The sequence below is a fragment of the Saccostrea cucullata genome, unplaced genomic scaffold (assembly GCF_032062105.1).
Source record: "Saccostrea cucullata isolate Sc308-1 unplaced genomic scaffold, CSIRO_AGI_Scuc_v1 ctg371, whole genome shotgun sequence".
In the NCBI taxonomy this organism is placed as follows: domain Eukaryota; kingdom Metazoa; phylum Mollusca; class Bivalvia; order Ostreida; family Ostreidae; genus Saccostrea; species Saccostrea cuccullata.
In genome coordinates, this window is record NW_026923589.1 from 1 (window position 1) to 144179 (window position 144179).

Consider the following 144179-nt stretch of genomic DNA (forward strand, 5'->3'; position numbering starts at 1 on the left):
AAAGAAATGATTATATCTGCATTAAAGAACTTTTAAATAATCCATGTAATAATAAATTCATTTTAAAGTACAATGTATAGAAAAATTAAATGGTCAACCTCTAGAACTCAGGGTGTGATAAAACCTCTATTTGTTCAGTATTAGGGTGGCTTGAGTCAGCCTGGAAGAAAGATAAACTGACAGAATACAGAACACAGAAGAGGGTTAGATGTCTCAATGCCAAATGGTGAGTAGCTGATTTCCCTGAAATACCTACCCATCTAACACAGCTTTTCAAGTAAAAGCCCAAAGTATGACATAATCAGTGGATGCTAAAAATTTGTTAATTATACCCCCGCTCTGAAGGAGAGGGGGGTATACTGTTTTGCCCTTGTGTGTCTGTGTGTCTGTCCGTCCGTGTGTCTGTCCATAACAAACTTTCGTCGCAGTTTTCTCAGCAACTACTTATTGTAGATGCTTGAAATTTTAACACAATCTTCTCTGAGGCATGCCATATGGTGGGATACATTTTTGTTTAAATCCGATCTCAACTTCCTGTTTGTGTGTCTGTCAGTTTCATTTATAATAAATTTTTGATAGTTTTCTCAGCAACTACTCATTACAGATGCTTGAAATTTTAACATAATCTTTCCTGAGGCATGTCATATGGTGGGATACATTTTTGTTCAAATCCAATGTCAACTTCCTGTTTGTCTTTGCTTCTGTTCGTTTCATATATAACAATTATTCGTTGCAGTTTTCTCAGCAACTACTCATCGCAGATGCTTGAAATTTTAACACAATCTTTCCTACGGCATGCCATATGGTGGGATACATTTTTGTTCAAATTCGATGTCAACTTCCTGTTTGTCTGTGCGTCTGTCTATTTCATACATAACAAATTGTCACAGTTTTCTCATTAACTATTCATAGCAGATGCTTAATTTTAGTACACTCTTTGTTGAGGCATGCCATATGGTGGAATTAATTTTGATATGAATCTGATGTTGACTTCAAATTTTTCTGTGCATCTGCCTGTAATTGAACTTGTGTATATTAACATGATAGTGTGTATTTACGTCAGAGCGGGGGTATTACTAGTGAGCATTGGCTCACAGATTTCTTGTTAAAGCCTGGTATTAAATATCATCATTCTTAAAAGAACACAGGTTTCTTCTTTAAAATTGTTCAGGAAATGAAAATTTCTACAAAGCAATAGAATTTATATGTAATATTTTATATCACATTATTTTATTTCTGTTTTATTTTCAGTTTTTGCAGTTCTGTTGTCTCCTTTGTAGTATTCTCCATTGTTTTTGGTGTCTCAATGTTAGACCCACAGGTAAATCCAACCAAACACTCTCACTTGTATTATAATAAAAATAGTCACCAATTTGTAAATTAGGTGAAAGGAAAAATAAGTTTTTTCTGAAAAAAATTATATAAATTTTAATATTATATTATAATTATTGTCTACCAACTTGTAAATTCGACTGTATCCTAATTATGGTCTACCAATTTGTAAATTCAGCTAATAAAAAGGAAAAATACGTTTTTTCTACAAACATTATAAATTCAAATGGACGTCAGTACTTCATCAAAAAAATGGACACTATTTTCATCTTTAGTTTAAAATTTATCTACATTGTTGTTTCTTTTCTTTTCAGGGCTTTGTAGAAATATTGGAAAAATTCTCTTCCTTTACTATCAACATAGAAGTAGCTTTATTTATATTTTTAATGTGCTTTAATGCCAGGAGGAAAGAAAATCTGTATGTATACAATTACTGATGAACAAAATTCAAAACATTCGTAATTCCCATGGTTAAAAATAAACTAGACTTCTTTAATATCCATTGAACATCATTATTTATAATTATTTTAGGAAGCAGCAGATACCGTTACCGATCCCGTCCCTGTTTGGATATCTACTGTACCTGGTTCCGCTGTACTTTGGTTTTGCTGTGATATACGACGTGGGATTATCTATATATGGCATAGTGAGTGAACACTCATCTCAGGCTGACCACAGGATCTCAAACCAAACTTCTACCTTCCCTTTAACCTCTGTGGTGACTACTTCTTCCATGCTTATCAATAATTTATCAACAGTCACACATGTACCCTTTGTTACATCTACAAGTATAGGGGAATATATAAAAAATGTGTTTAATAACTCAGAAACATGAAGCACTTTGATAAGTGTTAGTGTCTTTTCTAGTCAGAAATTGTGATGTACTTAACTTAAATGTTTAAATGATGCTAAAAGCTTATAATGTACTTATTTTTAAATTAGGTGTATTGATGATTTGTATAGTTAACTACATATGCAGTGTTGTAGTTAGCAGTATATTACTTTAAAATGAAAGAACTGGTTGAGAAAATTCAGAGAAAGATTTTCTCAACATTATCACAGCCATTAAACTCAGGTGAGCAATGTAATTTAAGAGCATCTATTTTGTTGAACTGTATGTGATTTTATAAGAAATGTGCATACACTGAACATAATATATAAATTTTCAAAAAGATGTACTTGACTGATTAAGTACTTAGATACAAGATATGAAAATCTATAGAAAAATATATTAAAAGAAAAAATTGTATTTATTTCCAGATCTGTTTGAAATATTAAAATTATCAGATATTTTTTTAACTTTTCTCCTTTTTTATCCATGTCTAAGAAAATAAATATGAAAACAATCAAATTCAAAGAATTGTGGGTAAAATGTCATTTTTTATGGCATATTGTGTCAAATATGAACGCCTTTTCATTTGTCATTCAGAGGTTATCACCGAAGTTAATTTTTTTTTTTTTTGCTCCCCCCCCCCCCTTTTATTGACATTTGCTACAAATCGTATGAAAATGGCGTATTTGGTTACAATTAAGCTTAATTTGCAAAATTGATATCTTTGTTTCATCAACTTGTTTGTTATTAGATGCCTCCTTCTGGAAACTGTTGGTACAGTACGTACATGTATACATATATACTCTTGCGTATTGAATCAATTTGGAGAAATAAATCTTTATATGCATAAGTGCAGGCGGTAAGAATTAAGAGAAGTTGACGTTTATGATTATGTTTTGCAGATATTAGTAACTAGATAATCATTAATTAACGTCTTTTTCCAGGAAAAATATCCAAATTAACATCAAACAGTGTCAATCTTTGTGCGTGATAATTCATATCGAATCAAGGTGACCGGGGGGATGTAGATTTCTTCAAGTAATAAAGTCTGCGCCAAAGACAATTAGAAAGTACACTAGGTCTGCTAATAATCACAGGCACCAAGCGCTGGGTTGAATATTTGTCCATATATTTCCAAATTTCCACGACACTCACAAAATTCAACCCCAGCGCTTGTTGGCCACATTTTGTATATTTCTTCATTAATTACATTAAATTATTTAACACTTATATCACCATTAATACCAAGAAAAAATTGGAAAACCCTCAAAATAACCATTACGCACAAAACTATTGCTTTTTTACACGATTTTATTTATCTAACTCATTCATTTCCCACCTAGCTTTTAAAATAAAAGGACTTGGTAGAAAGATGTTTTAAAGACCATTATAATCACTAAACAATTCCATGGCATTATTGGCATATAATTGTAAATAAATAGAAGTTAGTGTCCCATTACTTCTAAAATTGCATTAAACAGTGTTTAAAAGAAAAGGATTCATTTGGTGTTGAAAAAAAAGGGGGGGGGGTAAAAAAAATTGTTGTGTATTGAAATCGGGCTCGATGTTCAATTTGTTCCGGCTACTTTCAATTTGCATGTAAACACTGAAATAGATCATGGAAGCAGATGGTATAGTAATGTCTCTTCCCGTGGATTTTCTCTATCAGGCATTGAAATCCGGATTTAATGATATCCGATGGACCTGTCTTTTTAATACTCATTCATGTTATGTGGAAACGAGAGTTCAGAAGACAAATTCTCAACAAACATTACGTTTGTCTGTAAGTAAATCAGGAAAGAGAGTTGACTTTTCTAATGCCTTGGAAATAAATATAACGAACGTTCAAAAAGATGAGAATCAGTTTGTTGATCAAGTCAATAAACATCAAGGATGTCACGTGGACACAGAGATATTGAATCCTCCAGGAACACCCACTCCTCCAGATAACCCAAACCAGATTCTAAAGAGAAAACGAGGTAGGCCAAGAAAATCTGCTTCTGATGAAGGAAAACCGAACATTGTGCAACAAGAAACAGAGGGCAATAGGTACAGTTTACGTGGAGTGAAAATTTCCGAGTCCATTATGAATGCTGAAAAGGGGATCGAGAGTAATAGAAATGACAAAGATTACATTGTGATCCTCCCATCAGATTGGAGTGAAGATACAGTGGATACTTTAGATCAAGCTGCCATTGACACTGAAAACCTAAATACCTTGAAAATATTTGAAAGTGAAGACTTAAGGTTAACCGTAAAGGAAAATGTTAGCAATAAATCCGAAGATGTGCACAATATAAATCAAAACGAATCACTTGTTCAAGAATTTTCAGACAAACTATCCAGTGAACCTGCAAAATCTATTGATTCAGGGAAGATTACGAACAAACTAACTCAAGAGAGCAATGAAAAACCACAAAGTGATGTTGATGGTCAAAATGATTTTTCCAAGTCCAAACCTTATACCTGCCATCAATGTGAAAAGTCATACAAGAATTTTCAAACCTTGAGGAATCATATCAGATATGTTCACAAAATAACAGGTCAAAAAAACCATTGCAAACTTTGCCCTGCCAAATTCAAACATTCATCTGTGTTAAAGCAACACTGTGATGAAATCCATAACAAGAAAATTAACTTTACATGTACAGTATGCAAAAAGGAGTTTGCCAGGAGGAACCAATACAACAGACACATGCTCTCCCACGGGGGTGATAAATCGAGACTTTTAAATTGTCCGCACTGTGAGAAGGGATTCTGGTTTAAGTACAATCTTACAAGACATATTGAACTAGTACACAAGCCCTCTGTGGAGAACTTTCATTGCTCCTACTGCGGAAAGGGTTTCAATCTCAAGGCAGCCATGGTTTCTCATGTACAACATGTTCACTTCAATATTTTTCCATTCCAGTGCAGTGTTGATGGCTGTAAGATGGGGTTTTCTAGACAGAGGCTGCTTCTGGAACACATGCAGCAGTCTCACTCTGACGTAACATACAAACCGCCTCAGTTATCCAGAGGAAGATATAAGTACGGGAGGACCGACGAGGATTTGTTTTTCTGTTCTCACTGCAGAGTCAGCTTCTGTTACAAAGCTAAGCTGGTGGAACACATGCACTTCGCTCACAATGACTCCTTCCCATACATCTGTGATCAGTGTTCTCAAGGGTTTGTGGAGAAATCTTTCTTGTTACATCATCTCAAGTACGCTCACCACCAGAATATAGAGAACAAAGAAATCCAGGAGGCAAAGGAGACCGTTGAAGAATTGGAAGCATTGACAGAAGAGAGGGACGTCAACTGTAAGATTATCATGGTGGATGAAGAGGGAGAAGTCCTTCAGATCTGTCAACCTATCGCCAAAGACACCACCGCTACATTAGAGGTACCTCTCCACTGATTCATAATCAATTCATAAATTATATTAATAATGTAAGTAAGCAAGAAAGTAAGTCTGATATTCATGTACATATAATTATTTTACCTCAGCTGGGCTCAGAGTATGTTTTCATAATTGTTGATATTTTTATATACAATTGCATTTACATGTAATTGTATTTCATTTCAGATGCCAGGGACACTAACAAATGCTGAAGAGACTGTAACCTTGTCGTATTCCATGACGTCCGATAATCAACAGGAAACAGTTCAGTATATAATTCAGCCCGACTCTGATCAAACGGCAGTCATCCCTCAGGAAATAGCAGACATCCTTCTGTCTGGTGGCCAAACAATAATCACCCATCAAGCCAACAAAGGCTCAGAAACTAGTGACATCACTAGTGACATCACAGATGTAAATGAACAAGATGACATCACAGACTCAGCAGACAGTTCAGACTTTGTTGTTGCAAGTGATCCGATGGAATAAGAATTGTCAAACAAAATTCACGGTTTTATTGATGAAAATCAAGTTGAACTCCACAAGATCTGGAGCTGTTTGGATACTATACAAGGAGCCTCCTGTTACATTATTACTGTATCACAGTGTATAAGTTATGTAGATTGTGAAAATATTCACCAGTAAATGAATATTAATGATCCTGTTGAGTTTTTGCGATGAAATATTAAATTAACAAAAATCTTTTTGTTCCCTTTCATGGTAGGTAATCATTCTTCTGAAGACATGGGGTACTTTTTTATGCATTTAAATTAATTCATAATTAAATTTAATCTGGATCACCTTTGCCCTAAGTTGAAAAGCTTTCTAAAAGATATCTCTAGATTTTTTTCATCTTTCATAGCTGCAATAATGTAGCCCTCTCCTTTTTTTATACCCCCCGCTTGAAAAAAGGGAGGGTATACTGTAATCGGTATGTCCGTCTGTCTGTACGTCTAGCTGTCTATACGTCCATCCGTCTGTTACGCTTTAGGGTATTCATCTCTTATTGGCAACTCCTCTTATACCACTGAGTGAAATTTAATGAAACTTTCACAGAATCTTTATTACATATTGCCATTGTGCACCTCATACATGTTAACCTATTGTGATGAAAAAGAGGGAGATTCAGACCTCAAAAGCGGTAGCGTTGCGCGCGTGTTGTTTAACGCTTGGATTATCGATATCTTTCATGTTATAAGCCTTAAATGAAATCAGGTACCTACACTAATTAATCTTAAATATCAATAGCAAAGAAGGAGACAGAAACACCTTAAGTTTGACATAAATTGTACAAATTCAAATATTTTTCATGCTTATCATTTTGCTTGGATTGGCTGCTTTACTTAGCCTTTTGAAGAGTGATCTTTGCTGAAATAGCCTAGAGGCAATTATTCTGAATGTTCATTCAGTTTTTAATCAAAACAAATGATGGCATGGTTTAATCTAGATCTAAAACAAGTTCGTATCTTTCGTTATATAAATCAGATTTCCCGCGATGATCGAAAACGAAAGTAGAGATGTGCCACATGGCTTGGTCAATCGAGTGATTTCTATTGACTTTATTGATAAAGTTGTGAGCTTCTGTGCTTTTAAAGACGATGTCAAATGTTTTCATCTAATTCTTAAAAGCTGTATCTCCTTTTTCATGGCAGGGATGTTGTTTAATTTATCGTAACCAATGTAATCACTGGTAGGCTTATGTTGTTGTCGTTGTCAAATCCGTGCTTGAAATCTATGTTACCTGTTAAAAAATATAAAAAGCAATGAAGAGGCAAAACACTGGAAACAGAAAGTAAAGAAGCAAATATCTGACTACTGGCAAATCAAAAATGAAATTGAAATCTCAGAAAAAGTTTCCCTGCAACATCTGAAATTACAGACCAACTCATGCAGACGACCTCATCCATTATGGCAGTCAAGTACGTTTTCACCGAAGGCATCAAATAAGGCCATTGTCAAAGCTCAACTCGTAACAAATACCTACCGCTTACAGGACAATATTAATAAATTTAACCAACACAAAGTGAAAAACGACTGCTTGTTATGTAGAGAGACCACAGAGGACAGATTACACTTTTTACTAAAATGTCCCACCTTAGATTCTATTAGACAGCCGTATCTGATGAAAATAGGTCATTACCTGCAAGAAAAAATTGGCACACAGGAATCAAATTCATACTTATTGGAGGACACTAGATTGCTACAGATTATTATCGACCCCTCCTACTTCACATTTTCAGAGATTCCATCCAGAAACAACAAAATTCAGATATTCATTGAGAACCTGAGCCGCAACATGATATTTGCTCTACACTGCCATAGAGCTCAAATTATTAAAAAAATTAGTACACAGTCTACAACCAACAGACCTTAATATTTTTCCTTTGTTTTTTTTTGGTAAAGAGGAATATAAAATTATTTTTAGAGTTAAAATAATTTTTTTAATTAGAAACAGTCATGGAAACGGTGTAAGGTTCTTTTTAATTGTGGCTTTCTTTTTTTAAAGAACTTTTAGGGCCGAAACAATTTTACTTTAGGAGTTAAGCTACTGTATAGTATGTAAATTCTTGTTTTATTTTTAGTTGGTCTTTCACCTCTAACTTTATTTTACAGCACTACATAGAATAGATTTTACTAACTGTCTTTTCCTCACTTTATCTCTTTTATTTTTTAATTTTTATGCCTTTTATGAAACAACCTTCTCGGGTGCTCCTTATACATAGGAGGGAAATCCACAACTGAACTGAACTATGTACAAAAAAAGCGTTTGTATGATTCCGAGTCAAATCACGCGATATCTAGCGAGATTTAATGAGAGTGGCTTCAAAAATGGATACCCAAGCGAACCAAAAATACTTCAGACGCAGCTTTTGTAGAAAAGCGGTAGATTTCTAAATTAAATCGGTAGGCGGGAGATGGAGTGAAAAAGCGGTAGACTCCCGCCTAAATCGGGAGAGTTAACATGTATGGCACCTCCTATTTTACTTTTTGTTCCAACACATATTTTGGGTTTCCCGGCCACAGCAAAACATGGACTTTATCATCAGTTATAACCATATGGGAGGCGGGGGGTATCATTTAGTGAGGTCATTGCTCACAGTACCTCTAGTTATTTTTCGGAGAAAACATCAGATAAAAAAATTAGAGAGGGCTACATTATTGCAGCTACATCTTTCAGTAAAGCACAGAAGTTTGTGTACCTATCAATTTTACTGATTTTTTTAGTAAATTAAAAGAATATGTAATACTCCTATAATAATAAAAATGTGATTACAGGTATTACGTTTTTTTTTTTTAAATTTACTGAAAATTTCGGTAAAATTGATAGGTACGCAAACTCCTGCGATTATAGTGAAGCTCTCTCCTTTTTCTCTCTCTGTTTGTCTGTCTCACTCTGGCAGCTTGTAACTTCATACAACATTGAAATCAACTTTGATTTACCTGTAAAATTTAATGCCACGTATGAGTATTCTGGTGACCTAGATTTAAATCTTATTTGATACTTGGATCAAATTGTGTACCCTACTGAGCTATTCCCCTTCTATAATGATGTATGGTACTCCCCTAGCTATTCTGGTATTCCCCCTCAACCCTGCTAGGAGAGGAACCCCAGACACCCTCTATTTCAAATCTTAGGAACAACCGTACCAAATCAAACATAAACTAAATACAATTTCATTTAAAAAAAGAAAATGGACATAGAGCAACAATTTATTCGGCAACAATATTAAAAGCAGCCACAAGTTAAAGTCATCAACAATTTCTGCATATAAACTGATATATCACAACACAGCAGCCCGATATCCATAAAATCTGTATAAATAAGTCAACTGGCAGTATGACATGAAGCTGTGTGGGATTTCATCAAGCGAGGGTATAAATGTTAGAGTACAGTTTCTTCCCTTTGATCATGTGACGTCGAGATCAGCCAATCCAAGGTGATTCGGGTCTTTCCACGCCCACGATAAACAGTAATGACCTAACAGCTGCTCCAGAAGTTCTTTTTCATCCATGAATTCTAACTTCTCTATCCTGTAGGAAAAAGAAGCAAATTTTAACCTTTTCACATTAGAACCTGCAATGGGAATATTTTCAGTCGAGTACTATCTTTTGTTAATAATTATACATTACATTTTATAAAATAAATGAGTGAAATTTGCTACATTTTTCCCTGGTTTTATTTTTGTCTTCTTTTTTTCACTAGTTAACTTTCCCCACCTTTTAATTTCCAAATATTAAATGAAAGATCTGTAGATTTTTGGTTGAACTGACCTGTGAACATCGGCCTGAGGCAGACACTTGTAGACCTGTAGCATGTCCATAGCATCAGCTCCCTCCCAACCAACATCAAGAAACCTAAAATTATACAGACAACTGGTTCTTAAATGTTAGAAATTTTAAATAATAACTAAAATTTATTTTGTTTACAAATAATTTATTTTTTTGTAATTTAAAGAGCTTCTCAGTACAAACCTGGGTTTATTAAAATTTTAATTTGTATGTGAAATAATTCTGACCATTAACAAAAAAACCCCCAATAGTTGGATGACTGAATTGACATGGTAGAATGAAATGCTTACCTGTGCCTTTGTGTCTCCAGACTTTTACAAGCCTCTACTCCAGCCAGAAAACATTCTCGAGACTTCAAGTTTTCTATCATTATGTCCCCAAAGCGATCTGCCATGTTCACCTATTACAGAAAAAAAGTCACTTTTTTTATACCTTAGAAATTTCCTGTATACATTGCACATTTGGTCGGTGAGATGTTACAAAGAAGCTAGCAATAACTAATGAAATATAATAAGTGATGGAACAAATCAGTATGTGTCTAGTACATTTTCTTTGTACAGTAGTTGTTTGTCTATAGAATATTTAAAATCAATTCTGACCTGTTCATAATTTATAAACATGGCAACCGGAAACTGTTCTGCAATCCATTTCAGCAGTTCTTTCGTTTTGTTAAATTCGATGTAAACCAGAACACACTCTGCCATAAACAGAGTTGGTAATGTTTTATCGATTCCAGATTCCTGTAGCTTCTTCTCCACTTGTGACAAAATTGACAAATCGGCATCTACAAGATGGTAATCACTCCCATGGATTTCCGACTTGCTTAATCTTATATCCCCATCTAAAACAAAGAAAAAATAATAAAACATATTTATATTTATAAAGGTTACTATCTGAAGCTTAGAGTCATGGACTGGGAAAGACTGACAACTAGTGCAAAGAATTGCTTCACAATTTAATACCAATAGTGATGTTAATCTGAGCTCGTTAAATCATCAGCATTTCCATCACCTTACATTTGTCTACCATAAAATAATGCTGGCTTTCAGAGTATCGGGTACTGGGAACGGTCAGTCCATGTGCCCCATTAAGAAAAAAAACTAAAGGTCTGAGGAGCAAGATGCTCAAATCAATCATTTATGATGACAAAGTTTGCAATATATTAACTGTGGTAGATACGTCTTGACACTGTTCATTGAAAAATTTTTGACTGGCGTATTGCCTTGTATTTTATCACTAATTAATGTATTTCTCGACCTCATTGTTATACCTTCTGAAGCAATTATTTGGAGAAGAGCTTCATGGCGTTTTATCTGGTTAACTTTCCTTGCTGTCACTGATTTAAAGTCTAGTTCAATGAAGGATTTGGGATACATATCCATGTCTTTCAACAACCAGTAGTTTGTGTCTGATCCTGCACCAAAGTTGACAACTTGGCAATTCCTATCTGTTATCTGAAAAATAAATTTACTCCAAATTAAGCCTAACATAGCAAAAAAAATTATATATCTTTAAAATTTATGCTTATGGTACAAACTTTATATATATATGTATAAATTATATATATTTGTATGTAACCCCGACTGATTTCAGGTGCATGTTTTGCCGAGCTTCTTGGCGTCATAAGAGAAATATATGGATCCGCCCAATACTTCTTCTCTACTGCAAAACGCTTACACTGAGCTGCATCATCATTTGTTAAAATGACACCGTCGTCACTAGCCATAATCAGGTTGGGCACACACCGCCAAATGGTCATTTAACCCCCGTTTGGTGGTCATTCGCCCATATCGGCGTCTTTATTAACCACCAAATGGGAGAGAAAAATCGTTCTGTAAAGGTTATGGAAATGACGTGAAATGGCGCATAATTTCAACTCACGGGGAATAAAATATAGATATTGCAAAGAATGTACTCTGAACGAAAAAAATTAAAAGAGCGGACTTTTTTGCGCAGTGTCGTTCAAATAATTGACAAAATCGTCACCTATGTAAACAAATGTAACGTTTCTCTGTTTTAACTTTAAAAGAAAAATTCCCTCCGTCTCGCGCGTGGATGAGCCTATTAATCGTGTTGATCACTTCATATTTCTGTCATCCGGGCAACCGATCAATTATCTAAACCAATCAAAAAAATCTTTTCCAAACTTGGGTCAAAAGACTGAATTAACTACATGATGACAAAGTGTTAATTTTCAAAAAGTAAAATACGAGGACACACATTCGCTTTTAAAAGTTTTTTGTAAGCAATGGCTTTATTCTTTATAAAAATGCGATATGCAGTGAATTCATGTTAAAATAATCACTCGAAAACCATAATTTTGGAATAAAAACAGGAATAATTGCAAATGTCACTTTGTAAATCTTTTATTCAAAAATATTTAATAAATATAGTAGATACAACATAGATTTAAACCACAAAGGTTCGCACAGAAAGCAACTTCGTCCTAAAAGAAAATAAAGAATAAATGTTACATTCAAATGTAGGAAAAATAATATTATGGCACTAAGTGCCCACCATACAATAAGATTCGAGGAGCTCGTGTTTAACGGGATTTTTTAAAGATTCATAACGCAGATCAAAAGATCGTTTGAAAAGTTACTTCTCTAGACTAACACCTCTTGTTTAAATGTATTTTTTACCGAACTATACACAACAAAATATTTTTTTTGTATTGTTTACAAACTTTTCGGCCGTCACGAACAGCTGTGGGTTTCGTTTTTACGAAGTTCCACAGAAATTCCACATGGAAAATTGACTAAATGTTATTAAATGTGCGATGAATATGTTAATTAAAATTCCCAAATGCCTAAGTAAATGCGCCTTTGCTTCATTTTAATAAAAATTGGATTTGAATGAAAAAGACCACCATTTGGTGGTTAAAAAAGACGCCGATATGGGCAAATGACCACCAAACGGGGGTTAAATGACCATTTGGCGGTGTGTGCCCAACCTGATAATGTGAAAAATGTGTTCAGTTTACTCCTGTGAAGAGCTCATTGCCCACCATGACAGTTTACATCTCATTTAATTCTCGCAGTAAATGTGAAGAAAGAAAAAATAGTGTCAAGAGAAATAATTAAATTTTGCTCTAAGGAAATTAATGTTATTTGCATTAAACACGAAAGCAGAATGTTTTACAATTATTAATTTTGAAAGTGAAAACGAAAGTCGGTACCGGATGTGAGCTAAGAGTAAACAAATAGCGCGGGAAGTAAATAAAAAAAAAAATCAATACAATGGCGACAGACTCCATGTATTTAGAAAACTTAGAAGAATACGTTAATGACGAGGGAAAAATAGTGAGTCTTTTTATTACAATGTATTTCATGCTTAATATCCTTTTAATGATAGGCGAATTCGCTGGATAGCACATCTGATGTACGAAATTTTATTTCCTTATATGTCAAAATGAAAGTAGAGTATTTGGTAATTTTTGATGAACTGCAGAAGACGGTTTTGTGCTTGAAAACTTAAATGCTTAAATTTTTATTTTGCTTATAGGTGACATACAAATGGCTCAGTCTGAATCTACATGTTCATGTGAATGAGGCGAAACAGTATGTACACTATTTCTGTTCAGTGAATGTGAGGTATTGAGTAATAATTTGTATTTATAAGTCTAAGTTTTGAGGGAAGAAGTGATATATTTTCCTTCTACAGGATGTTGTACACGTTTGTGGAGAAGCAAAGAAAGAAGAAAGAAAATGTGACGGCCACTTACTTTGTGTCAGGTCTCTCTAAACCCAGGGATGGAATTCAGGTAAAGATTGATCAGTGTCTCTATGCTGTAGTATCTAACACACAGCTTAGACTAGTGGGTTAACCCTTTAGCTCAATTGGTAGAGCACTAGACTGGCAAGCCAGAGGTCCCATGTTCAATCCCCAGGGGAGGCAGTTACATGTCTGTTACATCTGGTGCCCATTTTTTGGAGCCAAGTGTTCCCTGGCGGGTGAGAGTGATTGCTCCCAGAACTGTTCCCAACAGATGTCAGCAATCCAAAAGAGAGGACATCTTCTCTAGAAGGAGACAATGTTGTAGTGTATGATACAGGGCTTCCTTCAAGTTTAACATTGACACACAAACTAACAACTCCAACGCTGTTCACCTGGTAGTGAGGGAAAATTACCTTCTGATGTTAAGCTTATATGAAAATATGTCTGATTTAATTTAATAATTCTTCTTCCATCTATCAGTATTTTGTTTGGTGTCCAGTCACTTCGTACACAAATCGAGTCGTACACAAACCAAATCGTATACAAAAAGTCAACTCATACACAAAAACCAGAAGTCAACTCGTACACATCTTTTATATTACAATCGTTATGATTTAATTTTATACAGATAATGTTTGATAACACAAAGTGTTACTTTTCCTTAAGTTTTTTCCCTAAATATTTAAATTATTCAACTTCCCTGATAGGAACATCATACATGTTAACTCTACCGATTTAGGCGGGAGTCTACCGCTTTTTCACCCCATCTCCCGCCTACCGATTTAATTCAGAAATCTACCGCTTTTCTACAAAAGTTGCGTCTAGAGTATTTTTGGTTCGCTTGGGTATCCATTTTTTAAGGCACTCTCGTAAAATCTCGTTAGATATCGTGTGATTTGACCCAGTTTGACTCAGAAGCATACAAACGCTTTTTTTGAATCGATGTGTACATAGATTTCAAGCACGAATTTGACAACGACAACAGCACAAGATTTCCAGTGATTACATTGGTTACGATAAATTTAGTCAACATCACTGCCATGAAAAAGGAGATACAGCTTTAAATAATTAGATGAAAACGTTTGGCATCGTCCATAAAAGCACAGGAGCTCACAATTTTATCAATAAAGTCAAGAGGAATCACTAGATTGACCAAGCCATGTGGCACATCTCTACTTTCGTTTTCGAGCATCGCGGGAAATCTGATTTATATAACGAAAGATAGGAACTTGTTTTAGATCTAATTTAAACCATGTCATCATTTGTTTTATTTAACAACTGAATGAACATTCAGAATTATTGCTTCTAGGCTATATTGGCAAAGAATTAGCACTCTTCAAAAGGCTAAGTTAAATTAACAGCCAATCCAAGCAAAATGAGGAGCATGAAAAATATTTGAATTTGTACAATTTATGTCAAACTTGAGGTATTTCTGTCTCCTTCTTTGCAGTTAATATTTAAGATTAATTATTGTAGGTTTCATTTAAGGCTATATACATGAATATATTACATTAAATATGTCGGTAATCCAAGCGTAAAACAAAGCACGCGCAATGCTACCGCTTTTGAGGTCTGAATCTCCCTATTTTTCATCACAATAGGTTAACATGTATGGGAACATCAAAGAAGTATTGTTAAACCAACACACGCGCGGTGGTTTCTTGAATCTGCGACAAACGCTAATTCAGTATCCTTTAATTATGAGATAGTATCGAAAACGTCTCAAAGTTTCTTCATTCCTTATACTTCACCATGGTTCTAGAGAGTTGTCTTTCCTGCAGCGGTAAGTTTCTAAAACTTTTTTTATTTAAATAAGTTTAGATAAGTGTAAGAAAAATGTGTTATACAGTATACCATTAAATTCTTACCATGTATTTAGATCGCATTTACTATCTACACTATATATCTATTTAACATAATAAATTAGGATGCTATAAAATATTATTTTTTACATCAACATGCATTACTTGCATAACAGAAAACTTTTTTAGAAATATAAAATCTACGTATTTATAACAATTTTGTAGAAATCCATTTGGATTAAGTTTTTCAACTACATATTTAACAAATAAAATATTTAAATTTACAATATAAGAATTATTTAAGATAATTACGTTTATTTAAGAATTAATTTAAGAATTAAGAATGAATTTGACAATCCTGATTTAGTTAATTCAAAACACATTTGTGTACGAGTTGACTTCTCAATTATTTGAAAACTGTGGCAAATATTACATGTACCTTAAATCACATAGGAAAACCTATGTATGAGTTGTGTACGAGTTGACTTCTGGTTTGTGTACCAGTTGACTTTTTTGTGTGTACGAGTTGACTTTCTGTATACGAGTTGGTTTGTATACGACTCTGTTTGTGTACGAAGTGACTGTAAATCTTTTGTTTCAGTATTGTGTCATTGTAATAAAAGATATTGTGTCTGTTGAATTCGTACAAGCTGCTATTCCCTGTTAAGTTGTAGTGTAATTTTATTAAAACGTTTCATATAATTAGGCTTTACATCAAGATGTTCCCAACTCTAAATAAGTTTGGGGAAAGAATGCCATGGTTCTTTAAAACTGAATAATTTGTGAAATGTTTTCGAAATTCTACTCCATAACATTTCATTTGAATTCAGTAAAACTGAGTTTAGAAGTTATTTACTTTTAGACACATATTAATTTATAGTTACTGTTAATTGATATTTGGAAAAGAAGAATGGTCAAAATGATTACTATAATATGAATTATTCTTTAATTTAAATATATTAAATTGATACTCCGCTTACAAATTTTGCCTTATTTTGGCAAAACTTTGAATCCGATTGGAGCATTTCCGTCACAATCTTGTGTAAGAGAGTTTTTTTATTGTAGTTATACACTTGTACTGTTGTACCAGAGGAAGATCTGGAGTCATATAAAGACTCACTCTCCATGATCCACAGTGTCCATGTATACAGTGTACAGAAAGCCAGTCTAAAGGTCTGTTCACATCAGTGTATCATTTAATTTATGTTTGAAAATGTATCACAAATTGAATCTTTAGAAGAACTGGGTGCTTGCAAATGGAGTGTTTGATTAAAACAATTCTTTTGCAGGATTCTAATTCACTCTACACAGCAGACTACGACAGTGTCAAAGAAAATCTGTTTGATATTCACAAGTAAGTGATATGACTTTTTGGCATTTCTTTAAAATATACTGTAGAAGCACAAATTTTCGTGGGGATAAAATTTTGTTGTTTTGTCATCTAGAATAGTTTCGTGGGGATTTAATTTCGTTGTTTTGAAAGTAACCCTATTCAATATATAGTCATATAAAAATTCGTGTAGGATTTAATTTCGTTGATTTTTGTTAACAACGAAATAAACGAAATTTAATCCCCAACGAACATTTGTGCTTTTACAGTACATAAGAAATATCTACAAATTAAAGCATACTTTTTGCTCTTTTATGTTTTTATCCTTGAGACTAATGTTTTTTTTTAGGTATAGTTCTATAAAGTATGACAAAGCCAAGCCAACTTCAGATGTGAAGAGACCTCAAGCAAAGTCTGTGAAAGAAGAACCAAAAGTAAGTGTAGTTTAAATACTTTTTGTATTTATGTATCTATTCTTATTCATATATATAATTTACTGTAGATCACTTAATTATGATGACACCTTTCTTTCGCAAGATTATCATTTACCCTTTATTAGCAAGACAAAAAATTCACGAATTTTGGTTATTGCAGTATATAATCTTTCGGAATACTATTATACACTGTCATATAATTACGTGAGAATAAAGTTCTCGCAAATAATATGTTATTTACAGTAGCTGTGAGTGGGCAACTAAAACAAAGTGACATTTTCACCCATTGTTTTGGCCTTTTTGTCAGTGCACTGTGGGTAAATTCAAAATGAGGCGAATTTTAGAGAGAGAAAATTGTATCTTTTATAATTGAACTACATCTTAGCAAATTTAAAATGATAAATAGTTTGCAAATGTTATAGGATAGGGCCAAAATAACATAATGTCACGTTTATCAAATAACAATCATAACATAGCCCCAAAAATTAACCTACAGTAATGTAATTGTCAGGTAAATCAGGCCAATGGCTCCACCACCACCACAGCTAATGGTCACCCAACAAAATCCAAAAAAGATGCCAAGAAAGCAGGTATTGCAGGCATGTTTGCCAATGCCTCCAAGAAAACGGAGGACAGTTCCTCAAAAAACACAGAGGACAAGAAAACTGAGGACCACAAACTTGAAACTGAGGGGCTCTCAGCGGGGCCGAAACAGGACAAAAAATCACAGAAGGTACGTCTTCATTTATTACTTTGTTCTTCCTGAACATTATTGTTAAGCAGAAAGAAGAGCATCTTTATATCTTTTAGATTACAGACTTACCATTACTAATTCTGTCGTAATATTACAGGAGACCAAGAAGGGAGGTGTTATGAATTTCTTTGCCAATCACACAGGTAAGTTTTAATAGACACAGGTATGTTTTAATAGACACAGGTATGTTTTAATAGACACAGGTATGTTTTAATAGACACAGGTATGTTTTAATAGACACAGGTATGTTTTAATAGACACAGGTATGTTTTAATAGACACATGATATGTCAGGTGAAAGACAAAATTTTTAAGATGAGGGAAATCCTCACTGTTTAACATCTAGTACACAGATTGTTTATGTAATATAGGTAAGAAAGGTGCCCCAAAAAGTGAAGAAATCCAGAAAGAAGACAAACAAAAAGAGGAGAAGAAAAAAGATTCGCAACCCAAACAGTGAGCAGTATATACTCAATATCTAAAGATGATAAAAACACTCTGCTTATAAAATTCTATGCTTAAGTATTCATAAAACAAGGATTGGAATTAATAAGAATAACTGCATTCCAAATTATATACATGTATAATATTTATTGATATATTCATTGAAATTTTACTAGGATTAAAACAAGTGTAATGATAAGATACAGTCATATAAATACCAGCATGTGTATAGAAAATTGAAACTTTGAGGAAAGAACTGTGCATTCTTCAAATACTTCATTAAATGTTTCATTTAGAAATGGTAAAGGGAAGAGGTCAAAAAAGACCAGAGATGCAGACTCAGGTAACCCAAGAAACTACTTAAAGGCTTAAATGATTGATAATATGTATGTATCCAAAAAAACTTGAATACTTTGAACTTTGATGTTTTTTTTTATTTTTTTGTTGTATATGATGATGTTTTATTTTGTAATACATGTAACTAGTTATTTATTTAAAGATGAAGAGGGTGGCAGGAAGAAGAGAAGAAGAATAAGAATGGAGATGTCTGACAGCAGTGAAGAAGGTAGGGTTCTCAATAGAGATGTCTGACAGCAGTGAAGAAGGTAGGGTTCTCAATAGAGATGTCTGACAGCAGTGAAGAAGGTAGGGTTCTCAATAGAGATGTCTGACAGCAGTGAAGAAGGTAGGGTTCTCAATGCATTTAAATTATAATGATTAAATTTTTTTTTTAGAAGAGGGTAGAATATAATTGTAAAACATGTTTCTAGCAAACAAACCTTATAATATATTGAAGCTTATAGCAAAGTGATTTTAATTCCCCATGACTTTAAAATATATTGAATCTAATGAGTTACAAAGCTTTGCACTTTATTATAAGGGTGTTTCACTGTAGTTTGCATATAAAAAGAAATTCTGAAATTATTTACATGAGGAAAGAATAGCATAGAAGTAAAGAAAAAAAATCAGCTTCTTGTATATAAATATGATGCTTCTTGTATATAAATATGATGGCCTTTGATCAAGTTGTAGTTATAACAGTATTTTTTCTGTTAACAATTAAACCTTGAGATTTTCTGTTAAAGAGATGGACTATGAGAGCCCTGCCCCCAGTCCTGTTCCCAGCCCCCCGAGGGACCCCTCTCCTGTCCCTAACACTCCCGAGAAAGAGAGTCCCAAAAAGGAGGAAGAAACTGTAAAACCCACACAGAACGGAGAAAGGCACAGAGTAAGAAGGCGGAAGTTGGTCCCCAAAACATTCATGGATGATGACGGTTTCATGGGTGGGTGTTCTTGGATTTTAGTGATTTTTTTTGAAAATTTTGTTTTTGTAATTTCTAAAATATTTATTGTATTAACAAAGTATAATTAAAACCTATTTAAGAAGTATTTCAGACAGTATTTCCTGTGTAATACATATAAGTTTTGAGTACAGTGTAAGTTGTCTATCTTCCAGTGACAGAGAAAGTCTGGGAGAGTGAATCAACAGACGCCTCAGATACAGAGCCCCCTCCCCCAGTAAAGGAAACGCCCAAAGCCGCCTCCCCACAGGTGGGAATAGTTCTTAGATATATTGAAGAATCCTTATATAAACAAGTACTTAATATTGCAGAATAACTTGAAAATCACTGAATGACAGAATTAAAGACCAGAAGCGGGAGGTAGCGTTTGATGTAGTTTTTACATGAATATCAGCAGTACAAGAATTAAAGGAAAATCAAGTGATGACAAATACTTCGTATACATGTATATATTTGACAATCTTTTGTATTTCTTGGAGAAGTAACATTACAGTACTTGTATTTTCAGTAGATGTGCTAAGATTTTATGATATTTATGCCGACATTTCATGAAAATGCACTTCGTTTGATATGTATTGTTTTATAATTGTAGAAGAAAAAGGCCTCACCAAAGAAAAAGTCTCCCCCCTCTGCAGCCAGTAGGAAGCAGATGTCGATATCGTCCTTCTTTGTGAAGAAATAGACAAACAGTTGTGCTGTTTAAAGTTATTATAGTGCTGTTTTCCCCTAGTATTTTCTCGTAATATGTATTTATTGACTTGACTGTGAGATAGATACACTTATAAAAATATGAAATAAAGTGTTTATCATGAGTTTTTTTAAATATTCCTTTAATTGATGCCTTGTGTGTCATGTCTATTCATCTGTTACCTACAATTACCCAAGTATGTTAATTAAAATATAGAATGCAGCAGTTTTTGTAAAACACTGATTGTCCTGCATGGCAACATGGCGAAGGTTAAATTTTCTCAAATGCAAATCAAATATGTTGGTGCCCAAAGTAAGGCCTTCTTGAAAGAAATACAAATGTGAAATATCAGACCCTAGCACCACCTGCTCGAAAATTATGGCCAAGGTTAACTATTTTAAAGGTAGGTCAAACGCTTAAGTCAAGGTCAAAGGGTTAAGGTTGTAGGTATCCAATGAAGGCCTTGTTACAAGGAGTACATACATGAAGTATGAAAGCCCTAGCCCTAAACATTGAAAAAAATATGGCTAAGGTTAAAGTTTTTAAAAAGTAAGTCAACTCCAAGGTCAAGGCTAAAGGGTCAAAGTTGTTTGTATCCGATGAACGGTCTTGTCACAAGGATTACATTTGTGAAGTATAAAAGCCCTAGCTCTTACCGTTCAAAATTTTTAAAAAGTAGGTCAAAGGTGTTGGTACCCAACGAAAGGTCTTGTTTCAAATAATACATATTTGAAAGTCCTAGCACCAACCGTTCAAAAGTTGTGGCCAAAGTAAAAGTTTGGAATTTTGGTGTAAAAGTGTGTCAAACTCCAAGGTCAAAAGGTCAAATTTGATAGTACCCAAAGAAAGGTCTTGTCACAAGAAATACACCTGTGAAATATGAAAGCCATAGCCAGTGAAATGTTATGGACAAGGTTAAAGTTTTGCGGACAAACAGCTAGACGGACAGGGCAAAAATTATATACCCCCGAAATTTCGTTTAGGGGGGCATAAAAAGGGGAGGGGTATTACATTCGTAATGTTTAAAACTGTCCAATTTTTCATATAAATTTTCCAATTCAAGCCCTTTAAGTGTTCTTAATTTTAACAATGATTTTTTTTATTGTCCAATTTTGTCAAAAAGTGCTGGACAGTCTTTTACATAATCTAGAGGTACGATGAGCATTGAGCTCACTCAATGATAACCCCCTCTATCCCCCTCCTGCCTCCCATATGCTAATGGTAATGTCCCTGATCTGCATGGGAAACCCAAAATAAGTGTCCTATGTAGAAGTAAAATAGTTCACAATGCCATTATGTAATAAAGAATCTGTGAGAGAATCATCAAATTTTATTCAGTGGTATAGGAGGTGTTGGGAGTACGAGATGGGTACCCTTTAGTATTATAGACAGAATGGCATGTTTTGCTGTGAGAAACACGAAATACGTGTCGCTTCATAAAGTAACAATAATGAGGTCATAATTTGGCACTATGTAACGAAGATTCTGTGAAATTTATATTATAATAAAGCAGTCAGGGGCATGTAGCGAATATGGCAGGGTTAACTCCAGTGCTGATATTATATAGATAGTATCTTTCTTACAAAATACATGTATTTTCTATTTATCAAAAAATTATGTCAGAAAGACAATAGTACAATCTTATAATGTGGCATACGGTATATGCCTTTAAATTTACGAGTCATGTTAAGCTTTAAAAGATAACATTCGTTGTTGAGCTATATGTAAAATCTTTGACAGGGTAAAAATAATCATTTTCATTATATGACTGAATAATTTCCATCTATCTGATTGGCTGAGATCCAACTATGTTAGAAAAATACTACGTTGTATTGACCTGCACGTGACGTTCCAGGTCAATACAGGGATTTATTTCCTCTACATTGATCTAAAAATAGATTGGGAAATTCCAAAATGATACAAATTGTTTTGGAAAGCTATTTAATTAAACGACTATGATTTTTTTCATGTGAACAAAACATAAGCAAATATATATTTTTGGGTGAGGGTGATAAGAGGGGATGCAGGGACACCCCTCCAACACTTTTACTGAACAACAATTTTTTTACTTTTTGGCAGTCAGTTTTCCCTGATAATACTCCTTCCTTTCAAAATCTATCCTATAAAAAGAATGACATAATATTTTTTTCATGGCAACTAAAACTGATTTAAAAAACTTCAAATTGATACGACTGGTAAGAATTATTTACATTTTAAAGCCATATATATGGCGTAACTGATCAAAAAAATATATTTTTGAAAAATATAAAATTAAGTAAAGAAATATAGTTGATACATTTAAATTAAAGCTTTTCATACAATTCTGAACACGGAGAACACCTCGTTTCATCTAAAAATACGATTTTATCTTCTCTGTAATGTGTTATTTAAATCTTTTGTATTTTCTTCCGAGTCGGAGAAAATTCCGAGAATTCAAATTAAATTGTGATATCTTTATAACGCAATTGATTTAAATTTTGTAATTTACGGAAAAGTTCTATCTTTATATAAAGGAATGATACATACAATAAGTTCTTATAATTTTAGTCCAATAATTTTCATTGTACATACGCCATATATATGGCTTTAATTCTGCTTCTCTTTTATATTTGGCTCGGACTTAATTAAATGCAAACAAGTAATGGGCTTTAATCATTTTATCAGTGAAGTACAGTTCGAAGTACAATATTCACCTCGCCCTTCGGGTTCGGTGAATATTGTACTCCTCAGATGGCTAAATCATTGTATTGACCTAAAAAAACAGCAATAATTGTATAATATTGAGTTCGAGGGCAACATGCTCTTTGTCGGACCCAAGAGCCAAACTGTTTGCCTGAGGCCGACAGCAGACAGTTTGTTTCTAAGGTCGACAAGATGCATTTTGCCCGAGAACACAGTCAATAAATATTTTGTAATACCTTCATTTTTAATATTTTTTTATAGTCTTGTACTGATTTCCTTGATGTGACCTCAGGTACGTTACTGTTGAACACCAAAAAATACAAATGAGATTAAGCTCCGCCTTTTGTATTACTTAAGAGGTCCATCTTATCGACATATCCAACATCTCGCTCAGCTGTCAAACATCGATTTCTGTATGCCCGCTTGGTATAAAACATTTGAAATGATAGACTTCTATGTGGTTTTTGGAGACCGGGTATTCCAACAGTCTATTGGAATTCTCATGGGTACAAATTGCGCTCCGTTATTAGCAGACTTATTTTTATATTCATATGAAGCAGAATTTATGCAAAATCTTATGCGTGAAAAGAAGGAAACACTTGCTGTGGCCTTCAACTCGACATTTAGATATATCGACGACGTATTGTCAATTAATAATGGTAATTTCCATTCCTACGTCGATACGATATATCCTGTTGAGCTTGAGATCAAAGATACCACAGAGTCCGACACTTCTGTTTCATACTTGGATATTTTACTTGAAAAAGACACTAATGGTAATCTAACAACCAAGCTATATGATAAACGTGATGACTTTAACTTTTCTATCGTCAACTTCCCTTACTTATGCAGCAATATACCATCATCACCTGCATACGGAGTATATATATCTCAGTTGATTCGATACGCAAGAGCATGCTCTATGTATGAACAATTTCTAAAACGAGGTAAATTATTGACAAGCAAGTTGACGAAACAAGAATATCAGCAGTCTCGTTTAAAGTCATCATTTCTTAAGTTCTATGGTCGATACAATGACCTTGTCAGCAAATACAGTTTATCATTGAGTCAAATGCTGACTGACGTTTCTCATACCAATTGTTAGTCCATTATTTATACACTGAATTGACGACGGATTTTTTCCGTTATTTCCTGATCATGACAAGGAGCACACGGCGGGTGTGACCGGTCGGCAGAGGATGCTCACTCCTCCATGTCCCATCTCTGATGTTTCGGAGGTCCGTGTTTGCTCTGCTTTAATTTTGTATTGTTTTATGGACTTTGAGATTGAATACTGTTCGTTATCTCCATATCCTTCTCGTATAGATATGTATCGAACAAAGGTATAACAATGCACTTTGCCTTGCGTTAATTTCTAACTTGGCTTTATTCAAAATTACGTAACACGTACCCATTTAAAAATTTCCGGGACGAACAAAGAATCGCTCCGATCGTCATGCATCGGAGCACTTTTACACTATATGCAGGCAATACAAGATAGAGGGCAATTCTGGAACGACTTTACCGACACTGTAACATGTCGGTTACGGTGATTCAGTTCTGTAAGTATTGTGATGTATGTGACAACTGGGCACAATATTTTTGTAAAGATTGCCAGTTAATTCTATGTGAACAATGTGTTCTTAAGCATTTAAACTTCTATCGGTGCCATGGTCATGATGTGGTGAGATATCGGGACAAAACGACGAACAATTCCAGCATTCCCATGTGTTCTTTACATTCGTTAAAAGCCGAATTTTTCTGTAAAACTTGCGATGTTTATGCATGTCAAAAAAGCTTTGTTCTTCACAAATTTCATCAAATTGTGGACTTTAGAGAAAAAATTGATAGACTTTTTGCTAATGGAGTATTGCTACGGGGTAAAGTTATACCAATGATCGACAATCTTTTGAAGAAAGAAAATGACTTTTTAATGCGGAACTGTATGGTATTTGAAAAAATGAGATCTGAATTAGAAAAAAGGCTTACCACTTGTCCGACTTTAATCGTGAAGTGCAAGAGAAATGGAGATTCGACGACGGTGAAGGGCATAGGGGGTAAAGATTTAATGGCACTAATGCTTAAAAAGGCAATTGAAGATTGGAAAATATTTCATATTCAAAAAATACGCTTGGAGAATTGCCGACGTTTTGTTTGCGATACTTTAGAAGAATTAAAAGAAAATCTATGTAATCCAATTTCTCTGAGAGATTTACACTCTCCATTTTTGCATGATTTGCAAAGTGCTCTTGAACTAAAAGTAATATTTCCTCAAATTCCAGTTTTTCAAATCGAGCACTCCAAAGATACAGATAATGAAGTCATGCTGACGTACAGTCGGAAACGTCATCAATCAGTCTACGTCTGAATTCGAGGATAATAAATTCGTTATGTTATCAATTTACCTTCATCGAAAACGACTTTCTAGTATAACCTGTGCTGAAAATACCTTTGCCTGGATATGTGGACCGGACCATCCGACGGTTTACAAAATTGATCTTCAAGGAACGGTTTTAAAAAAGATACCATTAAATCTTCATGCCATCTATATGTGTGCTAGTGTTAATGAAATATTTTACAGTGATTACACCGACAACACTATTAAGGTATTATCAGTCAGTGACGATCTGGTATATAAAGACAGAATCATTTGTACTAACGACCAGAATTGGTGCCCTATGTCCTTGACCATCTCTCGTACTCCCCCAAAAGATAAAGTCATTCTGGTCTGTGAATATAATGCATTCATTGATCATGGAAGAGTGTGTAAATATAACACCAATAACGATGAAATTTTATTATTAATCGAATACACTGATTGTTTCTCAACGATTCCTTTGTACAGTAGTGTTTGGTCTGTTACAGAGAATATAAATGGCGATATTTGGGTGGTGGATGGCAAAAAGTATTCCGTAATTGTAGTGAACGAGTGTGGATGTTTTTTGAATGTTTACGAAGGTCAACAAAACGACTTCGTGTTCATTCCCTGGGGCATAACGCACAACAGCTTTGGACAAATTCTCATTTCAGATCATTACAATTTCAGAGTGCATATTTTAGACTTGAGAGGAAACTTTATCAAGTTTTTATACTTACATTATACTGACCTTCCGACGGGAATTTCCTGTGGCCCAGATAATAAATTATGGATTGTTGGAGACAATGGAAAAGTTAATATTTTTGTTTACAAATAAATTTAAACTTTGCATTTTTCTTTTTTTCTTTTTCAACTTGTTTGTGAAATAAAGATACTAGTAGTAATGTTGTTCAAACACTTTTATGCCGAGTTAACAGGCACGTAGCATCCTTTTTGAAAATGGGGGGCCAACAAGAGAAATTTTTTTTTACTTACCTGAAAAAAAGTTGACAAGCGAAACAAAAAAAAAAGAAGAAAATTTACAATTGCCCAAACTCGAAAATCCTATTTAGTGTGTGTGTGTGTGGGGGGGGGGGGGCTTTTTTCAAGGTCAAGTTCCTTTAATTTCACTTCCAATTTTTTGGCTACATTATCTTGATATCACTATACAGTGGTAACAAGGGGGGGGGGGGGCGACCATCCTTTCAATGGACATTTTATATAGTAAAGGTACTGTTGGGGGAAAAGTGGGGGGGGGGGCAGGCCCCCCTGTTGCTACGTCCCTGTTTAATGCAATAAAAGCAGCTTTTATTTTACATCAAAAGAAGCACAGCAATGCCTAATGCCAAGTCATTAGCTCTACTGGTCAGGGACCAGAGAAGATCATGCAGTGGAAGAGTACCTGTTTGTCTGTCTGTAAACAATTTATTTTGAGACTACTCCTCCTACCATGTTGGCCAAATTTGATCAAATTTAGTACACATTTAAGGGCCCTCACTACATCAGTGCAAAATGTTTTTGAACATTGAGAAAATTATAATGATTAAAGGTGTAAACTATTGAGTTTCTCAGTAAATGGTACGTGTCATTTACCACCAGAAAAAATATTCAAACACAGTGAAGAATTTTAAAAATCTTGTACAAATCCTCTTGCCTATTACAACTTTATACTGTTTGCCTATAAGATGTCCCGGAGCAGAAGATCTTCAAAGATTCTATAGAAAACAGAGTTCTACCTTGATCAGTACAATTATGAAAAATACGTTTAAAAACTAGGATGTTCTCCTACATGTATATTATAAATAGATTTTAATCTATCTAATTGATATGTCAACAGTTAATGGACCCCTTATTGATAACTTACAACATGTATCTGTCTTTCAACCCATCCATTCGATAACTAGTTGATAACCAAAAGGGTCTAGCGCTAAACAAGATGGCAGTTAGAGTCTGTCTTCAGTTCATAACAGTTTCCGAATTTTACTACAAACTTGTTAATGCAAGAATCCCAGACCCAAGGGCCATGGATTTGAAACTTTTGGAATCCCCTTCTTAACGTCATGAACTCGGTTTTAGAGCAGCACATTTGCTCATTATAGCCATACACTTAGTGTATCTGCTAAATTTTCACAAATAGAGATTTTCAAAGAATTCTATGATCAATAGAGCTTTATCATGACTCCAGTACCTCTGGTCCACAATTTTGGAAGATAAATATTCTTAATTATAACCATATTATTATATTAGTTTGCTCAGGAGCATAGAAGAAATGTTCTTTCATTAATTTCTAATGTTTTGCCCTGTTCGTCCGTCTGTCTGCCAGTTTTTTCCGAAAAAAAACTTTATCATTGCTCATAACTTTTGATTCGTTGGAGCTATGGCTTTCAAATTTCACGTGTATTTCTTGAGGCAAGATCTCCCTTTAGGTACCAACATATTTGACTTATAACCTTGGAGTTTGTCATAACCTTTGAACAGTTGGTGCTAGAGGAGGAAAAATATCCCCAAGATATATAATGCATTTTCAACGTATGATCAATTAAGCACTATCCTAAAACTATGAAACCCTGATCCTAGAGTCATGAGTTTCTCAATTTCAGTACAAGAAATATGGAGATAACAAACAGTATTCAAGTTCCAAAGTCCACTCAAACAATACAAATCAGGAGCAGAGTAACAAGGACCTTTAAAACATCAGAGATGGGATCAGGTGCCACGGAGGAGAAAGCATCTCCTGTTGACGTGTCATACCCACATGTGCTCCTTGTCATGATCAGATAAACAGAAAGTCCAAAACATAATTCAGTGTGAAAATAATGATCTAACAGTTAATATGATTTTTTTTTCCAGTCAGCATTTGACATGATAAATTGTACTTTGTACAATAGAAAGTTCAAATCAACCACAGAACATGTGAAATGATGACTTTTAATGAGTGTTGATATCCTTGCTTCTAATTGTAGAGAGTTTAATGCTTTTCGTAATAATGCCAACAGTTTAACTGCCCCAGGTCCTGGAGGAAGAGATTTCTGGAGATAATTAAGTTCAATGTTTTATTTTTGTTCCATACATCAGGCTGTTGGGGAATGGGAGAAGCAGAGACCATGAAAATCCCTACTACCTAAAGATGTCAGTGTATTTACAATAAAAACATTGCTGTGATGTCATTCCTCTGTTCTTGCAGTCTAAAAGTTTACCTGTGACAGTCCGATATTATAGTGAGCAGTCTGATATTAATCTCGTAATATCAGACTGTCTCTGTACTGATATTTTGCAAAATCGGACTTCTACTGAACAAAAGAAAAAATGTGATTAATTAACAAACACCCATTTAAATTTCTCACATACAGTGATGATTTTGAAACGATGATCTTACAGAATTGCAAATTAAAAATTAAAAAAAAAAACTTTCAATTACACAAATTACATGTATACTGTAACAGGAAGAACATGCGGCAGACCAGATCATGCAGATAAAAAAAAATTCTAATTAACTTATTATTCTAATTAACTTATTAAACTTGAAAAAATGTTTCAATCCCTTTCTCTGGCTTCTGAAAAAGAGAGGCGCACTGGGGTTCACCAGAGAAGCACAAAAACTTCCAAAACCCCCAAAATATATATAAAAAAACAAGCTTTGGACACTACAAAGAGCATCATTCAAAAAAATTGATTTCATTTTTCTCATGTATAGAAAGAAAAATGAATTTTGCAAAATCAAGACAGCTAGGCCAAGTATATGATAATTAATACTTAATTTGACAGATTTGCAACAAATTTTCAAAGAAATTTAAAGAATTTCAATGTTCCCCTCAAAACCCCTGCATTATTGAATTGTTTGTTTTTCTGTAATGGAGCACCCCCCCAAAAAAAGTAAATGTACTCTCTCTCTCTGTGTTTTTTCCCCTCTCTCTCTCTCTCTCTCTCTCTCTGGATTCTTTCTTTACATATGACATGATCTACTTTGAATACTGCTTTTCGACAGTCATTTATGTCTACTGTTAAACCTAATTCATGTATAAAGAATAAAATCTTTAAACCAAACCCAATTCCAAAATCCTGGATCTGCTTCCATGGTATAAAGCTTTGAGCAACAGAGGCAACATTGACCAAAATGAATTTGCGGATAAATTATCATGAAAAAAATACACTTGATCCGTAACAACCTTCCCCAGAAAACGAACGAAAAAATATAAAACCCACAATATTCTTGAGTTGGTAGCTCTTTAATATTTAAATTCCTAATGTGTTATTCAATTCTTTTGTATGCATGAAATTTTTATAAAATTAAAAAAAGAGCCTGCTGGAAAAGCTGTCAATCGTCCCACTAAAGCCCTATTATTGGCCAAAAACTTTGACAGTTGCAAATTATTTTTATAAATCCGACATACTAGTATACTAAGATTTTTGATTTGATCTGGCTTTCGTAGATTGTATACATTTCAAATTTTGTCAAAAATATATAGTAATTTCTTTTATCAAATTGCTAATTTGTTTTATCAAATTAATAATTTGTTATAACAAATTTGTTTGCGAGATGGAAAGGTATAATACACAATAAGAGTACACTTAGCGATGTACGTGATTTAGCGCATTCAGACCTCCGCCACTGTCAAATGTAATACGATTATACAACCTTTGCAGCTAAGTTTTTAATTAAAGTTTAATGTCCAGTTTACTGGGTTTTTTTTTTTAATATTATTAGTTCCTTCTTTTATTTCCCTGAATTCTAAAACACAAGAGTCATTAAAATGTGAAGATGTATTTCCTTTATTACATTCAGACTCAAAATGAAATCCCAAACACTAAATTGGTACATTTTCACTACTTGATTCCGACACGATAATGTTTACTATTAGAGCCAATGTGGTCCCAAATATGCAGGGACGTAGCAACAGGGGGGGGGGCTGCCCCCCCCCCCCCCACTTTTTTCTCTCCAATATTACCTTTACTATAGTAAATTTTTATTGAAAGGATGGTTGGTCCCACACTTTTTACCATAGTATAGTGATATCAGGGAATTGTAAGGAAAAAAAATTGGAAGTAGCTTTGATAAAGTTAGCCCCCCCCCCCACACACACACACACACACGCACGAAATAGGATTTTCGAGTTTGGGCAACTTTTAATTTTCCGTTCCTTTTTTTTTTGCTTGTCAACTTTTTCAAGTTAATAAACAAATAATTTCTCTGGTTGCCCCCCCCTCCCCCCCACTTTCAAAAACGATGCTACGTGCCTGATACGTCATAAAAGTGAAGATTGTTGGAAATATTTAGCAAGCGAGATAACTTTATCTCTCAACATGGTAGTCTCCAGCAGCCAGTTCACATATAACTTTGGTGTCATATTACTTTATAATCAAATAAAAACAAATAGCAGTATTGATCAGGTAAAATTCATTAATGCACGATCATTCAAAGAATAAAATATCAAAAATTTCATCTAGACCCGACGTTTCCTTTAAATTACGTAACACGTACCTTTTAAAAAATTTCCGGGACGAACAAAGAACCGCTTCGATCGTTTTGCATCGGGGCACTTTTATACTATATGCAGGCAATACAAAATAGGACAAACAATTCTGGAATGACTTTACCAACATTGTAATGTCGGTTACAGTCATTCAGTTCTGTAAGTATTGTGATGTATGTAACAACTGGGCACAATATTTTTGTAAAGATTGCCAACTAATTCTCTGTGAACGATGTGTTCCAAAGCATTTGATCTTCTATCGGTGCCATGGTCATGATGTGGTGAGATATCGAGACAAAACGACGAACAATTCCAGCATTCCCACGTGTTCTTTACATTCCTTAAAAGCCGAATTTTTCTGTAAAACTTGCAGTGTTTATGCATGTCGAAAAAGCTTTGTGCTTCACACTTTTCATGATGTTGTAGACTTCAGAGAAAAAATTGATAGACTTTTTGCTAATGGAGTATTGCTACGGAGTAAAGTTATACCAATGATTGACAATCTTTTGAAGCAAGTAAATGACTTTTTAATGCAGAACAGTATGGTGTTTGAACAAATGAGATTTGAATTAGAAAATTGGCTTACCAATTGTTCGACTTTAATTGTGAAGTGCAAGAGAAATGGAAATTCGACGACGGTGAAGGGCATAGGAGGTAAAGATTTAATGGCACTAATGCTTAAAAAGGTAATTGAAGATAGGAAAATATTTCATATTCAAAAAATACGCTTGGAGAATTGTCGACGTTTTGTTTGTGATATTATAGAAGATATTGGAGAAAATCTATGTAATCCAATTTCTCTCAGAGATTTACGCTCTCCATTTTTGCACGATTTGCAAAGTGCTCTTGAAGTAAAAATAACATTTCCTCAAATTCCAGTTTTTCAAATCGAGCACTCCAAAGATACAGATAATGAAGTCATGCTGACGTACAATCGGAAACGTCATCAAACAGTTTACGTCAAAGCTGTATTCGAGGATAAAAAATTCGTCATGTTATCAATTTACCTTCATCGAAAACGACTTTCTAGTATAACCTGTGCTGAAAATACCTTTGCCTGGATATGTGGACCGGACCATCCGACGGTTTACAAAATTGATCTTCAAGGAACGGTTTTAAAAAAGATACCATTAAATCTTCATGCCATCTATATATGTGCTAGTGTAAATGAAATATTTTACAGTGATTACACCGACAACACTATTAAGGTATTATCAGTCAGTGACGATCTGGTGTATAAAGACAGAATCATTTGTACTAACGACCAGAATTGGTGCCCTATGTCCTTGACCATCTCTCGTACTCCCCCAAAAGATAAAGTCATTCTGGTCTGTGAATATAATGCATTCCTTGATCATGGAAGAGTGTGTAAATATAACACCAAAAACAATGAAATTTTGTTATTAATCGAATACACGGACTGCTTCTCAACGATTCCTTTGTACAGTAGTGTTTGGTCTGTTACAGAGAATACAAATGGCGATATTTGGGTGGTGGATGGCAAAAAGTATTCCGTAATTGTAGTGAACGAGTGTGGATATTTTTTGAATGTTTACGAAGGTCAACAAAGCGACTTCGTGTTCATTCCCTGGGGCATAACGCACAACAGCTTTGGGCAAATTCTCATTTCAGATCATTACAATTTCAGAGTGCATATTTTAGACTTGAGAGGAAACTTTATCAAGTTTTTATACTTACATTATACTGACCTTCCGACGGGAATTTCCTGTGGTCCAGATAATAAATTATGGATTGTTGGAGACAATGGAAAAGTTAATATTTTTGTTTACAAATAAATTTCAACTTTGCATTATTCTTCTCTTTTTTTCAACTTGTTTGTAAAATAAAGATACTAGTACTAATGTTATTCAAACACTTTTATGCCGAGTTAACAGGCACGTAGCATCCTTTTTGAAAATGGAGGCCAACCAGAGAATTTTTTTTACTTACCTGAAAAGAAAAGTTGACAAGCAAAAAAAAAAAATAAAAAAAATTTAAAATTGCCCAAACTCGAAAATCCTATTAAGGGGGGGGGGGGGCAACAAGTGGGGGGGGGGGGGAGTCAACCAACCTTTAAATAGACATTTTCTATAGTAAAGGTAATGTTGGGGGAAAAAAGTGGGGGGACAGCCCCCCCCCCCTGTTGCTACGTCCCTGGTTAATGCAATAAAAGCAGCTTTTATTTTACATTAAAAGAAGCACAGCAATGCCTAATGCCAAGTCATTAGCTCTACTGGTCATGCAGTGGAAGAGTACCTGTCTGTCTGTCTGTGAACAATTTTGTTTCGAGACTACTCCTCCTACAATGTTGGCCCAATTTGATCACATTTAGTACACATTTAAGGACCCTCACTACATCAGTACAAAATGTTTTTGAACATTGAGAAAAATATATATGATTAAAGGTGTTAACGATTGAGTTTCTCAGTATATGGTACGTGGCATTTACCACAAGGAAAAATATTCAAACACAGTATCAGTACAGTGAAGAATTTTAAAAATCGTGTACAAATCCTCTTGCCTATTACAACTTTATACTGTTTGCCTATAAGATGTCCAAGAGCAAAAGATCTTCAAAGATTCTATAGAAAACAGAGTTCCACCTTGATCATTACAAGTATGAAAAATAAGTTTAAAAACTAGGATGTTCTCCTACATGTATATTATGAATAGATTTTAGTCTATCTAATTGATATGTCAACAGTTAATGGACCCCTTATTGATAACTTACAACATGTATCTGTCTTTCAACCCATCCATTCGATAACTAGCTGATAACCAAAAGGGTCTAGCGCTAAACAAGATGGCAGTTAGAGTCTGTCTTCAGTTCATAACAGTTTCCGAATTTTACTACAAAAAAAAAACTTGTTAATGCAAGAATCCCAGACCCAAAGGCCATGGATTTGAAACTTTTGGAATCCCCTTCTTAACGTCATGAACTCCGTTTCAGAGCAGCACGTTTGCTCATTATAGCCATACACTTAGTGTATCTGCTAAATGTTCACAAATAGAGATTTTCAAAGAATTCTGTGATCAATAGAGCTTTACATGACACCCATACCTCTGGTCCATAATTTTAGAAGATAAATATTCTTCATTATAACCACATAGTTTGCTCAGGAGCATACAAGAAATGTTCTTTCATTAATTTCTTATGTTTGGCCTGTTCGTCTGTCTGTCTGCCAGTTTTTTTCCGAAAAAAAACTTTATCATTGCTCATAACTTTTGATTCGTTGGAGCTATGGCTTTCAAATTTCACGTGTATTTCTTGTGGCAAGATCTCCCTTTAGGTACCAACATATTAGACTTATGACCTTAGAGTTTCTTCTACGTTTGCCATAACCTTTGAACAGTTGGTGCTAAGAGGAGAGAAAAATTTCTCCAAGATATAATGCATTTGCAACATATGATGAATTAAGCACTATCCTAAAACTATGAAACCCTGATCCTGGGGCCATGAATTTCTCAATTTCAGTACAAATAATATGGAGATAACAAACAGTATTCAAGCTCCAAAGTTCATTCAAACAGTAATAATCAGGAGCAGAGCAAATACTAGTACTCAGAGATGGGATCAGGTGCCACGGAGGAGAAAGCATCTCCTGTTGACGTGTCAGACCCACATATGTGCTCCTTGTCATGATCAGATAAACAGAAAGTCCAAAACATAATTCAGTGTGAAAATAATGATCTAACAGTTAGTATGATTTTTTTTTTCAGTCAGCATTTGACATGATAAATTGTACTTTGTACAATAGAAAGTTCAAATCAACAACAGAACTTGCAAAATGGGGGAATGGAAGATTCAGAGACCATGAAAATCCCTACTACCCAAAGATGTCAGTGTATTTACAAAGAAATTTTCTTGAATAACAATGAATCTTTGCAATTATTTTATTTCGAATTTTGTTGCATAAACTTGCAATATACATTAGACAAGGAGACAAATCAAATGTCCAATTATTTAAAACAATGTATTGCACAATGTTTTTACTGACAGCTCACATATTATATTTCCCATTAGTTTTCACACAGACAAACTACACTCTCATAAGTTAATTACCACACATTCCAAGTCATCGACTTAATCATATAATTTTTTCAATCATAACATGCTCGTCCAACATTTCCATTATCAATTATGCACTGTTTTGAAGCTCAACACTATAAAATATAATCCATTTATCCTAAACTACGTACATATTTAGTTAACTTGCAGCATCCCCCATCCCCACTTTTATGTTTGATAATTGATGTAAATCTGGGAAATTCTCTGTGTATACAACATATTAAGCATATTTGGCACAAAATACAACTACCTTCTCAGCTGAGAGAGACCAGTGTTACAAGTAATGAAGTATTTCCCTACACTAGAATTAAACATAAAACCTTAGAACACAACCTACATGTACAAACTAGTGATGGATATTATGCTTTTCTGATTTTCAGACATAAAATGTTACAATTTTTTTAATACTGAGCTTTCACTTCAATTTCTAGACCGGAAAAGTTTTTTATTATTAATATCTGTACAAAATACTCAAGAAAAAAAATGAAATGTGTGAAAATGAGAGCACACACATTGTATGTACTTTACAAAGTACAATTCAAAAACTGTACAACTTAGAAAGAGCTTTTTACTACAAAATTGTAAATAAATAATCTGTATAAATGTAAATTTTATACCACAACTTCATAAGTACAAACCATTATGAAAGAGTCAAAGCACTGTTAAAAATTATTTTGACAAACAAAATGACTCAAATCTCATAATTTCATCAAAGAACACAATAAAGATATTCTTCAAAATGCATGATCAGTACTACATTTTTAAATATTCAATACATAATCTTGATGATTCACAACACTTTCCAAAAATGTTTGAATGAAAAAATCTTATATCAGATTTAATTATCCTTCATATTTGATACAAATATTCCACAAAAACACATTTTTGTAAAAAAAAAAAAATGGCATCTTACATATGCCTCATGATATTTTTTTTATTTAGACCCAAAAATTTCTGGTTATAAAACTGTATAAAAGCAAGCACTGTTTATAAGAAATATTGGTCCTCATACAACCCTTATCCAGCACAATGTATAAAACACATATCTTTCTATCCTTTTCCTCAATAAATTCTTAAGCTTGTGTCATACTCAATTCTTACAAAATCCGACACAATCTAAAACTAACAATATTGCATTTGTCATTTTTAAGTCAAACAAAAAAAAATTTTTTTTCAAGCAGAATTGAGTAATTCTCCATTTCATAATCTAATTATTATATAGTATATATCATTTTCTACTAAGATACATATTTATCACAATGAGCTGTACCACTATTTCCTGATAATTTACGTAGGTGCTTCTTCCCATAGAAGGTTGTTGTTTTTGAAGACTTTTTTGATTGTAGATTGTAGCTTTCTCCTGGCTTTCTGTTCCTCTTCTAAATCTCTCTTCATCCTCTTGTGTTCCTGTAATATGCCATATGTATCAACTGAAGAAAACTCAGAAAAGACAACAATGAAACAAAACCTCTCTTAACCAATACACACAGGTCATTAGTTATATATAAAGTGACCTATAAGTGGCTGACAATTCTTTGACATATCGTATAAGTGGAAATTTTAGCGAGACGCAAATTTAGCGATTTCTCCTTAAAAACTGGTATTTTATTTTTAGCGAGAAATAATTTTAGTGATTTTAAAATGCTCACTTGAGAAGCTAATACAAATAACACGCAATTTATTTTTAGCGATACTAAATTTTAGCGATCTCAACAGCCTCGCTAATAATGCCAAAATTACATCCTCGCTAAAATTTCTACTTATACGGTATGACTGATTTATTTTTGGTTGACACAAGATGATATCTCATCAGCTGGCATAGCATAAGCTAAAATATCAGTCAACATATCATTGACTGACATAGCATTGACTGAAATATAATTGGCTAACATATCAACAACTGACCATCGTTTGCTGGCATATCTGTTAATGGACTGACATATCAATGGTTGAAATTTCATTGACTGACCTATCATATGATATGAAAGATCTTTTGATGACATGACATGTCATACACTTATCTATTTAGATGACATCATTAAATCATTGACATATCATCAGACGACATGTCTTCGGTGTTAACATATCATTAAAGTACTCACCTGTTCTAGAGTTCTAACTTGGTCCTTTAAAGAATAAACTGTGTCCACCAATGTCCTAAACAAGAAAATAATCAACTTTAACTGCACGCTAATGACAAAATACAGATTGCTCAATCAAAAATTCAAGAAATATTGCAATTGCAAGGGTTTATAGCTTATACTGATCTAATCAATTTTTTTCCTGAAAAAAGAGGGGTTACACATCCCACTTGGTATTATGCTATGGTTTTGCATGACATTTTGCATACCAATTTGACTTATATAGTAGGTTTTGGGAAAACAGGGAACTTCACACATTATTCTGTTTATAAATTATACTTTATATTACATGTACAGTGTACTCACTTTTCCTGAAGGTTGGAGGGGTATTTTTACATTATTCTATTTATAAATTTTAAGTGTACTCACTTTTCCTGAAGGTTGGAGGGGTATTTTCACATTATTTATTTTTGGATTTTAAGTGTACTCACTTTTCCTGAAGGTTGGAGGGATCCCCATCGTCTATAATTATCTTCTCTTCCTCTGGCATCAGGACGTGGGGGCAGGTCACGAAAGCTGTATACAACATCAAAAACAGGAAATCACAAACTAAATCACCACTCAAAGCCAGCATGCACAGAAATGACTGCTAGTCTAAGCACATAATGTTGTCATCTTGAACTTATCAAATATCAGAGGACAGAGGACTTGTAACATGGTTAATTTTCAGTAAACTTTCCCACGGTTGTTTAATGTACTTACTAAATTTTACAGACATTTAGGTTGAAGATTTTAATTTTTAAGCTAAACTTTCAGAATCTTCAGAATGCCATCCCCCCCCCTCCCTTGACAAGGACAAAAATATAAATGTTAATGCGATTCTCTACATAAAACAAGCTCTATCAAGCATAGAGCAATTGCACTCTCAAAGATGCAAATGAAAGAGCAGGTCTGAAAATGTTTTTATTCATAATCTTAAGAATTGAAAACTGTAATTATGAATTTCTGTTCAGACAAGAGATTCCACCCCAAGACTGACTGATACAGTACTTACCAAAATTCTAATAAACAAGGTCAAGTTTCTACGACACAAGCATAATATCAACAAAGCTAACAACATCCATATAAGCAAGATGATTTGAATAATAAATTAAGAATAAACAAAATAAAACAAGCTGGCAAATAAAGAGAGCATTTTCCCCATTTCTAAAGATTAAAAGTTACATGTACCGGTAATTGCAAAATGATATATTCATTGCAAAAATATAACCTGACAAATAATTCTGATCATACCAGGGATGCATATAACTATAACTATATACATGTACTGTAAAAAGGGAAATTGTCTCCCCATTGTCCCTTTTCATCCTTGTAATGAGTGGGCATATTCTGAACAAATTTACCAGCAAAAGAGTTGAATTAGGACTTAGCGAATTTAAAAGGAGTGATTTCAAAATTGGAAAAAGATGAAGATATCAAACAATGATCAATATCATAAATCCAGTCAAAAAGTGGAATTAAAAACAAGTCGAAAACATGAAACATCAGAGGTGGGATCAGGTGCCCAGTGGGAGTGAGCATCTCCTGTTGATCAGTCACACCACTGTGAGTCCTATTGATTAGGTAGTCAAATGTAGCATAAAAACAATGAGATAACAAATAGTATGGGACATGCAGACAAAATACAACCATCTGCAAGTATAAGGAGATAACATTCCTAGATACAGTGGGGGAAAACAAAACAAACATAACACACAGTTAATGTAAAATCAAAAAAATAATCATAAATGTCCAAAATTAAAGAATAAAACAAAATTAAAATCATGCAATTTATGAATTACAAGTAATATCACATTTCTTTTTTATTACTGTGCTTTTATTAAATAAATTGAATAAACATTATTATTATCCTTCAGAATTATACAGTCAATCTGACTGGTTTAGAGCAGGTCACGTGCAGGGAGACAACTCGTGATGTCTCCCTCACGCGCAGGGAGACAACTGTTATCTCCCTTCAGATGACAATGAAATAGCGTAAGCGATCATGCAGGGTTACAACTGTGTTGTCGCTCTTTGAATAGAACTACTGTGGTTTAAGCGAGATAACTCCTACATTGTATTTACAAGTACAATGGCTAAATATGCGGGATCGGTAAACAAGAAATTCTAACGATGACGTCAAAGTTGTCTGTTGACATATTTTGAAAGTATGGAATCGGAGCAGAGTAGAAGAAATTAAGAGGTTTGATTACTATTTTCTACTCTATCTGTATCTGTATATATACGTCGAAGTGACCAATACTGGCTTTTCTACGACGGTGAGAGAGCGCGTGTCGGACTTATTGACACAAGCTGTCGAGGGCGGTCTTGAAGGCCTCGACAGTCTTAGCGCAAACTATATTGAGGACAATAATTATATTCCATTTGATGACTGTGTCCACAAAGAATGATGAGCGGTATTGGTTAGTTCTCATAGATGTTGTTTCGAGACACTTGCTGTTATTTTTGACTTGAGATGAAAGAATGTTTGTATTTTCACAATTATCGAATGTTTTTAATTTGATTTGGCGTCTAGGCTTAGCTTTTTGAATGAAATTGTGAGTTGGTAGCCCTGGCACCAACCCCTCAACCACCTTATAGAGCATAATGAGTCGCAAGCTGGTCCTTCTATGCTGGAGCGGTTGTAAGTCCAGTTCCTTGGCCTTGGTGGTGATGAAGCCCTCTTCCCTGTTGTGGTAGTCTCGTTTTATGAAACGGATGGCTTTGCGTTGGACACGTTCGAGCTTATCTACGTCCTGTTTTTGAAATGGGTCCCAGACTATTGATCCATATTCAAGTGTTGATCGCACCATGGAGACGTAGGCTGTTTTCCTGCAGTTTTCTGTACAGTGTGATAAGTTTCGTCGGAGAAATCCTAATGTTGAATGAGCTTTTTTAGTAATCTTGTTGATGTGAGTTGACCACTTTAAGTCTGATGAAATTTGGAGTCCAAGATAGGGGTTATTTTCAACCTCTTCCAGCACGTGATTGTCCAGTGTAATGTATAGAATTTGCTGGTTTTTTGGCGTATGCTCATGATGTAGCATTTTTTGGCGTTGAAACGCATACTCTATCTAATTAATAATTGTATTTATTCTTCAGGATAATAAAACTATTATGGACTGTTTAGAAGGGAGACATCACCAGTTATCAGGTCTGAGTAGGGTTGTCACCCTCGGGCGCAAGCGCCCTCGGGTGACAACCCTACTCAGACCTGATAATTGGTGATGTCTCCCTTCTAAACAGTCCATAATTGTATATTATTACCAGCTAAACACTTGTAATTAATTACCAAAAGTAACATCATTTCACAAAATACATCCAGGTTTTATTCATTACAAAACAGCTGATTTTCTTTTTAATTTTTTTCAGCTCGGAATAGTTATACTTAAATCATACAGTGTACTTAAATATGTTATCATACTTAAATCACAAGAGTTCAAGGCAAGTTAATACACAACTTCTATCTAGGAGTTAGTTTTCAACAAGCTGTAACAAGATCTTAAATTCACTGTCTCAGTGAAAATATAAAGTTAAAACTCACTGACTCTGTTGAAATACCAACCAATATCTCACTGACCAGTGAAGATAGTCGTATCTCACTGAGTCAGAGGAATTACAGAGTTACATGTGGAAATATAGTTACATCTCATGCTATATTTAACTCATTGTTTATTGTATTATCACATCAAGTTTGTATCTGCAATCGGCATGCTGTTAATTAAACACAACCAAGTGATAGTCACCTTCAGGAAATGGGGCATTAAAAGATAGGGGGACTGGGAGGGGATTATTTTATATTGACATCTTCAAGCTGATGTATATCATGAACTCTATGAAATAAGTAAACATGTATGTAATGCTCTTGAAGGTGGATGCTTCAGAATATTCAGGTGTAAAGGTTATTCAAGGTCATCAATAATTTGCAGCTTTATTGTCCCCCGCTTTCACGAAAGCGAAGGGACATTAAATCTCATTTGTCTGTCAGTCTGTCTGTCCGTCATAAAAACTTTAACCTTGCTCATAACTTTTGATTTAGTGGAGCTATCACCGGTTCTCAATATAAGGGCACAAATGCCTCTCTGATTTTTTAAAAAATGAAGTTCAAGCTAACAATTTTTCTATCAATTACCTTTGAAAAAAAGTATCTGAAGATTTTGTTTCCAGATTTTTTTTCATCAAATTATAATACATGGGATAATGACAAGACGATGAAGTGGAGTGTGATTTTATTTAGAAATGTAGCTTGAAATGTACGTTACTCTTTCTTCAATGTCCAAAAAGATATGTAAAAAAAATGTAGTCATTCAAATCACAATTGGAATATCTCATCTTAACACCAGCACATCCTACCAACTCTGTCAGCAACATATTTTCTCGGTATACGAACGTGCGTTTGATTTTTCCTTTCAAAAAACAAAGGTTACTTTTTGATCCAGATGTATAAAAACATTTTTTAAATATATGCTTTAAATTTCTCTCTCTGTTTTGTTTAGAGCGATCAGTTTGGAATCTTGTCATTTTCTATAGATACTGGAACCTAACATGTACATGTAGTAAAATTCTATTTTGTAGTTACTGTCTTTTTTAACATATATCCATGCTGATTTAGAAAACTACGTAAATGTAACGTACATTTCAAGATATATTTCTGTTAAATAAAAAGCTTAAAATTCATCTACAAAATTCATCGTTTTGTTTCAGTTTATTCCAAAAAGATTCACTATGTAATCACATTGTGTTATATGTCACAATCACCACTATAAAGACACGATTGCCTCAGAATATGAGTAGGTAACGTACATTTCAAGCTTGTAATAATATGTAAACTAGTAATAAGAAAATATTGAGAAAAAAGCAATTATTGACATAAAAATCATTTCAATGAAGTGTTTTAAGGCAGTTATATAAGAAATCATAATGTAACAAACGAGGTTATTTGTCATCAACTACATGAATGTCACGTCACTTCGGTAACGTTCATTTCACATATTATTGGGGAGTCCCCTCCACCTCAATTCATTACCATTCTTTTGTGCTGTTTCGCTGAAATTGACACCGGTTGTAGCCTAGTTACTTCTACCTATGTGCAAGGGTACAGACAAAAAATATAAGAGTCAGACATATTTTGCTTTGATCTAACAAATGCTCGTGTTTGGCCATTGAAACTTAACATAAATTTATTCCGAATATATCCATCGACAGTTTGTTCACAATTTCATTTAGTTTGTTGCAACATCGTTTTTCAAATCACAAACATACGTGCTTTTCAGCAGATCTGGAAATATATGACCCAAAATGCAATGATTCGAACAAAACTGAGTATTGTGTGCCTTTCAGTATTTGAAATATAAGTGACCGTCTTGTGTTCTGGGTTTATTTGTTTTGTTTCTTTTTTGTTTGTTTGGTTTTTTTTTTACCAATTATAAGCCTATGCATACCTTGTTTTAAATTATCAACAACAATTAAATTAATATTGACGAAAAGTCGCATATTAAAAGTAAACAAACTGCAAAAAGGTTGCCAAAGATGAATTTAAAACACTTAGAAATAAATTTTCTAGCATGTGGTAACAGTCTTAAACATTTACGAGGATTGGGGGTGCATTTAGATGGATTTATGTGGCCAGTTGTCAAATGGATTGTAACGATAATTTTGTTTCGCTCGTGTAAACGCAATTCATTAACTAAATTAAAAAAAATGTCAGTTAGAAATACGTAAAATGTACGTTACCATAAGTAACGTACATTTCAAATATAAAAATAAATTCTCTTCCACAAGCGTACGTTAGACACGCAATATATTGATACCATTTGAACTTGCATATCATAAGAAATGCATCAAACAGGTTTCGTATTCAGAAATATATAACAGGTATCAGAATTATATTACATATAATTGACCTTAATATATTTTTTTTCCTAAGCAGAAACGTTTCTTTTCATTAATTTTGGGATTTAGCCGACCTCCAACCTTTGAAACTATCCTTTGTGTACACATTCGAGTGTGTGAAAGTATGAGAATACATGAAAATTGGTGCGAGATTCACTTAATTCGAATTTCATGGTAACGTACATTTCAGTAACGTACATTTCAAATGATCACTTTTCATGTAAAAAATAATTTTTTATTGTGTTAAGCAAAACGTCTTTGCCAGTTTACAGGATACAAGGGGTTGCTTATTCAGAGTCGTCTCATATTTTCTACTTAATATATATTCTTAATGGAAAAATATAGGTAACGTACATTTCTTTCTTATCTCTACGATTGAAAATGTCTTTCATTCCGTAAACATATTTATAAAAGTTACTCAAATTGTTCAATTTCATGTTACATTATCTAAGTAGGAGTAATTAATCCTTTGAAATTTCAAATTTAGCCCATCAATAAATAAAGGAGAACAAAACTATCAGGTGTATAATCTTTGTGTTTGCTTGTAATGTGGTTGAAATAGAATTAAGCGACAGGGACATTGCACAATAAAAATTATTTATTATCACAAAGAAAATGTATTTATTGTTATGAAAAGAAATATATATGATACAAGGTTTAACTTATCAGAAAATTTTTACTTGAGAATCAAAACTTATATATATTACACAGAGGGGATTCAGAATAATATTTGCCTCGGCGACAGTAACGTACATTTCAAATAGGCTACTACATTTGAATTTGGAACTCCTTAAATACCCTTTCAGATCGATAATTATATGAATTCTTATTTATTGTTATATGACTATTTATAATGTTGATTTAAAAATTACATCAGTGGTATTTCTTTTAAATGAAAATGAGGCGACATTATTTGAGCCCTTATATTGAGAATGGGTGTATGACTTTCATATTTCACATGTGTATTTCTAGTGACAAGACCTTTCTTTGGGTACCACCAAATTTGACCTTTTGACCTTGACCTTGGAGTTTGACCTACTTTTACTCAAAAATTCCAAACTTTTACTTTGGCCATAACTTTTGAACGGTAGACACTAGGACTTTCATATTTCAAATATGTATTCTTTGTGGCAAGACCTCTCATTGGATACCAACAACTCTGACCTTTTGACCTTGACCTTGGAGATTTCCATACTTATGAAAAAACTTTAACCTTGGCCACAACTTTTGAATGGTAAGGGCTAGGGCTTTCATACTTCACATATGTAATGATTGTGAGGAGACATTTCATTGGATACCAAGAACTTTGACCTTTTGACCTTGACGTTTGACTTTCTTTTTTCAAAAACTTTAACTTGGCCATAACTTTTGAACGGTTTGGGCAAGGGCTTTCATACTTCACGTATGTAATACTTGTGGCAAGACTTTTCTTAAGAAACTACCAATGTATATAATCTATTTTGTCATATGGGGTCATCATGTTCACTTCCTTATAACTTTTGATTGAGAAGAGATAGAGCTTTTATATCTGACATGTGCATTACCTTTGACAAGATTTGACACAATATGTTATAAAAAATGACATCCCACCCACAAAGACACCGAAAGCGGGGGACCACAATTCTTTGAATTTGCTTGTTTGACCAGTATTATTGATGCATCCTTATGTCTGAAACTCGGGGCCATTAAAATATTGACAGAAGTAATAGTGCTCACACTAAATAAATTACTGTTTTGGCCAGTATGAAAATTTATGTAGACAGAGAGTTTTTAAAAATCAATTAATTATGACAGTTTATTCATAAGCCTTAAGGCATACACATAAAGGGGAGTGGGGATCCATATTTTTGTCCCTTTTCACTGATACATGGGATCATATATGAACATTTCTTGAAATTGCTTTAGTCAAAAACATGTTAAGAAGTTTTTGGTAAGCAAGATGGATGGGGACTTGAAGCAATAGGTAACATGACTCTGTTGGCTTAATGAAGTGGACGAGGGGGTGAGATTACAGGTAACATGACTCTGTCGACATAATGCAGTGGAGGAGGGGGTGAGATTACAGGTGACATCACTTGGGAACAACAAACGTCAGCATTCCCAGAATACCTTGGATGCCGACGTCGCGTCGGATAACGTTAGGTGTGCCTGTACCCTCGGACTGTAATGGTTTCACAATGTTTACGGATTCTTTAGGCAGGGCTGCTTTCCAAAGAAAAGAATTTTTATAGATGATTTAGGCTCACAAATCAGTAAGTGTAGTGACATATCCATTGTTTCTTCATTGTATTTCATATATACAAAAAAAAACATTTTTAAACATCAAATTTATAGCCATAATAAATTAACTATCAAATGATCAAGAAATCAAACTGAAACATTTTGAATGAAGACAGAAAATGTAATGGGATACAAACAAATGAAATACTTTAAAATAACATCAAATTTCACACAAACCATGCAAAATTTTTAATCAAATAGTTCTACTGTCATAAAATCATAGAACTTAGCCACAGCTATGTAAATACACTATATACTCAACAAAATACTTTTTCAATTACGTAAAAGGGGAATAAAATAGACATAAATGGAAACAGAACACAGAAGGCTAGGTTATCCCCCCTGGGGGGGGGTCACATCAGATTTGGAGTTACCTTGGACGGCAATGTCCGCTTTCTTCACACTTTCATTAATGGTACCAAGATTAGGGTTAGGAAGGGGTCTCACCAACGTAAATTTTTCTTTAGCAATAGCTACAACAGACATACAAATGACCATTCATAAAGCCACTTCACTAGGCGTACAGCTGGACAAAAAGTTTTATAACACAAAGGTTAATGTACATAGAGTCTGATGTTATGACGTGACCTCCATTATGGATGTGCATAACTGTGGAAAAAATCTTTCCTTCAAATCAAATGCAAGTATCTCTTATATCAAAATAGCTGGCAAATATATATATGGCACAATTTTAATTTTCAATACAAGGACTGTAACTCTGGTAGGAGTAAACTTTAGGATTACAAATTGTCTCCCCTGATGGCAGAGTTTGATATATCTGTGAGTGACATGCTTATAATTTATAATTTACAAAGGTCAGAATTGTTCATTCACAGAACTAGAGTCGTTTAATTGTGCGAGCCAGTCCCTTTGCTATAGGGAATGAAGCACAACAGAACCCCCCTATCATGCCCTGGTGTCCATGCACAAAGCGATACTCCTCCGATTCAGGGGAGATAATAGTATCACCGTAACCTTCCACGGTTCCCTCCGCACTCAGACGTAGCTTCTTAAGGTCCACTACCAGAGCAGCATTGATAAAAACAAAAACTAGAATTACTTCCTACAGCCAATTAATTAATAACAGTGTTAATTATCTACAACATTGGCAACTCTTACACAAATGTTTTACAAAAGATATTTAAGTTATCTACAACATTGAAAGCATACCTTATAAATTCTTAACTGATAAAAAATGTGTTACATATTTTCTGCTCTCAACTTTACTAAAGCTTTAAGAAATGTAGAATAAAAGGTACACAACATGTAAAAATCCTATGCATAAATCATGCATAAAAAATCAGAGAAGATCTGTATTATTTTATTTTTTTAGGTTCCCCATATGTGATAAACAGTGAAGCCCCACCCCACAGTGCTTGCTCATTTTTTTTATGAATGTTTTCTTAAAAAAGTTATGTTGATTTTTTACCAATATTGACCGGTTCTGCAGTATGACATTTTTATAATTTCAATTTGTATTAAAAATAATCTTTCAGACTAGCGTGAAGGTTAATCTTGTTGATAAGGAAAACAAACAAATTGAAATAATCTTCTCTAGCTACTTCTATACAGATAAATCTCTGAAAATTCTGTTTTGTCAAATTATTTAAATAACAGATACTACTAACACATGCATTTAATAAAAAAATGTCAGTTGATCTGATTCATAGGCAAGCATATGTGTTTGAAAACATATACATGTAGCATGTGCTGCAAAAAATCAATTAAATTATGCCATTTCTGAACTACACACTTGTTGGAACTCATTAGAAATATATACATGTATATAGATTTTAAGGCATTATGTCACAGATGGAGAAGGGAAGTAAATGCAGCTAGCTGTGCAAATAAACTTTTTGAGATACAGTTCAAATAGTTCAAACATGGCATAATACAAAGGATCTAGGAAAATAACATGACGAGTAAATAGTAAATATTACAACTGTTTAAAAAAAAAATAATACAATAAAAATCATGCACCAAACAAAGCACTAAAAATTGATCTTCCACAAATTGTCTCAAATCTTCATGCTCTTTTACACTTGTGCAAAAAAAAAAAATGACTTGTCACACTTTTAAGCTTATCATTTTACACAGGTACACATTTGGTCATCATAGCAAGTACATACATTTATAATGATAATCAAGTTAAAGTAAATGCTTGAATTCTTTTTATTCTCCTGCTTAAGAGAATTAATTTCTGTCCTACATAAAGGCATGACAAATTAGCCTCAAGAGGACATCAATTATACTCTACTTTATATAATAAGATGACATAGAAACTTTGAAACCCATTCTGTCAAAAAAATTTCCCATCCAAATTAAAACAACATTCAGAACTGGGACATTTAGTGTTCATTTATGATACACTGTTTTTGCTACAAACTCATAAAAATGAAAAGCCAAACCCACAGAAAAAACTGTTTACTCGGAGACAGCTCAAACACTTGTACAACAAGTAGTTCTCAAAAGAACACAGACACACAAACAAAACCAAGAAACCCACACCTGCACTCTGTACATGTATGATCCTGTACTTACATGAGTTGACAGTGTGTCTTGTTTTAGCACTAGTGCAGTACGCCTCGATCACTTTCAGAATCAGTGCATCCTCCTCCATTGTTCTGGGATCATCTGTCACGGAGAAGAAAAAGAAAATTATGTCTCCATATATCTATTTATACGAGTCGTCTTATTGAATGTTATAACAATGTAATCTGACAGTTTTTAGAATTTAATGTATACATTTATACCTCTTCCTCTTTATATATATAGTAAAAAAAAAAACTCTCTGAATATATCATAAATGTGGGAAGTTAAGTTTTGTAATTTATTTGTATTTACAAAAAAGAAAAATAAAATATTGTTCATGCAAGGCAGACAAAAAAAAATAATAAAATAAATAAATAAATAATAAATAAACTATGAAAAATTAAAACAGCAATTATTTGCAGACTTAAATATTTTTTAAATCATGCAAAGTGTGATCAATTTAATTCATTCTTTTAAATAATTTTTGTGACATGCAATCAAATTATTGGGAATATGTAAACAGTATGTTTATCTATATAAACAAACCAAATAAGAGAAAAAAAGCTATTGAATTAATCTGGGGAATAGACTAGATACATGAAAATTGTTACTGTATATGCAATAAACTTAGAAATATTCAATAGCATTCAATAAAAGTGGAAAGTAAAGAAATCTGAAAAACTGCAAAATAATACATAAGGAACACATAATTAAAGCCACAACAGTTGGACAACATCAAGTCATGAATAAACAATGAAACTTTGACGCAAATCATCTGATTTACTGAAATTTTTTTTAACCCATTACAGCTCAAATAAAGCAATTCTCTAACTTGTAACACAGGTTATAAAATAAACATTTTTTTCTATCTATCCAATCAATGACATGCTACAAGCAAAACTGTAATATAAATAACTTCAAAGTTTCATTGTTTTGCTATCATTCAAGGCAATCATAGCAGACGTGTGACAACATTCCAGTTTGGATACTAACATTGTCGCCATTTGTATTTATAATCATACTCATCCTGTGAGTGCGTCCGCACTAAGAAAATCAAAGGCTTGGTTAAAGGCGTCTTAACGACATTATTTTATTGAAATAAGTACATGTACTTAATTAATCACAAACTAAATACACTTGTGTAGACTAAGGATGCCAAATTCTTACTTCTATACTCTAAAAGTTGTGAACAAATTAGTTTTTAATTTTGAAGCATCAGTTTTTTTTAAAGGCATTTCAACTGTAGTGAATAAAGGTTTAAACTACTTAGAATTTTTTAGCTCACTATTCAATGCTTAACTTCAAGCCTTCACTTATTATTTCAGTATTTCATTTTTTTGTACATAAGAACAAGAGTTGACTTCTACAGAGAGCACCTGGTCCAAGGCCTATATGATTACAACAATCAACCTTAATACCGTATAAATAGAAATTTCAGCGAGACGCAAATTTCGCGATTTGTCCATAAAAATGGTATTTCATTTTTAGCAAGATGTAATTTTAGCAATTTTAAAATGTTCAATAAAGAAGGTATAAAAAAAATAGAACGCAATTAATTTTTAGCAATGTTAAATATTAACGATCTCAGCAAAATTAAATCCTCGCAAGAAATTCTGCTTATATGGTAATATGCATAGGTGAACATATTTTCTAGAATTTTTGTTACCCCAAAATTAAAAGCAAAATAAAATTTTGCTTCCACATATTCAAGATAGCTTGCAGTTTTCAATAAGTGAAAGTAATAAACATTTCCTGACATCCCTAGGCCTGTACTTCGTAGACCTTTTTATAAGCAGTATTTTTCTGTTTTTCTTTATTCCCGTTACCTGGTTTCCGTCTGACTGGTTTCCTGCCCATACGCGGACTCCTGACTAGATCCTCCTTACACGGGAGGTGCTGTCTGAGGGGCGGGGAGGGGCGGAGACATGACATGGTCCACGTGGAATGTGTCACCAGCGCCGTCTTAGCCGGCGTCAACAAACTGATACTGGGCTGAGAAGTCGAAATCTGTAAACAGTCAGATAAACAAACTTATACTGGGCTGAGATGTCAAAATCTGTGAACACAAGTGTCCCATTTAAAGTCAGGGAAACAACTTATACTTGTGATAGCAAGTCATCCAATTAAAAGTAAAAACTAATAGAAATGTGACAACTGCTTTTTTTGTAAATTGAACTTTCTTCTTCTTGAAGTATATGATGAATGAAAGCCACGATTTTAAAAAATTTTGAGTGAGTCACATTTTAATACTTATTCATTCATGCTGTAAATTTTAAAATGTGAATGCCATAATTCTGAGTTATAATGTAATGTTTGTATATACCTCTCCATAAGTGGTAATCTGTTTTGCCATATCTATGTCAGGTGTACTGGAGTTAGGCAGAGAACGAGTCTCCTGAAACAAATGTAAAGTGTATACAATGAAACATTCTCAAAATAAACCAGTATAGCACTGCATGTAATGTCCTTTTTCTGGACCGTTTCAAATGTACACTTCTCCTTTATGAGGGCCTATAGAAACAACCCGAGGCATCAACCAGGCTCCCAACAGTCATAATTATCTTATCTATAAATTATAACATGTACACACCTGTATAGTTTTATTGCTGGGCCCATTCATCACCGTCACCTGGGCACTGTCCTTCCCCAGGGCCTCCACCCACCCAGCCGCATCCATGGGGCTCCCACAGGTTACAACTATCTTGTCTATCATATTACCTGTACACAATGTAAAAGTGATTAGATTACATAATCATACAACATAAATACTATAAGGAATGTTTTATTTAAATATCTGTTATGTGTACATCTGTAATGATAAAACAGCAAAAACTATAGTGAGAAATAAACAAGTTAACCTTTTTATCAGTTGTATACAAAAAATTTTGATTCTAGAACAGTGTTATTTTACCTGATATTTCAAAGCTACACTCCATATCCTCTTCCTCTATGACACTTATAGTCATCCCACTCAGTGGTAGTTTACCCTGAAAGTCAGCAGGGAACAGCATGTTAATGTCAATTACTATAGCACTATATTCAGGTTAACATTGACAGATAAACTACTAAACTGTTTCCATAACAAAATACGATCTCTCTAAGATGAATACAGAGACCTGTTCAACAGAGCGTGTGCTCACAAACTTTTCTGTTGAGGTATAAGGAATTTTGACGAGTGCTTGCAAACGTTTGCCTTGTTGAACAGGCCTGAGGTAATACAGGTGATATTCCATACCTCGTACTGATATCCACTGAGTCTGGGGCTCATAGACAACATAAGCAGCAGACCGGGGAACAAGACAAATATGCGGTCATTCTTGTCTCCGTTCAGGGAGGTCACCTGTACCTGGGACAGTCGGACCACCTCCCCCAGCTTAGCTATCTCCTGTAACAGTCACACAAAAGGGCTAGAATATAGCACAAATCAGTGAGTAACAGTCACACAAAACTATATTAGCACAAACATTGTAACAGTCACACAAAAGGGCTACAATATACACAAATCAGTATTCACACAAAATAGAATATACAAATCAGTAACAGTGACAAAAGGGCTAGAATATAGCACAAATCAGTGAGTAACAGTCACACAAAAGGGCTAGAATATAGCACAAATCAGTAACAGTGAGACAAAAGGGCTAGAATATAGCACAAATCTGGGAGTAACAGTCACACAAAAGGGCTAGAATATAGCACAAATCAGTGAGTAACAGTCACACAAAAGGGCTAGAATATAGCACAAATCAGTGAGTAACAGTCACACAAAAGGGCTAGAATATAGCACAAATCAGTGAGTAACAGTCACACAAAAGGGCTAGAATATAGCACAAATCAGTAACAGTCACACAAAAGGGCTAGAATATAGCACAAATCAGTGAGTAACAGTCACACAAAAGGGCTAGAATATAGCACAAATCAGTGAGTAACAGTCACACAAAACAACTAGAATTGATCTGAACAAAATACTATTATCTTAATGCTTTTAAAATACTCTATAGTATTTTATTTATTATACATCATACATGAATTTTGAATTCTGAGGTTTCGGTAACTTTCAACATTCTGATCCTTAATGTATCACATACAAGAGTTATCACTCAAAATGATCATTGTGATCTAATACTACTTAAACTCTCTATATACGGTAAAATGATTACCTCCCCTGCCCAGCCTTTTATAGAACTTGTTAATATTTCATACTCCATCTCCTTACACTTTCTAATTTCCATGCAAGCATTCTGTAAATAAACCAAAAAATCAGTAACAATCTACAAATAAGACATCATTTAAGTCTCTGTATCATCATGATCATACTTGAACTACAAAATAAAAGAAACATTTTGGCTCAACCGTGTAATAGTTAACATATAAAAATGCTATTTCTGTGGCACAAAGTTTTCATAATTATATCTTTAAGAGTAGCATTCTAATTTTTTCAACTGAATAGGAATACTAAATTTTAACTAGAGCAAAGCTCGTTGCAAAGCAACGAGTAGGTCTTCCGTCCTGTTTGACTGGAAGTAGCTTTCATTTTTAACAAAAAATAAGAAATAACGCCTAAAAATGGTTTAAATCATCTAAAGCTATATTGATTAATGCAGAAATAAGCAATTTTTGCTACTTTCGGTTAAACCGGAAGTAACAACGACGGACGGAAAATTAAGTTTTAGGCTTCCAGTGACATATGTTAACCCAAAACTTGTCAAGAATGGCAAAAATACGTGTTTTTCGACTACTTCCGGTTTGGCCGGAAGTGACGACGCCGGCGGAAGTGACAACGACGGACGGAAAAATTAAGTTTTAGGCTTCCAGTGACATATGTTACCCCAAAACTTGTCAAGAATGGCAAAAATACGTGTTTTTCGACTACTTCCGGTTTGGCCGGAAGTGACGAAGCCGGCGGAAGTGACAACGACGGACGGAAAATTAAGTTTTAGGCTTCCAGTGACAAATGTTACCCCAAAACTTGTCAAGAATGGCAAAAATAGGCGTTTTTCGACTACTTCCGGTTTGGCCGGAAGTGACGACGCCGGACGTATTTTTACGACTTCAATAGATTAATTTTGAAATTTTGAACAACTTTGCTTCTTGTGAGGTATTACAAATTCTCAATACTTTTTGAGATATAAAGGAAAAACTTTCGGCCCCCTTTGGCCCTTAATTTTAGGGACCAGCCCTTTTTTCGAGATATCATTTGAAAGATCTTTAAATTCTACACTTCTTTTGTTCTTCTTGCTTTAACAAAATATTTCTAGGTAAAAAGTTATCGTAGAAAAGGTGTTTAAATTTTTGAAATTCTTGATAGGACTGTTTTCGGACCATAGCCAGCGTCGGCGCTTCGTACTTCCGGTGGTTGAGATATACCAAATACATATCTCCAAAGGTTGCTCTATCAGCACTGAAAATTTCATGCTTCTGCGGTGAGTGCTTTTTGAGAAAACTGCTGGACAAAATGACCCTCTAAAACTCACTAAATCGCGAAAAACTCCGAACTGGAAGTGACGTCATCAAACTAAAAAAAAAAACGCCTTAAGTTCATATCATTTGTCATCAATGCTGAAAGTTTCATGAAAATCCATCAGTGTTTCCGCTAACTTTTACAATCAAGGGTCATTATGACCATCTGGAGTAAACTTTGGGAGTCAAAAAGATTTTTTGAGGGTCAAAATATATTTTGGTTTTGCTTTAGTTCTTATATTAGCTCTGCCTTCTAAAATCATATATTTGATGTTTTAAAAAAATGAAAGTAAAATATACTTCTTTTATTTACCGGTTCACTGTCATATTTTACCGATCATGCTATCTGGGTTTCGTGAATACCTCAATCAAAAGATAACAATTGAAAGTGGTTTGGATGCTTTGCAGATCTGTTTATTAATGATTTGAACTTTGCTCACCTTTTTATTACCATTATTAGCCTTTTTTACAAAGCCAAGCTGATATAAATATGCCGATGTAAGACTGAACATGCTGAAGCGCCATTTTATCTGCACTTCCGGTTTTGTTAAAAATTAGATAGATCGTACAAAAGAATTTAATAGATTGTGACGTGGAAATGCCGATTTCAATGACTGCCACTTTAAAATTAACTAAAAGCAATGATTTATTCCTAAAAAGTTGTCAACAATGTAAATTAATCGTGTAAAATATCTTCTTCTACAAAGTCATCAATATTGAACTGGATTTTTTTATTTTTTTAAAATTTTTTTTTTCTGCGTCATGATGACCCTCTAGGTGATGTTTTAGGGGGTAAAAAGAATTTTTTATGCGTAAAATACGCAGAAATATGCGTTAACGGAAACACTGTCCATCGACGCATTTACGAGAAATCGCGTGCACAAAATCGGTAAGAATAATAATAATAAGAAAAGTTGAAAAGAAACAACAGAAAAATAAGAAGGTCTTCCGTTGAAACGGAAGACCTGAATAAATAACAAACAATAATCTCACTAAAACAACATATCTCAAATATTTTGTGATCTACAGTATTTCTTCCTGGTGGATAAAAGAGAAGGGTCATATAGAGTTTTTATTGAAGCTTTTTCCCCCCTCTTTATACTTACAGCTATTTCCCTGTATATAGATATAGCTCTCTGAGTATCTCCCCTATCTATATGACTCTCCTATAATTAAAAAAAACATTTAAAATCGTACTGCCAAGTTTGCATACTCACATAATGTATAGAAAACCAATTAAAAAGAAAAAAATATGTTCAAAGATGACCTTTATATATACATGTATGTGAAATACATTAGTATTATTATCATTTGGGCTCTCAATATAAGGCTGTAGACATGGTCAGTAATCTCTGCCCACCTCTATATGCCTCTCTAGCTCCTTTAGAAGACTTGGGTACTTGTCTAACCGGGTAAATGGTTTATACAGATTTGTTGTCAACATCATTGTTCCTTTACTAGCACCAATAGATTCCATAAACTTATTCAGCTCATCTCTGAAAAGGACATACAGTTGAATTTTAGTATCTCTAACAAAGATATCTCAAATACAATGGATATGATGAAGTCACTTAAAGTCCCATTTCTTGTTTCTTCATACATCAATATTTAAACCACATCATATCACAACCTTAAAAATCTTGAAAAGTTTTTTCTCAATCGATCCTAAGAAGTGTAAGATAATGAGGTTAAATGTATTTCTGATTCTTGGACTCTTCATAACAAATTCATATACTAATGATTTCTAAAAAAAATTTTGATGAGTGCCCCGATTATGTACAATATTGCTTAGTTTTGTGATTTACCTTTTGTTTTGTAGAATAGCAGCGGCCTGAGGGTGATTGGCTGAGTAAGCCATATAGAGCTCCTTGACACGAGGGGCGTACTTAAGAAACACCCCTCCTACCCTTCTCTGGTGAGGGGGCTGTCTGTAGGTAGAAAAAAAATAATGAGTAAGGAACACAATGTATAACATGGCAAATATTCTATACATTCTTATTGTGCAACAAAGTAAACCAGTTACATGTTTAATAGAAGATACATTTCTACCATAATGGAGTGAAATGATCAAGAAAAAATTAATTGTACTGAAAATGTTTGTTTGTTTGTTTTGTTTTTTTTGTTTTTGCTTTTTTTGCATACTCAAAGTTATCCCTAAAACCCAGGGGTCAATGAAATTTCACTGCCTTTAATGACATACCCCCCCCCCCAATACCCCATTATTCTGGTATTCTTTAATTCTTAGGGACAACCCTATATACTTAGTCATACTCTCATAATTACAAATAACATTCTTGTAAAGCACTAAAAACTATTTCTATTTATAATTATTCATACAAATTCAAACATCAAGAACTTAGACTATAGCTACATATTGCAAAATAACTCATTGACTCAAACATCTCAATTATCACTGTGCAGAGCAAGCCTATTTAAAAAAAAAAAATTTCCATTCACTTATAAAAGAGCACCTGTTAAAACAGAATATTATATAACATGGTGTAAATTATATCTGCCAGACAGATGCACTGAAGCCAACACATAGAGCATCCCACACCTGGAGATAATCAGTCTACCATTTATCAGGTCATCAGGATTGTTTATAATTTCTCCCAGCTTACACTTAGAACACTAAATCATGTGTGCCCTATTTGAAGTGAACTATTTCCTACTAACCTTCTCTTATCCTATACACACTAGCATTAACAAGTAATTGTGATCTTGGAATAGCTAACTCAGTCTGTTTTCTACTCACTTCATGCACTCTTCAATGGCTAATAGAAAAGTGTTCTGGAATGATATGATGTCCTCAATGTTCCCAATCAGCTGAGCGTACTCCGTGGGGGTCAGTCTAAAAATAGGAAAAATAGGCTCATAGGTCACAAGGCTCACCTTTGACCACCTTGTTGTTAAGAAGAAAACTTATTTTCTTTTTTTTTTGCCTTACTCTACCCCTGGGGCCATGTTTTAAACAAATTTGAATCTGCACTACCGGAGAATGCTTGCACATTGATATGAATGACATGCAAAAGAACATTTTTTTGGGGGGGGGGGGAATTAAAAGATTTTAGGCCAACAAGAGATGTTTGTAAAACACTTATGCCCCCTCACCCAAATTGGATTTTTTCCAAGTCCAAAAGGGCATAACTCTGACTAAAATGGTGCAATCCTACCCAAAATATAACTTGACCTAGATATTTACCTGATAAACCTGTATACCAAATTTCATTTCAGTCTGTGCAACGGTTGTGAAGAAAATGAATGGAAACTAAATAGACCGACAGACAGCAGCAAAGCAATATGCCCTCCCTTCTTCGAAGGGGGGCATAAAAATAAAATTAGCTTTGTTTGGCGTTGCCGGCCAACGCAGTTAAATTGATGCGATCCAAAGAATTTTTTTCAACTGATATGGATTGTAATTTTTTCTTCGTTATATTTATCCACATTTAGGTGCTGTATGTTTGAGTAATATACAAAATGGGCAAGAATCATGTAAACGCTTGATTGATCGAACATCATTTTCATTTCAAAGCATCTATGTGATGTTGAATATGCATATCAGAAATCCAAGCATGGCTGCCGAAAGTGATAAACTCCATATCATAGAAGTTGATAGCATGACTCTCTGCGGTAATGTGTTTTGAAATGTCAAAAATATAGTAACAAATCAGTTATACCAGTTTGAAATAGAAATTTTTTGAGGTACATGTTCAATGTCCTGTCCGATTTGCTAGATGAATCTAGAGGCCATTCTTAGATTCTTGCATATGAAAACAAAGCCAATTCAATGTCTGCAATTTTTTATACCATGTATATTAAAAAATTAAAACTAATAGGGTTTGAAAATAAATAACAACTGGGAATCAATACAGACTGCAGTTGTTGTTAAACAATCGGAAACCTGTGACGCGCAGATAATAACAACATTTCTAAAATTGAAAAAATAAATTTCTCCTACCTACCTACCTACCAAAACGTATTATGACCGAGTCTGCAATGCCAAACCAACAATATTCTAATTGTGGCCTTATCCCCTACATATTGTTATGCAATACTGTATACAATATCCATCCCTTGAAGTCTTAATCATATCTCTTCATATCATAGCCCTGCTGTTCATAAGACGTTCAATATTTTCATATGTAAGAATTTAACTTCCAGTTATTGTGACTTCTCCCTACCTCTGAGGACCATCAACAAACAACTTACAATCTATACTGTATAAAAAAAACATTCATGAAGTTTTTGTCATTTCTGGCCCAGTGGTTCTTAGAAAAGGATTTTTAAATGTTCAGGTGAGCTAAAAATTAAAAGGATATTGACCTATAGGTTAAAATTATGTTGTTCTTTAAAAAGAATATCAAAATTTGTCCACAAAAAAGTTTTTTAAATGAATTAACCAGGGGCTGACAAATAGATTTTAAAGGCACTTGTCCAAGGGCAAGTACATGGTCAAAATTCACTTGCCCTACCTGAATTTTTGCCTGCCCTACCATTAACTTATACTGTATTTATAAATATATATAAAAAATACTGAGTAGAATATTGGCATACATATTGATTTTATTTTTGATAATTGATTAAGTCACTTGCCCGCGGGCAAGTGGTTGACAAAATTTCACTTGCCCAACCCTAAAATTCACTAGCCCCGGGCGTCGGGCAATGGGATTTGTCATCCCCTGTTAACTGAAGAAAATGAAAGTGTACACAAAAACTTATTGAAAGGGGTAGCACTTAAAAGTACTTATAATTCAATACTAGAAATATTTATTTATTTGAAATCATTAACTGACTTGGATATTGACAAGTTATGTTTTGGCCATATAAGAGTCTCAAACAAAACACAGTTTCTTTAGCGGAGTTGCTTTACTGAGTGAGTTATATTCAATATTATTACTGTACAGTACATGAGTAACACTTGTTAATTGAGTTTGTTAACTTACATGGATGAGTTATGAATTGGCTGAATGTAAGTTTGTAACACTGTTGTTAATTCTTGGACGTGAGTTTTCTCAGTTTCAATCACATTCTGTAAAACCTGAAAATCAATGTAACAATGACTAGTATTGAGCAATAAAGGAAAAACTTTTGAAAAAGGGCCTTCGAATGATATGTGTATAATCAATATATTATATTCCTGATGACTTTGTTATTGTGATATTTATACCTATAGATGTTTACTTTAGTCTTAAAAGAAAAACTCTTTTTTTATATAAAATCTGAAAAACTGTGAAACTTATAACTTCTTTAAAAATTGAATTCTCTAATAACCAATAAATAAAACCCCTACCACATTATGATAATACTGCATGCTCTCTCGTTTATAAACCTGAACGTCCCCTTTGAGGGCCCCTGACTGTCTCTTCCCTGGGATATCTTGTGTAACAATATCTGAAATATAAAAAAAATATTCTCAGGGATAAGCTGCTACAGGTTCTAAACTTTTATTTAGTCAAAAAAATAATTTTTATCTAAGACTAAGGTATATTTCATATGGTACGTTTTAATATTCCATCCTTTTCGGTGGAGATAATTGCTGGTTTAAAGGAAAATAAAACTATTTGTTAGGGGGAATTAAGATGTTTTTGAACACAAAGGCAGGAAGCCCTAAATTGCTAGAATTGAATTTGGAAGAGAGTGAGTTAATAGCTGAGTGTCTGCCAGTAGAGTTATTGGGTGATTTGGTTCATCTTGATTCAGTAGTAGAAAACAGATAATGGCAGGAAAAGGGAATCAAAATAATCAAAACATATCAAACATCTCAAAATAAAAACTAACAAGTTCTCTGTATCGTTTATCTGTATAAACTCTTTATAAACAGTGCTTTTGTTTTTGCTTATAGGTTTTCAATTATGACCGACAATAAAAATGACGTTTTCAATTGTTAGTGACAGATCCCATGTGAGAGTTTGATCCCATTATAAGTATTACACTCACCAGATTTGAGTTCCTTGACGTAGTTGCTGGGGAACCAGCCCGTTTTTCCATTCAGTGTTCCCTCCCACCACCCTCCGTCCATGGTCTGAGACACCGTGATTATGTCACCTTTGTTCAAACACAGCTGAAAAAAAATTACAAATATTTTACAGGGTTGCTTCTAGAGAATTGAAAGAGCAGGGGACATTAAAAAGTATAGGGTATTTTTGGATCCTCCCCTAATAAGAGATTGTGGGGAAATACTTGTATAACTAGGGGACTACTCCATTATAGATCGGGAAATCCCCTGGCCCTGGAGTTTTAGGGACCAATCTGAATACAGATAGAGTATACATGTATATAAGAGTCAGATAATCTGTCTGTTTAGATTACATGTATTTAATCAGGGAGAGTTTTTAGTGAGGACTCTAGCTCCTTTTGTTTTGTGTTTAAATACTTTATCTTTGTATCTGGTATACTCAGAGAACAAGAGGCCCATGGGCCACATCACTAACCTGAGAAGCTTTGACCATGCTGTTCTTTACTAGATTTCCTCCTTGTAATACATATTGTGACCCCACCCTACCCCATTGATCATAATTTAGACAATTTGAAATCTACACTACCCCAAGATGCTTTCACATAAATTTCAGCTTTTCTGGCCCTGTGGTTCTTGAGAAGATTTTCAAAGATTTTTCCTATATATTTCTATGTAATACTTTGATTTCCCATTGTGGTCCCGCCCAATCCCCGGGGGTCATGATTTGAACAATTTAGGATCTACACTACCCCAGGATGCTTCCACATAAGTTTCAGCTTTTCTGGCTCAGTGGTTCTTGAGAAGAAGATTTTTAAAGATTTTTCCCATATATGTCTATGTAAAACTTTGATTCCCCATTGTTGCCCCGCCCAATCCCCAGGGGTCTTGATTTGAACAATTTAGAATCTACACTACCCCAGGATGCTTCCACATAAGTTTAAACTATTCTGGTCCAGTGGTTCTTGAGAAGAAGATTTTTAAAGATTTTTCCTATATATTTCTATGTAAAACTTTGATTCCCTATTGTGGCCCTGCCCAATCCCCGGGGGTCATGATTTGAACAATTTAGAATCTACACTACCCCAGGATACTTCCATATAAGTTTCAGCTTTTCTGGCTCAGTGGTTCTTGAGAAGAAGATTTTTTAATGACCCCACCCTATTTTTGTCTTTTCTTGATTATCTCCCCTTGTGAAGGGACTTGGCCCTTCATTTTAACAATTTAAATTCCCCTTCACCCAAGTATGCTTTGTACTAAGTTTGGTCAAAATTGGCCCAGTGGTTCTTGAGAAGAAGTCGAAAATGTGAAAAGTTTACAGACGGACAGACAGACGGACGGACGGACGACGGACACAATGTGATCAGAAAAGCTCACTTGAGCCTTCGGCTCAGGTGAGCTAAAAATCATGATTGAGTCCAAGAGATAAAATCAGAGGACACAATTTTCTTTCAGTTCAGTGTATACCAGATCTGTATAGTTAATTTTTTGTTGTTGGAGTTATCGTCTTTGCTGTTGCAGATGATAAGAGAGCAGTGACTATTTACTCATATTAATCATAAACATGTTCTGAGCTATAGGTTCATTGAGCTGAGGCTACTAAGTACAAATAAAGATGCTCAATCAAAACCAGCAGCTTCTTCTCCTTCAAGAAATACACAACTCAAGTGGACCACACCTAGCTGACCAATTCCCTGAATACCGCTGACCCTTAGTCATAGAACTAACTACTTAATGTATCCGTGCAATAACACTGTGTTTAGAGCTGTCCACATGTGTATACAAACATATGAAAGTAATCTTGTGTACTGACCCCCTGTAAAAAAGCATGTCTGTAAAATCACATACACCTGTCAGAAATCCATTCTCCAAGGCATTACAAAATTATGAACATATAACACAGATCAAAGACCCCCTGGGGGAGGAGATTCACCCCTCACTGCTGGACCCTGACCCCTCTCTGCTGGGTGCCCTCTTCATAACTCACCACTCATTTCTGTGGCAGTGCCTCATCTCTCTAGAGAAAACATGTGTTAAGTTAGACTGGTGAATATAACACTGTCTGATGGCGAGAATTCTAACACAGCCTACAGAAGTTTTACAAATTCCTCATTTAAAAACCAATATCTGCAACCTGTTTCTCAGCTGTTTACATGTGTACTCCAGAAAGATTTGACCTAGAACTCCTTGATGTATTCAGTATGTGGCTCTCATTAAAAAAAATATTGAGGTTTATTTTTGAAGATTATGTGTTATTTATAAATGAAACATTTTTATTACATACAATTTGCATTTGTCATTAAACATATCTAATCTGTAAAACATATAAACCACACAGCTTTTAATCTTACATTGTAGAAAAACCCCATAAAATTGAATGAGGGTAATATTTAGTATCAGCAGTTTGCTGACTGGGGGTAATGCCATCTTCTTATCTTATCGTTCTATTCCTAATATACCCTGATCAACCCATTAAAACTGTAGTCTTTAAAGTCATTCCTTGAAATTATTTTCTGAATCCATTGATAATTTTAACATAAAAAAATTTCTTATTCCTCTTGATATCAACATTTTTTAAAATATAGAGATAAATTTGTCAAGTAATTTTTTAAAAAAATGAAACTCTCCAGCCTATGTTAGAATGGAAATAGGAGTCATGTCACAGTCTGACACTGCCTAGATCTTGGCTGTGTCTTAGGGAAGTCCCTAACATCTAAAGCTGCATCACATAATTGATACAAAACAAAAACTTATTTACACAAAACCATAGTTGTGGAAGCTTCTGTGTTAATGGACGTGACATTAAGGCCTGACTGTGTCTTATCTTCTGATGTAGAACTCACCTCCCTTAAAATTATGACCCCCATCCTAATCTCATATGAGGTGAAACAAACAATATCTCCTGACCTAGAACTTGTCCCCCCTTAAAACAAAACAATCCCCTATTGAACTTTCTTCCCTAAAAACAAAAATACCTCTACGAATATGAAGCATGTATCTTTACTCCTTACAATTTACAAAAATACCTCCACCCTGACCTATTAATAAGAGGTGAAACAAAACAATTCTTCTGACCTAGAACTTACACCCCCTTGAATCAAAGACCCCCACCCTCGCACCCTAACTGTTAAAATAAGGTGAAACAAAACAATTCACCTTTCTAAAAACCAAGACCCCAACCCTGACCTGTTCATATGAGGTGAAACAAAACAAGCTGGAATATGACAGCTGATACCAACACTGATAATCTGAACCGCATACTACAGGAGAACACTCTTATATCCCAGCATAAAAAAACTATAGTATACAGTGATAAACAGAAAATAACGGCATCATTCTAAATCCCCGGCACAACAGGTGGCTTTCCTGGGTTACAAATCAGAATAATTTTTTAATATATTTTACATTGGAGTTCTTGCTCAAATCTTCTAACATGTCTAATGGCCACATCATCTTTGTTTTTTTCACAAAGATCCTCTATCTATAAATTTAAATGATTTTTTGAAATAACTATAACAGCAAACTTGAATGATTAGAACTGCTTGGGAATTAAGTTAATAGAAACATTCAGGGAAGTAATTCTGATCATGTTTACTACAATTAAGTTTGTAAAAACTTTGTATTTTCCTGTTTAAACACTCACCAGAATAACATTCTAGGTACGCAATGACAGATGGTACAGATGGATGGATCCATGTTTAACAACTTGATTTTTAAGTAATAAACAGGAACATAAACAATTGTACAACAGATGCCTTCTTCGCTCATTTATCAACTGTATTTTGATCATATAGGCTAGATCGAAAATTCTAATCTTTACATATCATTAAGAAACATATAATTTCTGGATCGGTACATTTTGTGAGGACATTTTAGTGGATTTGCAACACAATCTAGTTTGATACTATAAATGCAACAAAAAAAATACATTTTAAGTTCACTGTCACATGCGTTAATGACCTACCTCATCATTGTTTGTGCCTTTAAAGTTGTGAATGGCCTTGACCCTTTTTGGCGGGTTCCCTGGCTCCCCCATTTTTCTGAGGTTGAGGGGTTTGGGTTTGGGGAGGGGTTTGTAGGCCTGGGGTATGAGGTTAGCTGTGGCTATCGCCTTTGGTTTCGGTCTCACATTCTGTATCGACTCATACGGACATTCATGGACCTCGTCAAACGACTCGTAGATGGGTTCGGAACTCTCCTGTTGCTGAAGGTAGAGATCAGTGTCCTTGATGTGGATGACGGTGTTTCGTGGCGAGAGAGACAGGGATGAAGTTTCCGAATCAACTTCCTGTCCAGTATCCAATGGTAACGGCACACTAGGCTTGTGTCCTTGTTCCTCTAAAATAGCAATAAAATCGTTAATTTCATTCACAATCAAATCAAAATCCTCCGACAATTCCTGGCTGCGAGTTTTCTGCTTCTTAAAATGACTTTCACTTGCCATGACTATAACACAAGGATGTTAGCTAAATGTAGACAAGTAACTTCAAAGGTTATCAGGTATTTGCTCCTGATTTTGAAATCCCAATCTTCTATACAGAACAAGATATCCCATCTCCTTCTCGTAGTTTCATCTTTACTTATGTCTGCCTTCAGCAGCAGGGGATTGTTTTGAGGCCCAAACGAAGGAAAACATTCAAATAAATTCTATTTCACGTTTTACCACACTACAAACAACTTCATATACTAACAGCTGGTCTGAATCCTGCTGCCAAGAAAATTACATTACACATTCCAAAGCACAGAAATTCAAAGCACTTTTAAAACAAGAATTAGATAAGATATAAAACAAATCCCCTTCTGGGGCCCCAGAAACCCAAAGATTTCCACAACTGATTGGAAGGTCTTTCATGTTTTTAATAATTGAGGGTCATAAGGGGACAATTAGGATACTGATGAAGCGGTGCAGATAAAACATCCCCTAACCTTAACTACCAATAAACCTATCAGTACCCATCTACCACATGGCATCTCAACAACTACTTTTATCACCTAAGTTTATCATCTTCAATATTCACCCCCCTGATCCCTACCCAATAGATGTTCAGATTCATGAACCCTCATTGTGCAATTTTAATGTTTTTTTTTTAAACTCAGCAGCAAAGATGTAGCTTCCCTGTAAGAAGGTTCTGCTAACATGGTTAAGTGATTCTTGAAATTAGCTGCATATTACAAGAAAACAAGAGGTTTGATGCCTGGGCTATAAATAGTCGGCATTCCATCTCTAGATCTCACAGATATAAGACCAGAGAGCACCGTCTATACATTCTCTACATGTACTGCCCATGCAGTAAAGTCACGGACAAGCACAAACTGGTAAGTAAAACTGCTATTTGTTAAAATTATTTTAAATTAAAATCATTCTCTTCGATTTTTTCTTTTTTAAATTTGAATGAATCATATATTGTTGAATGAGTCATTACTTTGAAATGCTGCTATTATTTTTCACTGCATGAACATTTCTCTTAACTGTTTTTCTATAATAGATGTCTTAACATTTTTACAATGGTGCAAGAAATTCTACTGTTCAATTTTATGATGTCTCCAAAAAAAAATTCAATAAATTTTTTTCTGTTTAAAATAATGTGCACTACAAACTTTAATATATATTTGCTTTTAAAATTAGTTGGTTCGCTTTTTAAGTGTTTTGGAGAAATCTGCCATTGATTCATTGAGTAAAATGTTTTGCCAGAATCTGTAGCCATGCAAATTCAGATGTATTTTCCTTTGTATTTTTATCTTTTAAAATGGGGGTAACAAGTTCTAATTGGCAGCTTTGTGAAAAAGATTGTTTTAGTAATGTTCAGTGATAATTTTTTGGCATGAAGTTGCATTTGAATTTTAAGCAAAAAAATTTAAATATAATAAAACTTTTTTTTTAAATTGTCTATATTCTCCCCGCTGGGTTTTATTCAGAGAAGGTGTCAACTTAAAAAACTTTAAAGATTACAAGGTGCTCACAATTTACTTACAAAAATTTGCAAACACATATAATTTTTGCTCATCATGTTTCTTAAAATAACAAATGTGTACAACCAAATGAATCATCAATACTAATACATTGTAATTTCATTGTAACATTATTTTTTTTTTTATTTTTTTTTTTAATTTTTTTATTTCTGCATTAAAAAATATATTGCAATTTAATATGTGTTATGTAACAACTCTGCATACTAAGTGATTAAAAAAAATTTTAAATATGCCAAATTAATACACGATAACTTTTTATCAATTTCAAGTTCAAAGTATATGCAGGAAACTATGGACATGAATGCATAATACAATTGGTTTGACAGACAATAAATTACAATTAAGAGAATAAGAGAAGAGAGATCTTTCACCCCAAGAAATTCTTGTGCTGCTGTTCCCAGGAGATTACAATGGTTGATAATAAGATGCCTTAATGTTCAACTTCCCATTAATTTATCTTTAACTGGATGTTTTATACAAATACATATAACAATGAAATTACATTTCTTCTGTGCAATGTAAAAACTGTTTTTAACACTTGATTTTTTAAAAAGTTTTTATGAGTAGTTGGAAGCTGTAGTATTTTTCAGCAGATATTCTAGATGTTTTTTAACAAATGTTATACATGAGCCCAAAATGAACAAGTCAATTAAATTAAAAAATAAAACCTGTAAAAAATAAAATACATTGTTATATTTCCATAGATGCACAACTATTATATGTAATAATAAGTGTACAAATTTTCAGATTATATCCTTGCAATAGTTTCTGAGCTATACAAAAACCACAAAATAAAAGTGAAGAAAGCACCTGTAAAATGTTAACCTATTGTGATGAAAATATCAGGTGCACAACTTCATATGGTGAAAATATGGTACAAATTTTCGACAAATGCGTTAGTTTTGAGTAATGGTGCGGCATAGTCCATGTAATATATACATGTATGTATAGCCTTAAATGAAACCTACAATAATAAATCTTTTAAATATCAACTGCAAAGAAGTTTGCAGAAACACCTTAAGTTTGACATACACTGTATAATAAAACTTTTTTTTCAATTGTCTATATTCTCCTAGAACATATTTATTTATTCACCTTGAATTAACTGAACTTAAAAAAATTAAAGATTACAAGAAGCATAACAAAACTACAGAAGACAAACTCTTCAAACACATTAGAATTTTTGTCCAGTCACCAAATAATGTATGTGTACCGGTACTTTAAAAAGGGGTTTCATATTTTAGTGGCTTTGGCGAAGACAACAATGCGCTAATTTATGAATACACTAAGAAATCATTTACATATACAATACACTGAACGTACATGTGAAGTGCTAATTTCATGATTACGCTAACAACTCTATACCCAGTGATTACGCTAAATTTTGAATATGCCAAATTATGTACACGTACAGTAATTTGTCTGTAATTTCAAGTTCAAAGTATATGCAGGAAACTATGGACATGAATGCATAATACAATTGGTATGACACAATAAAATACATCATCATATTTCCACAGATGATTCTATCTATTATATGTATAATAGGCAATACAAACATATAGATAATATTTATAAGTGCGTAGATCTGTTTTACAAAATATGCCTCCAAAACAGAAAGAAAGATAATTCATTTCAGATTGACAAAATTATCAAATCAGTCTAAGTATCAACAAACTCAAACACAATTTATTTAGTTTCCAGTATTCTCCTCTATAGTTGAGACAAATGTTATTCCTAAACACCGCATTGCTTCACATTTTGATTCAGTTTGCAAGTACATCAGTTTACTTTTACACATCAAAAATTCTGAAAAAGTTTAATCCTACACTAAATAATGCATTGCCAGAGAAGGATGTCAGAGGGTTTTTATTTTATTTAGGAAGACTATGATATTTATAAATATTTCCATTTCTATTTGTTTCCTCTATGATAACACTTTGAAAGTTAGGCAGTTCAATTTCTGGATCATTCTGTCGGCATGTAAATTTTGACAAGCGATAAGTCAGGAATTAAGGAGGCCAAAGTAACATGCATGTAAATCTCAAGTGGCTGTCTTTATGTTTGATGTCAATGGGTGGGGATTATTGAAATTGATACGATAGGCCTCATGTAATTTCAATATTTAGTCTATATTTTTAAAATCTAAATTAATTTTACAATTTTATTTTACAATGAAATGGAAATATAAGGAATCACTGTCTAGTTAGTAGAGTATGTTAGGGACATCAATGCTAGTGAAAAATAACTCTTTCATCTGTAATGGTTTGGGCCGTGAATATCGGCCTGGATAGCTCAGTTGGTAGAGCACCTGACTAGAGATACAGGGGTCCCGGGTTCGATTCCCATTCCAGCCATACATTTTCTCCTTTCCTTTTACAGATTTGGTGCCCTGGACTTGCAGGTAAAAGTCCTGCCAGGGGCAATAAGAACTTGGGTTGTGTCTTCAGGGACGAAGACCATTTAAGGAGGGAGGAATGTAATGGTTTGGGCTGCGGATATCAGCCTGGATAGCTCAGTTGGTAGAGCACCTGACTAGAGATACAGGGGTCCCGGGTTCGATTCCCGGTCCAGCCATACATTTTCTCCTTTCTTAATGTTACACATCTAATAACTCATTAATGATAAATCAAAATACAGAAATATACACTAAATTGATTTACTAGACTACTTACTACTTGACTCACTAGCTTATTAGTATTCTGTCACTTCTTAATATCAAAACACTTGACAGTCTTCCTGAGCTCTGCATGAAATCAGTCTTTTCCTCCTCAACATGAACATACTTATCCCCAGCCTTGTTTTTCTACCCTGTTACCTGTAGAAAATCAACTAAACTTTCACCACTTATTCTTCTCCTAAAATTTTATTTTAACCCTACTTACAACATTTTAGATTTCCTTTTTTTCCCCCTTTCATTGAAGCAAGTTCTTGCTTTTTTTCATCCCCCTGTGATTCTACTTCATTTTTGTCAACTGTCACTGCATTCAATTATCAATGTTACATTTGTTATTAAATGATAAACTGTTTGAAAGTATGTATTACTTGATAAGTTGATGGCACAAGCAATTAGAAATCAAGATTGAGGATCCATTATTGTGCAAGAGATCCAGAGGCAACTTTCTCTTTCGTCTTTATTTTCTTTGCAGCAAAAATGGCGGAAGCAGATGTAGTAATGACGTCAACCCGGAAGTGGAAAGACACATGAAGCGATCCAGGGACAATGTCAAAATTCAAAAAAAATAAAACCGTTTTTATTGTCCCCGCTTGAAATCGCGAAAGTGAGGGGACATTAAAACTCATTCGTCTGTCCGTCTGTAGGCCTGTCAGTCTGTCCGTCTGTCACATAATAATTAACTTTGGTCATATCTTTTGAATGAAAAGAGATGGGGCTTTTCTTCTTCTTCTGGTTTACAACAAAACTTCAGGGTGCTGAAGAATACTTGTTGGTGCGCATGCGTGACCTAACTCAATTTAAAGAAAAAAGAAATGTGCTTTTATTTACATTAGTGATTAAAAGAAAAGTTTAACTGTTTTAATTTTACATGATAGTGTTGAGAACAGCTGGTGTTAGGTGTTCTCTAAAAATGTCAACATTAGTGGCTTGGACAGCGGACTGGGGAAGTAAATTCCATTGAATTATAGTATGTGGAAAAAATGACCATTTGTATGTTTCTTTTGATGTTGGTAAGTGTCGGTATGTTTGTGAGTGATTTTGTCTAGTTCTTGTGTCTGTAGGTATGAGTATTTGTGTTGGTATGGCGACAAGTTGGTGTACTACTTTATAGAACATTATTAGTCTTGTTTTGTTATATTATCCACATTGGCTACTGGCTGTGGCAAGACCTTTCCGACTAAATTCACTATTTATTTTGAAGTGTCGATAACTTAAATTCTGATTGAAAAGAGATAGGCTTTTCACGTATTAAACATGTGTATTACCTGTGACAAGACAAACTTTCTAAATACACTGTGTTTTTTGACCTCTTGACCTTGACCTTGTAGTTTGACCTACTTCCAAGAAATCATTTATTTGAATTGGCCTTAACTTTTGAATGAGAAGAGGTATAGGCATTGGAACCGGGGGGCTGGTGTAGGGGGGTAAGCCCCCCCCCACACTTTTTTTTTGCAAGAATAGACACTATAGGCATTGAACATTGGGGCGTAGGTTTAGCCCCCCCCCCCTACTTTCTATAAAATGTTGCAGTTAAGGTTACAAAAGGGAAAATCTGAGCGTTTGGAAAATAGGATTTTCGTTTGTGTTCAATGAAGAAATTTCCTCTTTTTTTGTTTTTGCTTGTCAGGTTTTTTGTAGGTCTGAATTTTTTTCTCTTAAACTTAGCCCCTCTTTCAATTTGCTTCCGACGCCAATGAGAGATAGGGCTTTCATATTATACATGTGTATTACCTAAATGTATGACATGACCTTTCTAAAAACACTATGATTTTTGACCTCGTGACATTGAAGTTTGACCCACTTTTTAAGATTTTTAAATTTGGTCATGACTTTTGAATGAGAAGAGATTGGGCTTTCATATTAAAGCTGTGTATTGTATGTGACAAGACATTTCTTAATACACTAAGATTTTTGATCATGAAGTTTTACCTACTTTTCAAAAATGTTAATTTTTCCTTATAACTTTTGATTGAGAAGAGATAGGACTTTCGTATTTGACATGTGCATTACATGTGACAAGATATTTCTGAGTTACTATGATTTTCGACCTCTTGACCTCGACCTTCATAATTGACCTAATTTTTAAAAATCAACTTTGGTGATAATTTTTCAATGACATATGATAGGGCCTTCATATTTGACACAATATGTCATAATAATGACATTCCACCCACAAAGACACCCAAAGCTGGGGACTACAATTGTTTGAATTAGCTTGTTTTCCTTTGTCATGGCACCACTGATTTCTTAACAGTTAAAGAATCTCTCTATACATGACCGTAGGAACCGGGAGAAGGGGAATACAGGGGCAGTGCCCCCGCTCCTGTATTTTTCCCGATATATAGAATACTATAGAAAACTTTGTGCCCCCTCAATTAAACAACTGATTATCCTTTTTTGGCTTGTTATATTAAGGACTTTTTGGTATTTGGTAGTGCCCCATCCCTCCAACTGAAAATTCTCCCTGCTATATTTTCTTTTATTGTCATACGTTATATATGTTACAAGTACAAGGCATTGACTTAGTCTTAATTTGGCAAGACCTTCCCTTAGGAACAAAAAATTGACCCTTTGACCTTGGAGTTTGAAACACTGTTGAAAATCCTCTAACCTTGGCTATGAGTATTGAATGACATGAGTTAATGTTGGGCTTTCCTGTTTCAAAGGCGTATACCTCGTGACAAGATTTTGCTTTGGGGACAATTAATTTTTACCTTTTGACCCTGTAGTTTGACCTACATTTCAAAAACTTTACCCTTCATTCTTGTTCATTATTTTTGAATGGTCAGTGCACAGGAGTCTGAAGTTTTTATCGTCAAAAAAAAAAATTAATAATAATAAAATAAAATAAAATGAAAAAAAAATAAATAAAATAAAAATCGGAAAAAAAAGCTCCCTCCTCAACTACGTGTTTTTTTTTTTTAGTTGTGGCGGGAAATTTTTTTCCGGATTTTTTTTTTTTTTTTTTTTTTTTTTTTGGACAATAAAAACTTCAAGACTCCTGTTGTCAGTGCTATGGCTTTCATATTTCACAACTGCCATATTTGTGACAGGGACTTTTTTTAAATCTCTTAATCATGTGGGGAGGGGGTGGGAGGGGTGGGGCGGAGTTTAGGTTGTTGACTTGCAACTCAGAAACATAAATTTTCGCCATGAGATGCCTGGGTGTTTTCTGAACACATCTTGTTTTTATGCCCTATAATCAAAGATTCGGGGGTATATTGTTTTTGCCTTGTCCGTCCCTCTGTCTAGCTATCCGTCTTTTTGTCCGCAAAAACTTAAACCTTACCCATAGCTTTTGAGTGGGTGCGGCAATGGCTCCATACTTCAGAGGTGTATTCCTTGTGACAAGACCTCTCTTTGGGTAACACTAAATTTGACCTCTTGACCTTGGAGGTTAACTAACTTTTGTCCAAAATTTCTGAACTTTAACCTTCACCATAACTTTTGAACAGTTGGTGCTAGGGTTTCCAGACTTTTCAATCTAATTAAAATTAGATCTTTGATCCGCTCCAGTTTGATCGCTACACAAAGACAAAAACTTTGTGTAGCGATCAAACTGGAGCGGATCAAAGATCTAATTTTAATTAGATTGCAGACTTTTATTCTTTAATTAGACCTTCCTTTGGATAATAATAATTTTGACCTTTTGACCTTAATCTTTGAGTTTGACTTGCATTTGAGAAAATTCAACCCTCGCCACAAACTGTCATACGGGCGTCAGTGTTTCACAATCACATCTTGTGTTTTTCACTATTGTTTTCAATAGTGTCTGAAAAGATCTAGAGACACAAGACCATTTTAAAAAAAAAAAATTGTTTACCCTCTCTTGAATGACTGGCTACAAATTACCCAACCCAAAACTAAAATTCGCACTGTACCTACCGACCCAATTTTTTCTTACCGTGAGTTGGGAGAGGGCAAACAAACATTATTTCAAAGATGGCCTCATCTCGATCTTTAGGAAAAAATGCGTCAAGGAAAGCATTACTGCTGTAAAATAAAAAGTACTGATCTACCTCTTTTGCAAAAACACATTCAGCGTCAATGTACATTTAGATGAAGATTATCTTGGTATCTTCTTTCATAATTTACAATGCGTATCAATCAACTCATATTTTATATATGTCAAAATTCAAAGAAAATTGTACCAATATTATACAAGTAATTTTGCAGGAAAATGCGATAAGGCACAATCAACAAAATTCAAATCCATATTAAAAATATTCTTGGCACTACTCGAAACTCTGGGTACAAATAACTCTGGTCACTTTTTCTTGTCATAACCAATAGCGACACAAGCTTTATACACTGAGGAGTCGTTGATAATATCCAGTAGATATTTGGCCACATCTCGTCGGGAGATCTGTGTTTCACTGTTCTCCAGATATTGACGGCCGTTTTCTGCTTGAATTGGTTTCTCTGATATAAAAGAAAAAAAAATGTATGCAAGCATGCACTGTATCGAGAGATGAAAACATTTTGAAAGTAGTGTGACTTTTTCAAATAAGAGACATCATATTTTCCTTCTGCTATACAGAACGCAAAATCAGGATGAAGAACATTGTACATGTATATATGCCAAGCAGAGTCAAAATTCAATACAGTATTCTCGAGAGGGATGTAAACAACAAACAAACAAAATAAACGCTAGTATTATAGTCTCAAACTCGAATAATTTTTAATGCGAAGCATGCTACTTGCTGATAAGTTGAAGTTACAAGGATTTCAACAACCTTGATCAAAGTCGGTATTTCGTAAATTCTATGGTCGTTATATAATGATCTTGTTAGCAAATATAACTCATCATTGGGTGGAATTTTGGCTGACTTGTTTGATACCAATTATTAGCCCATTGTTTTATACTGATTTCACTAGGAAAAGTTCTGTCTACCTGATTAATACACAGGGCTCAGGGCGGATGTGATCGGTCAACAGGAAGCTTACTCCTCCTAGGCACCTGATCCCAGTCCTGGAATTTCAGAGGTCTGTGTTTATGCCCTCTTTTCACCTTTGTATTGTTTATAGAATTTTTTAGACCGATCACTGTTCGTTATCATCATCTTAAACGTATCGCCATCATAAACTTACCTATTTCCAAACATTTTAACAATACCTGTACTAGGTCCGTTAGAAAGCCATGGCAGTCGGACGGTAGTGAAGTTTATATCTTGACACTCCTGATTTAAATAGTCCTCCATTTCTCCAATATTTTCCAGTATTTCTCCGATTAACAGCCGCCGTAGAACCCATTTCATAAGAAAAGGTTCGCCCTCTGTAACTGTGAAGAGAATCCACAATTCAAACAAGCTCACATAAAGGAGGGAAGACCGGACAAAGGATAGATAGAGAAGGGGGGTTGAAATTAAAGAAGCCTTTTTAAAGTTAAAGAAATCCATAACCGTTTTGTTAAACTTCTCATATAAGGACTAAAAACAAAAAGAATCGTTTTCTTTGTCCTATATATTGATCATACCTGCACTACCCCAGGATGACATGGCTATTAGACGCTTCACTCCCGATTTCCTCATTGCTCCCACTATACTCCTGATGGAGTCCGTGTACAGGGTACATTTGTTCCTCCCGAACAAAGATCCCCCACCGGACCCCCCTCCCCTAAACACGATACAACAGCGTCACATCCTCCAAAATGTGGAACCAATTCATCCTCCTTAAAGATGTCTACTTTACATACCTGAGAGAAAAAATGTAAGTGTTTGGTCATTGCTAGTTCTAAGTACTTTCAAAATAGGATCGGTAGTGGATCTAAGGTTGCTCACGATAAAATAAAAAAGTTCTAATGAAGATTACAAAAGTGATGCTATATTATACTCAATATCTTCTGCAGAGAGTGTTTATATCTCTCAGTTAATTAGGTATGCAAAAGCACGTTCTGAGTAAGATCTTTTATTTTAATCAAGGCAAGTTACCGACAAATAAGTTGTGATTACAGGGTTTCGTCAATTTTGTTTAAATCAGAATTTGCAGATTCTATGCATAGATTAGGTTCGAATGGGTTTATCAGTCCTGAAAGACAAACAAATGAGGTATACATTAGTACACTTATCATTCTGGACTAGAGAACAGTTACTGTAATATGTTTGATACAGTAAATACATAATATATTTTAATACACTTCTCTGGAACTTATGGTTTTACCTAGCCCGGCCACATGTTTCCTTCTCTCGGTTATAAATCAAACTGAGCGGTTCTCGAAGAGAAGACACGGGTTGTTATAAATTCAACCGAATTAATTATAGATTTTACTCACATTTTTCTGAGGTCGTTATCATATGAAAAACAATATGAAACTCGGCTAGAGTACGGCAACATAGCGAAGGTTAAATGTTCTTAAATGCAAATCAAACATATTGATACCCCAAATAAGCTAGGTCTTCTCACAAGAAAGACAAATGTGAAATATAAAACCCTTGCACCATCTGTTCAAAGGTTATGGGCAGGGATTACGGTTTGAAGGTAGGTCAAATTCCTGGGTAAAGGTCAAAGGGTCAAGGTTGTTGGTTTCTAAAGAAAGACCTTGTCTCAAAAATTACATAGTGGAAGTACGAAAGCCCCAGCCCTAACCATTCAAAAGTTATGGCCAATTCTAAATTTTTAAGAAGTAGGGCAAACTCCAAGGTCAAAGAGCCAAAGTTCAATCCAGTGAAAGGTCTTGTCACAAGGATTACACATGTGAAGTTTGAAAGTCCCAGCACCAACCGTTCAAAAGATATGGCCAAGTAATGTTTTTTAAAGTAGGCCAAACTCCAGGGTCAAAGTTGTTGATATCCGATGGAAGGTCTTGTCACAAGGATGTGAAGTTTGAAAGTCCTAGTACCAACCGTTCAAAAGTTATGGCCAAAGAAAAATTTTGGATAATTGATGTAAAAGTGTGTCAAACTCCAAGGTCAAGGTCAAAAGGTCATATTTGGTAGCCCCAAAGAGAGGTCTTGTCTAATGGAATACACCTGTGAAATATGAAATTCATAGTCCCACTCAGTCAAAAGTAATGGTCAAAGATTTTCTGACAAACATGCAGCTATACGGACGGACAGAACAGAAACTATATACCACCGAAACTTCGTTTACGGGGGCATAAAAATTAACGCTATACACACTCATTCGTATAAAGATATGCATATTTCGCCTTTTGTAGATTTCTGACAATAAAAATCCACCCACGCCCAGTTTAAGTTTGAAAACTGCAGGGACTTTATCAATTATGTGACCTAATTGTCCCCCGCTTTCGCGAAAGCGAGGGGACATTAAATCTCATTCGTCTGTCCGTCAGTCTGTCCGTCACAAAAACTTTAACCTTGCCCATAACTTTTGATTTAGTGGAGCTATGACTTTCATATTTCACATGTGTATTCCTTGCGACAAGACCTTTCTTTGGGTACCACCAAATTTGACCTTTTGACCTTGACCTTGGAGTTTGACCCACTTTTACACAAAAATTCCAAACTTTTACTTTGGCCATAACTTTTGAATAGTAGGTACTCGGACTTTTATATTTAACATATGTATTGTTTGTGGCAAGTCCTTTCATTGGATAACAACAACCTTGGCCTTTTGACCTTGACCTTGGAGATTTACATACTTATGAAAAAACTTTAACCTTGACCATAACTTTTGAACGGTGAGGACTAGGGCTTTCGTACTTCACTTATGTAATCCTTAGAGAAGACCTTTCATTGGATACCAATAACTTTTACCCTTTGACCTTGACCCTGGAGTTTTAACTACATTAGAATAACTTTAACTTTGGTCACAACTTTTTAACAGTGGATACTAGGATTTTATATTTCACATATGTATTCTTTGTGGCAAGACATTTCATTGGATACCAACAACTTTGACCTTTTGACCTTGACCTTAAAGATTTACGTTCTTATGAAAAAACTTTAACCTTGACCATAACTTTTGAACAGTAAGGGCTAGGACTTTCATACTTCACACATGTCACAAAATTCTTGTGGCAAAACCTTTCATTGGATATCAACAACTTGACCCTTTGACCTTGACCTTGGAGTTGACCTACTTTTAATTTTTTTTTTACTTTGGCCATAACTTTTTAACGGTCAGGATTAGGGTTTTCATTCTTCTAAATAAATGACATATAATAGGATGTTCATATTACACACAATATGTCATAAAAATAACATCTCACCCACAAAGACACCGAAAGCGGGGGACCACAATTCTTTGAATTTGCTTGTTTTACCTGTAGTTTATCGTCCTTGATGGTCAGTTTATCCGGGTTTCTCACCAGGGCCACGACACTGTACCCTCTCTCCAGGGCTTCTAACACTGTCTGTAACCCTGACGGGCCAGTAGCACCCAAAACAGAGATTTTCATCGTTTTTCTTACATATTACATAATCACTAAAGATCTCTACGCTCGAGATAGATAAATAACAGATCTATGGGGGTACAAAAGGTGCAATATTTATACATTAATTAACTCATCTTTCTGAAGTCTTAAATTCATCTGCATTTGTATTTAATGCTAGATATAGCTCCCATATGAATCCTCTGTCAGTTGATCTGGGGATAATTCTACAGTGTTGGTAGTTAAAATAATGCAATGCTTAAAAATTTGTTTTAGCCCTACTTCATGAAATCTTGTTAACTTTCAAACACTACATTGACATTGACTACTTCTCCTCTATGCAAATCTGTATACTAGTATTAGTTTATTACTAATTTCCTTCATAATTATATACCTACTCTTTACAAGAAGGAAATATGGAGATAACGAGTAGTCTGTTTTTACCCTATGTGATGTTCAATAGCCACAGTAGACTTGGTTCAGAATCACATAGGGTAAAAACAGACTATAGGAACTCTTTTATTCGAGGAGGTAAACAATTTCGTCATGGGAGCCATATTTCGAACGCAGATAACAGTGAATATTTTTATGTTGGGATTTACATGCCTAAACGCTTAGATATGTAGAAATAATAGTGACAGAGAGTCAAATAAACAACTAAATGACTTAAGTGAATCGAACGGCAGTGTGGTCTAAGTGAATAATTCTTGCTATAGTCGACCGAATTTGGAGCCTAATTTCCAGACGTGAACTATTAATGGTCGTCCAGAGATTCTGCGACGGCGTCAGTCCAAATATCTAGTCTAGCAGAATCTCAACAGAGATTACTCTAAACATCATCAGAGACCTGTTGGATGGTGCAATAGACGAGTAAACCTCGTTGATAGGTAGCAATTGCTATGTGCTAACAATGTCAATGAATCGACCATAGAATTTATAAATTGTTGACTGTTGATATCTTAGTGTCACCAACTTATTTGTCAAAAACGTGTCTGTTTTTAGAGCTTGCTCTTGCATATCGAACTCCATATATGTAGTTGATGTACATAAATAATAGAAGTTGATGATAAAGAAAGGTAAGCTTATCTCTTTGTCAATAAATTTTCTAGTAAAGTGTCCAAATATGAAACAGAGATGTGTTCGATTCTAGATCAGTGACGACTTTGTTTTCGAATATAAAGAAATACATATGTAGCGAAACAACGTACAAAAAAGTGTTAATTCGTCAAACGCGTGTGGTTGGTATGTCTGAATGTGAAATTGAAGGCCAAATCAGGAGATTTCTTTTTTCATATAGTACTTTTTTTTTTAAAATTCTGCATCATATTATACATAAGTAGGTCTGTTTATGAAAGGGCGCAATTAGTACACATGAGAATGCCAACAAAAGGGCGATGGAGATTAAAGGGTAATTTCCTTGGTTCACCATTTCCTTTAATTTTGATTTAAAAAAGATGATTGAAAATATCCTGACTGAGGGATTAAAAATAGTTATGAAAACAGTCTTCTGAACTTTTCTGCTTCAAAACTGCAACTTTCTGAAATTTGAGCCCAAATTTTGCATTTATTTTTTTTAAAATTTAGATTCATTCGCTTTATTAAAATAGATTTATTGTCTATAAATTTTAAATAAAAAAGAACATTAGATATTAACATTTAAATACGGAGTAATAAACAAGGTGAATTTTTCTTTAATGCACAATTAACCCCTCGATCCAAGTGCATGGTTACGTGTTTCCTTTTTAAAAATTTATTTCTGAGACTTTAAGTATCATGTAAGACATTGTTAATGCGTAGTTTGAAGTCGTGTCCCATTTTCTATTAAAAAAATGATACGTTTTATAATTTGCAATGATCTATCCCTTCTCTCTATTGCGTCACTGTACATATATAGCATTGTATAGGGTGTCCCTAATGTCGTAGTCTGACTGGTCTTTTCATGAAATCAGATATTTACAAAATTTTGCACCTCCCACCGTACCCCATTTCCTTCTACATCAATTAATGGTTTGATTTAAACTGGGAAATTAATATGCTTGTAAGGTCTTCTCATCATTATAAAACCCCAAATCCAAGCAAGTCGTTTTGATGCGTCACATAAAACACTAAAGCAATAACTTAAAACATTTTTTATTTTTTTTAAATTGAATCTTCAAAAAAGATATAATTTAATAATATCAAACTGCATACTTTATGAAAGACTTAAAAAAAATTATGTGAGTTCAAAATGTTGCCGAACACTCTTAAAATCCAAATTTTTCTCGTCAAAGATCGTTGTGTAGTACATACGAGTACATGTATTTAATCTATCTTAGGTTTACATTTCCTTTAAAGTCCACTGCTTGAAAAATGACTCCATTTCCAGGATTCTATTCCAATAAGAGATCCATTTTTGGAGGGATAATTCAATCTCACTCAATTTTAATCCTCAAAAATACAGTTCCGTATTTGTTTACTATACATGTATTTTTTTATCATATTAACTACAGGTATATGACCTTTACGTAACCTTTGACCTAAACCAGATAAGCAATTATAATTTTGATGAGCGTTGGTAGACCAATGTCTTATTCAACAAAAGATGCTTTCCAAGTATGTGTTATATGAATGACAGGTATATTCATGTACAAGGCACACGTAGGAAATTGAGGTTCTATGGTCAGTCAATGGAAACTGCTATCACTTTTTCTTGTCATACCCAATAGCGACACAAGCTTTGTACACTGAGGAGTCGTTGATAATATCCAGTAGATATTTGGCCACATCACGTCGGGAGATTTGTGTTTCACTGTTCTCCAGAAATTGACGGCCGTTTTCAGCTCGTACGGTTCGTCCTGCAATATTAATTATAGAAGGATATTATCCATTCATTTCGGAAGCTGGGATCCAGAATTTTTTCTAGCGTGGCCGGGATGGGGGAGAAGGATAAAACGTCCCATAAAAATTCTACACGTAAAATGCGACGGATTTTTTTTGGGGGGGGGGGGGACAATTGAATTATCTTTCATATAAATGTCAAACTTTATCGCTTTTATCACGAGGGGGCTATATTGTCCGATAAGATGTGGTCATAGGTCATAATTTTGGGTTACCTAACAAATAAACGTGTGTTAATTTTATTAACTCTGAATATCCCAGGGTGGGGCTCTAGATCGGTTGCATTGATGTAAAAAAGTCTATATATAATACGCATACCATGAAATATATACATGTGAAAAGCTGCCACTATTGTACAAACGGTATAATTTTTGTCGGTGATAAATTATATAAATTTAATATAAAATCTCTCGCTATCTTGTATCCTGACATTACCTGTACTGGGTTGGTTACTAAGCCCTGGTGGTCTAACAGAAGTGTAGTCGATATCTGGACATTCTTTGTTCAGATAATCCTCCATTTCTCCGAGATTCGTCAGTAAGTTTCCGATAAACAGCGGCCTTAGTATCCATCTTATAATGAACGGCTCGCCATCTGTCACTAAAAATCGTAATAAATGATTAAAGTGTATAGAAATCTAATTTTGTAGTCATGAATTTCATCTAGTTATAAATACAAACAGGGACGTTTAGTTTATTATGGTGTGTATAATCCCCTCCCCTCAGGACTATACTTCAGTACCTGCACTACCCCAGGCGGACATCGCTATCAGACGCTTGACCCCCGACTTCCTCATCGCCCCGACTATACTTTTGGCGGAGTCTGTGTAGAGGGTACATTTAGTCCAACCAAACAAGGAGGCAGATCCTCCCAGGCATGACACGACAGCATCCGAGCCCTTAATGTGAGGGGCCAGCTCATCCTCCTTAAAGATATCCACCTTACATACCTACAGAGAGAAAGGTGTGTCAGTTTAACTCATGGAGAGAGAGAGAGAGAGAGAGAGAGAGAGAGAGAGAGAGAGAGAGAGAGAGAGAGAGAGAGAGAGAGATGTAAGAATTTAATAAAACTGCTTGATAGAGTCGAAAAAGTTGCATCATCGATGACATAAACATACATGACATATACAAAATTACAATAAAAGAAAAAAATATTCCTTTCTGTAACTTTTCTTTTAAAAATAAATTGATCCTTTCATCATGTTCATTATTGATCATTTCATTACACGTAATATCATTCATTTCTGGATTTATTTTGAAATCAAAGACACTATAGAAGTAGGACTGTTTGCTTACCACCCCCCCCCCTTCTCACTCTCTGACACCTTCCGTTAAGAAGTATCCGATGATCTATTTTACCTGTAGTTTGTCGTCCTTGACGGTCAGTTTATCGGGGTTTCTCACCAGGGCCACGACACTGTACCCCCTCTCCAGGGCTTCTAACACTGTCTGTAACCCTGACGGACCGGTAGCACCCAACACAGAGATTTTCATCGTTCACGTATACGGCCAATGTTTTGTATTGCTTATCTATCTTTTTACAAAGGTGAATCGTCTATGGGGAAAAGGCAGGGTCAAAATTATAGTTGTATTGCAATTGAATGAATTTTACAGTGGCGGGTTGGAGGGCTGGGCAACTGCCCACCACTCCTTAATATGTATTTTGAAAATAACGTAGCACATTAAAATCGCCGCTGAAAACCACTCCTCCTATTGAATAAGAAAACCGGCTCTTTTCCATGCTAACCAGTGAAGTTAGTGAAAAAAAATTTAAAAAAAACTTATAAAAATAAAATTAAAAAGTCCCAATATTAATGTTCATCTACAACTGTCAACAAGTATGTAAGTATGAGATTAGATTAAAGTGAAAAATAATATAAAGTATTGCTTACCTTTTCAGAAATAAGTTTCATATGTCTTAGCCATGATACATTTAGCTAACACACTTAATTTTTACTAATTAACTTATTGATAATTATCAAAAGAAAATAAAAAATAATGTTTCGGATTAAAAAATGTGTGATTAAAAGTAGTTTCAGCATATTCTTAGTACATGTACATACTTATATTAATCAATTTACACATGGTTCATAACTTGAAATAATTGCTTACATGTAAAAGCCATATAATACTGATAAAAAAAAATATATTTTTGAAAAATACAAAATTAAGTAAAGAAATATTTTGATAACACAGTTAATTTTCACTAATTAACTTACTGATAATTACTGATAATTATCAAAAGAAAATGAAAAAATAATGTTTCGGATTAAAATGTTTTGGATTAAAATGAGTTTAAAATTATGGTCTCCTGCACCATACTGCTGACCAATACTAGTATCAGAGAGAGGGTTTTATTTTGTAAATCTTCTAAATTATAGAATATAACCTTAACATATCCATATAATTCTTTTCATAGGGCCATTAAATTTCAAATAGCATGTTTTAAACGAAAGATATAGCTTTAAGATGTTTCACATCACAGGCACGTAGCATCGTTTTTTAAAGTGGGGGGGGGGGGGCAGCAACAGAATTTGCTTTTACTTACCTATAAAAGTTGACAAGCGAAAAAAAAAGGAAATTGCCCAAACTCACAAATCCTATTTCGTGCCGGGGGGGATGTTAGTGACCAACTTTTTTCAAGCCAACTTCTTTCACTTCCAATTTTTCCCCCATACAATACATGTACTACATTTTCTTGATATCACTTTACTGTGGTAAGAAGTGGGGAGGGGGGGGGGCAAACCAACCTTTCAATGAACATTTTCAGTAGTAAAGGTAATGTTGGAAAAAAAGTGGGGGGACCAGCCCCCCCCCCTCCCTGTTGCTACGTGCCTGCATCACAGGCGGACACAGGATTTATGATTGGGTCGTTGATGACTTCGTTCAGCCAGGGGGTATGGGAGCCGCATTGAGGGGAAGCCCTCTTAGGCTCCAAGGTTTTCGTGTATTTTAAAGGTAAAACCAGGCACAACTAGAGGTACTGTGAGCAATGGGCTCACTAAATAATACCCCCCGCCTCCCATATGAATATAATGGCAGCGTCCAAGTTTTGCTCTGGAAAATCCAAAATATATGTCAGATCAAAAAGTAAAATAGGAGGTGCACAATGGCAATATGTAATGAAGATTCTGTGAAAGTTTCATTAAATTTCCTTCAGTGGTATGAGAGGAGTTGCGGATAAGAGATGGGACACTACCCCAAAGCGTAACAGACGGACGGACGGACATACCGATTACTATATACCCTCCCACTTTTCAAGCGGGGGGTATAAGAATACTGATATTGGTTAAATATTCTCTTAAAAATCTACTTGAAAAAAAAAAGAAAAGCAATTATTTAAACAATGGTTAGACCACAAAAAAAAAAAAAAGAATGCCTAGGGAATGCAAAGTTTTCAGACTTGATTTTAAAGAAAACTGATACTTGGTCATTTAAAAAAAATCCATTTATTAATTGACCATTAAGAATAAAGATAAACCATGGTATTAATATTAGTGAGTCATGTCATACTTTGAAAATTTTATGGGGCGTGCGCCTCCTACGCCATCCTAAATCCGCCAGTGCACATTATTATCACAAGCACTCGCACATTCCTATATACCCCCCCCCCCCCCCCCCCCCCCGGACAGAATACGTCAGTAGCGAAGGTTTTAGGTTTTGCATTATCCGCCCCTAACCAAGCTCCAAACAGCTCAGTATTACGTTACGCTACAACTCCATATTCGTAGGGAAAGTAGTCCCGGAGAATCGACACTGTATGGAGTTTGGCCCCTAACATTGTGCTCAATGAGAAAAAGTCTATATTTATGATCAGGTACCTTACAATGAGTTTCTTGAGATTATTCTCAACGTACCTCACAATGTACCTCGGTTACTCATTATTCATTACTAACCCCCCCCCCCCCAAAAAAAAAAATCCGACCGCTAACCTTGGCCATAACAGTTGATGCTACCTGGCTTTCATCAAAGCGGAGCGTAAAACACCCTCTGGTGAGAGGTTGGGGCTTTCATATCACAGGTGAATTTCGCTTGACAATTCAATTCTTTTATTGACCAATTAAGGGTCATGGGGCAAAAAAGAAAGTACATTGTATTAAAATTTATATAATGATTATGATCATACACATGAAATAAAATATACATATACATAAGAGGGAAAGGGTTGCTTGATTGAAAAGATTCCTTTGGATACAACAATTTTGACCTTGATCTTGCAGTTTGATTTGCATTTTAGAAACTTGTAGTTTGATTTGCATTTTAGAAACTTAATTGTAGTTTGATTTGCACTTTAGAAACTTGTAGTTTGATTTGCATTTCAGAAACTTCAAACCTAGTTATAAGCAGTGTTTCATAAACATGTTTTCTTTTTTGTTATCACTCATAATTTTCTATGTCCCGAGAAGACCTCCGTACTTTAATAATTATACTCGGGATCGGCATTCATATGACATTGATTTCGTAAGAAAATCAACAACGCAATGTGACTGCCAAATTGAAATTATTTCGCCCTAAAAACTCTTATACAATGATCAGGAAAGGATAATCATTAAATAAAAAAAATGGTAAGATGATTTCTGCACACTTTAGCGCTACTTTTATTCATAATTGTTGTTTTCAATCCATTGAAATCGAAAATGTGGTGCTTAACTCGAATGTCCTCAGACTGTAAACTGCGTTTCTTCTTGTTACTTGTTAAATGTCGACCCGTTAAAAGTCCCTCCTTTGTCAGTTCTTTTAAACGCATGTTTTTTGGCAATGAATAGAATCTTTGTCGTTAGAATGATTCGTGTAAATCAAATGGACTTTAACTGGGTGAGAGACATGCAGATGTTGGCTTAGATCAATCTGACTTTCATTCCTGCTTTTATATTTGACATACAGAGGATAAAGTAAGTAAGTAAGTAAGTAAATTTTATTTAAAGTCGGCATTGTATACATACATAACAATAAACATGAGCTCTGTAGAGCTCTTCAACCGACTATCACAGTTAAAATATCACAGAAAGACGTTTACACATAAATTATCATGCAAAAACACATGTACATATATACACATACAAAAATTATGACAGATAAAATGAATTTTAAGAATTAAACAAATTTTAAGAATTTATAGTTTCTTTAGAATAAGTTAAAGAAAAATAGTCAACTTGAAAAGCAATATGATTGCATTAAGAGAAACAAAAATAAATATAACGTGAGTATTATAAATAAATAAATAAAAGTCATATGATAGTACATGTAATAAAATTAAGCACTAAGTTTAATTCATAAATTCAGATAAAAATAACTAATTGTATTATTAATAATATTAAAAATAAATAAATAAATAAAACCCGATAATTGAACACATTTGAAAGTTTAGGAAATTTAAAATTCACACAGACATAGCTAAACCAAATTGAGAAGGAAGGAAAGAATGAAAAATAAAATAAATAATAATAATAATAATAATTTTTAAGAAATTTATGTTCTTCATCAGTACACATCCTGCCTAGTGATTGGGTCAGTCCCTACCTACATAGGCAAGATATGCATATTGTGAGGTTAAAGGGAAAAAAACTAGAAAACAATGAAATAAAATGAGATAGGTGATATCATTAGAGAAAATGAAAGATTTCAAAAATAAATGAAAATTCAACTGTTTCTAAACATTGTCTCATCAGCTATGCAGCCCCACGCCGTGGTTTCTGCAGGAACTGCATTTGCATTTTTCCCCCGTCCATGTCTCTATGAAAGTTTTAAATTGGCTGAGGGTGGAAAGTTCCCTAGCATGATTTGGTAGAGAATTCCACAGCGTAGCAGCTGCATAGCTGAATGACTGTTTTCCATACCTAGTGGTTCTTGGCCTAGGTAATTCCAGGGTCTTTTGATATCTAAAATTGTATGTTGAATTTCGCTGTTGAACTAAATCTTGCAGGAACAGTGGGCATTGATTGTTTATAATTTTGAAAACTTCAAGGGCCATGGCTCTCATACGCCTGATTTTCAGTGAGGGGAGGTTTGATTTTTCTAGGAGCTGGTCATAACTGCTTGTGTAGTCATTATATATGAATCTTAGTGCTCGCTCTTGAATTTTTTCTATTTTTTGGCAATTTTGTTCACTGCTAAAATGCCATACCAGAGGACAATAACTAAAGTTGGACATTATAAAGGAGTGATAGATGGTAAGTTTACCCAGTTTACAGAGATGTTTCCCGACACGTTTTAACACATTTAATTGTCGAGCTGCTTTTTTACAAATATTTGATATATGAGAATTGAAGTTTAAGTTAAAATCAAAAGTAACACCAAGCAGTTTCACTTCATCCTCACAGGCAAGAGTTGTACCTTTCAAGTTTAAAGTAATGTTTTTATCATGCGTCTTTTTCCCCAGTGCTATTGCTTGAAATTTTTCTGGGTTTGCCTGCATTTTATTAGCTGAAAACCAATCGATGAGAGTGCCACTTTCCTTTTCAAGAGTAGTAATAACATTTTTAGCTCACCTCAACGAAGTTGGGGGGAGCTTATGTGATACCCTCGGCGTCGGCGTCGGTGTCGGCGTCCCAGGTTAAGGTTAAGTTTTTTGGAGCAGTTTTCTTTTTAATTACTTCTGTGTCCTATACTGATAAGACATGCATGGAAGATGCTTTAAGTGTGTTTCATTGTACCAGTCAAAGTTTCAGATGCTGCAATTTCAGCAAAGGAATTACCAGGTTAATGTTTTTGGAGCAGGTTAACATTTTTGGTGCAGTTTTTGGTGTGGGTTTCATTTCCAAGTAACTATAAGCCCTATGTTGACAAAACTTGCATGGAGTAAACAACAAAGTATGCATACTACCGGGCTTGCTTCGGATGCTGAATCTGACCTACATTTTCCGGTTGAGTGAACAAGTTAAAGTTTTTGGTGTAGGTTTCATTTCCAAGTAACTAGAAGCCCTATGTTGACCAAACTTGCATGGATGATACATCTAAGGATGCATACTACCGGGCTTGCTTCGGATGCTGAATCTGACCTACATTTTCCAGTTGAGTGAACAGGTTAAAGTTTTTGGTGCAGGTTTCATTTCCAAGTAACTATAAGCCCTATGTTGACCAAACTTGCATGGATGATACATCTAAGGATGCATACTACAGGGCTTGCTTCGGATGCTGAATCTGACCTACATTTTCCAGTTGAGTGAACAGGTTAATGTTTTTGGTGCAGGTTTCATTTGCAAGTAACTTTAAGCCCTATGTTGACCAAACTTGCATGGATGATACATCTAAGGATGCACACTACCAGGCGTGCTTCGGATGCTGAATCTGACCTACATTTTCCGGTTGAGTGAATAGTTAAAAGTTTTTGGTGCAGGTTTCATTTCCAAGGAACTATGAGTTCTTTAATGACCAGTCTTGCATAGATGATACATCTAAGGATGCATACTTCCAGGCTTGCTTCGGATGCTGAATCTGACCTACTTTTTGTGGATGAGTGAAAATGTTAGTTTTGATGCATGTTTCATTTCCAATAAACTATGAGCCCTATAATGAGCAAACTTGCATGGATGATACATCTAAGGATGCACACTAATGGACTTGCTTCGGATGCTGAATTGGACATACATTTTTCAGATAATAGACAAGGTAAAAGTTATGGTTGCAGGTCTATTACCAAAAACTATAAGGCTTATATAACATTATATAAACCAAACAACTGCTGCATCAAGAGATGAAAACTCTCAAATTTGCTTCAGATGCTGGATTTTCATTACATTTTCATAAAGAAGAAGTAGTTTAAATTTTTTATGTAGGTCTATTTCAAAGTATCAGATCAAAATTGCTTTTAAAAATATTTTCATTTTTGGAATGTATACTTTACGTTGGTTAATTGTGTGACTTTGCCTTACTTAAAGACAACATTCGTTGAGGTGAGCTCTGTAATCTCTGATTACCTATGTTGTAAGATAGGATCAGATTTGGATAAGGTATTATCATCAGCATAATTGTACAAATCTGAATTTTTTACAAAATAAAAAATATCATTAATGAAAATATTAAAAATGACTGGCCCAAGAAGATCCTTGAGGTACACCTTTAAAGATATCCAACAAGGTGCTTATAAAAAACTAATTTTGACACACTGTTTTCTGCAAGATAAATAGTTCTTTATAGATCTACCGCATTTTGGAGAGAGACCATAAGATTTTAGTTTGAGCAGAACAAGATCATGAGGGAGGCAGTCAAATGCCTTGGATAAGTCCATTAAAATAGCAGCAACATATTTATTTTCATCAAGAGCTCTCTTCAATCCTCGGTGATTCTTAATAAGGTCGATTGGCAGCCATACCCTGATCTAAATGCCGCTAAATAAGGGTTAAAAATTTTCTCAAAATAGTTCGATATATGGGTGTTAATTGCATTTTCAAAAACCTTGGAAAGAGCTTAAAACTGGTCTATAGTTTCCCTTATCTAAGACACTGTTCTTTTTGTGAATAGGGACTACTTGGGCTATTTTAAGGGAATCTGGGAAAACTGAGGATGACAGCGACATATTTACCAGTTTGGTCAAGGGACTGATAATAACATTTTCGCGTAATGTAGTATCTTTGGGGAAATCCCGTCTATACCCGTAGCTTTTCTGGTATTGATCTTACTGATTTGTTTACTTATAAATTCTTCATCAATAGGTTTAAATTGGAAAGATTTTGGTCGAAAAACATTGATCACTGAGTTGTGGCAAGTTTTCCCTAATCGCTTTAACACTTGGGTGATTATCATCAGTGCTTAAATTTGAATTTCCTATATTTTTGGCCACATTAACAAAGAAGTCGTTGAAGATTCCTGGTATTTTGGATTGGTCAGTTTCAATCACATCATTTTTAACAAGACTGTATCTTTCTGTGCACAACTGCCCTTGTTTGTTAAAAAAGGTTTAATAGTCGTCAGAAGTCGTAGAGTTTCGGACCATGTACATCTTTCCAAAAAGTAATTATTAACTGATTTATTCTTTAACTTTGGCATAGTTCCTTTGAATCATATTTGCTTAGTTCTTACTTGACCTACAAGTTTGGTATTTGTTGTGTAGCATTTTTTTGTTATAGATAGCTTTGCGTAGTTCTTTGTTCATGTATTGAACCTGATTGGATATAAGAGCAGGGGTTATAGTCACAGGAATACCGGATTTAAGGATCAGCTGCTATGTTTTGGCCAATGTTAACCAAAGTTGGTACAAAACAACCCTGGGTAAAAAGGGGTACTAAATTGTTAAAATGAAGGGCCAAGCCCCATTCCAAGGGCCAGGAATATCCCTGCCTATATGATGTAATTCCAGGTTATTCTGGTTAATTCCCCTCAACTTTCTGTTAGGAGAGGAACCCAAACTCCGTCGCCTCCATTATAAAGCCTCGGCCGTACAAGAAAACGATATACTTTCCACCAAACATTTAAGTTACAACTGCCTGTTTATCACATAGTGAAAATGTAAAACTTTGAAAAGTGATTATAAACAAGATCTGACATATGATAAAAGTCTTCAAAAGCAGTAACACTCAGAATAACCACTTGATCAGAGAAAACAAAAAAAAATTGATGAAAGCTTCTTGAGGTAAATTATTCTTCATGGATGGATGGATGGACAATATATTTACGATTTATGTATTGCTTTGTTATTCCTTTCAGAGTTCAGCGGTGATTTTAGCGGGACTTGGTATGGCTGTGGTAGGATTTGGTGGTTAGTTGTTTGTCATTAATGTTATCATAAAAAAAATCAATATTTAATTTATTTCACAGTTATCTCTTGAAGTACAATTTTATCTTTGTTAAGATAATCCATATGACAATACCAACAATTTTTTATTTTTAAATATTTTTTCTCTATGAAATCTATAAATAAGAAATGTGCAGTAAATTAAACAAAACATCTATTTAACAGGTAGATACCTGGCCAAACATGCCCCTGCCTTTGGTGCCACTGTGAAGAAGTCCATGGATGCTAGCCTCAACTCTGGGGTAAGTAAGGTAGTGCTCCCCCACACACACCCATAAAATACAATTTAAAACTACTGGAAATGCACTTTTTCCATGGGGTTATAATTCTGTGGAATTACAATGTCAGTAGATAAGAATATTTTTTGATTGACACTCAGTCACTGTAGTATCATTTGATGTCCTTAATACATTTTAAGTGTACTTAGGCAAATTTCCATGGAAAAATTATGGTCATTAACACATAGTGTAAATGTATGCCAATCCAACAAGCAACACATTCTGATATTGTTTTACTGTTTTTTTTTTAATTTGTAAATTCAATTATTCCAGGCTTTCAGTAAATACTACAAAGGTGGATTTGAGGCCAAAATGTCAAAAAGAGAGGCAGGTCTGATACTAGGAGTAAGGTAAGTCTAGACATATATCTCATGTTCTTCTCCCCTCTCTCTCATTAATAAATTCATATAGGAAAATTCTATGTTCAATTTATATTTGTAATTATGTATAGGTTTTTGTATTATAATACTGAATATTTCCTCTGAAAAAAAAAAATGAAGAAAAAAATTATTTTGTCAGATGATATTTGAACTTTTTTGTTTAGTATAATTAAAAAAAAAATTATGTTTTGCAGCCCTTCTGCCAACAAGGCCAGAATTAAGGAGGCCCACAAAAGGATAATGATTTTAAATCATCCTGATAAAGGTTGGTATATCTCTATTTATCATATGCAAATTTCCCATGCAAAGTGTATAAAACTATTTTTTTTTAAATTATAAAACTTTTTTTATTTAAAATTATAAGAAAATTGTATAATTACTTTATATAAAGAAGACCAATTGTGTTATAAAGAATGAAGACGGAAGAATTAAAATTCTTTAACACAGATAAAATTGTATTATTAAATGAAAATGTTCAGGAGAAAAGCTTTAATTTGACTATATTTCTTTAAAGTATTTTTAAAAATATATTTTTTTTGATCAGTTACGCCATATATACATGACTTCTTATTAAATAAGAAGTAAATATAATGTTATTCACTAAGCATTGAGAGAAGGATATAGAAGGATATCAAGATGAAAAAATCTAATAAAGGCATTAAGTACTGCTTCCTGGCCCCCAGGCTACTAATATGTTTTGCCTCAAGAATAAAAAAAAACATTTTTGAAAAGGTAGGAAACATTGATTGATTACTATTAGATTTTTTTTCCTGGTACATGCATGTATAGAGATCTTAGAAACAAGTATTAATATGATAGACAATAATCAAAAAATTGACAAAAGAAATCTTATTTCAAAGCCTGAGGATTTTTCATTTTTCCTGATTTTCTAGACTTGTAGAAAACTATTTCATGTAATCTAATTAGCTAATTAATAAAATTGAAAAAAATTGTATCAAATGTCATATTTTTGGAAGATTTATGTTGTTTTGGTGTTTTAATAGTTATTGCATACCATGCAAATTATTCTATATTAATGCTAGATTTTACAATTATGTCCTTTTACAGTGCTAATCTCTTTCAAGGGCTATAACTCTGAATCACCCTTGATTTAATGGTTGTTGTTTTCTTTTCTCACAGGAGGTTCTCCGTATTTAGCAGCAAAGATTAATGAAGCCAAGGACATGTTAGACGGCCATACAAAGAAATAAAGCAGGAGCTCAGTCTTCACGTGAAGTTGTGTTGAAGAGACTTTATGTAAACATTAACAGACTATACACAAGTTGATGTTTTATAATTTTTGTATGAATGTTTTGTAGATGTGTGGCCACAAAGTGGGTGATATTTTTTGTGACATTGTTACATGGTAATAAATTTTTAACATATTCATTCAATGTATTTGCCATTTTTTCTGAACTGGATGCAATCTTATAGAAATGTTTGCTCGTTCTATCAAATTTTCATCATGGGAGCCGTTTTGATCCAAGATTTATCTTTTTTTTTAAACATGAGACATTATGTAAGCTGACATTAGACCATGGCAGCTGACATTAGACCATGGCCCTTTACTCAAAGGAAGGTATACTAAACCAAAATGTGCACTAGATAATGAAATTTATTCCAATTTTGGGCTACATTATTATAAACCTTCTTGTATACTACAAATGAATTTGAAGGCTTATTCCAGATGCTGTATATTTTGATCGTCATGGTTTTAGTTTTGGTAAAGGCCAGCAGTTAAGTCTGTTCCAGAACAGTATCAACTCTTAGCTACCGGGGGAAAGGATATGCACTCTGTAGTTACAAGTGGGATCCCAAGATAATGACATAAATCTAAATGGCAATCCTCTGTAATTGTTAAATGGGAATTAACATTCAACATTCTGCATGACTTCTACACAGTTTCCAAGTATGTAATATATACTATCTGATTTAGTTTGTCACATGATATCTGGAAATGGCCCCAATCAAACTTGTAAGGTCATGGCAGTAAATTGATGACATCAGTTTAATAAAATACAATTTCCATTCATGTAACTTAGAATACATTTTACTACTCATAAACTGTAATCATATAAACTTTCACTTGAGTAATTGTCACATTACTACTAATTTTTTCCAGTATCAAATAAGGTCACTAGGTACCAGGTAATCAGACCTACAGAGGATTACAGAACAATAACTGTACAAAGGGAGCTAACTACTAGAACATGCTTATAGCAAACAAGCTTAAAATGAATGGACACTTACAGCGAAGGTGTCCATTCCCTATGGCTATAAAATATACTGGAACTTCTCTGATAGTGATTTAGCAAATTTTTCATAAGGAAGCAAAATTGTCAATACCTCTATTGTCAATATTGTCAGTACTTCATTATAAGCTCACTTTACTGTAGTTCACTAACTTAACTAATGTCATACCAGCTGAGGCCAAACAAAAAAATAACTTTGTTTACTGTTACATGCTGAAATAAAATAGGGTCGGTAGGTAGGAATTTTTTTTAATTTTATTGAATTTTTTTTTACACAATTCACATGAATTGGTTGAATTACAAAACAGTTTTCCCATTTTATGGTGCCTTAATTACTTTTGTTTGGGCTTGTAATATGGGTGGTAGACAATATAATCTTTCTTGCCAACTGCCTTACAACTCAGGGGTGTGTAATTAAAAAAAAAATCAAGCACTAACCCACAGGCTTGTAACAACAATAAAGTTATTAGTCCGAATTTAAAAGTGACCAGTCCAAATATTGGGGCAAAAAACTGTAAAAAATAATATTTTAAAAAATTCATAGTTGAGAAAGCTAGGGTCCTAAGCCATTCCTTTTAAAGTTGAAGTTTAAAACTTTTAAGAAATTATCTTTTCTTTTCTGAACAATTGCACTAACTAGCTTATCTAAATGAAGCAAAAATCATTTTATTTTCATTTAAAACCATTAAGCATAATTGATATATATTAAAGTTTAATCACATAACACTTAGCTATCATTTGATTTGGGGATTTGAAAGAGATATCTGCATGTATTTACCATTAACAGAGGAATGGTGTAAATTCCGATTAGTAAAAAAAAAACGATCGTTTTTTAAGTAAATAAGTCAGGTAGTACTGCAAAATGGATGAGATTAAAGTGATTTAAGAGCAGTAGGAGAATGCTAAAATTTTCATTAGTTGGAAATAAAATAGCAAAACAATGAGTGAAAATATCGTTTGTGTTTCTCATGTATTTACATGCATGATTTAAATTTTATTTTTACTACCCCCCAAAAAACGGTAAGAAAATGCTAGTTGCACACCCCTGCAACTGCCACGCAATGGTAAGCAAATTGCAACGAACTCGTTGATGTAGAAATTGAACTAACTTGTTTTGTTTCTGTACTTTCAATTTCGATTTCTTGAATGTAAAAGTTAAATTGACCGGCCAGTAACTTCCGGATTTTTATGACGAAAAAAAAGTTTGGGTCGGCGATTAAAATTAGGGTCGGTCGGGTAACCGTAAACAAACATATTTTTTTGTTACGCCTGATAATCATAGTATGATGATTGCTGCACTTAGATAAAATAAACAAAATATCACAAAACAATGTTTACTTTAAAACATTTAATATCTCATTAAATAATTCTTAAATATTGCATGACAATGTTTTCAATGCTGTGTACCATGTTTAATGTAAACAGGTCTAAAAAATGACCGATGGCTTGCTGAGAGAAAGACATTAAAAAAGGACCCCGACAATGACAACAAATTGTAAAAATGTTACAGGAAACAATATATACAAAATAAACTGTCAGGGTAGAAGTTACGAGTCTGTTAATTTGTTTAGTCCTGGTCCAAATTCAGCAAGTCCTTTAGTTAAAATGTGTTCATGAGATCTTGTTGCGTTTCTGTCATTATGCCATGCGAATACTCTGTATAATCTGAAATATCGCTGCAAAAGAAGGAGAAAAAAAAATTACAAATGTCGCTCTGAAATCAACAAATGCATACTTCCATAGAGTGATCAAAGATAGACAAATCTTCCTAATTAACAACAGTTCTGAGTATTGCTTATTTAAAATTTTTACAATGTTTGGAAAAAACATGTGCCAAGACTTTTTTCATAATTTTCATTACTTGGCACTGCGTTTCATGAAGCATGCCTGTATTATTAAACTATTTCTCACATTTTGTTCCTACTGTGTTAACTGTTTACAAATCAATAAAGATACAAACCTGATCCACAGACAACAAAGACAAAAAGAGCTAATAACCACGGTCCCACAGCATATTTGTCTTCCGCTGGTTTCTACAAAACAAAATAAACATTTACTACTTTTGATTTTTTTTTTCTCTAAAATAATTTAAACTTTATGGACCAATTACAGCAAAAGAAAATTATATTAAATAAAAGGCTGTTGTTTACAATTGTGAGAAAAATTTTGGGGAAAAAATAAATTATATGCATTTAAATACACCCATTTCCAATGCCATAATATGGATAATATATCTTCTCAGTCAAAAAATCCTAAACATGCAACTTAAACTGTCTGACAAAAGTGAAAAGAGGTTATAAATCAAGTGCAGTGTTAAGTACTTTACGTAAACATTTAATTTTTTCAAATCTATCCCCTAATTTTTTACTCTTCATCATTTGTTTGAAATGAAATATGACGGGGAATTATATTTAAATCACTTTAAATCCTTAAGACTGTAAAGAGTAGATATGTGGCATTCAAAATAATATATTTATCTGCAACCCATGACAGGATCTGAAATTAATAGGTATGTAATGATTTGGGCCAGGATAGCTCAGTCGTTAGAGCACCTGACTAGTGATGCAGGAGTCATGGGTGTGATTCCTAGTCGAGCCTACATTTTCTCCTTTCCAGGTTACAGGTACACAACCCCCTCAACATTTATGACTTATTTTCAAATAGTTCGACTTGCAATTATGTTCTAGTTGCCTGCATGACCATTAGAAAATTCATAATAATAAATTAAATATCTAATTTTCATATTTGTAAGAATGTTTGCATTTTTCTATATTCCAAAATTTAATATAACACTACAACACACACACACAACCAAATCATTAGAAACATGATCAAAACAAATGACTTCAAAGTATCCTTGACTGTCCTGCTTCATTATATAATTGTTAATTATCCTTCAAATGAATTATCAGCATACCAATCATTAAGGATTAGATTATTTATATAATATAATTCAAAATGTGTTTTCAAAACTACTTACAGTTTAAAAGTAAAGCTAAAAAGGGACATTCTTGTATCTTACTAATAAATATTTTTTTTTAATGAATTAGAGGTTTTTGCTTACAAGTAAATTGTCTACTAATGTTGTCCTTTTGGATCCAATTTACAGTATATGCCTCATATGTTCAGCGATTTACAGTTTTTTAAATTTAAATTTCATCTATAACAAATTGCTCCAATTGTCAGATAAACAAGATTAAAAAACATTAATGTTAGACATTCAATTTTCCGAGTTTTGAATTTACACGTCGGTCAGATTGAAACACACAAATTGCGTCAAATGATAATGACATATGGGAACTTCTCATAAGATAAACATAACAGTTTAGTGACATAAAAATTCTTACCAGTGTCTTCGGCACATTGCCTCTTGTTGTGATGTTCTTGCTGTGCTTTTCGTTGGCTAATCTCATTCTCTGTTTAGCAGCCATTTTCTGTTAGAATGAGATTAACAACTTTAAAAACACTAACTGTCCACAAAATTCACCACACACGTCAATATGCCTCCTTTTAAAAGGAAGTGGTAATGCGGTCGGCGTATGTTTTAAAAAATATAGATCTAAATCATAATTTAATGCATGCTGAAAATTATTGAGACTAATAAAATAAGAATAGTTACACACAATATTAAAAGTTTATGATAATTTAAAGGCATCTATATTTATGAAAGAGCTATAAGATTAAAAAAATATAGCGTAAGAATATATGAACTATAAGCAATATGACCCGGTAAAACGTGTCAGTGAAAGGTCAAAGCAGATTTTCGGAAGTTCTCTGACCTCATTAACAGCGTAAAGGAACCCAAAAGTAAAAATGGCGCCTCCCATAGCATGTGAGTTGCCAAAATACAATTTTCAAATGTTTAAACCTGCAGAAAATTATAATTTCTATTTTAATTCATGCAGAAAATAATAAAAATCCTCACTTTAACTTAAAGTTTAAGCTTGGTACAAATTCTGTAATATCATAAGAAATTTGGATGAAAGACATGAAAAAGTCATTACAAGATGGATGAAGAAAACACCGGCTAAACATGCTGAACATGATTGTAAAGTCCTTGTGCAGATGCACAGACTAATTCATAGAGCCTGTCGACTATAACATGCAGAAAAAGATATGTTTACTAGTGGCAACTGACAAAATGACACAATTCAGTTTTCTTGGACCATTGTCTGATGATTGTGTTGTCCAGAATAAAGAAATGACAAACATATCTCACTGAGCATAATCAAACAATATTTTAACAGTTAAGTCATAACACCACAGATTTTATAAGTAGTCACACAGACTGTTTAATATTTATGATGTATATTTTAACCCCCTAGTGAGAGGTTCTGATGGGATATGGATGGTCAATGGACCCCCAAACCTTGGATCCAGACCAGATTTTCCAGAGTGAGTCTTCAGGGTTTTATTATACCCCTGTTTAGAAAACAATGCTTCCTAATTTTAATTGAAGATGTAAGATTAAGTATAGGCTAATTTTAAAAAAGAAATTTAGTTATATCTGAAATTGAACTGACTAGAATATGTTGACTTTTCCCCCCAGAGATAAGAGTAAATGGTGCAAAGTTCTAGCATTCAGTCGGGATGGTTCTCTGATGAGTTGGTGTAATGGAGAGAAGTAAGTTACAATTGTGTAATTAAAAGCATTTTAATTCTTATCCAGACTTGGATAAAATCATTTATTGCAATTAAAATTTCTTTTATGAACATTTACAATATTTAGCCTTGCTAACATTCTCAAAGTAAAGTCAATATTTTTTTATGTTTCTCTGATTTTTCAAAATCAGCAGTAGAAGACTTATATTATTGGTACGTTATCAATGTTTTGTCTGACTTTGAACTTACTTTGTTTGTAGAACAGTAGTACTGAGAACGTCTGATTTCAAACAGTTAGCACAAATTGATAAAGCCAAAGTCAACTGCCTGAATTTTTCTCCAAAAGGAACAATACTAGCATTGTGGGAGAACTACACTGGTAAATCAATGAATCTGCAGGTTGAAAGAGTCTTTAATGAACATATTGAAAGTAACTTAGGGAAACAATTTATTTTGAAAAAGACACTAGCTGGCACTTACTGTAAATATTCCTCTGAAAATATGTGACAGTGTTGATATAGGAGAAGTACAGTAAAACACGCTATAAATGCCTATAATATAACGAAATGCTAGGGATGGATGATTTTGATTCATTATAAGCGATTATAATGAATGAATATAAATGATTATATCCGTTAAATGTCAGTATATTTGAAAATCATGGGTCAATTCTTTAAAATCGTGTTTGCTATTAAGCATGTTTTACTGCATTGAGTTATAGTTTTACAAGTCACTGTAAATGTACTTTATAAATCTGATTTCAGTAAACAAAGAAACAAACCAGGGGAACCCCAATCTCCACCTGTATAATGCACAAACAGGGGACCTTATCAAAAGTCTGATCCAGAAGAAACAGAGCAACTGGTATATGTAAACATTGTCATAAAAACACATAAAACACATGTTAAATATGTGGAATGGGGACATTATCAATAGGGCTAGGACGATATATCGATATATCGCGATATCTGTGAGAACGATATGCATATCGATACATTTGAAGAAATATCGAAATATCACCCGAAAAATCTTATTTCTGTTTTTCTTTGTTTATTTAACATTTGGGGTTTAATATATAAATTAAATAAGATAAATATAAATATAGATATGGAATAAATAATAATTAAAACCACTTGAGTAAAATATTTTTGTTTTACAATATATAAACAACTATTTTGAATAGATTATTCTTATTTGAAAAGAAATAAATTGTTGATTTCAATGCAAAAACAGATCTCATAAGCAATTAAAAATATCGTGATACATATCGTATCGTGGCTCAAATATCTTTATATGTATCGATATAGAAAAAGTTGTATCGTCCCAGCCCTAATTATCAAAAGCCTGACATAGAAGAAACAGAGCAACAAGTGTATGAAATATTTTACAATTATGGAATGGGTACTCAGGGAAATAGAAAATTTATGTTTCCCTGAGGGAGGAAATTGTTCCATTCCAAAGAATCCCATATTAAAATTTGACATTTCCCGAGTATCCATTCCATAATTTTTTTTCACTATACTGCAATGACTGAAGAAGATTAATTCAACCAGACACACAGACTTTTTTAAATAGACTATCAAATCAGGCACCTATATTCTAACAGGATAAGCAAATCTCGCGATATCTTGTAAGTTGCGGGATTTTGTAAGTCAACTTTAATTAATTATATCACTAATGCTAGCATATATTTCAGATGAAAACATTTAATTATCTATCAAAAAATAATTCTAGATTTGTTTTTAACACTGATTATACATGTATTTTAGTAGTAAATTCTTTTTATTCAAAATCAGCACATGCCCCTGATCAGCCGTATCTCCAAGAAATCTCCAATTTTGGTGTTTGTTTTCTTTATATTTAGATTATATGATAATTTATGCTTTAAAATTTATTAGATATTCATTCCAATACATAAAAGGAATAAATCACATTAATCAGAACACAGGCTTATGTATTTTTGTGTGTTTACCATAAATGTAGGGACCCTAAGTGGACAGATGACGAGGGAATCTGCTGCAGAAATGTCAACAATGAACTCCACTTCTTCGAAGGAAATGAATTTGGTATTTTACCTATTTGTTTACCGATATATTTCTGAGTTCTCAGAATATTTTGAATTTACAGAGTCAAATTCTTAATCCAATTACTGTAAAACGAGAAAATTTGGCGCATACGTATTTTAGCGCAAACGCAAGTGGGAATGCATTGGTGCAAATAAATTTTAGCGCTTGCACCTGTCAGTAAAATATATAAATGTGATATTTTTTTAGTCCACACCCGTATTTGATTTTTTAGTAAGTCAAGCACGGAAACACATTAGTACTTTCGTAAATCTGTAAACATTCGTTAACTTTACCGCGGTACGTGTTGCTATCATATGGACATGGAACAATGTAAAAATTTGTTTTATTTCTATTTTCAATTAAAAGAAATGGAGTATTTACTCCTTTAAATCATATTAAAACAATGCATGCATCGACAAAAATTTACCTAGACAAAACGGCAAACCTGATCAGGTTATGTCTGCAAGCTCAATCGCCATGCTTGATTGCATTGTTTACCTCGAGGCGATAGATGATTGACACGCCGAGGAGACAAACTTTGAAGGTGCTAATGATAATAATCGGGTAACAATGCTGGGGTAACAATAGTTTAATTAAATTATAATTTGGCAGAACTTTCTGTCTTCCGAACATGTGCAGTGTTAGTGTGTATATAAAATCCAATGACCGACATTACGTAATCGCGCGTTCCGGTTTACATGTACTTATGTAAAAGCTTTGAACACATACAAAATTGATATTTAGAAACCCTTTGGCGCACAATAAATTTTAGCGCTCAGGAGCTCTTGCACCAAAGGCGCTAAAATTAGTAGTGCGCCAAATATTCTCGTTTTACAGTATATATCTGGAAATACAGTGTAAAACTATAGACCATCATGTCAAATTAAGGACTTTACATATAATTCTGTGTGAACATGATTTCTAGATGCCATCAAAACAAAGTTACACATACAGAAAGTGTCCAGCTTTGCCCTAGCAGTGAGTGGCCCACCATACCACATAGCTGGATATGTCCCAGGGTCAAAGGTCAGTACCTCAGTACCTGTAGTAGTAGTATCTCCCAGGTAAAGATATAGGACAAGTGTTGAATTTAAATACACATACTTCAGTTACTGAAAAGGGCATACCAGTTGATGCTTAAAATGAAGAAATCATACATTCACTAGTAGTATTGACCTTTAATATGTAATACATTTTAGTTGTTCTTGGTGATTTTTTACCTATGTTTTTCTGTACATATATAAATCATTAAAAAAAAAAAACCAATTGATTTTCATCTTTGTTTAATTTCAGGGCCAGCCCTCTTTTGTCAGAATTTACAGATATCCAAATTTTGCGGGGCCTCAGGCAGCTCTAGCAAATAAAAGTTTCTTTAAAGCGGACGACGTTCAGATGAAGTGGAACAAGGCGGGGTCTGCTCTCTTGGTTCTCACTTCTACGGAGTCCTCAGATAAGAGTTACTATGGCGACCAGGGACTTCATTTCATGGCAACCAATGGAGAGTGTAGTCTTGTCAATCTGTGTAAGGTTACAATCTTAATTCAGATTGACAGTGTGCATTGAAATAGTAAACTTTACAAAAATGAATATTTTTACTCAAATCAAATACAATTTTGACAGTCAGTCAAAACTGAAATAACATAAAAGAAGAAATTTAAGTGAGGATTTAATTTGTCAATTTTAATGAGGTTGTCCAGTTTTCTAAAATTGAACATGTCATCATAAAATCACTGAAATTGGCTTTAGTTCAAATGCTAATTTTGGGAAGTTTCTAGTATGCCGGTCCCCAGAATCACGTGATTGCGCATGAGCAGTTATTTCCCTTGCTGTTGCTATGCAGAATGTAAACAAACCGCAATTTCCCACTCGTTTCAACAAAACGCATCCGATCGAGTGATTAGGGTTAGGTTATATAGTTTTTAAAATTGGAGTTGTTTTATAAATCCACTCTGTAATCTTTCTGACTTTGGGCTAATTTATGTAATTTTTGCTTACAAAAGGCACTTTGAGTGCCTTTAGTGACCAAAAACTTGCGTGAATCAGCCTGTCGAATGCCGATATCTTACACTTTGGTTTAGTTCATGAAATTTTTGCTTTACAAAGGAAAGTTTAAGAAATGAAAGTTTGGGTAAATCAACTCTATTGTCTAAACATGACGATTTTAAGCGCTGAGTTTAGACAAGTTATTGTAAAAGCGACTTACCGTTAACTGCAGCTCGATATCCTGACCTCCTAATCATGTCCAAATATTCAGAATATTTTTCCTTTCAAATCGATATTGATGCACAATTCAATCCATCGATGACTAGTAATTAGCTAACATTTGTTAAATCCCTGTATTTCCCACAAAAATCACGCAATTTTAGTAACATTGCACTTTGAGTCCTATCAGACATTTCTTCATTACGTCAAAACACAAGTGACGCATCTCATGAATATTTATGAGATTACGTCAAAAATTGATCATGTGACTACATTCCTAAACAACGCAAGATGGAGATTTACTTCCTAAACAAGTACGTTATTTTACGAAATCTTTTAATTCTCATTAAAAAAACTGTGTTTAAAAACCAGTTTTTTAAACCCAATTTTTCACAAGGAACACGAATTTGGGGTCAAATTTGTAATTTGTGGCTTCTTTTTCGATTTTGTCAATCGCTCACGCGATCTTCTATATATTGTACACCGCCTTCGGCGGCACCTATTTTAGCGCCATATTTATGGGGACCGGTATACTAGAAGTGTTCCCTAATTTTCAAGGGCAAATTGCTATAAAGTTTGAATCTCGCTAAAAATTCCACTGACACTGTCTTGGATTGTACAGCTGTAGTAAAATTTTTCAAACTAATTAATAGTTATGAATAAAAGATTTCTTTTAGAAATTCAGGCACTGAGATCATGATCTAAAGTTTAGCAAAGTTTGGTGATTGAGTTTTATCAATCCCGTTAACAAAACATTGGTGTTGATGCGAGATAACTGGGAGTAAATGTTTATCACTTTTCCTTCATTACAGCAAAGAATGGTCCTATTTACCACATTGAATGGAGCCCCCGGTCTACAGAATTTGTTGTTGTCTATGGCTGTATCCTTCTATCTGTCCTATGTTGAGTAGTTGTCATTTTAAAGCTTCGTCCTCTCGTATGACTGAGATGAGATCTTGTTGTCTTTAACTGTGTCAGTTATGCCTGCCAAGGTGAGCTTATTTAATCTGAAAGCAGAGCCCATATTTGACTTTGGAACTGGTCCCAGGAATCTGGCCTACTTCAACCCACATGGAAATGATATCCTTTATTTCAAGCATTATGTACAATTTTATCACTTTGGATTGGTCCATGAACATTTTGATCGCACCTCTTATAAAGGTGCATGTGTGTTGTATGTATTTATGTAAACTGATATGAAGGCATCTTTTCACTGAGAGTATTAAAGATTTAAAGTTTTATTCATATTGGAAAATACATGTAGGGAAAAAATCCATAACAAAATTGAGATTCTAAAAGTTTTATCAATGTTTGATTTAAAATTTATTCAACAAGTCTTATTTATATACAACATTGTACTTAATTCAGTTCAGTAATTTGTTTTTGAGAATATTTTCCTTATGTAACTTACTTTTATGTTTGGCTGGCTTCGGCAATCTTCGAGGTAACTTGGAATTCTGGGATATGAGATCCAGGAAGCTGATGTCACAGACCCAGTCCCCGGATACCACCAGTTTTGAGTGGTGCCCTGACGGGGAACATATCCTTACTGCCACCACATCACCAAGATTACGGGTTGCTAATGGGTAAGTACTTGTAATTAAGCTTAAACTTCCTTCACAGAATGAAACAACTAATCTGTGCTTGTAAAGTTTTAAAACTTTTGTAAATGAAATAATTCATCAAATGAAACAACTTTGATATTGTTTGCTTCGAATAAATTACACTGCATAATTTATGAATAAAAATGACTAAGATTTAAAAAGTTTCTGTCATTTATTTGCTCTTGATTAGATACCGGGTCTGGCATTGTTCTGGTAAAATGCTGCAGCAGGTTTTGGTTGACAAGGAAAAAGAATTATGGGAAGCCGTATGGCAGCCAGCAGCAGAAGGTGTTTATCCTACTCCTGCCGTAACAGCAGGCAGCGTAACTGCGGCAGCAGCACAATCTCCGCCTGAACGTAAGTCATAAACATAAAATACAGTGGACTCAAAATATCCACTTGAATGTAAGTCACAAACATAACAGTGTACCTACGATCTCCACTCAAACGTAAGTCAATAACGTAACAAACAGTGGACCCACTAATAAGTCACAAATTTTATTGTGTACAGGGTTCGAAATTCACTATATACAACTTGCAAAATGCGAGTTAGAATTTCCAAATTGCGAGTTAAAAATTTTGTAACTCACAAATTTTTTCGAGTTGATTTTTTTCACTGGAAATTTCACCAAGGGAAAAATTTATCTGACATTCCCCATTTTTAAACCCATGTCCGACAACCAGGCCTAAAAAAAAAATGACCGATTTATTCAAATTACCTCCAGGTGGATTTTTTTCTTCCAATCTGCATGGTTTTATCATGCAATCAGCTGATTCGGAATCCATTTATTCAAAAAAATATTAATTGTAGCTTAACTTGAGACATAAAATATGTCAACCTAGTTAACATTTACCTTAAATATAAAGAGTAATCATAATGTATTATTGTAACAACAACTTCCCCGACAACTTTTGAAGATCGTTTTTTGCGGCTAAGCAGTCATGTTGGTTGCCTTGTTAGGTGTCCACTGTAAATATAACACCTGGTTTATTCAGTCCAGGGATGTTTGGATCTATTAATCATAAGGAAAAAAATCTTGACCTCCTGAACAATGATTTTAGGGGAATGTTACAGGAAACAAACAATTTTTTTTAAGACCTCATGTAGAAAATTTTGATTTTTTTTTTTTAATGGATGGATGGTGATTAATTTCTAGAAAAATTGCGAATTGTCTTTTGAAATTGCGAGTTCATATTTTTGGAACTCGCAATTATTTGCGAGTTGTAATTTTAGGGAGTTTCTACCCCTGGTGTATCTTACCTATTACCAGCAATTTGGCAGCAAAGTCATAAATGGTGTTATTTCATAAAAGAAAAATTTGTACGAATGTCAGGCAATAAAGAGGAAGAATCTAGTTGTTGAAATCTTTTAAGGCATTATTTATTATTGAATGAAATGTTTCATGGTTATTCAATATACACTGTGTTTTGTTTCAAGTAAATTCAAGATTATTAAACTTTTGCAGCAAAAGTGCAAGCGTACCGGCCCCCACAGGCAAGGGGGACATCAGCCTCTATAAAACTCCATGAATACGAAGCGCCTTCTGATCCAAATAAAAAAGTCTCACAAGGTAAGATTGTCAGAACTGTTCACTGTACTATGTAAAACTGCCGAACCATAGACTTCTACACTCTGACACTGCGTAAACATGGAACATTTTAGTCTTCTTTGTCAAGTGACTGAACAATCCTAGGGAGTACATTTACATACAAGCCAGAATAAGAAAATAATGACAGAAATACATAATTAATCATATCAGGTCTCTGATTATCAGATTATAATATGTTCTAAAGAGGATATTTATAAATCATATGTAAATAATGTTCAGTAGACAGATGTATTGTAGTCTGTGTCTTATCTACAGATCCTAATAAACCTCTGACAAAGAATCAAAAGAAGAGAGAGGCCAAAAAAGCTAAGGCACAGCAGGATGGACAGGTGAGTCAGAGTTATTCTCCTTCATCTGCACAGGTAAAGTCAGAGTTACTGCCCCCTTCATCGGAGCTGGTATATTCTGAGTTACTTCCCATCATTTAGGCTGGCATATTCAAAGCCTAGTACCTGAGGCCTTCCGAATGCAAGCTCGAAGGAAGGCCTTGAATATTAGGCCGGTAATTCAGAGTTACTCCCCTTAATCTTGGTTGGTGAATTCAGAGTTACTCCCCTTAATCTTGGCTGGTAAATTCAGAGTTACTCCCCTTTATCTGGGCTAGTATATTCAGAGTTACTTCCCTTTATCTGGGTTGGTAAATTCAGAGTTACTTCCCTTTATCTGGGCTGGTAAATTCAGAGTTACTTCAGACCTGCCAACCAAAATTGATGCTGTGGGGGGTCATGACCCAACATTCAGAATTGAAATGTTGGGTCATAGCGCGCGGCGACATTTTTCGAGGTTTGATTAACAAAATGCTCCCTAATTTTTAGGCATCAATGCAAACACATGCATGTATATGTTACATTTCATAGCAGATTTAATTTTTTGTAATTAGATATTACATTGAAAGAAATACTGAAAAATTGCAGGGGGGGGGGGGTTAAGAAATATGTGCCATTTAATTTCCTATTATTAATTTTATCACACACACACACACAAAAAATTGAATAAATCAAATACTACAAAATAAATTATGATGGATACCTAACACTCCAGACAAAAACTTAAAATCGTTAGAGTCATGATGTTACAAGTGGGTATTCCCTTGTCATAGCCATTTAAACCAATAAATACAATGTACAATTATACTACATTTTGGGAGAGGGGGGGGGGGTGGGGTGAGAAATTCAATATACTTCACTTGAGACTCTGTTGCTTCTTCTTAATTAATATCATCTTATTTTAACCACTAAACTTAACAATAATTTCAATATAAGTGGATAAAATCTGATTAAGCTGTTACCAGTTATGCTTTGTAGTGTTTACTTTAGTTTTTAGCTCACCTGAGCCAAAGGCTCAAGTGAGCTTTTTTGATCAAAAGAGCAAGAGCCACATTGGGCCTTATTTGGCCCTGAGAATTTCTGAAAAATCAAAACCGCTCAGTTTAGGTTGCAAATGCAATATTTTTCACTTGGAGTGTTGGTGACCACTAATCTATTAATTGTGACGTAATTTCACATCTAGTCAATGCATTATGACGTCATAAAATGCGTCATTTTCTAATATCCTGTAAATTCCTTTTAAAATGACCTAAAGTTGAAGCATTTTTTCAATATTTCATATAGAGCACAACCTCTGATCCAAAATATGCAAATACCTAATGAAAGCATTGTTTCTGAAGATTAAAAAACATGTTTTATTTTTTGGATCAAGGGCTGTGCTTATATTTTAATTCTTTGCTGAAGGTAGTCAAATACGCATATTTTCTGCAAATTTCAAGAACATTGCAATTTCTCAAACCTGTTTTCAAATATGTGGATTCTCAAAACGAAATTTTATGATAGAAAATGAAAGCACCAAGTATCTACTTTATTTTGGTATATGAAGTGGGAAAGAGGGTGATAGTTAATTAATCAATATAAGTACAGGGCCATTTTATGCATAAGATGGCTCTTTCTCTTTGTCCGTTGTCTGTCGTCGTTGTCGTCGTCATTGTTGTCGTTTTCGTAAACTTTTCACATTTTCATCTTCTTCTCAAGAACCACTGGGCCAATTTCAACCAAACTTGCTACAAAGTATCCTTGGGTAAAGGGGATTCAAGTTTGTTCAAATGAAGGGCCACGCCCTTTTCCAAGGGGAGATAATAATGAATTAGAGAAAAAATAATGGCATTTTAAAAAAATCTTCTTCTCAAGAACCACTGGGCCAGAAAAGATAAAACTCATGTGGAATCATCCTCAGGTAGTGTAAATTCAAGTTTGTTCAAATCATGACCCCCAGGGGTAGGGTGGGGCCAAAATTGCAGATCAAAGTTTTACATAGGAATATATAGGAAAAATCTTTAAAAATCTTCTTCTCAAGAACCACTGGGCCAGGAAAGATGAAACTCATTTAAAATCATCCTCAGGTAGTGTAGATTCAAGTTTGTTCAAATCATGACCCCCAGGGGTAGGGTGGGGCCAAAATGGCTGATCAAAGTTTTACATAGGAATATATAGGAAAAATCTTTAAAAATCTTCTTCTCAAGAACCCTGGACCAGGAAAGATGAAACTCATGTGGAATCATCCTCAGGTAGTGTAGATTCAAGTTTGTTAAAATCATGACCCCCGGGGGTAGGGTTGGGCCAAAATGGCCGATCAAAATTTAACATAGGAAATTAGGAATATATAGGAAAAATCTTCTTCTCAAGAACCATTGAGACAAGAAAGATGAAACTCCTATGGAATCATCCCCAGGTAGTGTAGATTCAAAATTGTTCAAATCATGACCCCCGGCGGTAGGGTGGGGCCAAATGGTTGATAAAAGTTTTACATAGGAATTTCTAGGGAAACCTTTTAAAATCTTCTTTTCTAGTACTTTAAAGCCATGCTTAGTGATATTTATAGAGAATCATCCTTAGGTAGTGTGGATTCAAGCTTTGTTCAAATCATGACTCCCTGGGGGGTTAAAGTTCAAGCCCCCCCCGTAAACTTTCAGTTCTGATCTGATGTGTGCTTTTTCCTAGCCAATTGCTCAGGTGAGCGATGTGGCCCCTGGGCCTCTTGTTAAAATACGATCCCAAATTTAATACTTTTGTTAATTTTATCATATCATTGTATTTAATTAATTAATTTCTGTTTGTAATAAAATTATATTTAATTAACCTCTAAATCTATGTGATTCACCATGCATATACCCCTTCAAATGGATAGTATAATCCCCTGACTGCTCCAGACATGTCACCTGTACAGCTGTGTCAATGTGTGCATTCAAGCGTGAAGTGATTTCCTGTGGCTAATTAACACTTCGAATACAAAGATACTCATCATTTTGCATTGAATTAACAAGTCTGATGTTCATATCTCGATTTATAAAACACAAATCGGAAAATTTTAGGATGAATTTTCAGATCTTTCTTGTGGGGACAAACATGCTTTATTAATATTGGGTCAAAAAATGGGGATGATCGATTTTGCGGGTGAAAACAATGACACGCCGCGGGTCATTATGAGTGGGAGATGAGAGGTCAGTTTTGCGGATGTGACCCACCGAATGCGGGCCACTTGGCAGGTCTGGTTACTCTTTTTTACTTACGCTGATATAAACATAGTATTTCTACTTTACATAGGCAGCTTTGTCTAGCTTGAACAAAATTTTTGATATACATTGGACAAGGAGGTGTGCATCACGGGGCTTGATGTTTTTAAGCTTTCTTTTCATAAATAAAAATATCCCCATATACATGTTATTATTATAGTTTAGGGGATATTTTTATTTATGAAAAGAAAGCTTAAAAATGTCAAGAGCCTGTGGCTTGCGTATGAGTTTGACTCAATATGATGTGTTTTTCCTTAGGGAAGATTTAAAAAAAAAAAAAGAATTAAACATTGACATGCAATTAGAATTTTACAAATTGGTAGAACATCATACATGTATTTCCCTCATCACTTGGCATTGTGTTTGTTTCAGAGATGAACAGTATACTGTAAACCAACTTTTATTCGCGACGACTTTATTACCGGGAGTAAATTAGTTCACGACGAATAATTTTCGCGATCAAGCCATTTTTGGAAGTGTTTTTAATAGAAAAAGAGACTTTAAGGACCCTTTCGCGGCGAGAAATATTCGCGATGAAGAGGCTTTCGCGAACCTCGCGAAAATATCTCGCACGCGAATAAAAGTTGGTTTACAGTACAAGAAAATTTTTCCATAACCTAATGCTTGTCACCAGATTCTAGGGTCCCATTCATAGCTTTGTTGTGGTGACCATCAAGGCCCAAGGGCACCTTGTTTATGTGTCCTAGACAATTCTTTTGATCATTGAATTCCTTACTCTATCTAAACACAGGTCAGACCTGAGTCGTCCACGCCAGCAGCTTCCTCCAGTGTGTCCCAGCCGTCTGCCTTCCCGTCATCGGGAGACGTAGAGAAGGATAAAAGAATCAGGAATCTCAAAAAGGTAAAAGATATAACAGGAAGTAAAGAAGGATAAATGCATCAGGAATCTCAAAAAGGTTAAAAAAAAAAGTAAATTTATTCTATGAATAATATTAGAGACTTTTCCACGAAGAATTGAAATAAAACACAAAATCCTTCCCCCCCCCCCCCCCCCCCCGAAAGATATAATTGGTGAATAGTATAGACTTATCATTCTCAGAGGAAATTTCACAGTAAAATGTATTGACAAATTACTAGATTAAGCTAGTAAGTCTACATGTACATGTGTTGATTTATGAAACTGTAAATTTTTGTTGATTTTGCAGAAAATTCAGCAAGTAGAAAAGTTAAAAGAACAACAAAAATCTGGAAAACAGTTGGAACTTAATCAGGTTTAGTATCTTTGTTAATTCAATGCCCAATATTTCTTATACATTACTGAGACAGAAAAGTTGTGTTGAAAAATTTTGTCCCTACATGTATTTCTTCTCAAGGTATCTGCATTCAAATTTGAAAATGCACAATTTTGATATAAATCAATGTAGATGGATTTAAAGAAAAGAATTGAATTCTAAAAACCACTTTAAATATTATTTTAAGGACTTGAAGCACATTCTATGGTTATTTTTGTTTTTATTTCATGTATTAATAAAGTAGATGGTAAATAAATGAACAGAATCAATCTCTTAAAATAAGTGATTTTAACAGTAGTGCTTTACGTAGTATTGATTTTTTATACCTGCTCTACTGCTTTTATTAAGTCATCTCAGGTGATCTTTGCACATTGTCCAACTTTGTACATGTACTCCTTAATATTTGAACATTTTTAGCTTCTTTTCTGGAACTGTTGAACCAAAAGAGATCCTTCTTTAAAAGTTTAAAAACATGTAGCCAGTAAAAGCTGTTGTGATGAACATGAAAAACATTTCTTTGTAGCAGCCAGTTTTGCCTACTATGTTACAGATTATTAATTATAACTAATGCAGTTGACTTAGCGGTCATATTTATGAGACTGGGTCTTTATTTTTCTTATTTTCAGATTGAAAAAATTAAAACAGAGGAGTCTCTTCTTAAAGAGTTAGCTGCCCTTGAAGTCAGCTGATGCAGCCATTTTAGGAGTTTATGATATCTCTGTGAACACATTTCAGTGGCAGTCTACATTGAAAATATGATATCACGTAACCTGTGTTTCTAATAAGGATTGTGTTAAAATGAATTTCTAAGCCCTGGGTATAATTGATTTGAGAGATTTTTCTGAGAAATGGTGAAGTGCCAAATCTCTGTGATATTCAGTATAATATACAATGATTGAAGAAGGTTTATTTGTTAATCCTTTAAATATACATGTATGTTCTTCTGTTTTTTTTTCTTTTTAATTACATTAGATTGAGTGCGATCAAAAAAAAAATTAATTATATTATAAATGAAATGAGATTTTCCTCTTTTTTTTTTTTATTAATGAAGCTGCTACACTGATATGCAATGTTAAGTTGTTTTAGATATTATGTCATGTTTGATTGTTTATGAAATTTTTGTCCATCTTTTTGTTTATTCTAGCTCAAGGAAGTCATTAAAGAGTCAGTTTTTGTTAATTTTGTGTCATTATTAGAGCAATATCAGATGCTTTTCTGAAATCAAATGCCCTATTCACACAAATGCTGTGAAAAAAAAATAATTTGCAGAAAATTAATGCAAAGTAATAAAATGCAAATTAAAGGGTGTTTCAAGTTAACTGTTGCACTTTAAAAATTGATATATGTGTTATAAATCAAGTGTAGTGATGTCATTTGTAAATCATGTCATCTTATGGAGAGAGAAATATACTCTAATGTTTTAAAGATTGTACGGATCTTTACATCACCGGACTAACTCTGGTGTTCATGGATATAATTTTTGTCCATAGTCATTTACTGTGCATTGTCAGATAATGTATAAACATTTTTAGCTTCTTCACTGAAACACTCTCCAAACCAATTTCAAGCAATTTTGGCTTATAACATTATGGGTGATGGGGAATAGAAATTGTGAGCACCTCCTCACACCCCTACCCCTCCCAAACTTCTTTTCTCCTGGACATCAAGCAGTCATCCTTCTGGCAAGTTTGTAAAATGCATTGAGTCATCTACCAAAATCCATGGCTCTAGGGTCAGGGATTCCAAGCTATATACAATATAGTAAAAATGCATAGATTCTTTGACCGGTGTGTATGTAGCAAAGTAAGTGCATGGATATAATAAGCAGGAGTGGCTCTCACAAAATTTAAAATTCATGGCACCCGGGTCAAGGTTTGTTATATTAATGTAGATAAGAAAGAGCACTTTTTCCATATTGTGAAATTCTTGGCCCCTCTGCAGCTCTATAGTAAGGGCATGATTATTTCAAAATTCAGCAGACAAACTAAGTGCATAGTTATGATGAGCACAGGTGCCCCGAGCTCTTCCAAAAATTAAATTTATGATCTTTTGGTCCAGGGATTTACAGCTGAAGCAGCGCTCCTGTAACGAAGAAGAATTATTTCGTTTGAAATTTCTGTTCTTGAGTGTTAAACAGACAAACCAAGTGAATGGGTATGATAATCTGTAATGCCTTTCAAAAGATGTTAAAATTCCTGAACGGGTTCTGCAGTTGGGAAGGACTGTTGATCACATGGAGAAAATGCATTTTGGGGAAAAAAATCTGCTTCTTTTGTGTACATTATTGTTGAGTCTACTAGCATTGCGCAGAAAAAGATCAATTTTTAAAGAGAGATGGGATACTGACAAATAAATTGATGTTAAAGGGGTTTTAATTACTTCATTTAAAATCAGGATTTCATTAATTCTGTCATTGATATGATGACCTTCTTAGCAAATGCAACCTATCAATGGGTCGTATTTTGGCTGTCATGGCATATTACGTTTGATTTTTATTACTGGAACTCTTCAAATTAGAGGTGCATTTAATCGTTTGACTAGGGCAGCATGACGTTAGGGATAGTAAAAAACATGCCATTCTCAATCCAATTTTCAATGTTAGATGTATTTGTCATTCCAATTGTTGTGAAATTTCGTTGATCAAGTTAATAATTTTATAATCAGGGTTTAAAATAGTCTTTGCAATCAAATGTACTTAGTATCTCCTGTGTTCAGTCAATATTTCAAACGTTCAGATCAAGTCTGAGTCAGCAGACTTAGGTAGAGTATATAAGAGGGCTCATCCAAGGCCCGGTTTTCACTTGTCGAGAAGCCGTCACAAGAAGAGGAAGTATCGGTACTTAAGGTATACCTTTACTCAGATGACTAAAAATTCCACTGATAAGAACGAAAAACGACCTATTGCACATTGTACACTTATGATTCTTGTGTTAAATTTCAATTTCAAATAACTAGGTCAATGACCTATTTTTCATGCTAGTGGCCCCAGAGTATTTCTCAGGAAATACCCGAATTTTTCACACTATGACCAATGTTTTCTCCACTCACAAAATATTATAAGCAACAGAACTCTTTTAATAATAAAATATTAAAGTAATGGAACAGCGTTGCTTCATATAAAGAAACGATTTGAGTTTAGGCCATAAACTTGAAAACTTTTACAGTCCGAATTTCCTCTGTCATATTTATATTTTTTCCCCATTTTTAATTAAATTTTACAAAAATCTGACTGATAAGAACTCTAAATTATTTATAACCTTAGGTTTTTCCTGTTGCCCTTATTTTGATGGTATTAATATTATGTGGGGTCAATGATCAAATTTTTGAGATTTGTTGCCTGGAATGGTTTTTATTCATATTTTTTAATTCTTTATTTCATGGTATTCAATTATTTGAAGTAATTTATGAGCTTTAACACATATAATATATGCAACATGATGTCTAAAAATACATTTAATATTTACATTGCTATTAATATTGTAAGAAATAAAAAAAAAATGACAAAAATGAAAAATTGAAAATTTATTCCGAATTTCCTCTGCATTACCATACATTGACTTTTGTTCCTGTATATTTTCTTTAAATAATAAAATATGGAAATTTTAACTTGATATTGAGTTAAAACTTGGTTATTTTGTACATATAGAACAATTTTTGATTTAACAAATTTTACTTTAAAAAATTTCCTGTCTGTTTTCTGAAACCTGAGTAAACGTCAATCCTTAAGGTATTTATGTTGTACGTCTCATTTGTGGTGACTCAATGTTCTGCAGACGAACCATTTGAATAACATACTGTACGAGGGGTGATTAAAAAGTTCGCAAACTATCTCTATATCTAGAAAACCACAATTCAGATAAGAATGAAATTCAGTACACACATAGCCATACACAAGTTCTATAAATAGCATATGCTGAATCAAGTTTCACTCCTTGTTTGTGACGTCACAATGTGAAAATGACGTCACTATTTAGATCACTTGTGACGAAAAATGGTTGTCTCAGTCGAACTCGTTCAACAAACGACTGTACAATTTATTGCATATCTTAGAAATCCCTCTACAGTATCATATAATAATTTGTAGACAGTTTATTGAGATAAATGAGTTCCTATAAATTCAATTAATGATTGGATTAATCGTTTTAGTGAAGAAAGGCTGATGGTTAAAAATGATACTTGTCATCTTGCCCAGTGAAAGCAAGTTTGAAAATGAAAAGATATGTATTTTTAATTAAGCTATTTGCAATCAAAGACCTCCAATTAGCACTTTGAAAAATAGTTGAATATTTGAACAGTGATATAAGTATTAAATACCTAAGATATCGGTTACTTTAGATTTTAAACATATTAGATATGATAAAAAGGATGCATCCATTCTCTATCCACCTTGAATAAAGGTCTCTCCTGAGACGGAAGATTTGTGTTTTGATGGTCGCCATGCTTATTTTTGGAAAGGATATTATTATAAATGTAAACCTTGGTTGTATATTGAAATAAAACAACAGGTTTCAAAGTTCAGCAGGTTATATTATTTCAATTCCAATTCGTTTCACACATGGTAATCAAGACAATTATGGCCCTGCAAAATCAATGTACAAAACCTCAGCAATGTATACAATCATCAAGTGTTCATATTATAAAACAAAACACTAATCATAAACTAGTCTTTCACTGAAAATACGTATCTGAACGCATTTACTCAATATAGTTATATTTATAGTTTAAACACTTATAAATTTAATTTATAAAGTGACCTCCACTGAACCTATTTAACTATGAAAGTTTAGCGATAAAATCAAACAATTATTTACACTTACATTTACAAATAGTATTTAACAAATGACTTACCAAAATTATGGAATTTAGGCTCTCCAAAAATATCGGAAATTTATCTAAGTGCTGTGCTGTGCTAAAAGTATTAAACATGCAAGTTTTAACCACTGGAAAATGCAGAAATCTCATCCTGAAACAATACTTAAACTTCAAAGATAAAAACCAACAAAAAGTCAAACATACCATGACTATTTGAAAATCCAAAGTCCAATAAAGTAAACTGATGTCTATATATACAGAACACAACCTGCTGGTACCACAGCACTAGACAAGAGTGACCAACACCCCAAATAGATCCAAAACCTGTCTATGGTCACTAGTCATGTGATATGTCCACACCAATCGCTCAATAGAGTTTTGGCGGGAAAATAATTAATTCAACAAAATGTAAAATAAATCAACACAAAAAATTTTAATAACTTTGTAATTTTATATATATTTGTTAAACTTTTATTTATCTACCTATATTTCATAATTATAAATGCATAAAAATTAAAAACACAATTTTAAGTTATATATACAAAATTCTGCTATGCTACATTATCCACCCATTCTGTTGCCGAGAAATGACCATTTCTGACAAATGAACTGTTCTTGTCATAAAAATTAACTCACATGGAAAGAAATATCAAACTCAGAAAAATCTTTTCAACTTTTGTGACAGAACGCTACGGAGGGAGTCACGTGACCGCCAATATCACGTGATTCGCGCATGCTCAGAACGGTGGTTGATGTGCATTAAAATCGGGCAGGATTAATTTAAAATATAATCAACATTAAAACCAAATATTGTTTCTTGTATGGAAGTTATTCAATTAGTTTGCGAACTTTTTGATCACCCCTCGTATGTATACATAAATAAACGTATTGGCAAGCCTGCCAATAATATCTTATTGTATTAATATCATAGTGTCTTAGAATATTATAATTACGCCTCTCAAATAGAGGAATCACTTATAGCACATCCTCATTTGTTTCCAACACCGTCCGGCGCCTACAAAGTATACCATTCATTAGAGTTAGGTCTGTGTCACTGACACCAAAGTGATATAAGAGAGTAATCTTTACTTCTGATATCTTCAAACACAAGTCTCTGTTGTTCTCAAGCCACGACTTAACAGGAGAGATATCCTTGTTCTGTTCTTGCATTTCCAACAATTCCATACTGCTAGTGTCCTTTTCCTTAAACACAGATCGAAGTTGGGATCCAGTTCTGCTTTTCGCCATCTTGCTTGAAGAAGAATCATTCCCACACTGTTTGCATAGTATTCTACTCAGTGTATCAGCGTTTCTTTGTAATTCTTCTGGCCAATGTTGTACTTCAATCTCATATTATGTAGGTAGCGTTTCTATCCACTTGCTAGCCGACCTTCTGCATCTTTTATGTTCAACAGCCATCGTAATTATCTATTCTCTGTTCGGACGAGAAAAGGCTTTGGCCAATAGCTCTTTACTTGTCATACAATGTTAATGCTCGACCTTTGTCAAGCATCGACTGGCATAACTTATAACCTTTTCTTCTCCGTCATGCACTTGGGACGAAATAGCTCCTACAGCCACATCACTGGCATCTGTATTAAGTACAAATGGTTTGGAAAAATCAGAATATGAAAGCATGGGTGCTTTTATTATTTTTCACGCAAAATCTCAAATGCTTCCTGACAATCCTCAGATCACAAAAATCCTTTGCCTTTCTGTGTCAGCACATAGAGTTTTTTTTTACTAATACTGCAAAATTTGGCACAAACTTCCTGTAGTAACTACAGAATCCAAGAAAAGATCTCAGATCAGTTATATTGCTCGGACGAGGCCATTTCCGTATGACTTCTGTCTTCTTTGCGTCAGTGGATATTCTCTGCTCGGACACTAAGTCCAAGGTATTCAACGTTTTGCGCAAATAGTGTGAATTTTTTAGCATTCGAGCTTTACACCTGCAGTTGCGAGTTTCTCAAACACCTTTGACAAATTCCTATTCATTTCTTCAAAATTCTTAGCATATACTTTTTTGTCGTCAAGGCAAATTAAGACAAGGCTAGCCTCTTAGTGTGATCTCCATCAATCTCTCAAACGTGGCAGGAGCGTTACATAACCCGAATGGCATCACGTTAAAATGACATACTAGTAGGCCATTGCGAGTTACGAACGCTGTTTATGGTTTAATCCTTCGAATCTATTTCAATCTGCCAATATCCAGTGTGTAGGTGGAGAGTTGAAAACCATTTACGTCTAGTGTTTCATCGATGCGTGATATTGGATAAGCATCTTTTTCGGTAATAGCGTTTAGTCGTCGATAGTCCACACAGAACCTGGTGGAGCCATCCTTCTTCTGGACTAAAACAACCCTAGACGCCCAAGGACTATTGGAAGGCTCTATGACATTATTTCCAACACATCTTGTACGTGTTTGTCTACTTCAGCATTCATGTGATTTGGCAGTCTCCTTGGCACTTTTTTATTGGACTATTGTCACCTGTATTGATAGTATGTTTTGTGTGACTTTTGTCAGACCTGACCTTCCTATATCTTTGTCAAGGGTTTGTAAATAATTGAACATACCCCCGGTACTTTATCTATAACGACTTTACAACTTGTGCTTGTTTCTTACTCAGGTTTGAGCTTGTCTTTTTTAAAAGGGCTTTTAAATGTTCAGACCAATTATCGAGGATCCCGATTCTCCTAGTTCACCCTCAATTACATCCTCTAGAGGTGAAAGCTCTCTAACCGTCGTTCCCGAATGTATGGTAACATAACATTACATGGAATAAACAGCCTAACTAGAACGTTGGCCTCCTTTTACCACAGTTCGTCCAACCAGCCCTCTGTCAGATTTAAGAGAAGTTGTTGATGGTTCAACTACCCCAACGTCTAAATGAAACTCTCCATTGTCTGCTACAATTACTTATCCTATCGTTACCACTTCTGATTTCGATGGCAATGTCATTGCTCCTGAGGCTCCTAAAGCATCAAATTTTCCTTCAAACTGTTAAGGAGTGGGACTCGTCCCCTAGTTTAAGGTCATACGCATTGAGTTTGAACTTTATCGGGCTCTTCCCTGGAATTGAAGAGTTCCACTAAACGAAGGACCTGTGTGAAATACTTTTAATGTCTATATATGGATTTGTACACCTCTTGTAAAAAAAATTCTGCTGGGAAAAAATCAAGAATTTATGTGTCGAATTTTTTGCGTATTTTTCTTTGAATAATGCAAAAAATTTCATAATTTGATATCTTCCAAAACCCCCTGGTAAGCATGCTGATTTTTATGCTGATGGCACTATAATCTTGAATTAAGAATATCTTGAAAAATTATCAGTAGGTAAGGTACCTTGCCTATGTCCTTAAGACTTTTATCGCATAAACCTATAACACCTCTAAGCTGAAGTCATCGATTGTTTCTTACTATTTAGTTTAAGTTCGTATTTATTGTCTATAACCAGTAAACATCCAGATATGAAACCGATGTGCAAGGTTCTGTGGTGTCTTGTATTTCGAGTTCACAGGAATATATCGAATAGACATATGGATTGAAGTAACCCATTATGTCAACTAATTGTGGTCGATAAACATGTTTCTGAATAGGGAGTTGAAGGCCACAGCAAGCATTTTATTCATTTCATGTAGACGTTTTTGAATACTACTTCATAGAAATATAAAAAAAACAGGTAAGAATCTCTTGCTATTTTAAAGCAGTGAACACTTAAGAACAAAGTAAATTTACAAGTACAGACTGTATATAATGAGAAAAAAAAATTGTTGCATTTACAGGTTAATTTGTAAAACCTTTCCATGATGCTATTTTGGGGGGAGATAAACTTCAGAACTGATGTTTTAACGTTTTAAAAGTCTCTCATTTTATAGACTTGTTGCTTGTAGGTATTTAATATTTATGATAAATATACATATCTACAGTAAGAAAATTACCACAATATTATAAAGCCTTTCTATAATTTTTAATATAGAATTTTATAATTAATTTCTAATATTTTATGAAGGGAGGGGGAGGAGTACTAAATTTGTGAAGTTTCTATCGTTTAGAAAGCCTCATTTTAAAGTTTGGTGGCAAGTGCGTTATTCCCAATGATCCATCCAGAGAAGGCAAACACTCGGGATCCTCTGGTTTTATCTCAAACTTCTGTAGAAATCTGGTGAAAAAGAGGAAAAGCTCCATTTTTGCAAGTGATTCCCCCAAACACACCCTGCGTCCTGTAGAAGAAAATTTAGGATATATTTCATTAAGTTTATGAAACTAATTTTTAAAGTAAATGTTCAGACATCCCCACCAAATAATTAACGTGTAAATGAATTTTTCAAATCGCCTTGTGTTGTCTTTTTTCCGCTTTATTGTAAAACCTATACTGTACCTATTGAAAATGGTATCAGCTTATTTTTCTGTTCTCCTTGACATCTTCCGCTATCGTCTAAAAACCTCTCTGGTTTAAACTTTGAAGGCTCAGGGAAATTTTCAGGATCCGACAAAACAGAATCTATAACACAAAAGACAAGGACTCCTTTGGGGAAGAGATGCCCCTCGTACACGAAATCCTCGCAAGCGGCATGTGGTACATTCATGGGAACTATGTCTGCCAAACGCTGAATTTCCAAAATAAACGCCTCCACCTTTGGCAGTTTGTCTCTGTGTTCCATCTTAGGCTGACCTTGACCGATGACGTCATCAATGTCCTTCTGGAGGATTTTCTGCCATTGTGGATAATGGATCAAGTACAGAAGCGCCCATCTGAGTGTCGTAGAAGTAGTCTCAGTGCCAGCACCAAAGAAATCTCGTACACTGGTGACAAGCTGTTCATCTATCAAAAGTGAAGGTCATTGTGAAGTTATTCGAAATTGATACATTTTTTGTATATATAACGTACTGTGTTATAGACGAACTGAGATGATCCTATAACAGTTTCGATAGTGATGGAAAACATACAAGCTAAGTTTCAACTAGTGAATTCACTTAAATTTCAAACGAAACATTCTTCCAAAATATGTCCATACAAATACTAACATTTTTCATATAAGCAAATGTAAGCTATAGCCGCCTGATCCCTTTTCTTGAATTTCCTTTGTTTATGCTCATTCATTTTGTTCTGTTGTACAGAATAATGAGATCTGTCATTATATATTTACCTTTATATACCAACAATTTTGATCTTTTGACTTGGACGTTGGATTTTGACCTATTATTTAAGAAAATTATCTATGCCCATAATCTTTAAACAGTTGGTGCTAGGGCTTTTATATTTCACATGTGTATTTCTTGTGACAAGTCCTTCCAATGAGTATAATTGATTTTGACTCTGACCTTGATCTTGTAGTTTGACAAACTCTTACAAAAATGAAACTTAAATCTTTGCCATGATAACTTGTGAACTGTGACCTTGGAGTTTGATAAATTTCATAATTCACTGGTATATTCATTAAGACAAGTCCTTTCTTCAGGAAACAACATTTTTGATATCTTGGAATTGTTACAAGATCTTCCTTTAGATACATGTACCAACAATTCTAATTTTTTAAATATCAATTGTTTGTAAAATATCCTGATATTATTTTAAAGCATTTTAAAGTAGAAAAGGATTAACAAGAGAAATTTTCAAAAATTTTATTACCTATGCAGAAATTAATTATTGAAGATTGCATTGAAGTCTATGGAAGGAAGGAAGTTTTTTAAGATAAAAATATAAATACTTCAAATATCACAATATGCTGTGGTGGAAAGATGTATTTGATCATTGGGAATAGAGAGACAATTAGAAATAAGTTTTTTACCAGACAGATTTTTTTAAAATTAATTTTCATTTAGTAAAATCAAAGGGAGATAATTGATTTTGGCAGGAAAAGGTGAAAAACATTAACCTTGGCCTTAATTTTTGTACAAAGATGAAAATTAGTTCTAACTACACTGAGTATTCACTATAATATTCATTACGCATTCAATTCCATTGAATCTGAGGATAATTTTTGATATCTTGGAATTTAACTTGCATTTGAGAAACTTTAACCTTTACCATGTTCATCTTGCTCATGAAAAAATTTCACTGCCCCTGACTGAAGTCCAGTTTTTCTAAGGACATTGATTTTTCTTTCCTTAACAGACAATTTAAAATAATAAATCATCTTAGAATTAAGGTATCCTCCATATCAATACCAGTGCAATACAAATAGGTTCCATAATGATAATTTAGGGAAACAGGAAGACTCTTATGAATATTACCTGTGAATGTCGAGTTTATCTCATTTTCTTTTTGACTTTGTTCCAGAAGGAAAGCGTCGACGAAATCGTTGATGTTGTTCTCATCAAAATTTTTCCTGTGCTCTTCTATCATTTCAGTTACAAACGCAGTCAAAGCATCAATGTCCTTCATTATCTTCCGAGTGCTACTAATTTGAAAATGGCGCACCCAAGGAAAAAGAAATCCGATTGAAGAAGCATTGGCAGTCGAGAACAGTTCATTGAGTAAATAAATCAATCGCTTGAATTTTTTATCTTCATAATTAAATCTTTTACCGAATAAAAGTGAACAAATAACGTTTGAAACTGTGGTATTCAGCATACTTTGAATGTCAAAAGCCTCTTGTCCATATTTTTCTAGTTCATCCATTAAGCAGTCTACTTCTTCTATGATCTGGCTTTCCAAGCAACGTTTCCCGAATCCGAACTTACGCATCGTTGTCAGTGCAAACGTTCTTTGTTCTTTCCATAAGGGACCCGAGGACCATACCAATCCTACAAAAAATTTACAAAAACGGTGACCATATTCAATTCAATCCTGATTATCCAGTTTAAAATACGTAATTGTCTGGTTTCTATGGTAACTTTGATAACTTTTGTTTGATTTTTACATTATATGCTGCAAACAAACCTTTTCCTTTTGCAATGGCAACGGTTGAAGGGGAGTTTAAATTGAAAATGACGGGCCAAGTCTCCTTACAAGGGGAGATAATCAAGAAAAGACAAAAATAGGGTGGGGTCTCTCTGAAAACACATGGAAGCATGTTTTGCCAGATATTAAATTGTTAGGACGGGGCCAAAATAGGGAATCCAAATTTTACATAGAAATATGTAGAACAAATCTTTAAAAATGATGATAGGAAAGCTGAAACATGGACAATTATCATAAAAGGGAAGGAGGTAGTGGGGCATGGTTATTTTGTAGAATAGCATTAAAGAGTAAAACGAGTGTCATGGTAGGTATAGCCATAAATCTTCCTTAATTTTCTGTTATATGCAGCAAACAAACCTTTTCCTTTAGCAAGGGCAACGGATGGAAGAACTTTTGGTCGCTCTGAAAACACATCGCCATGCTTTGCCAGAAGTTCCCTTATATGGTGATATCCATGGACAATTATCATAGGTTTGTAAAATAACATCAAGGAATAAATGTCTCCATAGATCTTCCTTAACTTTCTGTGAGCCTGGAGGAAGACAACATTTGAATGGTCGTCGGACCTGGTGGAATACCTTTAGGTCGTTTGGAAAGACTGCAAATTAAACAGACCAACACAACAATAATGGCCACAGTAATCCACATGGTGCAGGAAGACTTTTACAAAAAATATGTTTTTCCAATTTCGATGAACTGTACCTCTATATTCACTTCACACGTACCTTTGATAAAAGAAATGATTCCATTAACTTGACCTTAAATCTGCAATATTTGCAAACGATGCCCGATCTTGCTATATGGGTCACTTAAATCAGCGTTTCATTTTATCAATTGGCTTGCAGTTTTCAACTAGGATGAATTCCATTAAATAATCCTTTACAAACGATCTCCGACCTTGTTTTCTGCGTCATTTAAAATGTAAAATGGACGTTCTAGTTTATCACCCGGCTTGCAGTTAAGCAGACGATAGAAAGCACGCGCCTGGATTTTGTTTATTTCATTAATGGCTAACCTAAGGGCATTATCTCGACTAGTCGCGACAGCATGTTGTCATAAACTGTTCTTGTTATAAATACGGAGAATTGCAAAGGCAAATAATTAACAATGATTCCGAAAAATAAAAATTAAAGGGGCCACTTTTCAACACAGTATTTTTTTCATATAATAACTTGGATTTGCATGGTCAGGAAAATTGGTGGACCGTCCATCACGATACACCAGTAGACAGGTTGAGAGCCCTCTGCTTGCATCGCTCATTGGCTGATAAAAATTCTCGCTGACGTAAATGTGTCGGGGAAACCAAAACAGATCTGTAAATATAGGAACTCTCCTTGCTTACAGCCACTGCATTGGAAAAAAAATAATTTAATTTTTTTTTAAAACAAATAATAAAAGTATGACATTGATAAATGATGATTTTTTTTAAAAGGCTACAGAATCCGTTTTCAATACTTATACTGCCATACCAATTATCAAATAAAGGGATCTATTTTAATTCTTACAGATAGCAAATAATTTCACATTTTCATCTTCTTCTCAAGAACTGTTGGGCCAATTTTCACCTAACTTGCCACAAATCATCCTTGGGTAATAGGAAATTATAAAATTAACTAAATAATTATAGGGCCACGCACCCTTTCAAGGGGAGATAATCAAGAAAATACAAAAAGGGCGGGTCATTAAAAGTCTATAAATTTATTTAATCAATATATCCTCTGGGCCAGAAAAGCTGAAACTATGTGGAAGCATCCTGGGATAGTTTAGATTATAAATTTTTCAAATCCTGATCCGCGGGGTAGGGTACGCCACAATAGGAAATCAAAGCTTTACATTGAAACATACAGAAAAAATATTTTTAAAAATCTTCTCAAGCACCTCTTGGGTAGAAAAATTGAAAACTTATGTGGAAGCTTCCTAGAGTTAGTGTTGATTCTAAATTGTTCAATTCATGACCGCCTGTGGTAGTATGGGGTCACAATAAGTATCATATACTGGAATTCTGGTGAAGAACAGCAGGGTCAAAGCTACTCTGGTGAGCTTTGTGGCCCATGGGCCTCTTGTTATTTACTTAATTGCATATTTATGTACACAAGAACCAAATCAATTAAACATACTAGTAGTAAAATCATAGAATCATAAAATCATAAAATTTTTAATTGGTTATTTTTCACGTATTTGAAATTGTATATAAATATAATAAATTACACTGAAAAAAAAAATGTTAATGTAATGTTAATTACTTTTTCATTACATTTCAAATATCTTAATTGGTAAATGATACAACAAAAAAATTGCAAATGATGCAAAATATGATGTTATATGAGTATAATCCCACAACGTGCACGCTCTCATTGTTTTGAGTGAGATATGACGATAACGAATAGTTTCCAAGATTGAAAGTTTATTGAATGAGGGATATATATGGAGATAACAAACAAAACTCAATATCAAAGTCCATATAACAATACAAAATAGGAGCAGCGCAAACACGGACCTCCAAAACATCAGAGGTGGGATCAGGTGCCATGGAGGAGTGCAAAAAAACGGCAAAAATGGACCTTAAAACATTATTTCTAAACCTATTAACCTCTGCAATACAACGATGTCATTGTCTAAATATACATTATACTATAAAATCATAAACATAGAGAGATACAATGAATAGCTCTTTTTATAAACATAATTAAGTTTTTGACATGTTATAAACAAAAGACTAAGTTTATACTTAAAACAAAGGAAGAGAAAAGTAGCAGTTGGGACTTGAAACTTTAAAACAGCAATAAATACGCCCCCCCCCCCCCGGAAACTCATGCTATTTTTATAGCTATGGCACTTACGTACAAGGGAGACCTACAAGTACAGACTTTATATTGAGGAGAAATTGTAGAATATTCGTATACGTTTCCATACAACAACTGTTTTGCTGACAAATTTTGGATCAGCTGCAATAATGCAGCCCTCTCCGATTTTTTTAATCTGATATTTTCTTGAGAGGGTTATGTACAATATGTGAATGAATCATTCCCATACTTGGACCAGTACGGAGATCCTAAGGAGTTGTAGCCCTCTCCCAAAATGAAAAAAGGAGAGGGCTACATTATTTCAGATAATTTAGGATAAATACACTTCTACAGTAGAATGTTAAAACTGTAATTACAAAGCCTTTCCATAAGGCTTTTAAATATGTAAGGAAAAATGTGAAGTTTCTAACGTTTAGAAAGCCTCATTTTAAAGTTTGGTGGCAAGTGCGTTATTCCCAACGATCCCTCCAGAGAAGGCAAACACTCGGGATCCTCTGGTTTTATCTCAAACTTCTGCAGAAATCTGGTGAAGAAGAGGAAAAGCTCCATTTTTGCAAGCGATTCTCCCAAACACACCCTGCGTCCTGTAGAAGAAAATTTAAGGATATATTTGATTATGTATATGAAACTAATTTTCAAATATTCAGACATCCCTCCCCTATAAATAATATGTAAAATGATTTTTTTCAAATCGTCTTGTAGTCTTTTTTACTTTATTGAAAAACCTATTCTGTACCTATTGAAAACGGGATCAGCTTATTTTTCTGTTCTCCTTGACATTTTCCACTGTCGTCTAAAAATCTCTCTGGTTTAAACTTTGAAGGCTCAGGGAAATTTTCAGGATCCGACAAAACAGAATCTAAAACTCTAAAACACAAAATACAAGGACTCCTTTGGGGAAGAGATGCCCCTCGTACACGAAATTCTCGCTAGCAGCATGTGGTACGTTCATGGGAACGATGTTTGCCAGACGCTGAATTTCCAAAATGAACGCCTCCACCTTGGGTAGTTTGTCTCTGTGTTCCATCTTAGGCTGACCTTGACCGATGACGTCATCAATGTCCTTCTGGAGGATTTTTTGCCATTGTGGATAATGGATCAAGTACAGAAGCGCCCATCTGAGTGTTGTTGAAGTAGTCTCAGTGCCAGCACCAAAGAAACACTGACGACAAGTTGTGCATCTGTAAAAGTTAAAGTCATTGTGAAAATATTAGATAACATTACATACTTAGTAACTTAGTATAACAAACTGCACTATAGACGCGCCTAGATCGTCATCTAAAACTTCGACTCGGTATATGGAAAACAGAATCTAAGGTCCTTTTTCGATTTAACCACCTTTGTTCTTCTTATCCATACCGTCCCCCGCGTGGCGAAGTGGTTAGTGCGTCTGCTCTAAAGTCGCAAAATAAGGAGTTGATCCTTACTTCGCGGGTTCGAATCCAATTGTGGGTCATGGAGACCGGTCCTTCGGATGAGACAGTATAAACCGAGGCCCCGTGTCCCAGTAGGTCAATGTTGGCACGAAAAAGATCATACACTGCTCAATGTCCCTGAGTGCCTAGTAAAGGACAAGATTTGTAGCTCTTCATCGGCAAGTGGTGGCTTCACCATATGAGTGAGAAATTCTCGAGAGGGACGTTAAACAACAATCAATCAATCAATCAATCAATCAATCAATCTTTCCCATGGATACTAAAACTAATATTTTTCATAAAGCAAATGTAAGCCGGGCGCCAGATCTCCTTTTATACCAGGTATTCATAAATTTGTACTGTTTCAATGGACTTTATCTGTATGTTGTTTAACGTCCCTCTCGAGATATTTTTACTCACATGGAGACACCACCATTTGCCAATGAAGAGCTGCAAATTTTGTCCTATATTCGGCACTTATGGTCATAGAGCATTGAGGGATCTTTTTCGTGTCAGCACCTACCGGACAAAGGAACTTGGTTTTTGCGTTCTCATCCAAAGGACCTGTCTCCACGTTCCATAGTGGGACTCACACCCGCGACGTAAGGATAAACTCTTTACTTCGCGTCTCTAGAGCAGATGTTCTCACGATTGCGCCACGCGGGCGAGTCAGTGGAATTTGAGATCGGTCAATGTGCGTCATATTCACCTTTTTCATTATATATATAATTGAATTCAGCGCAAAAATGCAAAGATTTCCAACCTAAGACGCAAATTTATGTATACTACTGTTCCGTTGACAAGCACCCATTTTTAAAAGTAACATCTACGGTTTTGGATAAGACCTTTAAGATGTAGGTCCCGATAGCCGTTGGATCCATCCCAAATTGATTTTCAATGGTCCCGGGTCCTGTAGATTCCTAAATATATGCGAGAAATTAATTATTGCGTAATTTAGCAGGAAAGCTCGATCGCAAAATAAAATTACTCGATTTCATTTTTTGTGGTGCTGAATTCAACGTAAAACCCTCCACTCGCGAATTGTTGTTCGCGAGATTTGACGTTAAAGAGCCATTTTCAGATAAAAGTTCTCGCTAAAAAAGGACTCTACAATAAAGGTCCTAATTTAAAACCCTTCACGTATGTAGATGAGTGAAAAATTCTCGAATGGGAAGTAATACAACATTCGATACATTAGGTAATACATGTGTAATAACATGTGTAATTCACATAGATTTAATAACGTTAATTTGGGTAGACAGGGGCGGATATTCTTTTAATATTACCTGTGAATGTTGAGTTTATCTCATTTCCTTTTTGACTTTGTTCCAAAAGGAAAGCATCGATGAAATCGTTGATGTTGTTCTCATCAAAATTTTTCCTGTGCTCCTTTACCATTTCATTTACAAATGCAGTCAAACCGTCGATGCTCTTCATAATCTTGCGAGTGTTACTCATTTGAAAATGGCGTACCCAAGGAAAAAGAAATCCGATTGAGGAGGCATTGACAGTAGAGAACAGTTCATTCAGCAGATAAATCAATCGCTGGAATTTCTCATCTTCATAATCAAATCTTTTACCGAATAAAAGTGAACAAATGACGTTTGAAACTGTGGTGTTCAGCAAACTTTGAATGTCAAAAGCCTCTTGTCCATATTTTTCTAGTTCATCCATGCAGCAATCTACTTCTTCGATGATTTGGCTTTCCAAGCAACGTTTCCCGAATCCGAACTTTCTCATCGTTGTCAGTGCAAACGTTCTTTGTTCTTTCCATAAAGGACCCGAGGACCAAATCAGTCCTACGAAGAAAGGTATAAAATCAGTGACCACATTCAATAATGTCTTAATTATATTGTTTATTATACATGTATAAATGAATTGTTTGGTTACTATGGTAACTGCTTTCTGGTTAGATTTGTACATTTTGTATTGTAAACAAACCTTTTCCTTTAGCAAGGGCAACGGATGGAAGGACTTTTGGTCGCTCTGAAAACACATCGCCATGTTTTGCCAGAAGTTCCCTGATATGATGATATCCATGGACAATTATCATAGGTTTGTAGAATAGCATTAAAGAGTAAATGTCTCCATAAATCTTCCTTAATTTTCTGTGAGCTTTCGGGGCGTCGGATGGTTTGAAGAGTCCTACATTGCCGATGAACGGATAACTTGTCGGACCTGGTGGAAGACCTCTAGGTCGTTTGGAAAGTCCACCAATCAAACAGACCAACACAACAATAATGGCCACAGTAATCCACATAGTGCAAAAAGACTAATCGAGTTTATATTTATGATTCCAATCTCGATGATTTGTAAAGACCTTTATATTCACCGTGCACCCTTCATTAGAGATATGATTCCACTATCTATAAACCAAACATTGCAATATTTGCAAAAACGATGCAAACCTTGCTTATATTCGTCATTTAAATGGACGTTCTAGTTTCTCACTCAGCTTACACTTTTCTTTGTGATAAAAATGAACAATCGATAAAAAGCACGCGTTTGTCTATTGGCCTACTGGCAAATTTCGGCGAGAAATAGCTCGTTTTCCATGTTGACTCTTATGGTACTCGAGAAGGGGTCCTTTTCATAGTTCTTTTTAGGTGATTGTAAAGGCAAATAATTAACATTTATTCCGTCATAAAGAATGAGGGAGTAAGGGTTGTACTAATGAATGCAGACAAATGCTTCATATAGCTAGGATTTGCATGTACAAGTAAAGTTGATCAAGAAAACTGGTTAGATTAGGTCACGCAAGTGGTCTGACCCCCCCCCCCCCCCCCCCCCCGCACACACACAAACACTACATGGTATGAGACTATGGATGTGACATTCATATAGGAGACAAAGACTAGAAATATAGAGACTATTTCAATTCAATTCAATTCTTTATTGGCACTAAAGCACATATTTATATACAGAAATGTGTTGTTAGCCATATACATGTATTGCAAAATATTAAACTATTGTAAGCTTGTTTCTAACATCAAAACAGTCTCTTATATATAGACAGATTTGTTTCGTAGATACAAAGTTATGTGGATTAAGCAAACAAGAAAAGTTATTAACATCTAGTAACCTCGAATACTTTTTTCTGACATTTTTATACACATGACAATCAAATAAAAAGTGTTTTTCATCTTCAACAATAGTTTTACATCGGAAACAAAATCTATTTTCTCTAGGAATGACAGGATTACAGTATCTACCTGTTTCTACGTACAACTTATGTGCACTTATTCTTAACTTGGAAAGATAAGAAAATAAATTCTTTTGAAGTGGAAAACACAAGTATGGTTGGATTTCCAGTTTCTTAGCATCATAGTTGAATAATATACTATAAACTGACAGCTTACCGCATTGAGTATTGTTAATGTGTTGGAGTTCAGAAAAAAAAAAATATAAAAGAATCTTCAGATCTCCGCTCTCATTGGCTGATGAAATCTCTCTGACGTAGAAATTTAAATGTGTCGGGGAAACCAAAACAGATCAAAGAGTGCAGAGCTTGTGTTATTATGGATATCGTTACCTTGAACTCTCCTTGTGTACAAAAACAGCATTAGAAAAAAAATGAATCGCGAGTGCATGATGTTTGCAACACTTTATAAAAGTACGAATATTGAGTAAATGATAATTTGAAAACGTCGTTCTACATATTACGTTGTCTTGCAATACGTACCAATGGTACTGTGAGCACTGAGCTCACTAAATTTAGCCCGCCTCCAATATGATTATAATGGAGAGGTCCATGTTTTGCTCTGGAAGACCCGGAATAAGTGTCAGATCAAAAAGTAAAATAGGAAGTGCACAATGGCAGTAATAAAGAATCTGTGAAAGTATCAAAAAAATTTAACCAGTGGTGTAGGAGCTAGGACCCTTCAATACGCAAGTTTCGAGATTATCTCCCTTGCTGCGCTCTTTCGTTGAGGAGGGGAGTTTCGTTACCGCATAAACAGACAGGTGGGACAGTTATTTATATATTGGATACATTTGCATCATCGATAAACTGAATTATCACAACTAAATGATTGTCATGATACCCTCTACAACTCGAGAATAACCGAATTAATGTAGAGGCATCATTATTTAAAGCAAAAAATCGTAACAAAAAAGAAATTTTCAGTGAATGTGAGACATTTCAGACGAGGAAAGAGATATGGACCTCTAAAAAATATGGTACACATACATCTGATCATTGCACATCGGCAGTCTAAATGACATATTGATTCTCTTCCTTATTATAACTTTTAAAAAACCACTAACTATTTAGAAAATGTTTGTACAATCAAGAAAATCAGTTACTTTTTATAAAGACTACGACGTTTCTTTCGTTTTCAAGAACCCTTGTATAATTGAAAGTAGATTTATAAATATGCATAATTGAGCTTTATAAAATCATCAAATGCATCACTGCTCAACATTATTATATTTCTATAACATTTAATGAATTTTAAAAGCCATAAATATCGTTCATTTATTTATGCAATATGTATACAGAAACAACTTGTCCCACCTCCATGCTGAAATGGGTACTTTTTGCGCCTCTTTCGTAGGAGAGTTACAATCTCGAAACTGGCGTATTGCAATGTGTAACAAAGATTCTGTGAAAGTTTGATTAAATTTTATCAGTGGTATAATAGGAGTTGGGGGATAAGAGATGGGTGAATCTCAAAGAGATCCCCCGAGATTTGGAATAAGAGATGGGTGACCCAAGATGCAACAGACGGACTTAGAGACGGAGGGACGTACAGCTGGACGTAGATATATCGATCAACGGTGCTTTTCAAGCAAGGGGGGGTTTATAAAAATACTTGATCTGAGTTACTTTTACATTGTGTTTCAAATATCTTTAGTCCCGTGGGGTTCCAGGTTAGAATAGGTCCTCAGCACCCCTTGCTTGTCGTAAAAGGCGACTAAATGGGGCGGTCCTTCGGATGAGACCGTATAAACCGAGGCCCCGTGTCACAGCAGGTGTGGCACGATAAAGATCCCTCCCTGCTCAAAGGCCATAAGTGCCGAGCATAGGCCAAATATTGCAGCCCTTCAACGGCAATGGTGACGTCTCCATATCAGTGAAATATTCTGGAGAGGGACTTTAAACAGTATACAATCAATCAATCAATCAAATATTTTTATACAGTGTACTGATACAAAAATGATTTATTATATAAGAATATTGCCATCACGGTCAAATTTTACTGCATGGAATTTGAAGATAACGAACAGTAATCAAGCCCGAAAGTCCACGCAAGTAATACAGTTCGGGAGCAAAACAAACTAGGACCCTTAAAGCCTCAGGGGTGGATCCAGGTACCAATCAGAGAGGAGTTAACATCCTCTGTTGGCCGGTCACACCCACTGTATACTCTTTGTCGTGGACAGGCAGATGGGAGAAAAAATCCTTAGATTAATTGATAATCATATATATAATAAATTGATTGTATGTTGTTTTACCTCTCATTCTAGAATGTAGAGACGTTACCATGTACCGGTGAAGGGCTTCAAATTTTGATCTTTACTTGACACTTGAGCATTGAGGGACCTTTATCGTGCCAACCGAGCCTAGGTTTTAAGGGTCTCTTCCGAAAGACCCGTAACTTTCACTTCATAGTTCCGAGTGCAGGACACAGGAAAAGTTTCTACCCATTTTTTATCGACTTATGCGAGTCGCAGCCGTTATTCGAACTCCTGACCTCCCGATAATGGAGCAAGCGCTCCATTGACTCAGCTACTGTGCGGTGAAAAATCCGTAAACAATTAAGAACAATTTCTTAAAAGATACATACATTAGATATTTTTCTAGAAAAAAAGATGTTAATGGTTACGTAACATCACTTTATGATAAACATGATGACTTAATTAACTTTTCTATCGTCAACTTTTCTTACTTATGCAGCAATATATACAAACATCACCTGCATACGGAGTTTATATATCTCAGTTGATTCGATTCGCCAGCACAAGCTCTACGTATGAACAAATTCTAAAACAAGCTAAATTATTTTTAACAAACAAGTTGATGAAACAAGAATTTCAGCAGACTCGTTTTAAGTCATAATTTCCTAAGTTCTATCGACGATACAATGACCCTCTCAGCGAATACATCTATTATTGAGTCAAATCCTGCCTGACATTTTCATATTAAACACCGAATTGTCTACTATTTTTCGTTATTTTCCGATCATGACGCGGAGCAAAAGGTGGGTGTGACCAGTCAGCAGAAGATGTTCACTCCTCCATAGAACCGTATCCTGTGATGTTTTAGAGGTCTGTGTTCGTTCTGCTCCTGATTTCTTTAATTTAATGGACTTTTGAGCTTAAATGCTATTCGTTATCTCCACATAAAATCAAAGAATATACCACTGCAATTTCTTCTCCATTCTTATCATTGCTAAATATATTTACAATGAAGCGCATTGAAGTGGTAAAATTTTCCGTTTGGATGACACGTTTTCAGTCATGTTTTGAGCGTCAATTATATCATAATAACACGCCCATTTCTTTAGAAACGCAAAAAGAACTAGAGAGTCTGCTATTGCAAGCAATAGCGTATGTCGCCCCGAACTGTTCCCCTATTTCCATGGCAGCTATTGATAATTTCGGGCAAGGCTTTCATTTTTTTGTATCACTATAACAATACCCATTAGCTAAGCTTGGACAACCATCAACTCCTATCAGTACTTTCAGTACTTTGATTTAAAAATCAAAGTTAAAGAATTTTCACTTTCCTCTGGTTTCCATGGCAATAATCGATTATTTGAAAATTTTAAATGCGAATCGCACAACTACAGATACTAATCACTAAAATAAAAAAGTTTCATGACGAATGTTCAAGGGACCAGAGAGAACACTCGCAGACAAAATTCGTCGCTTTTTGCAGGTTTCCATGGCAACGGTAGCCATTTTGAAACTGAATGACCACATGGCACAACTACAACCAGTGATCCTCCTTTGAGGAAAGTTTCAGGAATATTTTCCCATCTATCTCCGATAAACAGCCTGGACAACAAAAACATGCGTACAATCGCAATATTTCTTCCCCGACTTCGTTCGGGACGACATAATAACTATTCGTCGTAATGTTTATAACACCCCACTCCTCCTGACAAGCAGCATGAGTTTTACCGATATGCAGATTTTTTAAAGTTATAAGAGAGAGAGTTAGAGAGTTTCCGCTTCTGTAAAACACGTATTGCAACGAATTTGTCCATTATTATGAATTTATCATGTTTAAATTATATTGGAGGTATCATAACACATGTATCGGTCGAACACGTGCTTATTCGGTGTTTATGCTGACCGTCAATTTGATTGGCTACTATATTTATGGAATGCCTGTTCTACAGGTATTCGAATGAACCAGTTGACCGATTTTTCCTTTCTTAAGAAATGGGCATTTCATTGTATGACAATTATCGTTCTAAAGATAGCTCAAAACGTTCTAGTCAAGCGGAAAATTTTACCACTTCAATGCGCTTCATTGTAGCGTGATTGTCGAAAAAAAACGTGCGTGCTACTTAGGACTTTCAAACAACCTTGAAATTATTTGTGACCTCTTTCAGTAGAGTTTAAAAATATATTCTTATTATAAACCTATAATACACGTCGTCTCCTTGATACACTACATTATGTAAGTAAATAGATCACAAACGCATCAATCTTTAATCTGCCCCTTTAAAAGTTTTAAAACTTCTATAAAACGCAAAGAAAGTCCTTAGTTGGATCCTTCGACACTAGAATGCAATATAGGATTTGTAATTTAAAAAGACATTGCAAGGCTCTTGAAAACACTGTTTCGCTAAAGAAAATACTGCTTGAACAATCTTTGTTCCTTAAACTTCAATATGCCAACAAACAGTTTGACACAGTTAATAAAAATAATATTATTAATCACAAAAATGTTCAGTCTTGTATTCTATCATATTTTAAGTTGAAGTGCGGCAAGTGGTGGCGTCTCCGTCTGAGTGAAAAATTCTAGAGAGTTACTTTAAACAATATGAAACATATGGAGATAACAAATAGTATTCAAGATCAAAAGTCCATAAATCAATAGAAAATAGGAGCAGAGCAAACATCAGAGGTGGGATCAGGTGCCATGGAGGAGAAAGCATCCCTTGCTGACCGGTCACATCCGCCGTTTCCCGCTCATTGTCATGATCGGGAAATAACGGAAAAATCCGTCGTCAATTCTGTTTATAAATAATGCACTAACGATTAGTATGAAAAACGTCAGTCAGCACGCATTTGACTCAATGATAAATTGTATTTGCTGACAAGATCATTGTATCGATCATAGAACTTACATAATGCTGACTTTAACCGAAACTGCTGATATTCTTGTTTCATCAAGTTGTTTGTCAATAATTTACCTCGTTTAAGAAGTTGTTCATACGTAGAGCATGCTCTTGCGTATCGAACCGACTGAGATATATGAACTCCGTACGCAGGTAATGAAGGTATATTGCTGCATAAGGGACGTTGGCAATAGAAATGTTGAAGTCATCACAAACAAACAATGAATAATATTACATCTATAATCCAGAAAAAAACGAAATAGAACTTAAAAGAATACCTACAGTTAAAAATTATATTGTGACATCATAACCCCTGCGAAATGATCAAGAATAATTCTTGAACTTTTAAGAAAAGTTCATGAATTATATTCTTGAATCAGCTCATGAATTGTTCATGAAGATCCCATGAAGTTAAAATTGGACACTCATGATTTCATGGATTTTATTCATGAAAACCAAGTTCAAGAATATTCAAGAATTATTTGTTGTTCATGAACAAACTCGGATTTTTTAAATGCCTGCAAAATGATCAAGAATAATTCTTGAACTTTCAAGAAAAGTTCATGAATTATATTCATGAATTTTCAAGAAAAGTTCATGAGTGATATTAATAGGTTTAATGCATTTTCATGAACTATTCATGAATAATTTGTAAAAGTTATTCAGGAATGTTCATGAACTATTCATGAATGTTCTTGCTTTTAGTAAACAAAAATGTAATAAGTTATGCAGAATGAAAAACTGTAAAAGAAAATATTTTAATAGCATCTTGAAAGATTTCACAGAATTTTTGTTTTCCAATCATGGTAACAAAATCTTTGTTCAAGTAAACAACTCTGATAAGTGATAACGATAATAAATAAATTATGTAGTTCATACCTAATAAATTAGGAAAATTTCAATTCAAACGCAACTCTTTGCAGAATCCTTAACCTTACTTGGTCAAGAGGAGAGTGGGTTCCCTATTCAGCGTATTTCAAAGTGTATGCCTAAAATGGAATGATTTTTAATCCAAGTCTCACTGTCTGGCAGAAAAGTGTGTTCAGCAATTAGGGCATCAGCTAAAAGGACTTTCAAGGATTTTGAGCAGAGGTGGTCAAATAAAAAAATCTTATTGGCTTTCCCTGTGGAATTTTCAGAATTTCATCACTTGGAACCTTTGATCGATTACGATTAATATTTTCATTCCTTTCTTTTGTTTTTCTTCAAGAGCCTGAATTTTTTATATTCTTTTTTTTTTGGCAGCCAGAGTTTTTTAATCTTCTGATCTCAACTCATCAACATTGTCTGTGAACTGCTTCTCTTTTCCCTACAAGAACAAATATTTTCTGAAAATGCTCATAAATGTGAAAACTTAAGACATGCATATTTGTTTCATTTAATTCTGCATCATAGGCACTGCCATATCTTAAAGCATTCCAAGCAGGAGTTTAGCCTGTTTCCCTTGCCCACCATGTTCAAGATGTTATAGGTGAACAGGATGAATGTTTCAATCTTTAATTATTAAATGTAACGTAATTTGGTTGGATCCTTACTCATAACAAAGTTTGACAAAATTTTCATTAAAAAGGACATAACTGAACTCTTACAAATAGACGGTAACATCTTGACAAATATCTCACATATTCAGCGATTGCCTCCATTTTTTGTAACTCACCACTAATATCTGCAGTTATGAAGTAAATTGATCCTCTGGATATTCCTTCTTCGTATTTTGTTATTTTCTTCAAAGATTGACAAAGAATGACTACGCTAATAATCCTCCCACTCTACCGATTCACTTTCCAACGTCTCGTGCGTTTCAAAGTTTGCGCCTTTTAAAAAGTGTCATGCAGAGCTAATTAAGAAATAGTTTCGAATTGCCAAGATTTTTGTTAAACAAAAAATAACAAACACTATCTGAATGATTTTTCACTGAAATTGATTTTTTTAAATTAATATAAGTTATATCATTTATTGAATTGGATTTTTTTTTTTACATTATACCTGTAGAGCCATAGTTTCGTATTCAAGTATGGCCGCCTCCATATCAGAGGACAACAAATATCTCTTGGCACTACTCGCCCTCAAACTGAGTACCCTGAGCTATGAAAGTGTATAGGAGAATAGAATACAAAATACGAATGTGGTTCATGTCATAGCTTCTTCACAACCATGTAGCCTGTGCTGTGTCATTTACACACGATGGACAGAAAAATGTGACTTTATAACAGCATGCAGCATCAAAATATAAAGCTTTTCGACGAAAGAATGGTACGGTACAGTACGGACAAGAGATATAATTTTTTAGTTGTCAATAAATTTATGATACGTTTTTACGAAGATTATGAAATTTTTCCTAGACTTCATTTTCTTACAACTTGTTAAAAGTTTGACAAATAGAGAAAATTCGGTCGAACAAAGTTGTGTCGTAAAAAATGAGATAATTTAAAGCACAATATTAATATAGCTGGCCAATTTAAATGATGAAGAAACATTAGTAATTCAATATGAGAACAAAATGCTGTCAATATTGATGCAGTGTTCTTTAAATTACGATCATAATTTAATTATAATCTCCCTTCTAGACAGTTCATAACAGAGTTTTTTTTATTACCCTGAAGAATCTAAGTTATCAATTACATAGAGTAGAAAGTAGTGATTTTAACCCCTTATGTTCCCCTACTCGGCTCTGATCCCGTACTTTCAAAATCAAAACAAAAGCATGTTATTAATTAAATTAGGGACTTGATCAACAATTGCATCTGCATGCAAAAGTTGTATTATGGGAGTAATGAGTGTTTTCTGGCGATCGTTTGTGACAATTATTTTTACATTTTTAGTCTTCATGAAAATTCATGAACATTCATTACCTTGAACTACTAAGTTTTTTTCTTTAAACTGAAAATTACCAATATTCATATTTGTTCATCATTTGTTCATGAACTATGAATTATGAATGTTTTCATGAATTTTATTCATGAACTACTTTTATGAACCTGTTAAGAATCCTTTAAGAACCATTCATGAACAATTATGAACAACTCATAAAGGTTCTTAAAATCATGAATATCATTTCGCAGGGGAAAATACGAAAAATTGTAATGTTTTCTATTACATCAAATACATAAAACTCGAATCAAACAATATTTAGAACTTTCAAATGTCCTTGTATTCATCTCAAAGCTTTTGGACCAGTACGATTTAACGTTTAACAAGTCTCAGGTTAAAGGCATTTGGAGTTTGTGTAATCCCAAAACTTCCCTCTAAAGAAGGCAGACACTCGGGATCCTCGGGTTTTATCTCAAACTTCTGTAGAATTCGGACGAAAAAAAGGAAGAGCTCCATTTTTGCGAGGGCTTCTCCTAAGCACACCCTGGGCCCTGTCACAGCAAAGATAAGGTACGATATTTATGAGTGCACGAGCGATTTCTAAATAATAACTATTAGAGATATTGGCAGTTTAATTTTTTAAACATATTTTTCCTAATATGTTACTTGATGGTTTCTTACAGTTTATATTTTGACTTACGTATTGACCATGATAATTAGTATAATTGATAATTCTGGACCTTTTCTTTTTCAATACTGTAATATCTTATTGTAAATTCATACCCACTGAAAATGAAATTAACTTGTCTTTTAAGTCTTCACGACATCTCCCGTTGTCATCTAAAAACCGCTCTGGTTTAAACTTTGAAGGTTCGGGAAATGTTTCTGGGTCCATCAAGGCGGAATCCAAAAGACACAGTACCGAGGTACCTTTGGGAAAGAGGTGTCCTTTGTATGTGAAGTCTTCCTTGGCTGCATGTGGAGCCGTCATGGGAGTAGTATTTCCAAGTCGCTGAGTTTCCAGAATGAATGCCTCTACCATTGGCAGCTGTTCCTTTTGTTTCATATTTGGCTGACCTTGACCGATTACGTCATCAATTTCCTTTTGAATTCTTTTCTGCCAGTGCGGATAATGGATCAAGAAAAGTAGTGCCCATCTGAGTGTTGTGGAAGAAGTTTCAGTGCCAGCTTGGAACATGTCTCTTAAAGTTTGGTTTAGATTTTTGGCTGCAAAAAAGATGTATGATATTGTGATAATTAACAATCAATAATGTTGCAACAGATGAACTAATGTTATATTAAATATTTGAATTCTAGTAATTGCTACAAAGATCAAATCATTGTAAATAAGCCAAGATAAGATGTCTTCAAACTGTGTTTCGTTTTTGCTGAGGGTGTAACGTAAATATATAATACTTTGTAATATCAATATCAATAAACACAAAAAAGCAAAGCCTAAATGCATATTTGCACACAACACTACATGTTTATAATTAATCAGAATGAACGGTGCACTTATCTTATGATCTCATGGGATTTAACATTTAAATGCCCTTTAATCCCTCCTTCAAACTCCTTCATGATGAATAACCTGTAACTTGTAAATAAAGCTTACGTCGCGGGTTCGAATCCCACTGAGGGACGTGGAGACCGGTCCTTCGGATGAGACCGTATGAAAGGAGGTCCCGTGTTGCAGTAGGCGCTGGTACGAAAAAGATCCCTCACTGCTCAATGGCACGAGCATTGTACAAAATTTACAGTTCTCCACCAGCAAGTGATGGCGTCTCCATATGAGTGAAAAATGTCGAGAGGGATGTTAAAAAAACAAACAAACCTGTAAATAAACTGTTGATTTCATCTGATGTCTGTTTTTGTTCCAGAAGAAAAGCATCAATCAAATCATCGATGTGGTTCTCGTCAAAATTTCTTCTATGCTCCTCTATTATTTCATCAAGAAATGCCCTATAAGCATAAACATTTTTTAAAACTGTGTCGATGTTAAAGATCCTGAATTTGCGTAGAGATGGGAAAATATAAACTGGTGAGGATGTGGTAACGCTACTGAACGCCTTCGACAAGAGATCAATTAAACGCTTGAATCTTGTATCATCATAATCAAATCTTCTACCAAATAAAAGCGAACAAATGACGTTGGCCGTGGATGCATTCAGTAGATTTTTAATATCAAAAGCCTCGTTTTCACATTTTTCCAATTTCCCCATCAAGCAGTCTACTTCTTCCATGATTTGGCTTTCCATGGAACGTCTCCCGAATCCAAACTTACGTAATGTCGTCAGTGCAAACGATCTTGTTTCTTTCCATAAAGAACCTGAGGACCACAAGACACCTGGACAGGTACAAATTAAAAATTAGGACCCAGGTAATTAATAAGAATGTTGATAGAATTGTGAATGATCAAATAAGATGTGATATCTTTCAATATTTATGCTGTAATTCATTTTATTATCAAATGTTTTTAAAGATACACTGATGATAAGGAAATTAAATTGAAAAAAACCCCTTTATTTTACAAATCTCAAGATTTCCCTTTGAGATTTTTTTCTGTGGTATTGTCAACACCAGTGTAAAATTCATCCCAATATGCGAGGGCCTGTCAAAAAGTTTGTGGACATCGCCATTAAATTAAAACCGCTTTAGGAACATCAATGAATTTTGAAATATTTAGCTATCATCATCTTTTCTATCTATAGAATAAACCACAAATCATCAATTTTATTTTTAAATAAATAAGTAAAGTTTTTCTAAGCAATTGTATGTCCAGGCGCCACAATCTCAAAAACGACGTTTTTTTCGACCTAATTGTAACTAAGATAAATTATTTTGATATGAACAATATCCCGTTAATTCAGGTAAATGTTGAGACACTATTGTTCCATAAAATATGGAATTTTTACCTCATTCTGGAAGTTCTATGAATTTTTTTTGTAAATTTTACATGGATTATCCAAACAAATATTGCCTCGAAAATGACAGCAAAAGGAGGGGTTTCCTTTTCCAACATTCTATAAAGTTTTACCCCTGAAAAAACTGGTATACACCTAGAAATTGTTTAAACTGGCTATGGAGAAATAATTTGCATCCAGATTACTTGTTTTTTTTTTTAATGCAAAACTAGATTCAGAGAGAAAAGGGATGCAAATTTAATGTCAATTTGTAGTCAAGGTTTGAAAAATCTATCACGTCAAATAATGGCGTTCATCATGTGCTTTTGCTATATTGAACTCCAAAAATCAAATATGCTGGCACAATCAAGCGAGGATCTCTTTCAATGTATAAATCCATGTGCAATAATATATATGCATTGAAAGCTGCTGTTCATGGCATTGTAAAGTCTTAAAAACAAGACGGATTGAAGTCCTTACTCAGCTCTAGGGAATCTCATCAAAATATGTGTACGAGGTAGAAGAAGCGGACATTGAAAAATAATGACGTTGTCGGACGTCATGAAACTGAGCGGCGACGGTGCCGGGTGATCATATACTGTCCTTTTTATTTTATAATAATTTGGGAAATAATGAACGTATCAAGCTTAAATTTTCAACATTGATTTGTTTTTGTTGTTTTATGTTCCTTATAAATTTTGTAAGCTCAAACAACATAGTACTAATTTAATAGCTTCAGTCCACGAACTTTTTGATAAACCCTCGTACATGTAAAGATTTGTTATCGTTCTGTGCATGGACTCACTGTGACACATAAAATGTATATAAAATTCGCATGGATTTCATGTGAAACCTTTACACGAGAAAGCGACGATAAATAGTTATGAATTTTACATGAAGAACCTATCGCATAAATATGGTGCAATAAAAACTTCACGTGAACGTTATTTAAAAAATTACGTGAAAATCATAAAAACTTATTCACCCCATATTCGCATGTAAAAAATAATCATATTATTCCTACGTGATTTACACATACTTTTCAAATAAAAGGATAAGCATATGAAAATCGTGTAAACCACATAACCCTGTGTGTCGCCTCACCTCTAAGACTTGAAAGTGAACTGTTTTCATTTTCATCTATCATACCAAGAATCAGAAATGAGATATAAGCATAAGTTAAGAAATTACCATTTCCTTCTGCAATGTCAGTGGAAAGCAACCTTGGTCGCTCAGAGAAGATATCACCATGTTTGACCAGTAATGCCCGGATGTTGTCGAATCCGTTTACAAAAATGATAGGTTTATGGAAGATCATTATGGTATAGATGTCCCCATAAATCTTCCTTAGTCTCCTGTGAGCTGTCAATGCCTCTGATGGTTTGAAGAGTCCGACATTGCCGATGATGGGGTAACATGTAGGACCAGGAGGAAGTCCTTTTGGTCGTCCAGTCAGGCTCCATATCAAAGATAGTAGTACGACAACAATGGCCAATGTCACCCACATTATGTCAAATGTTCTACATGGAGTCCTACATTCGTTGAACTTATTTGTATGGTGTCATTTATGTGCCAAAAAATATTTCTCCTATCTCCTGTTCTGATTTCTTTTTTTGGTCGCTTACACAGTAAAGCGACACTTGGGATTATTTTCCCCGGCATCCTTCTGTCTTTACCTCTGTCACACTTCGTGTTCGGAGTACTATTAGAGGTAGGGATTTGATTTTTGGGTGTATTGCTTGGAATATGTTTTTTTTAAAATACATGTAACAGGGCTACTGACCTCCGGACATTATTCTCGGAACCACTATTTCAACAATGTCCCATATTTCCGATACGCACACAATATATTTTGAGTTTTTAGCTCACCTCAACGAAGTTGGGGGAGCTTATGTAATAACCCTCGGCGTCGGTGTCGGCGTCGGCGTCCCGGGTTAAGGTTATGTTTTTTGGAGCAGTTTTCTTTTTAAGTACTTCTATGTCCTATATTGATTAGTCATGCATGGAAGATGTTTCTTGTGTGTTTCATTGCACCAGTCAAAGTTTCAGATGCTGTAATTTCAGCAAAAGAATGACCAGGTTAATGTTTTTGGAGCAGGTTAACATTTTTGGTGCAGTTTTTGGTGTAGGTCTCATTTCCGAGTAACTATAAGCCCTATATTGACCAAACTTGCATGAAGGATACATCTAAGGATGCATACTACCAGACTTGCTTCGGATGCTGAATTTGACCTACATTTTCCGGTTGAGTGAACAGGTTAAAGTTTTTGGTGCAGGTGTCATTTCAAACATACTATGAGCCCTATAATGAACTTGCATGGATGGTACATCTTAGGATGCATACTACCAGACTTGCTTCGGATGCTGAATCTGACCTACATTTTTTGAGTGAACAGGTTAAAGTTTTTGGTGCAGGTGTCATTTCAAAGACACTATGAGCCCTATAATGACCAAACTTGCATGGATGGTACATCTTAGGATGCATACTATCAGACTAGCTTCGGATGCTGAATCTGACCTACATTTTCCGCATGAGTGAACAGGTTAAAGTTTTTGGTGCAGGTTTCATTTCCAAGTTACTATGAACCATATAATGACCACACTTGCATGGGTGGTACATCTAAGGGTGCATTCTACTAGGCTGGCTTCGGATGCTGAATCTGACCTTCATTTTCTGGATTATTGAAAAGGTTAGCTTTTTATACAGGTTTCATTTCCAAGTAACTTTGAGCTCTATGTTGAGCAAACTTGCATGGATAATACATCTTAGGATGCACACTAATGGACTTGCTTCAGATTCTGAATTCGACATGCATTTTCCAGATCATGGACCTCTTAAAAGTTATGGGTGCAGGTCTATTACCAAGAAACTATAAGGCTTATATAAACCAAACTTGCACAAATGATGCATCAAGGGATAAAAACTCTCAAACATGCTTCAGATGCTGGATTTTAATTACGTTCTTATGATGAAGAACTAGTTTGAAGTTTTTATATAGATCTATTCCAAAGTATCAAATCAAAATTGTATAAATTTTGCATTTTTGGATGTACACTTTTTGTTGGTTAATTGTGTGACTTTGCCTTACTTAAAGACAACATTCGTTGAGGTGAGCTCTGTAATCTCTGATTACCTATGTTTAGGTTTGCAGGGGATGCTCACTCCTCCATGACACCTGATCCCATAAACATATTTGATATTGAATACTGTTTTTAATCTCCATATCCTTCATTTGCATGACTTGTCATAAAATTAACATGCTGAAAAATATCGGTAACGCAGTCTAAATGACATTGACCTTTGACATATTTTCAAGAACACTCCAAACCGTAATGCTAGCTTTTGTAAATTGCAGGCGACGCATATTTATATCTAAATCTTTACGATGGGTTCCTTGTTAAATATATATCATGTATAAAACATGTTCCATTTGTAAAATCTTGCTTAAAGTTATATAACATATGTTTATGTTTCCGGATACATTGGATCCAAGTGTGAAAACCATTTTGTCGGAGGGAAGTTATACAAATTGTTACTCTGAATGTAACACGTTATTTTCTAGTTCCCTACAGGTGAAATCGAAGGAGACTTTAGCTATCCTCTGAGTCTGTCCGTCCGTCTGTCTAACTATCCGTCCGTCTGTTCCTCTGTCTTCTCTGTCTCTCCCACTTTGTTTTCCTCACTTTTTAGCTCACCTGAGCCGAAGGCTCAAGTGAGCTTTTCTGATCAAAATTTGTCCGTTGTCGTCGTAAACTTTTCACATTTTCATCTTCTTCTCTAGAACCACTGGGCCAATTTCAACCAAACTTGGCACAAAGTATCCTTGGGTAAAGGGGATTCAAGTTTGTTCAAATGAGGGGCCACTCCCTCTTCCAAGGGGAGATGATTATGAATTAGTGAAAAATTAATAGCATTTTCAAAAAATCTTCTTCTCAAGAACCACTGGGCCAGGAAAGATGAAACTCATGTGGAATCATCCTCAGGTAGTGTAGATTGAAGTTTGTTCAAATCATGACCCCCGAGGGTAGGGTGGGACCAAAATGGCCGATCAAAGTTTTACATAGGAATATATAGGAAAAATCTTTAAAAATCTTCTTCTCAAGAACCACTGGGCCAGGAAAGATGAAACTCATGTGGAATCATCCTCAGGTAGTGTAGATTGAAGTTTGTTCAAATCATGACCCCCGGGGTAGGGTGGGGCCAAAATGGCCGATCAAAGTTTTACATAGGAATATATAGGGAAACCTTTTAAAATCTTCTTCTCAAGTACTTTAAAGCCATACTTAGTGATATTTATAGGGAATCATCTTAGGTAGTGTAGATTCAAGTTTGTTAAAATCATGACCCCCTTGGGGGGTTAAAATTCATGCCCCCTCCCCCCTCAGTAAACTTTCAGTTCTGATCTGATATGTGCTTTTTCCTAGCCAATTGCTCAGGTGAGCGATGTGGCCCCTGGGCCTCTTGTTTGTAATTGCTTGCAGATGTTGAGTGATTTTTGGAACGTGAATGTATCTTGATAAGATAAAAATCAAGTTTGAATTTCGTTCCGCATCAACGTTTCAGAGGAAAATACGGCCTTTTTTTATTTTTTTATTTTTTCATGGTTTCCACACATTTCTCTAGACACTTACAGAGATTGAGCTAATTTTTGGTATGTGAGTGCATCTTTATGAGTTACAGATCAAGTCTGAATTTCATTCCACTTCATTGATATTTGAGTAAAATCACAGCCTTTTTAATTTTTAATTGGAACTAGATTACACTTGCCGGTGTAACGAAGAAAAGCGACCCCTGTAGAATATTGACCAGGGAGTCATTTTTCTACGTAAAAAAATGATTTATGTATCTTAATCCTTTCTAGCATATATTTGATTGCATATCTTAATAGTAGCATCACTATCAATGTATCTGGTATGGCTTTATTTTTGGATTGCAGAATCCCAATGAATATTTATTCATTAATTGGGGTGCATAAATTTTATTATTTTTTTCATTCAAAGATTTTGCTCCGAAAATGGCATGATATGTTTCTCATAACTATAAACTTTGAATTTTTTTTTAAAAATCCAAAAACATAGCATAGAAGCATGAAAAGCAACGTTATTTAATTATATAAATTAAATCCCCTTAGCTCTTACATTTAAACTTACATATTCATCTGTATGGAAGAAGGATATGGAGATAACGAACAGTATTCAATATCAAAGTCAACAAAACAATACAAAATAGGAGCAGAGCAAACACAGACCTCCAAAACATCAGGGGTGGGATCAGGTGCCATGGAGGAGTGAGCATCCCCTGCTGACCGGTCACACCCGCCGTGTGATCCTTGTCATGATCGGGAAATAACTGAAAAATCCGTCGTCAATTCAATGTAAAAATAATGGACTAACAATCAGCAAGAAAAACGTCAGTCAGCATTTGAATTAATAATAAATTGTATTTGCTGTCAGGGCCATGGTATCGGTCATAGAATTTACGAAATGATGACTTTAAACGAATATTTTTGTTTCATCAACTTGCTTGTTAGTGATTTACCTCGTTTAAGAAAATTTTCATACGTAGATCAGGCTCTTGCGTATCGAATCAACTGAGATATATACACTTCGTATGCAGGAGATGAAGGTTTATTGCTGCGTAAGGGGAGTTGACGAAAGAAAAGTTAAAGTCATCACGTTTATCATATAGCTTGGTTGTTAAATTACCATTAACGACTT

General features: G+C 34.3%; 11 protein-coding genes across 23 annotated transcripts in view; 5 read left to right on the plus strand and 6 right to left on the minus strand.

The window, feature by feature from the left end:
- Window positions 1-104: 104 nt before the first annotated feature.
- On the plus strand, window positions 105-2383 carry LOC134264450 (uncharacterized; the record flags this gene model as incomplete). Its single annotated transcript, XM_062746753.1, has 4 exons — window positions 105-226; window positions 1252-1321; window positions 1647-1750; window positions 1864-2383. Coding segments are annotated over 4 exons (600 nt in total), but the record flags the coding sequence as incomplete, so codon positions are not given.
- A 1397-nt stretch (window positions 2384-3780) lies between these two features.
- On the plus strand, window positions 3781-6062 carry LOC134264438 (zinc finger protein 418-like). Its single transcript, XM_062746726.1, has 2 exons — window positions 3781-5549; window positions 5733-6062. Exons 1-2 carry the CDS (start codon window positions 3783-3785, stop codon window positions 6033-6035), a joined length of 2070 nt encoding a protein of 689 aa, XP_062602710.1. The 5' UTR covers window positions 3781-3782; the 3' UTR covers window positions 6036-6062.
- Window positions 6063-9242: 3180 nt separating this feature from the next.
- LOC134264434 (leucine carboxyl methyltransferase 1-like) lies at window positions 9243-11563 on the minus strand. The gene is made up of 6 exons (XM_062746722.1): window positions 11370-11563; window positions 11107-11319; window positions 10436-10677; window positions 10127-10236; window positions 9819-9902; window positions 9243-9578 (listed from the first exon to the last, which is right to left on the minus strand). The coding sequence occupies exons 1-6, from the start codon at window positions 11560-11562 to the stop codon at window positions 9455-9457; spliced, it is 966 nt and encodes a 321-aa protein (XP_062602706.1). The 5' UTR covers window position 11563; the 3' UTR covers window positions 9243-9454.
- A 1421-nt stretch (window positions 11564-12984) lies between these two features.
- Window positions 12985-20358, plus strand: LOC134264435 (DNA polymerase delta subunit 3-like). Of its 2 annotated transcripts, none has more exons than XM_062746723.1 (14): window positions 12985-13138; window positions 13341-13396; window positions 13500-13599; window positions 16421-16528; window positions 16645-16709; window positions 17035-17125; window positions 17631-17852; window positions 17971-18016; window positions 18244-18328; window positions 18613-18659; window positions 18816-18881; window positions 19402-19599; window positions 19773-19867; window positions 20210-20358. In XM_062746723.1, the coding sequence occupies exons 1-14, from the start codon at window positions 13076-13078 to the stop codon at window positions 20297-20299; spliced, it is 1332 nt and encodes a 443-aa protein (XP_062602707.1). In that variant the 5' UTR covers window positions 12985-13075; the 3' UTR covers window positions 20300-20358. The 2 variants fall into 2 exon arrangements, with proteins under 2 accessions (XP_062602707.1, XP_062602708.1); XM_062746724.1 differs by having other exon boundaries at window positions 17035-17119.
- Window positions 20359-34690: 14332 nt separating this feature from the next.
- LOC134264439 (rho guanine nucleotide exchange factor 7-like) lies at window positions 34691-63735 on the minus strand. Of its 9 annotated transcripts, XM_062746727.1 has the most exons (22): window positions 63082-63734; window positions 59102-59225; window positions 58455-58555; window positions 58108-58202; window positions 55920-56015; window positions 54970-55092; window positions 54525-54660; window positions 54271-54330; window positions 51865-51945; window positions 50943-51092; window positions 50619-50694; window positions 50298-50425; window positions 50031-50102; window positions 49534-49714; window positions 48701-48751; window positions 47717-47809; window positions 46151-46195; window positions 45550-45648; window positions 45005-45097; window positions 37456-37540; window positions 36986-37040; window positions 34691-36290 (listed from the first exon to the last, which is right to left on the minus strand). In XM_062746727.1, the coding sequence occupies exons 1-22, from the start codon at window positions 63559-63561 to the stop codon at window positions 36171-36173; spliced, it is 2544 nt and encodes an 847-aa protein (XP_062602711.1). In that variant the 5' UTR covers window positions 63562-63734; the 3' UTR covers window positions 34691-36170. The 9 variants fall into 9 exon arrangements, with proteins under 9 accessions (XP_062602711.1, XP_062602713.1, XP_062602715.1 ...); XM_062746729.1 differs by lacking the exon at window positions 48701-48751 and having other exon boundaries at window positions 63082-63735; XM_062746731.1 differs by lacking the exon at window positions 45005-45097 and having other exon boundaries at window positions 63082-63733.
- An 8134-nt stretch (window positions 63736-71869) lies between these two features.
- On the minus strand, window positions 71870-76150 carry LOC134264440 (uncharacterized). The gene is given in 5 exon segments (XM_062746737.1): window positions 71870-72186; window positions 72881-73045; window positions 73241-73367; window positions 73370-73459; window positions 75989-76150. Coding segments are annotated over 5 exon segments (672 nt in total). The 5' UTR covers window positions 76124-76150; the 3' UTR covers window positions 71870-72031.
- Window positions 76151-78254: 2104 nt separating this feature from the next.
- LOC134264441 (flavin reductase (NADPH)-like) lies at window positions 78255-80523 on the minus strand. Its single transcript, XM_062746738.1, has 4 exons — window positions 80332-80523; window positions 79715-79922; window positions 79409-79573; window positions 78255-78930 (listed from the first exon to the last, which is right to left on the minus strand). The coding sequence occupies exons 1-4, from the start codon at window positions 80464-80466 to the stop codon at window positions 78776-78778; spliced, it is 663 nt and encodes a 220-aa protein (XP_062602722.1). The 5' UTR covers window positions 80467-80523; the 3' UTR covers window positions 78255-78775.
- Window positions 80524-83407: 2884 nt separating this feature from the next.
- On the plus strand, window positions 83408-90749 carry LOC134264436 (mitochondrial import inner membrane translocase subunit TIM14-like). Its single transcript, XM_062746725.1, has 6 exons — window positions 83408-83537; window positions 88615-88666; window positions 88868-88944; window positions 89254-89330; window positions 89555-89625; window positions 90501-90749. Exons 1-6 carry the CDS (start codon window positions 83535-83537, stop codon window positions 90569-90571), a joined length of 351 nt encoding a protein of 116 aa, XP_062602709.1. The 5' UTR covers window positions 83408-83534; the 3' UTR covers window positions 90572-90749.
- A 4595-nt stretch (window positions 90750-95344) lies between these two features.
- LOC134264442 (eukaryotic translation initiation factor 2A-like) lies at window positions 95345-109539 on the plus strand. The gene is made up of 17 exons (XM_062746739.1): window positions 95345-95444; window positions 95938-96007; window positions 96162-96236; window positions 96475-96593; window positions 96979-97078; window positions 98198-98280; window positions 99206-99306; window positions 99574-99802; window positions 101295-101363; window positions 101461-101562; window positions 101894-102068; window positions 102277-102443; window positions 103553-103657; window positions 103952-104025; window positions 108010-108120; window positions 108425-108490; window positions 109138-109539. Exons 1-17 carry the CDS (start codon window positions 95426-95428, stop codon window positions 109198-109200), a joined length of 1728 nt encoding a protein of 575 aa, XP_062602723.1. The 5' UTR covers window positions 95345-95425; the 3' UTR covers window positions 109201-109539.
- Window positions 109540-117071: 7532 nt separating this feature from the next.
- Window positions 117072-126861, minus strand: LOC134264444 (cytochrome P450 2B4-like). 2 transcript variants are annotated; one of them, XM_062746740.1, is made up of 4 exons: window positions 126392-126861; window positions 119562-120074; window positions 117706-118149; window positions 117072-117547 (listed from the first exon to the last, which is right to left on the minus strand). In XM_062746740.1, exons 1-4 carry the CDS (start codon window positions 126708-126710, stop codon window positions 117369-117371), a joined length of 1455 nt encoding a protein of 484 aa, XP_062602724.1. In that variant the 5' UTR covers window positions 126711-126861; the 3' UTR covers window positions 117072-117368. The 2 variants fall into 2 exon arrangements, with proteins under 2 accessions (XP_062602724.1, XP_062602725.1); XM_062746741.1 differs by lacking the exon at window positions 126392-126861 and adding an exon at window positions 120211-120231.
- A 9063-nt stretch (window positions 126862-135924) lies between these two features.
- The window catches only part of LOC134264445 (cytochrome P450 2C37-like), a 79857-nt gene continuing 71602 nt past the window's right edge, over window positions 135925-144179 (minus strand). For 2 of the 3 annotated variants that reach the window (XM_062746746.1, XM_062746747.1), the window contains exons 2-4: window positions 137393-137905; window positions 136342-136785; window positions 135925-136109 (exon numbers count right to left, since the gene is read on the minus strand). In XM_062746746.1, coding sequence (XP_062602730.1) covers window positions 135931-136109; window positions 136342-136785; window positions 137393-137905 — 1136 coding nt within the window. In that variant the 3' untranslated portion in view covers window positions 135925-135930. Of the gene's footprint in view, window positions 136110-136341; window positions 136786-137392; window positions 137906-139652; window positions 140020-144179 lie in introns of those variants that run through there. The other variant, XM_062746743.1, reaches the window with a different exon arrangement.

Excerpts from the sequence above, each read along its gene's own strand:
- LOC134264441 (XM_062746738.1), bottom strand. The coding sequence starts at position 80,466 with ATGAAAATCTCTGTGTTGGGTGCTACCGGTCCGTCAGGGTTACAGACA. Across the intron at positions 79,574-79,714 it reads GTCCGCCTGGGGTAGTGCAG|TGACAGATGGCGAGCCGTTC; the intron begins GTACTGAAGTAT and ends TACGATTTTTAG. Across the intron at positions 78,931-79,408 it reads TAGTAACCAACCCAGTACAG|GACGAACCGTACGAGCTGAA; the intron begins GTAATGTCAGGA and ends TTAATATTGCAG.
- LOC134264438 (XM_062746726.1), top strand. The coding sequence starts at position 3,783 with ATGGAAGCAGATGGTATAGTAATGTCTCTTCCCGTGGATTTTCTCTAT. Across the intron at positions 5,550-5,732 it reads ACACCACCGCTACATTAGAG|ATGCCAGGGACACTAACAAA; the intron begins GTACCTCTCCAC and ends ATTTCATTTCAG.
- LOC134264435 (XM_062746723.1), top strand. The coding sequence starts at position 13,076 with ATGGCGACAGACTCCATGTATTTAGAAAACTTAGAAGAATACGTTAAT. Across the intron at positions 13,600-16,420 it reads AACCCAGGGATGGAATTCAG|TTATACACTTGTACTGTTGT; the intron begins GTAAAGATTGAT and ends TTTTTATTGTAG. Across the intron at positions 19,868-20,209 it reads CCAAAGCCGCCTCCCCACAG|AAGAAAAAGGCCTCACCAAA; the intron begins GTGGGAATAGTT and ends TTATAATTGTAG.
- LOC134264436 (XM_062746725.1), top strand. Across the intron at positions 88,667-88,867 it reads GGCTGTGGTAGGATTTGGTG|GTAGATACCTGGCCAAACAT; the intron begins GTTAGTTGTTTG and ends TCTATTTAACAG. Across the intron at positions 88,945-89,253 it reads ATGCTAGCCTCAACTCTGGG|GCTTTCAGTAAATACTACAA; the intron begins GTAAGTAAGGTA and ends CAATTATTCCAG.
- LOC134264439 (XM_062746727.1), bottom strand. The coding sequence starts at position 63,561 with ATGGCAAGTGAAAGTCATTTTAAGAAGCAGAAAACTCGCAGCCAGGAA. Across the intron at positions 50,695-50,942 it reads TCAGTGGATATCAGTACGAG|GGTAAACTACCACTGAGTGG; the intron begins GTATGGAATATC and ends GCTGACTTTCAG. Across the intron at positions 45,649-46,150 it reads TGCGGAGGGAACCGTGGAAG|CTATTGCTAAAGAAAAATTT; the intron begins GTTACGGTGATA and ends TGTCTGTTGTAG.
- LOC134264442 (XM_062746739.1), top strand. Across the intron at positions 96,008-96,161 it reads TCCAGACCAGATTTTCCAGA|AGATAAGAGTAAATGGTGCA; the intron begins GTGAGTCTTCAG and ends TTTTCCCCCCAG. Across the intron at positions 102,444-103,552 it reads AGCACAATCTCCGCCTGAAC|CAAAAGTGCAAGCGTACCGG; the intron begins GTAAGTCATAAA and ends AAACTTTTGCAG.
- LOC134264434 (XM_062746722.1), bottom strand. The coding sequence starts at position 11,562 with ATGGCTAGTGACGACGGTGTCATTTTAACAAATGATGATGCAGCTCAG. Across the intron at positions 9,903-10,126 it reads CTGGAGACACAAAGGCACAG|GTTTCTTGATGTTGGTTGGG; the intron begins GTAAGCATTTCA and ends GTATAATTTTAG. Across the intron at positions 9,579-9,818 it reads CCTCAGGCCGATGTTCACAG|GATAGAGAAGTTAGAATTCA; the intron begins GTCAGTTCAACC and ends TTTTTCCTACAG.
- LOC134264444 (XM_062746740.1), bottom strand. The coding sequence starts at position 126,710 with ATGTGGATTACTGTGGCCATTATTGTTGTGTTGGTCTGTTTGATTGGT. Across the intron at positions 118,150-119,561 it reads GATAAACTCGACATTCACAG|ATGAACAGCTTGTCACCAGT; the intron begins GTAATATTCATA and ends CACTTTTGATAG. Across the intron at positions 117,548-117,705 it reads GCTGATACCATTTTCAATAG|GACGCAGGGTGTGTTTGGGG; the intron begins GTACAGTATAGG and ends TTTCTTCTACAG.